At 66.3% G+C, this 132,178-nt stretch overlaps 14 protein-coding genes across 17 annotated transcripts; 5 read left to right on the top strand and 9 right to left on the bottom strand.

Moving 5' to 3' along the window:
* Window positions 1-12,189: 12,189 nt before the first annotated feature.
* On the bottom strand, window positions 12,190-15,513 carry ARC (activity regulated cytoskeleton associated protein). Of its 2 annotated transcripts, none has more exons than XM_079796571.1 (3): window positions 13,533-15,513; window positions 13,173-13,300; window positions 12,190-13,015 (listed from the first exon to the last, which is right to left on the bottom strand). In XM_079796571.1, the coding sequence occupies exon 1, from the start codon at window positions 15,254-15,256 to the stop codon at window positions 14,072-14,074; it is 1,185 nt and encodes a 394-aa protein (XP_079652697.1). In that variant the 5' UTR covers window positions 15,257-15,513; the 3' UTR covers window positions 12,190-13,015; window positions 13,173-13,300; window positions 13,533-14,071. The 2 variants fall into 2 exon arrangements, with proteins under 2 accessions (XP_079652697.1, XP_079652696.1); XM_079796570.1 differs by having other exon boundaries at window positions 13,173-13,297; window positions 13,533-15,403.
* Window positions 15,514-21,852: 6,339 nt separating this feature from the next.
* On the bottom strand, window positions 21,853-28,294 carry JRK (Jrk helix-turn-helix protein). The gene is made up of 2 exons (XM_079796542.1): window positions 28,267-28,294; window positions 21,853-27,015 (listed from the first exon to the last, which is right to left on the bottom strand). The coding sequence occupies exon 2, from the start codon at window positions 26,592-26,594 to the stop codon at window positions 24,954-24,956; it is 1,641 nt and encodes a 546-aa protein (XP_079652668.1). The 5' UTR covers window positions 26,595-27,015; window positions 28,267-28,294; the 3' UTR covers window positions 21,853-24,953.
* A 5,089-nt stretch (window positions 28,295-33,383) lies between these two features.
* On the top strand, window positions 33,384-37,188 carry THEM6 (thioesterase superfamily member 6). The gene is made up of 2 exons (XM_079796518.1): window positions 33,384-34,006; window positions 36,024-37,188. The coding sequence occupies exons 1-2, from the start codon at window positions 33,494-33,496 to the stop codon at window positions 36,135-36,137; spliced, it is 627 nt and encodes a 208-aa protein (XP_079652644.1). The 5' UTR covers window positions 33,384-33,493; the 3' UTR covers window positions 36,138-37,188.
* Window positions 37,189-38,399: 1,211 nt separating this feature from the next.
* On the bottom strand, window positions 38,400-40,105 carry LOC307113915 (ly6/PLAUR domain-containing protein 2-like). Its single transcript, XM_079795922.1, has 3 exons — window positions 39,947-40,105; window positions 38,895-39,014; window positions 38,400-38,661 (listed from the first exon to the last, which is right to left on the bottom strand). Exons 1-3 carry the CDS (start codon window positions 40,002-40,004, stop codon window positions 38,456-38,458), a joined length of 384 nt encoding a protein of 127 aa, XP_079652048.1. The 5' UTR covers window positions 40,005-40,105; the 3' UTR covers window positions 38,400-38,455.
* A 2,773-nt stretch (window positions 40,106-42,878) lies between these two features.
* Window positions 42,879-45,251, bottom strand: LOC307114341 (ly-6/neurotoxin-like protein 1). 2 transcript variants are annotated; one of them, XM_079796682.1, is made up of 4 exons: window positions 45,095-45,251; window positions 44,125-44,309; window positions 43,832-43,933; window positions 42,879-43,629 (listed from the first exon to the last, which is right to left on the bottom strand). In XM_079796682.1, the coding sequence occupies exons 2-4, from the start codon at window positions 44,174-44,176 to the stop codon at window positions 43,433-43,435; spliced, it is 351 nt and encodes a 116-aa protein (XP_079652808.1). In that variant the 5' UTR covers window positions 44,177-44,309; window positions 45,095-45,251; the 3' UTR covers window positions 42,879-43,432. The 2 variants fall into 2 exon arrangements, with proteins under 2 accessions (XP_079652808.1, XP_079652807.1); XM_079796681.1 differs by having other exon boundaries at window positions 44,125-44,391; window positions 45,095-45,211.
* A 2,871-nt stretch (window positions 45,252-48,122) lies between these two features.
* LY6D (lymphocyte antigen 6 family member D) lies at window positions 48,123-50,254 on the bottom strand. The gene is made up of 3 exons (XM_079796602.1): window positions 50,196-50,254; window positions 49,222-49,320; window positions 48,123-48,614 (listed from the first exon to the last, which is right to left on the bottom strand). The coding sequence occupies exons 1-3, from the start codon at window positions 50,245-50,247 to the stop codon at window positions 48,379-48,381; spliced, it is 387 nt and encodes a 128-aa protein (XP_079652728.1). The 5' UTR covers window positions 50,248-50,254; the 3' UTR covers window positions 48,123-48,378.
* A 6,830-nt stretch (window positions 50,255-57,084) lies between these two features.
* On the bottom strand, window positions 57,085-61,336 carry LOC307114283 (lymphocyte antigen 6D-like; the record flags this gene model as incomplete). The annotated part of the gene is made up of 3 exons (XM_079796587.1): window positions 57,085-57,287; window positions 59,038-59,136; window positions 61,285-61,336. 3 exons carry the CDS (start codon window positions 61,334-61,336, stop codon window positions 57,085-57,087), a joined length of 354 nt encoding a protein of 117 aa, XP_079652713.1.
* A 6,005-nt stretch (window positions 61,337-67,341) lies between these two features.
* Window positions 67,342-69,184, bottom strand: LOC307114266 (glycosyl-phosphatidylinositol-anchored molecule-like protein; the record flags this gene model as incomplete). Its single annotated transcript, XM_079796569.1, has 3 exons — window positions 67,342-67,640; window positions 68,596-68,703; window positions 69,130-69,184. 3 exons carry the CDS (start codon window positions 69,182-69,184, stop codon window positions 67,342-67,344), a joined length of 462 nt encoding a protein of 153 aa, XP_079652695.1.
* Window positions 69,185-73,391: 4,207 nt separating this feature from the next.
* LOC307114240 (glycosyl-phosphatidylinositol-anchored molecule-like protein) lies at window positions 73,392-75,224 on the bottom strand (the record flags this gene model as incomplete). Its single annotated transcript, XM_079796525.1, has 3 exons — window positions 73,392-73,690; window positions 74,636-74,743; window positions 75,170-75,224. The coding sequence occupies 3 exons, from the start codon at window positions 75,222-75,224 to the stop codon at window positions 73,392-73,394; spliced, it is 462 nt and encodes a 153-aa protein (XP_079652651.1).
* Window positions 75,225-78,116: 2,892 nt separating this feature from the next.
* LY6K (lymphocyte antigen 6 family member K) lies at window positions 78,117-80,063 on the bottom strand. Its single transcript, XM_079796503.1, has 4 exons — window positions 80,020-80,063; window positions 79,494-79,590; window positions 78,972-79,073; window positions 78,117-78,502 (listed from the first exon to the last, which is right to left on the bottom strand). The coding sequence occupies exons 2-4, from the start codon at window positions 79,570-79,572 to the stop codon at window positions 78,207-78,209; spliced, it is 477 nt and encodes a 158-aa protein (XP_079652629.1). The 5' UTR covers window positions 79,573-79,590; window positions 80,020-80,063; the 3' UTR covers window positions 78,117-78,206.
* An 8,637-nt stretch (window positions 80,064-88,700) lies between these two features.
* LOC307114088 (cytochrome P450 11B1, mitochondrial-like) lies at window positions 88,701-93,147 on the top strand (the record flags this gene model as incomplete). The annotated part of the gene is made up of 9 exons (XM_079796290.1): window positions 88,701-88,936; window positions 89,140-89,295; window positions 89,613-89,812; window positions 90,086-90,289; window positions 90,651-90,805; window positions 92,040-92,206; window positions 92,500-92,578; window positions 92,657-92,851; window positions 93,034-93,147. The coding sequence occupies 9 exons, from the start codon at window positions 88,701-88,703 to the stop codon at window positions 93,145-93,147; spliced, it is 1,506 nt and encodes a 501-aa protein (XP_079652416.1).
* A 12,426-nt stretch (window positions 93,148-105,573) lies between these two features.
* On the top strand, window positions 105,574-108,580 carry LY6E (lymphocyte antigen 6 family member E). Its single transcript, XM_079796112.1, has 4 exons — window positions 105,574-105,720; window positions 107,435-107,541; window positions 107,672-107,791; window positions 107,863-108,580. The coding sequence occupies exons 2-4, from the start codon at window positions 107,490-107,492 to the stop codon at window positions 108,078-108,080; spliced, it is 390 nt and encodes a 129-aa protein (XP_079652238.1). The 5' UTR covers window positions 105,574-105,720; window positions 107,435-107,489; the 3' UTR covers window positions 108,081-108,580.
* Window positions 108,581-120,799: 12,219 nt separating this feature from the next.
* On the top strand, window positions 120,800-123,718 carry LY6L (lymphocyte antigen 6 family member L). Of its 2 annotated transcripts, none has more exons than XM_079796586.1 (4): window positions 120,800-121,047; window positions 121,288-121,409; window positions 121,510-121,626; window positions 123,131-123,718. In XM_079796586.1, the coding sequence occupies exons 2-4, from the start codon at window positions 121,304-121,306 to the stop codon at window positions 123,355-123,357; spliced, it is 450 nt and encodes a 149-aa protein (XP_079652712.1). In that variant the 5' UTR covers window positions 120,800-121,047; window positions 121,288-121,303; the 3' UTR covers window positions 123,358-123,718. The 2 variants fall into 2 exon arrangements, with proteins under 2 accessions (XP_079652712.1, XP_079652711.1); XM_079796585.1 differs by having other exon boundaries at window positions 120,800-121,120.
* Window positions 123,719-125,963: 2,245 nt separating this feature from the next.
* LOC307114265 (lymphocyte antigen 6F-like) lies at window positions 125,964-129,076 on the top strand. Its single transcript, XM_079796568.1, has 4 exons — window positions 125,964-126,075; window positions 127,227-127,292; window positions 127,497-127,613; window positions 128,539-129,076. Exons 1-4 carry the CDS (start codon window positions 126,069-126,071, stop codon window positions 128,760-128,762), a joined length of 414 nt encoding a protein of 137 aa, XP_079652694.1. The 5' UTR covers window positions 125,964-126,068; the 3' UTR covers window positions 128,763-129,076.
* Window positions 129,077-132,178: the final 3,102 nt, after the last annotated feature.

Genomic DNA, 132,178 nt, shown 5'->3' with positions numbered 1-132,178 from the left:
CCTTTGGCCACTCCCGCTCCTCACCCCAGACCCTAATGACCCCCCAGAGCTGCCCACTGGGCCTGCCTCAGTGCCCCCTCTCTCCCCTCCAGCATCCTGTCCCTTCAGGGGGTCACACCCCCATATGCCAGCTCTGCCCACCCTCATCCCCCCCCCTCAGCTCCGCCCTGGGCCCTGCTGCCCACCAGCGGCCCTGCTCTGGTGTGACTCTCGGCGGCACCTCCCCGAGAGCGCCCCCAGCACCCTCATGACCACACTCTGGCTACTGGCTTCAGCTAGGGGGGGGGGGGGGGCTGTGGATGTGTTTGGAGGAGACAGTTTTCTCCGGAGGTCGAACCCCCTTCAGTAACTTGGCCCCCCAAACCCTTTTCATGGAAGAGGCAAAGGCCATTGTCATCCGTTCTGAGCCTGGGGCGGGGCCAGGTTGTTGGGAAATGACTGTGGGAACAAGCCTGGGGGGCTTCCTGGAGGAGGTGAGGCGACCCCCCAGGAAACCCAAAGTCAGAGAAGGGGACGGAAAACCCCAGGAGGTGACAACGGGGTGGCCCAGGACACCCAAACCCCCCCGAGGACCATTGTGCCACAGAAGGCAGAGGCCAGCTGCGGAGGCAGGCGGGGCGGGGAGAGCGTGTTCTCCGCCCCCCACCCCCGCTGTCCGCAGCGCGCTCAGTGCCTCCCCCTGCCTGACCTGCCGCACCTGCCACCACCACCCGTTGCGGGGCCCACCCTCCTGGCTCAGCCCCGAGGAGCCTGCAGCCTCGTCCTCCGCCACCACCACCTCACCCCAGGGCCACGAGGCCCTTTCCGTTTCTCCACCCCCCACCCCCCCACGCCCCCACCCCACCCCCTGCCTCCGCCGCCCTCGACAAGCTGCCTGTTGCCTGGACATCCCTTCCCCGCTGCCCCTCGCACCCCTGCACGCCCTCACCCCTCATGTCACGCTGCCCTTCCATCCACCCGACTACAGTTGCCTTCACGCCCCCATATCGGGGCGGGGGGTGCCTGCGCCCTGTTCCCTGGGCTGTGAACTCCAGCAGGGAAGAGAGCCCCCTAAATCAGGGCCAGGTGCCTGGAGAGCGGCTCAGGTCGGGTCAGGGAGGAGCCCCTGGCTGCTCAGAGAAGACCTGTGCGGTGAGTTGTCCCCAGGAGTGCGGCCATGGCCGGGTGCCCGCCTCTGGGACCGGCTCTGAGAGAAACGAGAGGCCTTACAGCGCCCGACGCTCTTGGGGGCTTTACACCGGCCATGCGGCTCGAAACCCGGAGGGGAGGGTGCACGCCCGGCGTGAAGGCTAGCGCATGGGGAAAGCGCTCAGCGTCCCGCAGGGAATGAGAGTGTCATGTGACTGCCGGCCGGCGAGGTTCGATTCCGGGTCAGGGCACACGCCCGGGGTTTCGGGCTCAATCCCCAGTGGGGGGCGTGCAGGAGGCAGCCGATCGATGATTCTCTCTCGTCATTGATGTTTCTCTCTCCCCCTCCCTCCCCCTTCCTCTCTGAAATCAATAATTTGATATTAGGTTAGATTCATTAAAAATAAATGAATAAGTAAGTAAATAAATAAATAAATAGGAGGTGGGGGGCTTGGAAGAAAGGTAAGAAAAAGACGAGTCCGTGGGCGCTGCCTAAGCCCTGGGGTGGGCCCGGTGCCGTGGGCATCTGAGGAGGCAGGTCCGGCTCGGGGTCGGCAGGTGGAGGACCCCGCCCCGCTGCCTGTGGGCGAAGCTGCGTGTGTCCTTTCGACACCGGAGGCCAGGGAGGCAGTGCTGGCGCCCAGTCACCCCGGCCCTGCAGACCCCCTGGCCCCCGGACAGCAGGGCACGGATTCTCCCAGCCCCGCGATGAGTGGCCGCAGCCGAGGGACTTGGAGGTCGTGCTGTGTCCCCAGGGCTGGGATCCAGGACAGCCCGGCTCCCACCAGGCCCAGGTGTGCCAGGTTTTCCTCAGTGCCGTCTGGAGGTCACCAGAGGTCAAAGTCTCCACTGCTGGCTGGGGGTGGGGGACACGGGGGGAGGAGCTGGGGGGCCAGGAGAGGGAGGAGCTGGGGGGCCAGGAGAGGGAGGAGCTGGGGGGCCAGGAGAGGGAGGAGCTGGGGGACACGGGGGGAGGAGCTGGGGGGCCAGGAGAGGGAGGAGCTGGGGGACACAGGGGGGAGGAGCTGGGGGGCCAGGAGAGGGAGGAGCTGGGGGCACGGGAGAGGGAGGAGCTGGGGGGCCAGGAGAGGGAGGAGCTGGGGGCACGGGAGAGGGAGGAGCTGGGGGGCCAGGAGAGGGAGGAGCTGGGGGACACGGGGGGAGGAGCTGGGGGGCCAGGAGAGGGAGGAGCTGGGGGACACAGGGGGGAGGAGCTGGGGGGCCAGGAGAGGGAGGAGCTGGGGGCACGGGAGAGGGAGGAGCTGGGGGGCCAGGAGAGGGAGGAGCTGGGGGCACGGGAGAGGGAGGAGCTGGGGGGCCAGGAGAGGGAGGAGCTGGGGGACACGGGGGGAGGAGCTGGGGGGCCAGGAGAGGGAGGAGCTGGGGGACACGGGGGGAGGAGCTGGGGGGCCAGGAGAGGGAGGAGCTGGGGGCCAGGAGAGGGAGGAGCTGGGGGGCCAGGAGAGGGAGGAGCTGGGGGGTCAGGAGAGGGAGGAGCTGGGGGGACACGGGGGGGAGGAGCTGGGGGGGCACGGGGGGGAGGAGCTGGGGGGGCACGGGAGAGGGAGGAGCTGGGGGGCCAGGAGAGGGAGGTGCCATTCCCTGGGTGCGGCCCTCGGTCCAGGAGGAGCGGCCGGCAGTGTGCGGAGGTGACCCTGAGATGCCGGAGATGGAGGCGGCTCCCAGGACGGGGTGCTGAGCCGCCAGCGGGCGGGGGTGGTACCTCCTGAGAGACCCGCTGCCCAGTCCTGTCCCGGCTCCCCAGACGTGGCGGCCCGGCGGCCCGTCCCAACAGTCACCGCCTCGGAATTCCATCCGCCAACGGACAGGGCAGTTGAGGGAACTCCCAGGTCCGCCAGCCATTAGCCACAGGCCCCCCGACCCGGGTGCCACCCGGGCTGTTTCCGGCCCTGAACACAGATCTGCCCCCACACCGCCCCTGGGTGTGGGCGCGCTGGGCCACCCCCGGGACACGGCGCACAGACCCCCGACCAGCGCCCGCCCCGCCGCCCAGGCTGTGCCCTGAGGACGTGAAAGGGTGTGGACGCGGGGACACCGCTCGGGGGGCAAGGGCATTTTCAGAGGAATTATCTTCACAGCTCACCCTGATGGAGGGCAGCTGGGGGCGTGGCCAAGCCAATGCCACCCCTCCTGTGGGGCCTGGGGCTGCGCCCTCCTCGTTGGGCGCCTGAAAACAGCAGTAAACCCAGCACCCACCCAGGGGAGCTCTGAGCCAGAGCCACTGCCGCAGGGCCTCGGACGACCCCTCCGTCCGTCCTTCCGTCCGTCTGCCCGTGACCCCATCTTGCTCACGGCAGGCTGGGGTACTCCCCTCAGGAGCCCTGCCCAGTCTGTTTTCAAAGGATTTCCTCCTCCGAGAGGCGCCCCCGCCAGCGGCCGCCTGGCAGGGGAGGGTCCGGGGCTCCTGTGGCGTTGGGATGCTTGGAGGGAGTGAACCTCGCGGGGGGGAGCCCCTCGCTCCCTGAGGAGGAGACGGTCTCGGGCGGCCAAAGTCCCTTCGCCCAGTGGACAGGGCGGGACTCAGGCCAGGCCCCGGCGAGGGGGGAGGGACTTGGTCCTGAGGAGCCCAGCGTGAGGCCCGCGAGCGGGTCGTGGACGGCTCCTCCCGAGGGCCTCGGTGCCGAGCTGGAGGGGCAGCGGCGCTGGGGCCGGGAGCCCGGGCCTGGCAGCCGCCCGAGGCCGTGGTCAGTGTCCAGGGGCAAAAGCCGGATGGGGGCCCCCCAGGGAGCTCTCGGCTCTCCACTCTCACCAGGGGCTGGGCGTGCTTGGGGGACAGGGGGAGCGAGACTGGGGCGTGGGGACAGGTGCTGCAGCTGTAGCCCGAGCCTGGGGTGCTGTGGGGACACAGGGCTCCCCCAGGGCCCATGAACCCCTTGGGCTTGGCAGCATGACCTCAGCCCTGGAAGGGGCCGGAATTGACTGGGAAGTACCGGGGGGGGGGGCTTGCTAAACACCCAGCACCCCCAGATCCCAGCGGGAGGAGCAGGACCCCAGGCTTCAGGGCACGGTGACCCTGGAGGGTGATGGCCCTCTCCACGTCGGGATGCGGGAGGAGGGCGGCAGAGGCGCTGCCCGGCCATCAACCAGCCCTGGGCCTGGGCGGGGCCCCGGAAGGAGGAAGCGGCGGGGGGGGGGGGGAGCTGGGGGAAGCCGAGGTCTGAGTGGCTCTGGGACAGGCAGGTGCCCATTAGCCCAGGAGCGGGCAGGAGGGAGGGGACGGGGCCCTTAGGGTGGGGTTCAGAGTTTGTTGGGGACCAGAGCTCAAAGGGTGATTCTTAGAGAGCTCGGGTGCCCGTGTGCTGGGGGGCGGGGCGAAGATGTGAGAGGAGTGGGCAGGGGTGGGGGGCAGGACACTAACATGGGGGGGAGGGAGGGAGGGAGGGAGGGGAGGGGGCAGGTGGGGTGGGGGTTACACTGCGCTAGTCGAACCAGAGGCCTGGTTGGGAGGGGCAGGGGTGCCCAGGGAGGGGGGACCCCCAAGGAGGAGTGGGTGAGCCAAGTGCCCCAGAGAAGAGGCTCTGTCCAGGTCACCCCTCCCCGGGGCAGCAGGGGCGGGGGAGGGGCAAAGACTGAGGAGTGGGGGCCTAGAGAATGCCCCCCTCCACGCCCCCCTCCACGCCCCCTGGGAACGGCTCACCGGCTCCTGCCCAGGGGCTGCGGCCGCTGTGTGTCCCGGGTCCCCAGCGCTCTCCCTAACCTGCAGCCCACACCCATCACTCCTAGAGTCGGACCCGGACCCGGGTGCCCAGGCATCCAGACTGACCGCCAGGGAGAGCTGCGGCCCGTCCCCGGAGGCGGCGGTCAGGGAGTGGCGGGGGGGGGGCGGGGGGGGCGGACGCAGGCTGGGGCCGCTCCGTGGGGCTGTGCGTTGGCGACGATGGCCCCGCTCCCCGCTGCCGGGCTCACACAGCCGTGGTGGTGGATCCTGAGGGGGGGGCGGGCAGGACAGGGAAGACACGGCTCTTCTGAGCCCTGGGCGCCCCCGCTCCCGCGACAGGCTGCCGCCGTCTGACTCAAGTGTTTAGTCACCATATGGCGGCTGAGCAGCCCGCGCTCGGGAGGGGAGGACAAGGTGCCCACGGCCGTCTGTGCCCGGGGACAGACCCGTCATCAGACGGACATTCAGGAGGCCGGTGCCCACTCCCGCCCGGAGAGCCGGAGAGCCGAGCAGGCCTCCGGGAGGAGGGCCGCATGGGAGGGGCCGGCGGGTGAGGGAAGGCCAGGCCCTGCAGTGGAGGGCGGGCGTGAGGGAGCCAGGGCCGCCTGGGTGGGTGTGTCTGCAGGGGGCCTGCGGGGGCTCCTGTGGCCTGGGGAGTGGGTTGGTGTGCTTCTAACATGCAGGGTTCGGGCCCTGGCCGGTTGCTCAGTAGTTAGAGCATCAGCCCGTGGACTGAAGAGTCCGGGTTCGATTCCGGTCAAGGGCACGTACCTTGGTTGCAGGCTCAGTCCCCCCGCGAAGCAGCCAATCGATGTTTCTCTCTCTGCGTCTCCCCTCCTCCTCCCCCTCTCTCTGAAAATCAATGGAAAGATACCCCCCGGGTGAGGATTAACAAAAATAAATAAAAATCAAAAAGAAATGCAGGGTTCGGGGTTCGGGTTCTGTCTTTTGGGAGAAGGTGCGGTCTGAAATTTCACGCAACACAGCGGCAAACGGGGCCTCGGTTTTGGGAAGGTCAGAGGGCGGGCCGCAGGGATGATGCCTGATGAGGGAGGGGACCTTGGCCAAGGTGGGGGGAGGAGTGGCGGGCAGCAGGGGGGGGATGAGCCCTGTCCCCTGGGCCCTGGGAGGGCCTCACCCGCCCCCGGAGCCCTCGGCAGGTGACGACCTGGGTGCCCACGGGCCGCTCTGACGGCGCCCCCGCTCCTTCCTCGCCCACGTGGCCGCGGGTCCCCTCTGCACAGGCTCCGCAGACTCGGGCACGCTGATGCCCAGTGAGTGTTTGTTGAATGAATGAGTGAGGGTACGGACGGGCCAGGCCTGATGCTGGCAAGAGGCTCAGGGGCCCAGACGCGCAGACAGGCCCTCCCAGCCCACGCCGGGCCTAGTGACCGCCAGGCGTGAGCAGGAGACCTCCGGCCGCGGCCTCTGTCACACCGCGGGAAGGGGGTCGCGGTCACTGCGCCCGTAACGATGGAGAACATCAGCTGTCAGAAGGGCAGGACGGGACCGGCCCCCGGCCGCGGGCAGCCGTGTCCGTTGGCAAACCAGTCGGGTCCCTCTGGGGCGGGCGCAGGCGCAGGCGGGCTGAAGGGGGAGGAGACATTTCTGTGGGAAGCTGGGCTGCTCTGGCCGCACGGGGAAGGCGTGCGATGGCGTGGGCGGCTCCCCTGGCCTCCGAGGGCGCTGCTCCCCGCTCCAGGGCACGTCCCGCCTGGGGTCCCCGCTCCCTGTCCGCCCCCCTTTCGCCCGCTCCATCTTCAAGAGGAAGTCCCAGCTCTGGTCCGTGTCCCTGGAGGCCGCTCCGGACGCAGGCCCAGCCCTGACTGCAGTGTCGCCCCGTGGGGATTAGCGGGAGATCGCCTCAGGCGCTGGGCCGTGCTGCCAGGAGGGGGGGCGCTGCAGGCGCCCGGCCCGGGTGCCCTCAATCACTCGCTGCCAATAACTGGGCCTCGGCTCTGGACCGGCACCGCCAGGCGCCGCTGGCATCTCCAAGGCTGGGCAGAGCCTTCCCCAGACCACGAGCCCCCCGGAACCCCAGGGCGCCCTGGTTGAGAGCTGGGGCACCCAGAGCCCCCCAGGGGCGGTCAGCTAACCAGCCCCTGCTCCCCGGCCTCCCCTGCAGGCCCCGCCCCCGCCCTGGAAGGAAGCCAGCTCGGAAGTGCCCTGGCCTCCCTCCGCCTCACAGCTCATGGCCCAGTCGCAGGATACGTGGCCTTTCCTTCAGCCCCGTGTTTGATTGGACCGAGCAGACGCTGCAGGTCACGCAGTGCGGGCACGGGCCAGGGGCCACTGGCAGGGGCGCCCAGCACCTGATGGAGGAGGCCCGGCCCCGCCCTGTCTGAGGGGAGGCACGTCCTGCCCTGGAGCCCAGGACTCTATATCGTGGATGGGACCCCTCTACTGCCTGGTTCTTCAGAGCCCCAGCCCTGGCCTGGGAGGTGCAGGGAGGCGGGAGGAGAGAGGAGGGAGGCGGGAGGAGGGAGGGAGGAGGGCAGCTTCCAGGGGCCCGGCCTGCCAGGCTCCCCTCCGCCCGCGGCTCGCTGGGGCTCCAGGCGGTAGACAGGCGGGGTGCTGTCAGCAGTGGGCCCAGAGCCCGGCGGTGCCATGGAGCTGAGCGGCTCAGCCCCCTCCACCTGTCCTGTGCCTGGGAACCGCTTCCCTGGCGCCGGAACCGTCCCAGGTGCCTGACGGAGCCTCGGTGCCGCCAAGGCGGAGGGAGAGCCGCGGTGGGCGGAGGGCCCGGGGCCGCCAGGCCTGTCCCCGGAATCTGCCCTGAGACGGGTCGTGACCGTGGCCTGCAGCTGCGGGGACACGGAGGCCCGGCCCAGCATGGAGAAAGGAGCTCCCGCAGCTGCATGAGGAAGAAGGGTGCCCAGCCCCCAGAGGTCAAAGGGGAGGCGACAGGGGAGCGGCCGCCGCCCCGTCCGTGGGGACAGGCCGAGGGGGCCGCGGTGGCCTGGCTGAGTCCACCGGGACCGGGATGAGCGGGGAGATGGCAGTGACCCCCTGACCCAGGCTTCCTAATAATGCCCCCCCCGACCTCCTGACCCGATGGAACCCCAGGGCCCCCCATCCTGCGCCCCCCCCCCCACACACACACACACAGGTGCCCCTGGACCTGCCCACCCAGGATGCTGTGGGTAAGCCTCGTTGCCATAGTGACGCCTGGATGGTGGGGGAAGGGAGTGAAACACAAGGAGGCGGCAGGTAGAGAACAAGGTCGCACCGTTAGCCTCCAGGGGAGGAGTGGGGGGACCCCAGCCCCGGGCCGGCGGGCAAGCCGCACTGGCCTGCGCGGTGGCACTGCTGGCCGAGGACGGGCCCCTGCGGGGTAACCGAGTCCGCTGCTGGGGTGGCCAGGCCAGCATGTGGGAGGAGTGTCCCAAGGGGCCAAGTGCCGGCCTGGGGGCCTTCCCCTGTTCTTGGGGTGGGGAGACCTACAGGGATGGGAGCAGGGCTGCGAGGCGGCAACGTGTCCAGGCTGGTTCATTGCGAGGACTCACCCGGGTGAGAGCAAGCATCACGGGGGGCTCCCTGGAGGAGGCAGCCCGCGAACCACCTGCAGAGAATGGAGGAGGTTGGCCCGGGGCGGTGAGACCAAGCAAAGCAGTTTGGAGAGCGTTTGGGAGTCCCTCGTGTGGGCTGCGCCCAGGGTGGGGGGTGGCACGGGCAGAGGGCCCTGAAGGCCGGGCTGAGGGGAGCCAGGGAACCAGAGACGCTCACAGGCAGAGGTGGGAGGTGCTGTGGTCTGGGGGCCGGGAGCTGGAGTCCTGGACTCGGTGCCCCCTCCTCGGGCGCCTGCCTCCCGCCAAGGGCAGCCTGAGACGCCGCCGGGTGCGGCCCCGCGCCCTCGGAGGGGAAGCCGCGTGGCCGTGGGCACGGGGACTGCAGCCGAGTCTCCTCGGCCTCCACGCAGGCCCCGGACCGAGGCAGGGTCCCGGAGACGCAGGGTCTGCGGGGGCCACAAGCTCCTGCTTCATCCGGGGACAGAGCGAGGCAGTGTTTCTGCTCCCAGGGCACCCCTCCAGCCAGGCCCCATGTCGAGGGCTCTGGGGGCCTAGGGGGACCCCGTCTGGAACCCCGAGCCGCCCTCCCATCCCAGCCCCTCTGCCTGGGGGCTGTCGGAACGCCCTGCAAGGCTCTCCTGGCCTCTGTTAAGTGGGCAGAGCCCCCAGGGGGTGGGCAGAGGACACTCTGGGGACCCCCTCGTCCCCGTGTCCCCCAAGTGTAGGGAGACAGACTGGCATTTCCGTGCAGAGCCAGGCGCCGGGACCAAACGGAGACAAGGAAACTCGGGGATGGCAGAGGCTAAAAATAGCCCCTCTCACTCAGACTCGGGCACGGGAGACTCCAGACGAGCCGGGAGCCGAGCAGGGAGCCCGGAGCCTCCAAGGACCGAGGCCTCCCTCCGCAGCGGGGGGGGGGGGGGGGGGGGGGTGTGGGGGGGAGGCCAGGGCTGGCATGGGGTCCCTGTCTTCAGGGAGCACCAGGCAGGTGCCAGGAAGGGGAGGGGTGGGAAGGAGCCGCAGAGGTGACGCCAAGGTGGTGCGCAGGGCGATGTCCGAGGAGAGGACAAGAGCAGGGCTTTGCGGGGTGAATAGGAGTTTGGCAAATGGCGGCCGTTCCCTGTGGGAGGGGTGGAGCGGCCTCGGAGGGCCTTCCAGCGCCGATGGTTACCCCCAGGGCGGGGCCTCACTCCTCCGGGGTGACTGTTGTCTTTGGGGCAAGGCCTCTAAGCAAGACCTCCCTCCCTTGGGCGCCCCGACCCTGCCCTTTCCAGCCGAACCCCCAGACGCCTCTGCTGTGCACCCGGGAGGGGCTCGGGGAGGGACCCGTGGCAGCCGGCCCTCTCCGGGGCTGCGCTCAGAGGTCACGGGGTGGGGCCTGTGCCCGAGGTCCGGGGCTCAGCGAGGAGGGCAGGGCAGGCTGGAGACGGCAGGCGGGACCCAGGGAGGGGCTGAGGATCGGACAGGCGCTGTCTGAGGCCGGCAGAGGCGTGAGGGAGGCCTCCTGGTTCCCCTGTGACCCCCTCTCTCGGGCCTCAGTTTCCCCATTCCGCTCTGAGGCTGCTGCACAGACGCCGTGGTGGCTGAGGCCGGAGGACCCCTGCGCCTACTGCGGCCCCACAGCCGGGCCCCCAGAGCCACGGGCTGGGGCTGGGCTGTGGCGAGCCGGCACGGCCATGGCCACTCAGCCCCACGTTGGGCGCCTTATGTGCCGCGCCAGCTCGGCCAGGTTCGGAGAGCCTGAGGGGGCGGTGAAGGCTTAGAAAAGACCAGAGAATGAGAGCTGGGTCTGGGTGGGACGCTGCCTCTCTGATGGAGAGAGACAGCGCCACGGACCACGAGCCGTGTCTTTATTTTATAGCCGATGCCACGAAGCAAAGGAAGGCCGTGGTCAAGATGTTTACAACCTTCTCGTGGGTTTCGATCCTCCTCAACTACATGCACCTGATCCAGCTTTGTTTACTTGCAGCCTCTACCACTCAGGCACGTGGGGCCAGTGTTCGGACCACAGGTTCAAGCTCACAACCACAGCTTTTGGCTATAACGGTGCTGGGAGGCTCTGCCCTCCACGCTGGGACGTGCACGTGGCTTTGCCACGAGAGGACTGTGCCCTCTCATTAGTCCAAGGCTTGAACCTGTCCAGACACTGTGGCCGCGCTCCACACTGGGCTGCCTGGCTAATGGGTGCACCCAGCTGCTGGGAGCCGGGCGTGGGAGCCGGGAGGGTGCTGGGCGTGGGGGGCGGGGAGAGGAAGAGGGCAAGGAGCAGAGTGGGGAACCCCCTAATTCAGCCTCCACTGGGCCCAGGTGGCTCCCTGGGGAAGGGCTGGGCCGGCTCTGAGGTGAGCCCTGCCCCCAGCCCCTCCTCCGGGCACATCCCCCTCACTCCTGCCCCCGTCCCTCTCTGCCCCTCACTCCCTCACCCGGGGCCTGCAGGGGTCCCACCCACTCCGACCCCCAGGTCCTTCCCCGCTCTGCTCTGCCCAGGGAGGGGGAAGAGGAGGAGAGACAGACACACAGACAGAGAGCAGAGACGCCGGCTCCGCCCTAGAAGTGTCAGGGGACCTGCCTCCCACCCCAGTCGGAGGGGTCACCTCTCGGTGGGAGAGGAGCACCCACCGCCCAGCTCTGAGCGGCGGAGGCGCTTCCGGGGAGAAGTCCCGCCAAGCCCGCCCGCCTTCTCCTGCCTCTCCCGTTGCGGCACCGTCATCACTTAGGAAGGAAGAAGAGGGAGGGATAGGGAAAAGGTGGCCTTTTCCTTGGGGGGGGGGGGCGCTGATGACAGTTTGGCACCCCCAGGTGCAGGTGGTTCCTGACTCCGGCTCATTTCCTGCCTCCCCAGGTGGCCCCCTCACATCGCCGCAGGCTCCGTCCTCGTCCTCGTCCTCCCCCCCCCCCCGCCCCGCCTTGTGTCTAAGTTCTCGGCAGAGCAGCCCTACCCAGGTGGAGCTGGCGCCCCTGCAGCCGCCGCCCGCCCTCGTGCCCACCTGGCCCAGCACCCCACCTGGGAGGGAGGGGCAGGCCCTGCGCTGCGGAGGATGGCGGTTGGGATGGTACTTGGCTGGGTACTGCCCCCAGGCACCATCAAACCCTAACCTGGGGGTCGCTGAGGTCTGGAGGGGGCGTGACTGCAGCTCCCGGGGTGGACTTGAGGGCCTGGCTCAATCAGGTGAGAGCTTTTCCCAGCGGAGCCTGAGCCGAGCTCGGCCTGGAGGAGGGAGCCCTCAGGCCCCAGGCACCGTGCAGTGACCAGGCCCCCGCCCTGCCTTCGAGTGAGCCAGCTCCTACGACAGACCTCTCACCGTCCTCTCCACCGGTCCTGCTTCTTATTAAGCTCTGGCCGGCATGCACCCCCAGCTACTGTCCCTCCCCCTCGGGGACCTGGTGTTCCCCTCAGACAGGTGAGCCAGCCCCCCCAGGGCATCAGGTGGCCCTCATTTCCGAGTTTGTGTGTGAGCCCACGCGGGAACTATGTTAGTGACAGTTCCCCCGTTTTGCAGGCGAGGGGCCCGAGGCTGAAAGAGACCAAGTTCAGGAACCTGCAGCCAGGCCTCGCCAGGGACCCTCCCAGCAGGGAACGTGCCTTGCCTGGGTCCCGGGGTGCCTGGGTCCCGGGCACCAGGGCCTGAGAAATCCCCTCGGGCCGCCGGCTTCTGTGTGGGCTGAGCCCTGGGAGTTGAAGAGTTCCCAAGACCCCCCCCCACACACACACACACACACACCCTGGCGGCAGGGGGTAGGGGGGCAGCCTCGGCCTCCTCCCAGCCCCTCCCCCCTGCTGCCGGCCTGGGGGGGGCTGCAGGGGGCTGGCTTCTGTAAGGGGAGCCCCTGAGGCCCTCCCACCCTGAGGATCCAGGACCCTGACGGGCTGCCCTGTGGGGCAATGGGCTGTGCTCCTCTCCAGGTTCCCAGAGACCCCTCAACCTGAACTTCGGGGCCCGCCGCCCTCCCTGCATCCCTCCCTCCGCGACTCCATTCCGGCCGAGAAACAGCAGCAGACACTCCGCCAAGTCTCAGTGTTTTATTAGCAAAATCTTACAAAAGAGTCTGTCTTCAGGGAGGCCTGGCCTGGGGCCTGGTTCTGGATCCTGTGCACATGAAACCTGAGGGGGGTGAAGGGCGGACAGTGTCGCTGCAGCTGTTGGTCTCCGAACCTGGGAACCCCCAGTGGACAGGCAGAAAGGGGACCCCCAAACGGGACCTGCTCGGCAGACACAGGTCATGGGCAGCACCAGGGTGTTGGGGGGGGGGGTCGGGCCCGGGCAGCAGCGGGGCCTGGCAGAGAGCAGCTGAGCCCCAGGAGCAAAGGCTTGGGGCGTCCTGGGCCGGCCTGGGGCCACCGGGCAGGGGCAGGAGCGGGGCCGCGGCCTCAGCCCAGGGCTGGGGGAAGCTCAGCAGGAGAGGAGCGGGTGGCCACACAGTGGGCGGGTTCCCGGGCTGGAGTGAGTCGGGGCCTGGGTAGCGAACCCCGACTCCAGCCACAGTGGCCTGGGGGCCGGCGGGCTGGCGGCCAGCGGGGCGGGCACGTGGCAGCCTGGCCCTCGCACTGGCCCGTCTTCAGCACCGCTCTCCTCGGTCTCCTCTCCGCAGCCCCCCTCTCGCTGGCCTCGGGCATCTCCTCCTGGGCGGGCAGCTTGTGGGAGGAGAGGGGGGCGGGCAGTGCCAGGCGCAGCAGCCGGGGCTCCGGGGAGCCTGAGACCTGGAGGAAAGGAAGACACCGGACGTCAGGGGGGCAGGGGGGCAGGGGGGCCGGGCGGGGGAAAAGGGGCCAGGCGGGGGGTCTGTAGGTAGGGCCTCGCAGGCCCCTATGAGGACAGCTGAGGGAAGGGTCCTGGGCGGGAGGGGGGCTCCCTTACCTGTGGTCACTCTCCTGGCTCCGGGGACACGGCTGCCGCCTCAGCTAGTTTGAGGACTGGGGCCCGTGGGACCCTCTGCCCGCGTGGTGAGTCACCCAGCTGAGCTGGAGCATGAATCACAGATGCTGCTGGGGAGAGAGAACATGGGATCCGTGTGAGCTGGCTCAGCAAACTCCCCCGGCCCTGCCTCCCACCTGCCCCTCTCCCTGACCCCGGGGTCTCTGCGCCCCCACGCAGCCCTGTGGCTCACTGGTTGGGGTGCCTCTGAGCCTCGTGGGCTCCCCTGGACCATGGACTTGGCCTGGGAGCTCCCTGCTCTATGGCGACCCCTGGTGGTAGTGCCCAGCTGCAGGGGCTCACCTGAGGGGCCAGGAGGCGGGGCCGGGTCTGCTGCTGCTGCTGCTGCTGCTGCGGGGCTGGGGTTCAGCTTGTTTCCTCCAGGACGGGAGCCGGGCTGTCCTGTCCGAGGCGGGCCGGCTGCCCTGTGCGGCCACTGCCGGGAGGGCGCTGCAGCCCTGAAGCCGAGGTCCCCTTGGCACGGGCTGTGTCTTCGCTTCGGCTCTGGGGTGTCCCGAGCTCGGTGCCCACTGCCCGTGCCCTTCGGAGGGGGGAGCTGGCCACAGGCCGAGGGCCCGGGCGCTGAGCAGGAGGCGGAAGCTGTGACCTGAGTGTGTGTAGGGGTGAGGGGTCGGGTGGACCAGGCTGGCCCCGGCCCCCGGAAGACAGACGGCGGAGGTGACGGGGCAGGGTGCTGTAGGGAGAGGGGGCGCTGTCCGTGGGGGTCAGGCTGGGGGGCCAGGGGCTGTCCCGCTGCAGGCGTCGGCCCAGCTGGCAAGTCCAGGTTGGCAAAGGCTACAGGCGGGCATGGCGGGCGGGCGGGCGGCGGGCCCCGAGGCCCTCTACTCGGGCTGGGTCCGGTCGCTGACCGCGGACTCGTTGGTGAGGGCCGGCGTGAGGGCTCCCTCGGCCTCGGCCTCGGCCTCGGCCTCCTCCTGGGCGGGCTGGGCCTGCTCCGGGCCGCCCTGCGCCTCCAGGCCGCGGAGAAGCTGCTCCAGCGTCTTGGGCAGCGGGCGGCGCAGGAAGCGCTTGAGCTTGGGCTGCAGGGTGCCCACCACGTACTGGATGACCTCCTCCTCGTCGGCGTCCGCGTACAGCGTCTGGTACAGGTCCCGCTTGCGCCAGAGGAACTGGTCGAGCGGCTCGCCCTGCTTCTGCGGCAGGTCCAGCTCGCGCTGCAGCGCCTCGCGGGACAGCGTGCCCTCGCTGTACTGCAGGAACTCCTTCTTGAACTGCACCCAGTTCTTGACCGAGCCCTGCTTGAACTCCCACCACTTCTTGGCCGGCCCGTTCATGTGGTTCTGGATCTGGGACAGCCAGTACTCCTCGGAGCCGCCCACCTGCTGCAGGTACTCCTCCAGGTGGCTGAGGAACTCGTGCGGGTCCTCGAAGATCTGCGTGTCCACGCCCGGGAGCGGCTGCCCGTCCTCGCCGGACCCCCAGGGCGGGTACTGCTGGGCCTCCTCCGGCTCCTGGCCCGGCAGCTCGCCCGCGGCCGGCGGCGGGGTGATGGCGTAGGGGCTGACGGTGTAGTCGTAGCCGTCGGCCTCCTGGCAGCTCTCGGGGCCCCCGACGCCCACGGACACGGTGTGGCGCCCCGGCTCGCTGCCCACCGGGTACTTGGCGCCCATGGCCTCCAGGCGGTCGGCCCAGCGCTCCAGGCGGTAGAAGACCTCGCGCCACACGTGCATCTCGCGCTTGACCCAGCGCTCCAGGTGCAGGATGGTCTCCTGGCAGCGGCACAGGCAGGCCTTGATGGACTTCCGCCAGCGCTGCGAGTCGCTGGGGGGCACGTAGCCGTCCAGGTTGCTCTCCAGCTTGCCCACCGACCGGTGCAGCCCCTTGAGCTCGCGCTCCACCTGCTTGGAGACCTCGGCCAGCAGGTGCCGGTGGGTCCTGCGCACGTGTTCCAGCATCTCGGCCCGGCACTTCCCGATCTGCAGGATCACGTTGGGCTTGGCCACCGGCCCGCCCCGCGGCCCGGGGTAGGCGTGGAGGCCTCCGGTCGTCCTGTGGTCCAGCTCCATCTGCGCGCAGGTGGCCGCGGCGCTCGGACGGGAGGGAGGGGCGGGCTGCAGAGTCCCCTCGGGGCCGGCGGGGTGCGGGTGCGGGTGCGGGCGCGCCGGGTGCGGACGCGGCTGTGCGGAGGAGCGGGCGCGCCGGGTGCGGATGGCTGGATGGGGCGGCGGAGCGCGGAGGCTCGTCCGCTGCGCAGGGAAGCAGTGAGGCAGCCGCGGCGCCGAGCTCTGCACCCCGCTGCCGCGGCGCCCGCTCTTTATGCTGCCGGCGCGCCGTGGGCGGCCCCTCGCTGAGCGCGGCCTCCTATTGGCCCGCGCCCCCCCCCGGGTCCGCCCCCGCGCCACTCGCGCCCGGCGCCGAGCGAGGACCCACCCCCCGCGCCCAGGCCCGGCCTCGGGTGACTAATCCGCTGACTCCGCCGCCCCCTCCCCGGCCGTTCAGCCTGCAAACCTGGGGGACGAGCTGGGGACCCGCGACCACCCCCCACGCCGGCGCCGGGCGGGGCGGGGCAGGTGTGCGCCCCCAGAGGCCGGAAGGACTGCCCGCCCTCCCCTCCTCCCGCCACGCGAGGGTAAGGAGGGAGACCCTCCGGGGCTCGGGCGGGCTTCCGCCCCTCCCCGCTCTCCCCACCCTGGAGGGGGGTGAGGTGCCGGTGCTGGGTCCTGCTTGCCGCCCACCCTGCCCCGACCCTGCCCAGTGCAGCCGCGATGTTCAGCCACAGGCGAACCCTAACAACCCGCCCCCCCATACTCAGACCCTCTTCCCACCCCCCCAGCTGAAGGCTTCAAGGAGCCTTGGGGTGCCCAGGCGAGGCGCACGCACTCCCAGGGGTCAGGTGTGAGTCCCAGACGTGGCCTGGAGCCCCTGCGCACCCCTGCCCTGGGGTCCTCCGGCCGCCTGTGGGCCCTGCGCCCGGCCTGGGCTCTGCCGGCCCCTGGCATGGGTGTGGGTGTGAGACAGCCTGAAGGGCTGGACCGGTGCGGCCTGAGATTCCCCACCTAGTGCCCCGGTCTGGAAGCTTGCCCGGGGTGGGGCGGGGTGGGGTGGGGTGGGGTGGGGTGGGGTGGGAGGGGAGGGGAGGAGATGGAGGACCTGCTGCCCACTGCAGGGGGCTGGGCCCTGGACCCCCAGGCCAGGGGGAAACCTGTCAGAAGCTCCCAGAGGCTGGCAGAGGGAGAGGGAGGGGGAGCGGGAGGGAGGGGGGGCAGGAGAGGGAGCCAGCCTTCGGAGCGGCAGTGGCAGAGCCGCCAGAAAGCGCCATATAAGGCCTGGGGTTCCGGAAGCTGAGATTCCTGGCCTCCCGGGCAGAGCAGAGCGCAGGGACGTCCTTCCTGGGCAGCCCCGCCGAGGGGGTCTGGGGCCCAGGCCCCCGTCACCTGGGCACACCGCTGCCCACAGCCAGGGCACAGGAGAGCCGAGCCCCTGCTGCCTGGCCCTCTCCCTCTCCCACCCCCACACTGCACACTCATCCCCCAGTCATCCCTCCCCACGCATCCCCCCCCACGCATCCCCCCACACAGACACGCATCCCCCCACACAGACACGCATCCCCCCACACAGACACGCATCCCCCCACACAGACACGTATCCCCCCGGTACACGCATCCCCCCGGTACACGCTCACCCCCTAGACACACTCACCCCCACCCCCTCACACAGCCCCACCCTGTCATATTCACTCATGGGGGACACAGCTTTGGCAGGTGCCCACACTCTGGAGTCCCCGCTCCCCCCAGCCCCTTCCCCCAGCTCTGGGAGCCCTCCTCCCCACCCCCAGCCAATCTGAGCTTCCGCCCCTGCTTTGGACGGGGAAAGTCTTTCTGGCAAAAACTCCCCAAAAATGGCTCTCCTGGCATTTCTAATTAAAGGCGAGTGGGTGGGCAGAGGAGGGGGAGGCAGGCAGCGCTCCCGAGCAGGGATCCCGAGCTGCAGCCCCAGGCGTTCCCCGGAGCTGAGCCGGAGCCGGAGGAGGCGGCCGGGCCTGGGTGTGCGAGGTCTGTGGGGTGAGTGGCCGGGCCCTCGGCGTGCCTGGTGCTGGGAGCCTGCGTGGAGGGGGCGGCCGTGCCCACGTCTGCGGTGAGCTCGGACCTGTCTGAGGGCCCTGGTTAGGGGAGGCGCCCCCTGAGCCAGCGGGCAGGGACCGCGCGCACCCACCCTTGTGCACCCCACACGCGTGTGCCGTGGACGCGCCAGAGCCAGCACCCGAGTGGCCAGGAGTCACCCCACTAGCCCCCTCCACAGTGGCCCTGAGGGCGGCCCCCGGACCCAGGTCCCCTGACCAGCTGGGTGGCCTGGGCCAGGGCGGGCTCCGTGGTCCTGGGACCCACAGTGGTCTCCAGCCTCCACTGCCCACCCACGGCAGCCGTGGTCTGCGCCCAGCCAGGGCCTGGGGGCCCGGGAGGGGTAGGGTACGGGGGAGGGGGGCTGGAGAGGGGGAGCCAAGGCGGGCGATGGAAGGGGCGGGTGAACCATCGCCTTTGTGGGGCAGCCGGGCCTGAGGGGGAGCCTCAAGGTTAAGTTGGCGGCCCCCTCCCAGGCTAGTCCGGCAGCAGCCAGGGGAGGGCGATGCTGCAGGGCCTGCACGGAGGCTGCGGAGGCTGCGCTGGTGGCCAGCCGCAGTGAGGGACGGGGACAGGGACAGGCTGCGCTCTGTGCTGGGAACAGCTCTGTGCTGGGGAACGTGTAATCGCGGCCCAATTATCGCCCCAGAGGCCCGCGGCAGCAAACCGCCGCCCCCCCCCCCCCCCCCGCACTGGCGCCTGGGGCTCCGTTCTCCCCCCTCCAGGCTGCTCCCCCGCCTGGAATGGGGTCTGCCCCGCCCTGCCCCTCCGTGCAGCCCTCCCCCGCAGCCTCACACAGAGCAGGAGGGGCAGGCTGGGGAGGGGCAGGCAGCGGGAGAGCTGGACGTGCAAGGAGGGGAGGGCCTGGGGCCCCCTCTCTCGGAGCCCAGCTGGTCTGAGGCTCCAGGCCTAACCACTGCCGAGGCCTTGCCCTAGAGGGAGGGGCTCCGCGGGGGATGGAGGGGGAGCAATGGGGGGGGGGGCCCTGCCCAATGCAAGGAGGCCAACGGGACCCACTTAAGACCCTGTAGGTCTGGCCTTCTGCCCTGGGGCTCAGGCGGCCACAGCCAGGTGCTAAGATGCTCCTCTCAGGCCTCCATCCTGCCTCAGGGTGCCCACCCCCACCCCACCCCACCGAGCTTGTGCCTCCGTGGGGCCTCGCCCCTGCCTCCCGCGGCTGCTCTGTGACCGGCTCGTCCCCACAGGCTCACCCCCCTCTGGGGACCCTCCTCCTCTCCTGTGCTATCTGGCTCCCTCCTGGCTAAGGTCCACCTCAGCACTCCGCCCCTCCCGCCCGGCCTGGCCTGCAGTCCAGGGGCCCACCCTCCACAAACCCCGGGTCAGGCAGCCTCAGGCCATGGCCACCATGCCTGCGGGGGCTGGGCGGGAAGGACCAGGCGGCCTGGTGCCTGGCCCGGCACTTGCTGGTGGGCATCCTCCCTCCATCCCGGCCCAGGGGTCCCCGAGTGCAGGACCTGTGCCCCCCCTGGCTCCCGCTGCCTGCCAGCCGGGTGACGGGGCGCACAGCGGAGTGGCTGGAGCCGGAGCGGGCCTGGCACAGAGCAGGCCTCCGGGCGGGTCAGGGGACAGACGGGGGCCCGGCCCTTCTCCAACCATTTCTGGCTGGGAGACATGAGGTGGGCTCACCTGCGCCTCAACCTTCCACCTGTGAAACGGGGTGACAGTGCCAGAGCCGCGTGTCCCTGAGGCCGAGGGCCTCCGGCCCCGCCCGGTCCCTGTCACAGTGTCACCGCTGGGACCGGGGAGGGGGCTGTGGCGGGGATGCCCCGTGTGGCCCCCTTCCTGCCGCTCCCACTGCCCGCTGCCTCCACCTTCCGGGGCGCACGGGGCAGGGCCTGCGGGGTGTCAGGAGACCCTCCGTGCAGGGCACCCTGATTGTGGGCCAAGACCTGAGACAGGAGGGGCCATGACCGGGAGGCTGGGCCCGGGAGGCACGCGAGCTGGGAGAACATTCCCTCCGCTTCCTCTCCAGGCTTGGCAGGAGCGTGTGCTGCATCCTGTCCCCGGAACCCGGAACCGGCAGCCGGGCCTTCTGGGCCCCTCATCCAGACCCTCCTCCCGCCTCCCGCCTCAGCGCCTTCCGGTGCAGCCTCCAAGGAAACTTCTGTATTTTTCCGGTGATCCTGGCACGGGGTGCTGCGCCAGCTGCTCCCTGCATCCTCAGGCGGCCCCCGCCCCCGGACCAGGAGGCTGAGCCCGTCCTTCAAGGGCCCCCCCGCCCCCCAGCCCTAGGGGAGAGGAAACTGAGGCCGAGGGGGGGCCAAGGCCCGCAGCAAGGAGGCCAGAGCCGGGGCGGGAGGGGAGAGGGCGCACACGGCCATCTGCCCTGCTCGGCCGTGAGGTGGTCAGTCATTCAATCAACAAACAGTTCCCCGGACGTGGCGAGGTGGGGTGCGGGGAGGTGCAGACTGGCCCACAAAGCCACGAACCCACGCAGCCCCTGGGGGACACGGGCTGCGCCGGCAGCAGCGGGTCGAGCCTCCGCTCACAGCCCAAGCTCTTCAAGGGCCCCCCTCGGACCGGACCGGGGAGGAGAGACCCCCCTGCAGCGTTTGGTGGGATCCCACCGAGGTGTGGGGGCGGGAGCCCGAGAAGGGCTGGGCAGCTGGAGGGTGAGCAGGGGAGGCTGCGTGCAGGGGTCTGGCTGGTGGGGTGGGGGCGCTGGGTCCTGTCTCCAGGGGCAGGGCGGGGAGGGGCACAGGGGCCACAGGTGCAGCCGGTGGGGAGTCCCCCAGCTGAGAGCCAGGTGCCGGGGGGAGGGGCCCGCTGAGGGCCTCTAGGGTCCAGGGACAGGGGAGCCAGGGCCCGGCCGTCAGGTGAGGGGGGAGGCGAGGCCTCACCAGGAGCAGCGGGGAGCCTCCTGGGTTGGAGCCGCAGCTGCCCCTCCCTCCCCCCCCCCCCCCCGTGCCCAGGGACCCAGATCCTGCTGCCAGGTCCCCACGTGAGGCAGCCCCTCAGCCAGGGTGGGGGTTCGCTGCCAGCTGGCCGCCGGATGCCCCGGAACTGCGGCTTGGGAGCGCAGAGCCAGGGAGGGGGCGTCTGCGCCTTCCCGCTGTCCCCGGCCTCCCCTCCCGTGAGCTCCCCGCGGCCGCTTGCTTCCGCAGCCATAAAAGGAGAGGGGAGCGCGGCTGAGAACAGCGCTGACGCGGGCTCCCCACGCAGGCGCCCGCCCCGCCCGCCCCGCCCGCCCGCCCGCCGGAAACCGGAAAATGGCGGTGGCCGGTGCGGCCGAAGCCCGGGTCCCCCCCCTGCTGGCCTGCTGCCACCCTGCCCTCCGCTCCCCGCTCCCCGGCGCTGCCCAGAGCGTCTGCTGGCGACAGGCCTCCCGGAGCCGCAAGCCCTGCCCGCCGGCCCCTGGCCTCCCGAGTCCCCGGGCGGAGGAGCCTGGGCGCATGTGGGGCCGTCGATATAAGGGCAGCCGGGCTCCCCAGCACCTACGGGTGCCAGGCCTTGGCACAGCCTCCGCCTTCGTCCGGACTGGCCCCAGGGAGGGAGCTGGCCCCAGGGGCTAGCAGGGTGCGTTGAGGGGCGCAGGGCTGACACGGGGCTTGCCCCTCCCTCCATGCCCTGGGCCCCACAGCTCCCGGTCCGGCCACCTGCCGGACTGCTGGTCACCCCCTCCCTCCCCTGGGCTGGGCCACCTTCGCAGCTGCCTCCCCGCCCGCCCTCTTGTGCAGGCCACCGGCCACCTAGTCCAGCGGCAGCCTCTCCCCTGGGCTCCTGCCCTGGGAGCAGAGTGGACGCAGGGTTGTGGGTCCCCGGACACTGCCCTCCCAGCCAGGAACCAGGCCTTCTTCCCCCACCCACCCGGCCAGAGGGCGGTGCGAGGAGGTGGGCCATCACCAGGGCACGTCCATCGGCGGAGGGACTGGTGATTTCTGGCAGGAGCGGCTTGGGGCGCCGGCCACCCCGGACTGCTCGGCCTCTGCTGGGCCAAGTGGCAATGGGCCCTCGGGTCACAGCCCAGCCACCCGATGAGACCACTCCCGGGGCCCAGCGGACCCGGCGTTTCTGCGTACAAACACAAGACCACCAGGAGCCCGTGGGATCGGTGTCTGCTGAGGGGCCAGCTGGACGGGGCTGGGGGTGCAGGAGGTGGATCCTGTGCAGGGGGCAGGCTCCCAGGCCCCGTGGGGGGAGTGGCAGGTCCCTAACCCAGCGCGTCCCCAGCAGGAGGCGCTGACATGAGCCCGCTGCCCATGGTCCAGGCTCTGCCCTGAGTTCCAAGTGTCCCTCATACAGGCGGTCATAACCGTTGTCACAACCACCTCCACACCCCATGGCCACAACCACCACCCCTTCACCACCTCCATCACCACCACCCCCACCACCACCACCACCCCCATCACCACCCCTTCACCACCACCCCCATCACCACCACCACCACAACCACCACCTCCACCACCATCATCACCACCACCCCTTCACCACCTCCATCGCCACCACCCCCATCACCACCACCACCCCCATCACCACCACCACCTCCATCACCATCACCATCACCACCCCTTCATCCCCACCACCTCCATCACCATTACCACCCCTTCATCCCCACCACCGCCACCACCCGCTCCACCACTCCCATCACCACCTCCCACCCCGTGGCCACAGCCACCACCACCTCCATTGCCATCACCTCCACCACCATCGCCATCACCATCACCACCATCACCTGCACCTTCACCACTATCACCCCATCATCACCATCACCTCCACTTTCGCTCCCATCACCACCACCATCACCCCCTGCACCCTCCCCACTGTCCCAGCCGCTCGGGCACCACAACAAAACACCACAGGCTTCAGGCTGAAACTTTTATTCCTCTCACTTCTGAGGCTGGAAGTGCCCCTGGCCCAGCCCCACGGAGCACGTGACTCAGGGCGAGAGCCCGGCTGATCCAGGGTCAGGACTATCCCGTCCTCGAGTCTCTAGAAGGTTCCACCTCACTGGAACCCTCAGACACCACGGCTGCACTCCCAGGCCCTCGGCTGGAGAAGCCTGGGTGGCCCGCAGCCACCATCAGCGAGGCCGCCGGCCCGGGGGCTCCTGTGAGAACAGCCGGTGGCCAGCATGTGGCCCAGGCAGGCTGGGCGGGGGGGCGGGGGGCGCCGTGGACCACGCCGACCCCTGAGCCACCCCACCCCCTCCTGTCCACCCGGGGGCTCCAAGTCCCTGACATAGGACACCCTCCGACTCCAAGAGATGTGCCGCAGCCCCCCCCGGAACCCCGCCACGCGGGTCGTCATTGTCCTCGTGTCTCCCGCGTGGACCTCCTGCAGGGCCGGTGGTGGCCACCACCGTCCCCTCCACCTGGGTCCCTCCCCGGCCGCTCTGACCACCTCGTGGGGGCCTGGGACGCCCGGCCTGAGCCACGGTGCCGGTCACCGTCCAGGACGGTGGGTACCTGTGATGCCCACCACACAGGAGGCCGCCCAGCTCCTCCTAATCAGAGAAGCAGGCTCTGCTGATCTGAGGGCTGTGCCCCCCACCACACACAGCAATCCCGGCCACCAGACCCCCCCACGGCAGCTCAGGGGCCCGCAGTGGGGCCTGGCCTCCCTCTCCAGGTGGCTGGCTCCAGCTCCTCCTCCCCTCCCCGCCTCTTCCTTCCCTGCCCCCCGCCCCCAGGGCTGTGCAGTGACAGGAGGGGCTGCCAGGAGGGGCTGCTCACACGCCCTCGGCGCTGACTCAGCGGCGGAGGGGCCTTTGTCTGGGAGGAAAGACGTCAGGCCCACGTCATCCCCGACCCACCCGCCGGGCCCTGACGCACCTGCCCAGCCCAGGAGCGACCCGGTGGCGGCGGGGGCTCTGGGGACACACAGTAGGGAGAGGGGAGGGCCCCCACCTTCCCCCCTCCCCCCACATCTCTCCAGCCAGGTGTGTGAGGCAGCGGCTTGGAGAACACAGCCAGGCACCTCCCTCTCCGTAAAACGTCAGAGTCGCCAACAGACCCGCGGCTGACACTCGTCCTCTCCAGTTTTGTTCAAGAGCGAGCGAGGCCGATGCCCGCAGGCCTCCGGGTCCTGGGGCCTCGAGGGGGGCCCTCCAGCGAGACCGAACCCGCCACCAGCAGGTGGCTGAGCTCGCGGGTCAGGGAGCGGCTGGCCTGGAGTGGCCAGTGAGGCCTCTGAGGAGGAGGGACCCCAATAAATGTGGTGAGAGGGACAGGACAGGTGGGGTCCGAGGCTGCTCCGGAGGGCCCCGCCCCCAGCCGGCCGAAGACACAGGCCCTTGGGCCCTGCCCCTCACTAGGCCTCGTCCTGCTCCAGCAGGGGCCTGACCCCACCCCACAGGCTGGGCAAGGGGACCTGGCAATGCCCGGCACTCAGTGGGTGCTGAGGACAGGTGGGCAGATGGGCAGGCTGAGCCACCCACCCCTCCCTGCCCCGCCCGCCCCCCCCCCTGGATTCCCAGGCAGCAGGCAGCTGGGTCTGCCCCGGCTGCCGAAGGGAGGGACGGTGGGACGAGGGGACACCCCCCAGCCCTGGGTGGCCTCTGAGGCTCTGCAGGTCCCCAGCCCAGTCACCAGGTCCCATCACCGCCCTCAGTCTGTTTATTGGGGTAAAACACCCCTAACGTGAACGTCACAGCTTTGGCCACATTGCACGGACGGCTCGGGCGCCAAGCACATTCCCCGTGACGTGCAGCCACCGCCTCCGTGCCAAGGACTGTTCTTCACCCACGCGGAGCTCTGTGCCCACACATGGCCCCGCCAGCCCCCCACCCAGCCCCGGGCAGGGCCACAGCCCTGGTCACGCCTGTGCCCTGTCCTCAGGTAACAGAGGACACAAAGGCGGATACTGAGGAGACGCCGCCGCCGCGCCCGCCTGGGGCTCTCTCTGAACGTCCGTCCTCTGAGCAAGGACGCAGCTCTCCACGCTTGGCCAGTGCCCTTGGCGGCCAGACCCTGCGTGGGCGGGCTCTGTGGGGGGCCGTGGCCCCCGAGGAACAGGCCATCAGTGCCCAGGGCTGAGCGAGGGAGGGGCCGGGAGAGGGAGGAAAGGGGAGAGGGGGCCCCAGGGGGCAGAGGGCTGAGCAGTGACGTGAGGCCCGGCCCCGGGTGGGCAGGTGGGGGCGGGCCCAGCAGGGAAGACGCTCGGAATGGCACGTGCAACCGTGTCGAGTCGGCGTGTGGCCCACATCTTGGGGGCCGAGTCCAGGCGGGGCGGTGAGTGCTGGGAGCACGGAGGTCCTCTCAGGAAGACGCGGGCGCTGCGGGAGACCCGGCTCCAGCGGGGCCGCGAACAGGCTGCCCACCAGCCGCAGGCAGGCTCATGGCGACGCGCCTCGGGCCCATGTGACGCGCACAGCCACCAGGCCAGCAGCCACCCGAGGGGCGGGGCCTGGGACCAGCCTGCGGCGGGACAGCAGTGCTGCCGTGGTGGCCTGAGCGCCAGCTTCCCCCTCTCCACGCTCGGGCGGGTCAGACATCTGCGCCGGGTCAGAGCAAGGCTCAGCCACGAGCGCCAGGCCAGACTCGGCCCGTCCTGGTCCCGGGCTCCCGCCACGGGAGGCTCAGCTCCTCACGTTCACGTGCCGTGACAGGAAGGCAGGCACCGGAATGTGAGGGGCCCTGCGCGTCTCAGCGCCCCCTCCCGGGGACAGCTCCTGCCGCCGGCACCATCAGTTCTCGCCCGCGGGGCACGGCGCGCAGGCCGAGGTGGCGCCTTCGAGCTTGACTACGGCCCCGAGGGGTGGGCGCTGCCACCGCCCCTGCCGCTGCCGCGTGAACACGGAGCGCAGTGCGCGCAGCTGCCCCAGCTCCTGTGCCGTGAAGCAAGGCCGCCCCTCGGCGAAGCGGAGCACCGTGTCGAAGGCCACGGCCGCCTGCTCCCAGGTGGCCTCCTCGCCCTCCCCGGCAGCCTCGGTGCCCCCATCCTTCTCGGTCTGCTCCAGCGGACGCTCGGCCCGCCCCGCTCTGGCCTCCCGCTCCGGGGCCACGCAGCCCTGGAGCCGGCTGCTCAGCCGCGACCGGGCCCCGCCCCCGAGCTCCGGGACGTGCGCGAAGGTCTGGTCGTGAGGCTTGGCGCCCAGGCGCTCGGGCTCCTCCTCGGAAGATGAGCCTTCGGCCAGCACAGCGGCCCCGGGCCACAGCCGCCCCCAGGCGCGGCTGAAGACGGCGGCGGGCACGGCGTCCCAGGCGCAGGCCACACTGCAGATGGCGTCGCTCACGCCATAGCGCGGGTGGAAGCCGGGCAGCACCCCCGGGGGGTTGATGAAGTTCCTCATGAAGCCCCGCCGAATGCCCTGGTCCATGGGCTGGATGAGGGCGGCGGCGCTGGCGGGCAGGAAGATGGTGAAGATGCTCCCCGCCACCAGCTCGGACTCCTGCGGGTGGGCCCGGGAGCCGTCCAGCAGCAGGACGGCCTTGCTGTCCTCGGGCAGCCCCAGGGCTCGGAAGTGCTCCCGCACCGCGGGGGCGAAGATGTGGTGGAACCAGTCTGCCAGCACGGCCCGGCCCGCCCACGCGTTCCCGTGCGCCCGGGAGGCCACCGGCAGGTGCTGGGTGCCCCTGGGGGCCCGGGGGCCGCCGCACTTCCCGATCACCAGGGGCCGGAGCCTGTGGGAGCCCGCGGCGTTGGCGCACATGAGGACGGTCAGCCTGTCCCGGCTCTGCCTGCCGCCGGGCGCCGGCTCGCCCTCGGCGGCCGGTCCGGGCAGGCACTGCAGGAAGAGGCCGGTCTCGTCGGCGTTGTACACCTGCTCCGGCGTCAGGCCGAGCTCCGCCGTCAGGCCGAGCTCCGCCGTCAGGCTCCGGAAAAACCCACAGAACCGCTCCGCCGCGTGGTGGTCGGCCACCTGCTTCTCCCCGGCCGCGTCCAGCTTCTTGATGCCGTGCCTGGCCTTAAACCGCCACAGCCAGCCACCGGAGAACACGCAGGGCTCGGTGAGCTGCATCTGCGCGTAGAAGTCCTTGGCCTTCTCGATGAGCATGGGGCCCGACACGGGCACGCCCTCGGCACGCCGGCCCAGGAACCACGCGTACAGCGCCCGGTCCAGGTGCTCCAGCTTGGGCGTGTGCAGCGTGCGCCGCCGCTCCAGCGCCTTGTTGCAGGCGGAGCTGGCGAAGAAGCGCAGCAGCTGCGCCTTGTGGGCCCTGATGTCGTAGAGCGTGGACATCCCCACGTTGTACTCCTGCATCAGCGCCTTCCGGCTCTCGCCCTTCTCCAGCCGCGCGCACACGTCCATCTTCTCCTTCAGGGTCAGCACCACCCGCTTGCGCTTCCCCCCGGCGCCCCTCCCGGCAGCCTGCCTGGCGGCCATGTGGAGGGTGGCTCGCCCCGGAGGCAGACACGGGCAGATGGAGGGGGGGACAGGCACCGGTGCTGGGGGCCTCCCCTCCCCCTTCTCCGTGCCCCTCACTTGCCCGTCTCCCCTGCCTCTGCCTGCCAGTCTGCTGATCCTCCTGGCGCCTCCTGCCTCCCTCCGGGCCCAGCAGCCTCTAGCCTCAGCTCCCCCGTCTTCCGCTCCTGGGCACGTACGTGGCAGCTCCTGGAACTCTCTCGTCACACGGCCCCCACACGTCTCTGCGCCGCTAAAGCCCGCGGCCTCCTCTGCGGGATGGAGGCAGCTTCTCCCCTCGGCCGCGGGCCAGAGCAGAGGGGTCTGGGAGCTGGCTGCGGCTCGCAGAGGCTGCGCGGAGGGGCCAGGGCGCTCTCTCCAGGGCTCGCTGTGCTGGGTGGCCCTGTGGGGAGCAGAGGGAAGGAGAGGCCGTTACCCACTTTTAAGGAGATGCTTAGCAGGAAACCAGCTTAGAAACCGGGAGGAAAGGGGACCCCAAAGGAAGGGCTGGGACGCCCCGAAAAGGTGTTCTGGAGGCTCAGCGCCAGGAACCCATTCACGACGGACGCCGCCTCACGCCTGACACGCAGGTGTGCGCAGGGCGACTCACGACGGCTGAAAACACGGGGACCCGTCTCCTGAGGCAGAAGCCTGCTCTAAGGATGGCCTTCAGGTGGTACCCCTGGAACAACGTCTCACACCAGAAGGTCCCGGGGCTTCCAGCCTCGCCACCGCCACCTCCAAGGAGGCACCGCCACCCAGGCCACGGGGACACGGACCGCCGCAAACCTGTCACCCTCTCGTGCCCAAGGGATAGCGCGAAGGGGCAGGACAGCGAGAGGGAGCCCCTTATCCACGTGTAGACCCCTCCCTGTCCTTGCAGAGAGCGTTAGGGGGGAGCTGGTCTGTGGGGCAGAGGGCGCAATCGGGGAGGAAGACTCAGTAAGTACGTGTTCTGGCCCAGCTGCTGGCTCAGGGGTTGGGCATCGACCTATGAACCAGGAGGTCACAGTTGGATTCCCGGTCAGGGCAGCGGACCCACGAGTCTCATCACTGATGCTTCTCTCCCTCCCTCTTCCTTCCTCGCTGAAACCAATAAAAACATATTTTTAAAAAAGAAGAAGTGTTCTGGAAACCGAGAAAGAGATGGAGGAAGTCTTGGGGGCAAGAAGGATTGGGGGGGGAGGCGGGGAAGGGACGGTAACATCGGGTGCACATCCTAAGGGAGATCGGTGGGTGCAAACACAGCCCCCTCTGCGCGGACCACAGGGCGAGGGACCCCGGGGCGGGGAGGCGCGCGGGCCACTCAGGCCGGTGTGGAGGCGTTTCTACCCCGGGGTCACGCGTGGGGCAAGGGCAAACCCCAAAGGGGAAACAGAAAGGCAAGTCTCAGGCGGCTTCCTCCAGGGGAGGGAGGGTGACCCCGTGGCCGGTGGCCTCTGCAGGCGGAGCCCCAGGGTCGGGAGCGGGCGCCGCCAGGCTCCGGGCGGGGGCTGCGGGGATGGCTCCGGGAGGGCAGCCCGGCCCGGTCCCCGTGGGGCGGGAGGCGGAGAGGCTCGGCCCGGGCCGGGGTGCGGCTCCCGGGAGCGCTGCAGGGCGGGAGGGGGACCAGAGACCACAGGGCGCCGGCGCTCCCCAGGCCCGCCCCACTCACCTGCCGGCGCCGGGCCGCCGCCGCCGGATGTGCCGGCGCCCCGCCCTCCGCCGGGCCGCGCCCCTCCGCCCCATCACTTCCGGGACGCTCTAGGCACCTCGGAGGACTCCCGTCTCGGTGGCTCCGCAGGAGGCAGTGGGCATGCAGATGGAAGAAAACGGGGCGTCCAGGGGGACCTCCATGGTCTTGGCCCCGAGAGTGCTGTGCGCCTCGACTTGTCCGTCTGTAGCATGGGCGCGGGGTGACTGCGCCTTGGGTTTCGTGATGAGCGGGGGCCCTCGTTGCCCTGGGCCAGGGTCGGCCCCAGGCGGACAGGGTTCAGTGCCCCACCCCCACCCCCCACCCCCACCCCAGACCAGGGCGGCCTTTGACGTGGCCGTCTCTGAGTCCCCTGCCCTTAGCCACATCCAGTGCCCACGCTGTGTCCTTCCTACCCAGCCTCTTCCTTAGCCTGAGCCTCTCCATACCTAATGGTGGTGATTTCTATGATGAGATTTGAGACTTGTGAGCAAGCGGGCTAGACTTGGAGATGTGGACTTGAGTTGGTGCTGTCATGAGTTGGGGCTTTGGGCGACCTTGGGATGGGGTGGCTAATTTGCATGTGGAACCAATGCCCCCCCGCCCCCCCACCCCCCCACCCCCCCACCCCCCCCACCCCCGCAGCCCGGCTGTCCACATCCTAATCCCCGGGACCTGTGAATAGTCACAGGGCACCCGGGACTTAGCAGGTGCGATTCCGTTCAGGCTCTGGAGATGGGGGCGGCACCCTGATCATCAGGAGGGCCCGGGCCATCACAGGGTCCCTGCAGGAGGGACGACAGAGGGTGGGAGTCAGGGAAGACAGTGTGACAGGGGAGAGGGAGACTGACCCCAGGCACAGGCTGCAGGGTGTGCTTTGTGGGTGAGGGAAGCGCCAGGAGCCGGAGTGCAGACCCCCCAACCTGGAAAAGGGAGGGACAGAGGCTCCCCTGGAGCCTCCGGAGGAGCAGGCCCTGCTGACACCTTGGTTTCCGCTCCGAAGACTCGTTTCAGACGCGGGACCTCCGGAGCTGTGAGTTCCTGAGTGTCTGTTGTGTAGGCCACGGCTCACTGTCCTTGGTTCCAGCAGGACGGAACCGAGACTGGCGACGGCGCCTTCCTTTCCTCCCCGGGCTCCAGGGCCCGCCCACCCTCCCCCTGGTGCTCCAGCCTCAGTCTCCTGCTGACTCCCCACTGGCAGGCCCACCCCGGCCTGTCCACACCCCCGCCTGGGCGGCCGCCTCCGGGCTGAGGGCTCCACACCCAGCAGAGGCTGACAGCCCCCGGCCACCGCGAGCGGCAGCTTTCCGTTCACTCGGGCGAAAGGCAGTCACCCTGACGCTCCGTGGGCTTTGCACCCACACCCATAGCCAGAGCGGGCCTGGCTCTGCCCTCCGCAGCCGCGCCACGGCTGCCCCATTCTCTCTCCCGTCGCCCGCTCCGGTCCCCAGACCAAGCCCCTCCGTCTCACTGATTTCTGCTTCTGCCCTGAGCGCCGGTAGCAGCCATGACCTCCGCGTGCCAGCGCACCCCAAAACGTAGTGGCTTGGAACAGCAACCGCCTGGTTGCTCACGGCTCCGTGTGTGGGGACCTGAGCCTGCTGCAGCGAGGCCTGCTGGGCGGCAGAAACGGCACGTGAAGGGACTGGACCTGGACCCCGCCTTGGCGGGTCTCCTGGGTCAGCGAGGTTGTCCCAGGAAGGCCGGCTCTGTCCGTGTGACGGTCTGCTGGCACCTCGTGAACATGGAACACATGCCCCCATCCCCAAGATGCACGGGGCCCCCCAGGGTCCCCCACCGTCCCTCTGGGACCTCTGGCCTCGCCTCGAGGACTGAGTCGGCTCTGCCAGAGAGGGAGGGGTGGGAAGAGAGGAGGACAGGGACGAACACCCCCTGCTCTGGAGGCCTAGGGAGGGGACACCTGGGCAGCCTGCCCCTGGGGGAGGCTGGAGGTGATGAGTTTCTCCCAGCAATGAAGGGGCTCAGGCCGAGGGAGCTTGGGAAGCCTGCACCCAGCTGGCAGAGTGGGGACCTCCAGCAAGCGTGGGCCCGGGCGGCAGCCCCAGGAGGTCACAGTGGTCTGCTGGCCAGGACCTCCCTGGGATGTGGGGTGTTCCCAGGGGCATCGGCCGTGGGTGCAGGGCCACGAGGAAGCAGAAAATCTGGAGCCCCAGGAGGTGACTGCAGAGCAGAGGGGAGGGGGCAGGGCGAGCCGCCGAAGCCGTATGGAAACTCCATCCCCTTCAGTCAGATTGGGGGAGGCCCCCCCCCCAGCTGCGTCCCCTCCCCCCTCCGGCCGTGAGGCCCCTCCCTAGCGGCTTCCCCTCCGGCGGAACCGGGAAACAGGGCCCGCTCTGCAAAGGGTTGTTAGGAGTTTATTTGAGCCAAACGGAGGGCACCTGCCAGGAAGCAAGACCTCAGGAGGAGACGCTCAGGAGACGGGCAGCCTCGGTTCAGCCCGGACCCGCAGGGGGAGGCACAGGCGGGCATCAGGGCGGCGGAAGACAGCGACACGGGGAAGCCGCGGGGGCCGGCGGGCTCAGTGGCCCGGCGTCATCTTATGACCCAGGAGGTCACGGTTTGATTCCCGGTCAGGGCACAGGCCTGGGTTGCGGGCTCCATCCCCCGTTGGAGGCATGCAGCAGGCAGCCGATCCATGACTCTCTCTCATCACCGATGTTTCTATCTCTCTTCCCCGCTCCCTTCCTCTCTGAAATCAATAAAAAACATTTAAAAGTGAAATGAAAACATTACTTTAAAAAACAAGTGAGTTGGAGACGTGTGCTTCTGTGCTGTTGTTGGGGAAGGGCAGCGTTGAGAGACAGACAGCCCTGGGCTCTGCGGCCCCGCCCTGGTGCGGGGTGACCCCGAGGCCTGGAGAGGAAGGTCACGCTGACACCCCGAAGCGACGTCCTCCTGATGCCAAGCACGGCAGACAGACTCGCCGAAGGCAGAGACTGATGGCGGGGAAGGCCACGGCCGCTCTGCGTGGGGAAGTTTCGTGTCCGGACCACCCACCGGGTTCCCTTCGGCTCTGAGTGTGTGGGGCCCGCCCCGCTGCCCCCCCAGCTTGTGGGGTTTAGTCTGCGGTCCCTTTGTCACCCACCCTGTGAAACCAGACAAGCTGTGTGCTTGATGACAGCGGGGGCCGGGCGCAGGGCGGGCATCCGGGCACCCACAGGGACACACCAGAAGGCAGGACGGGCGGCGGGTCCCACGGCTACGGGGTCAGGGTCGGGGCCCTCCTGCCCCCGCAGTGCTGCCTGCCCCTGGGCCCCGATGCAGAAACTCCTCACCCAGAGGTTGGCCCCCAGGGATCTCCAGGTGCAGACACCACCCTGGGCCAGGGCCTGGCTCCTGGACCGGCAGACAGACAGACAGACAGACAGATGCCTGCAGGGTGGGCAGGAGGCACAGGGGCACACAGCTGCCAGTTAAGAAGTGCCAGAGCCCTGGCTTGTGTCTCAGTGGCTAGAGCGTCAACCCGCACACCGATGGGTCGTGGGTTCGATTCTGGGTCAGGGCAGCCGATCCATGACTCTCTCTCTCATCACTGATGTTTCTATCTCTCTCCCCCTCTCCCTTCCCCTCTGAAATCAACCCTCCTACCTACCTGGGTTGCAGGTTCAGTCCCCAGCCCCAGGCAGGGTGCATGCAGGAGGCTCCCAATCGAGGTGTCTCTCTCACATTGATGTTTCTCTCTCTCTCCTCCTCCCTCCCTCCCTCTCACTCTCTCTAACAAGCAATGGAACAATTGTACTTAGGTGAAGCAACGAAGAACAGCGCCCAGAGGGAGGGCAGGACGAATGGCAAAGGTCAGCGTGGAGGGACCCGGGGGCGGCCCCAGAGGTCGGGGTCCTGCCCCCAAGGCCCAGCCCTGGCTCTGCTTTGGGCAGCAGGGCCCCCAGGGGAGGACCCCAGGCCTGGCTCAGGCTCTCCTGGCCCCGGGCCCCAGGCGGTCACTCACCCCATCAGAGCCTCAGCTTTTCTCCTGGGAAATGGGATCCTGACGATGCCCCAAGGCTGCCAGGCGTGGCGGGGCTGTGTGGCGGCTGAGCACCGGGCTGGCGGCAGGGAGCCTGTTCGCACTGGGGGCTCGGAGGCTCAGATAGTCCACACCAGGGCTTCCAGGTCGGGGGTGCGCACAGCCGCCCGCCCCGCCTGGGAAGCTGCTCCGTGGAGAGGGCGGCTGAGAGCCCTGCAGGCCCTCTGGGCTGGCCGGGAGCCCAGCCCGCGCGCTCAGCAAGCACCAGGAGCTCCAGCCGCAGGATCCAGCGCAGACCTGAGGGGCGCCCTCCAGTCACTGCAAACGCTGAGGCTGGAGAGCCCTGGGGCCTCCCTCTCGGGGCTCTCCCTCCCCAGCCTTGCAGGCGGGACAGGCACCCGGGCGTGCGCCCTAAGCGCAGACACCCCTGAACCCATTGCTGAGTCATGTACGTTCCCCGCCGCCCCGCCCCCACCCAGGCGTCATTTGCTCCCGTTTCTAAAGGGGCAAAGGGGGGGGGGGGGAATGCCTGGGAATAAAGTTGGGGTGGTCAGGATCTTTGGGGGGTAGGAGTGAATGTGGGTGGGGAGGAGTAATGAGGCTACAGGCTGGGACTGAAAGGTGTATTGGGGTCACACTGTCATGTGCCCTAAATCCGCCGCTTATGCTTTGGGGGTGTCGCCCTGCGGGAGTGGGGAGCCCCTGGAGCCTAGGAAGGTCGGCTTCCAGTAGAGTCTCCCACGAGCGCTCCCGGGGCTGACTGTGCCCATTTCTCTTGCGAAGTCCCGCGGCCTGGGCCGGGGAAGCGCTGGACCCTTGGACTCCCCTCAAATCAGGGGCCGAATCTCGGGGGCCAGTGGGGCGCTCGCTCCTGGCCGGGCAGGGACCCTGCGGGCGACTATCCGCGATCCAGCCTGCGCCGCGGAGCGCGACCGCCAGGTGCCGCTGTGGTGCTCCGCGCGCGACTCGGCGCCCCACCCGCCCAGGAAAGCGATAACGGCGCCGGCGGCCGGGCGGAAGGGACCACTGAGGACACGGGGGTGCCGGCGGCGAGGGGCGGGGTTCCTGCCTGCAGCACCCGCGGCCTCAGGCGCGTTCCCCCCTCAGCCGGCTTCGCGAGGTGGTTCGCTCCGGCCGCGCGGCGCTCGCCGGTTCCGGGGCTGGCGGGCGCGGGTAGCTGCGCAGCGCGCACCGGCTGGCCCTGGCACTGCGGGCTGCGTCGCGATGCTGCAGCTGCTCGTGCCCCTGCTGGGCTTGGCGCTCGCCTACTTCGCGCTGCTGGACGGGTGGTACCTGCTGCGCGTCCCGTGCGCCGTGCTGCGCGCGCGCCTGCTGCAGCCGCGCGTCCGGGACCTGCTGGCCGAGCAGCGCTACGCGGGCCGCGTGCTGCCCTCGGACCTGGACCTGCTGCTGCACATGAACAACGCGCGCTACTTGCGCGAGGCCGACGTGGCGCGCGCCGCGCACCTGGCCCGCTGTGGGGTGCTCGGGGCGCTGCGCACGCTCGGGGCACGCGCCGTGCTGGCTGCCTCGTGCGCGCGCTACCGCCGCTCGCTGCGCCTGCTCGAGCCCTTCGAAGTGCGCACCCGCCTGCTGGGCTGGGACGACCGCGCCTTCTACCTCGAGGCGCGCTTCGTCAGCCTGCGCGACGGCTTCCTGTGCGCGCTGCTGCGCTCCCGCCAGCACGTGCTGGGCACCTCGCCGGAGCGCGTCGTGCAGCACCTGTGCAAGCGCAGGGTGAGCCCCCCTCCCGGTGCGCGACCCCGCCGTCTCCCGGTCCTTGCCCCGCCCCTGGTGAGACCCCTTCCCTCGGGGTGCCCGCCCTGCAGCGCACCGTCCTTCCTTTTGGGCCCAGAGCCTCCTTCACCGGTGCCGTTCTTCCTGGGGCTCCCAGGGCCCCCGAATCCACTCCATACCGGGACTGTGCTTGCCCCCTCGCCACTTCCTAGCCTGACCCCTCAAGCCTCCAGGCCCTTGTGCCACCTCTCCCAGGACTGGCGAGCCCAGGCCAGGTCTCTCCCAGCTCAGTGTTGTGTGTCGTGGAGTGTGGAGCCGCCCTCTCTGGTGCTTGGTTCTGAACGTAGTGTGTGTGGGGAGGGGTGTCAGTGAGAGGAAGTTGCTGGGAGTTCTGAGACCCCCTCTCCCGAGCTCAGAGCTGAGGGGGTGTCGCCGGCCCCTGGGACTGGCTCTGGGGACGGAGCCCGGAGAGCTGCAGCCTCTCGCCGTTTCCAGTGGAGAGAAGAAGCCGCAGGGCTGCCTGGGGCTCGAGGTCACTCCCCAGGGCCGGCGGCCAGCTCCTCCCGGCACAGCGCAGCCCCCCCCCCTCCTGCCCTCCCCGAGCCGCCTGGCAACTGGGCCCTGGGGACGGCCCCGGTGCTGCCGCGGGAGGTTGGCAAGGGCAGACTCCGGCTGCAGGCGGGTTCCCGAAACGCCTGGGGCTCCCGTGTCCACGCCGGGCAGGGCGCTGCCCTCCGAGGACAGGAGGGCCGCGGCCTCACCTTCCTGGTGAGAGGTCAGCGTCTCCCCCCCTCGGAGATGGGGAAGCAGGCCCAGAGAGGGGTGGGATCTGCCCGAGGCTGCACAGCGAGCCCCAGGAACACAGCCAGAGGCCCCGAGTCGCCCCCACCGCCTCAGGGGCAGAGATGTCCTGCGTGCCCCTTCATGTGCCAGGAAGCCGGCAGGGGGTGGCCATCAAGGCTGTGAGTCCGTGGGTGAGCGAAGGCAGAGGAGGGGAGCCCGGCGCTCTCCTGCCCGGGAAGCTGCGACGTGGTCAGGCCTGGGCTGAGGGTCACTGAGCTGATGGGGGGGTCCCCATGAGAGGTGGGGGGCTGACAGCACAGCACGGCAGGGACGTGCCGAGGACACCAGCCAGGGACAGGAAGGCCAGGGGTTGCCCGCTTTCCAGCCTGACCCCGGAGTCCTAGGGGTGTAGTGTGGGGCGGGCGGGGTGGGCCGAGCCCACTGCCCAGAGTCCTGCATGCTGAAGGCTGGCGTGGGGCGGCGGGGCCTTGGGGGACAGCGGCTCCCGAGAGCCAGGCCTGGACCCGGAGCAGAGCCCGAGCCCGACTGTGCGGTGACGGGGCTGCCGCCCCCCTCGCCCCCATCGGCAGGGGAGGCTGGGCCTCTGGGTGCTCTGAGATGGTGGCATGTCCCTGGGGCCTCCCCACCCCCTGGCTCCCAAAGCCAGTCTGTGCGGCCTCTGACCCCAGGCCTGGCCCCGCATCTGGCCTGCCACCTCATCGCAAAAACGGGGCCAGGCGGGAACTCAGCGGTCAGGCCGGGAGCGGGAGGGGCTGGGAGGACAAGCTCAGCCCTTGATGGCGCCCTCGAGAAAGAGGGGGGCTCGAGACAAGCCCTTGGGGTGCTGCCCCGGGCCCTCCGCCCTCCGGCCCCTGCTCTGCCTCCGAAGGCCTCTGGCTGCTCTGGGTTCCCATCTGTCACCCCTCCGCCCGCAGGCCTCAGAGGTTTGGACCTGATTCTGGGGACAAGGAGGGCTCAGGGCTCAGGCAGGCCCTGGGGGCGCAGGCCTGATGGAGGAGGCGGTGCCTTGAGAGCAAGGACGGGAGAGGTTTAGCCACCGAGGGCCCAGGAGCTGGGGGCCTGGGCCGGGGAGGAGACACCTGGGCCTGGAGACCGTCCGCAGAGGCCTGGAGGGGGCGGCAGCCCCTGGCCCGGCTGGCCCTCCCTGCACCCCTGCTGGTCGCCATGGCAGCGGAGGGCTCGGGGAGCCGGCCTCACCCCCCTCCCCCCGCAGGTGGAGCCGCCGGAGCTGCCCGAAGACCTGCAGCACTGGGTCGCCTACAACGAGGCCAGCAGCCGGCTGCTCCGGGCCGAGAGCGGGCTCAGCGACGACGTCAAGGACCAGTGACCGTCCCCGCCTGCCGGCCACTACCCGGGCAGTCCCCGCCCCGCCTGCCGGGGCACACACTGCAGGATGGGCTGGCCCGGCTCTCCGAGCTGAGGTAGCCTGCGACCAGCCCAGCCCCCTTCACTCGCTCGGCCCTCCCCCACCCCATTATTGACGCCCCTCTGAGCCTCCCCGCTGAGCACGGGATGGGGTGATCTAGGCGCCCTGTCCTCCGGGCGGAGGCGGTGAGTGAAGAGGGAGGCCCAGGGTCCTTGGCGTTGGGACCGGGTCCAGAGCTGGCTCGGAGCTCAGGGACCACCTGGAGCCGCGCTGGGCACCGAGCCGCAGTGGGAGACGGTGGGGGGAGGGGCAGGGCCGGGCCGTCCCTGGGGCTGAAGGTGAGGGGGGGGCGGCGTCGAGCAGGGCGGAGGGCACGGGGCTTCTGTGGAGGTGGCGAGCTTCCTGTAGCCGGGGGTGCCCTTCGCACCCCGCCCTCGCCTGTCTGCATTCCTTGGTCCCACTGGGGTGTGCTGTGGGGCCACGGGCGGCGCCCCACCCTCTCTGGCCCTCCCTCTGAGCTGTCCTTGCCTCGCACCCCGTTCTGCTGCCCATCTCCCCTTCTTCCTCGGAGGGGCTGCCTCCCTGATGGGCCAGGGCTGGGGGGGCCTTCTCGGTTTCACCCCAGTGGCCTGGCCTGCAGCTGCCCTCGGGGCTCCCCGATGGGGCCACACACACACACACACACACACCCCTACACCCCTGCTCCAGCCTGATGCCTCCTGTCAGCTGGAGAGAGGAGGAACTGGCCAAGACCTCCGAGCAAGAAAGCCCGGCCAGAACGCGCTCAGGCCCTGGGTGTGGCACTGCCCCGCTAGCCATGGGCCCGGCCAGGCCGCCCAGGGCCAGGCCGCCCAGAGCCGCGCCTCGCCGCCCAGCCTGGAGGCCCCGCCCCCCGCCTTGGGGCAGGAGCACAGCCGCCTCGCCCCGCGCCTCGCCTGCCCCCTGGCCTTACGCCGGGAAAGCTGCGATGTTAGTTCTGTTTAGAGGAAGCCCGCGATTAAAGGGTCTTCGACGTGCGTGCCTGAGCGAGGTCCTCCTTTGGAAGCCCGAACCCCTCCCGGAGCCGCGGGCGCTCCCTGGGTGTGTTCTGAGTGGGGGCGTCCGGCTGGCGGGGCTCCTGTGAGCCGGGGGACCCAGCTGGCAGGGCAGGACTGGCCCCATTCCACAGAACGTGGGACCCAGGGCAGACAGGAGTTGCCCCAACCCCGGCCCCGCGCCGGCTTTCTCGCCCCCAGGCCTTGCTGGCCCGTTTCAGGGCGCTCGGCCCAGGTGTCCGGCTTGGTCCCGGGGTCAAGTCCCGTGACCCTCCAGGGTGCTCCCTCCGGAGGTAGTGCCCCACAGTCTGGGTCTGTGCCCCCCGGCTCCGTGGGGGGTGGGGGTGGGGGAGGGGCTGCATCCCTGCTCTGACCTGCCCAGGAGGGCCTGGTTTGCCACAGGCATCCAGCGGGTGCGGGGCAGGCGGGAGTTTGCAGCCCGGCCGAGCCTGGGCTCCTCACCTCCCCGGTGGGCTGGGCAGGTGTGGGACTGAGGGAGAGGTGCGAGGGGACAAAAGGAGAGGGTTACGCAACTCAACCGCCAGGCCTGCGGGCGCCTGGGGCAGGGCGGGCGCTCCGGGGGACGGGGGAGGGGAGACAGGCCCCAGGCTCCCACTGCAGACACAGGGGCGCCCTCTGGGAAAGAGGCCTGGGAGGTGCTCAGGGGTCGGTGCCGGCCCAAGTCCAAGGTGGAGTGCAGGTCCCTCCGCACTGGAGCCTGGGTTTCCTCGGACACAGGAAGTGGGGCCCGGAGAAGGGGGGTGTGGACGCTCAGGGGCCCCCCACACACCTCTCAGCACCCTCTGCCACGGGGCCACAGGGGGACCTCGTCGCGGGCCGGCCTGGCGCCCCCTCCACCCAACCTCTCCGTCGTGGGAGGCCTTGCCCGGCTGCCTCCGAGAATCCACCCCGACCTGGCTCTGGTGGGTGGGGGGCTCCCCCTGCACCTGGGGTCCCGTCTCCTGCCCCCCAGCCTGCCGCCGAGCCTCTGAGGGCTAGAGGGCAGTCCTGCTGGTCAGTGTGTCCCCGGCCCAGTGACCATCCGCGCTCCCGCGGGGAGACAGCGGGAGGCCGTGTTGTGCTGTGGCTGGTGTGACGAGGAGAGAGCGGTAGGCGGGGGGTGCAGGCTCCAGGTGAGGCCCCAGATACGCAGGGGGAGACGCCCCAGAAAGGAGACAGGGAGGCCTGGTGCAGGTAGGTGAGCTTCTTCAAGGGCATTTGGGCCGGGAGGCAGGGGGTGGGGCACTAAAGGGGGAGGCTCAGGAGGGAGGCCAGCGTGAGGGCCAGGGCCAGGCCGCGGGGGCCCCGGGGGGCGGACGCCCCGACCACGTTGCACAGGTCGACATTACAGCAGGACACCGGCCGTGTCAGGCCGATGCCGTCCGCGTCCGAGGGCACGCACTTGCTGGCGCAGGCCTTGGTCACCGTGGCGTCCCCCAGGAAGGGGTACACTGTGGGCAGGGGGCACCCGCGTCAGGCCTCGTGCCTCCGGCAGGACCCCCCGTGGGCCGCCACCCCGTCTCACTCCCTCTGTGACCGGTCCCCTGTCCGCCCACCAGCACCACTGGAGTGCCCACGGGGCCAGGCACATGGCCACCGCACAGGGGTCCTCGCCGGGGAGGCCGCACTGACCCCGGCGCAGCCCCGCCCGCCCGCCCCCCCCCCCCCCCCCCCGCACACTGACCCATCTCCCGCGAGTAGAGGGTCGTCTTGCACATGGTTTCGTTGGCCTTGCACGTGGCGATGGTGACGCAGCTGAACTCCCCCGTGGGCTCCTGGCAGCTGAAGCATTGCAGGGCCACCGCTGGGGCGGTGACAAGGGCGGGTCAGCAGGCCCTGCCCTCCCGAGCCCTGTCCGGAGACCCGGGGTGGAGGGGGCGATGCCACCCGGGGCCCAGGTGCCCACGTGAAAACGAAGTCCTGAGGCGGCGTGTGCCCGGCGGGGGCCTCCCGGGGGGGGGGGGGGGACAGGCAGCTTTGGCGGTGTCCGGGCAACACTGGTGTCTGCAGGGGGCAGGGGGGGGGACGCCGGGCAGGGACCCAGGCAGGTCGGGTGCACAGCGCAGGGGTGGGGCCCGGCCACTCCCCTTCCCTGCTACCTGCCCCACCCCTGCACGGAGCCCACTGACCCGGTGAGGCACAGGCTTCTGCACCCGCACTGGGTGGCGCTGGGTCCCGCTGGCTAGCCTCAGTTTCCCTCTCTGGGAAATGGGCAGAACCATGTCGTCTGGCTCAGACCCAGCTCCTCCTGCGGTGGGGTGTAGGGGCCCCAAGGGGCTGGGCTGTCCCCTCCGCTGTTTTCCCAGGTGCTCACCCCTCTGTCCATCCTCTGCTGCCCCCAGAACTCCCTGGTCTGGCCCACACCCAGCCCGAGGGTCCCCGGGAAGAGCAGCTCCCTGGCGGGCACCCAGGGCCTCTGCCGGTGACCCCAGCACCCTCACTGCACCCTCCTCACCCTCAGCCCCTCCATGCTGCCCCCCGCCCTCCATCTCCTCCCACCAGGGGACACCAACACTCCTCGCCTCCCCCTCCCCCCCTCCCTTCCTCACTGGAGGACATACTTAGGAGGGCGGGGGGGAGAGATGAGAGAGAAACAGAGATCAGCACCCACCCTGACGGGAATCAAACTGGGGACCTACCAACTGAGCCCTCAGGCCAGGCGCCACCCCCCCCCCCCCACTTTCTTCCTCTCCTGTCCCCCAACCCGCCCACCCCGGGCACCCTCCGGCCTCTCACCAAGCCCGCCGCAGGAGGCCAGCACCAGCGCCAGCAGCGCCAACCTCGTCCCCCGCATGGTCCCGTCCCGCACCACCACTGGGCTCGTCCTGGGCCTGCCCGCGGGGATAGGCGCCCAGCACAGCCCAGACCGGTCAGCCGGGCAGATTAGGGGTGGGGAGCCGCCCGCCGTGGGCCCCGCCCTCCCCCCGGGCTCCCAGGCCCCTGTGGGACCTCTCCACCCCTTCCTCATTCCTCTACCTCCCGCCCCGTGACCCCCCTTAGCGTCTGGGTCCTTCTCCCGCCTCTACCTGGTACCCCTGTGCCCGGAAGCCCCCTCCCCCCAGGCTGCCGAGGAGAGAGCGGAGGGGGGCTGCCCACCCCCGTGGGGCACCCCCTGCCTGCACCCCCACTTCAGCACCAGGGCAGATTCCTGGTCTGTGACTCTGGGCCCAACCTCCCCCCCCCCCAGTACCAGGGCCCCCTCCCAGCTCCTCTGAGGGGGTCACGGGGCAGGGAGGGCGGTTTGTAGTGACTGGGCAGGCTGCTGCCTGGGCAACCGGCCACAGAGTGTGTGCAGCTCCGGCTCGGAGACAAAGATAATGCGCTGGGTCAACAGAGGTCCCCGCTGGAGCGGGAGCGGAGGGGCCGGGGTCACCTGGGGACGCGAACCCTGACATCCACCTGGACCACGGCAGGTCGGGAGATGGATGGGAGTCCCTGGGCCAAGGCTCAGGCAGGAGAGGGCACTGGGGTCTGATGATCTAGCGTGGCTGCAGCCACTGCTTCCACCACACACGTGCACACGTGCACACACACAGGCGCGCGTGCACACACACACCCCTGGGTGCCTGCACCTGAGCCCTCCCAGGGTGCGCCTGCCTGTGACCCTGTCACCCCCACTTCACCCACAGATGCCAGGGCAAACCCGGGGTGGGGTTGTCAACGCAGCCCTGGGGCCTCTGGCAGAGGGGTCAAGGCCAGGGTCTCCCCTCGGGGCTCACTGCCCCCCACCAACTCCAAATCTGCTCCTCTCCCCCCCACCACAGCGGTGCCCTCCCCCCGGGTTGGAATTCTCTGTCCTGGGTCCCCCTTCAGCCCCGCTTCCCTGGCGGGTCCGATGTCCTCCACGGGGAGGGCCTGCACTCCGCTCCAGGGTGCCAGCCCTCGGGCCTGTGCACGGAGGTGGAACGGAGGCCCGGCAGCGGTGAAGGGCGGGTCTCCAGAGGGCTCGCCCGCTCCTCGGAGCTGCAGTGGCACTGGTGTAGGGCGCCGAGTGGATTGGCTCCCCCGGCCGCACCCCTCCCTCCTCGGGGCAGCCCAGCCAAGGCCTTCCTGTCCTCGGCCCAGGGGCTCCGCCCTGCTTTCCTCCAGAGCACACACCTGCCCGGCACAACCTGGCCCCCAAAGCGGGGCAGCACCCCTCCTCCAGTTTCCGCCGAGCCCCTGGGAGGCCTGGGCCGTCCTCCCTGCAAAGTTCAGCTCCTGCTTAGGGTGGGGCCTGGGCTGGTGCAGTGGAGGCTGCCTGTGCGCCCAGGGGTCCCGCCTTTCCTGGGTCCCTCTACAGTCCCCAGGCTCAGGGCTCCGAGTGACCAGGGTCAGGGCTCAGGGTGTGACCAGGGTCAGGGCTCAGCGTGTGACCAGGCTCAGGGCTCAGGGTGTGACCAGGGTCAGGGCTCAGCGTGTGACCAGGCTCAGGGCTCAGGGTGTGACCAGGCTCAGGGCTCAGCGTGTGACCAGGGTCAGGGCTCAGGGTGTGACCAGGGTCAGGGCTCAGCGTGTGACCAGGGTCAGGGCTCAGGGTGTGACCAGGGTCAGGGCTCAGCGTGTGACCAGGGTCAGGGCTCAGGGTGAACAGGGTGGGGTGCTCCCTCTGCCCCGTGGCCTTCCCCCCGCCCGTGTCTGGTCTCCTGTGGTGTCTGGGCTGCAGGTGGGCGGTGCCCCGGGCGCCCAGTAGGATGGCCCTAGGCCGATGTTCTCAGCTGTACAGAGGCTCCCCCAAGGCAGCTGCTGAACCCCTTCCTTCCTCTCCTTCCGGAAGGACCCCAGCCTGGCTGTGTCCCCGGGACCAGCACCTCCGGGCAGCAGCAGGAGCGGCGATGCCGTGAGCATCTTCTGGTCCTTGCGCTTCCCGGGGAGGGGGGAGGGGGCTGGGGGCTTCTTCCCCGCCACCCCCACCCCCACCCTCACCGCTCCACCTTCCTGTTTCCAGGAGCGCAGCCGGCACCAAAGGCCCCTCGGTTCTTCCAGGGGAACCATCAGGCCGTGGGCCCCACAGCTCAGAGCCCTGCACACCCTCCGGGGCCTTCCAGCCCTCACCGCGCCCGCGCCCACCCCCCCAGACCTGCCTGAAGCAGACGGCCCGTCTCAGGAGCGGGGAGGGGGCAGAGCTCCCACCCTTCGGGGCAGTCGGGCCCACGGGACCCGGGACCCTCGACCCTCAGGCTGGCTGGCGGGGCCTTGGGGGTCAAGGCAGGGATCCAAAGCGGGCCAGCCCAGACTGCGGACAGACGGACGGCGGTCACCCCGAGGGAGGGCACGGGGCGAGCGGGATTCTGGGACCTCCTCTCCTCCCATCAGCCCAGCCCGCCTGCCCAGCTCCCTGAGGGTCCGAGCCCCTCCCCCAGGCTGTCGGCCTTGGTTGGACGCATCCCTGGGGGGGGGGGGGATCCCAGGTCAGGCCCCTCCTAAGGCCCTCGCTCCGCCTGTCTCCGCCAGCCCAGTGGCCCTCTGCTCGTCTCCTCCGGCTCTCCAGGCCCAAAATAGCCTGGAGTCAGCTCTGGGCGCCGCCAAATATAACCCGCCCCCTCCCCCGCGGAGCCCCGGGCTGGGAGTGCAGCGGGCAGCTCGGGTTGGCTGAGTGAGAGGGGACAGATCCCACCCAGCCTCAGGCAGACCCCCTACCCCCCGCCCCCCCCCCCCCCGCAATGTTACGGAACTGGAGGCTGCCCCTTGGGGCGCTGTGCTGGAGAAGGAGACCTGGGTGTGGGGTTTATTGACTTACAAGGGGAGGAGGTGGACTCACAGCGAGCCCTGTCTCTTGGCCCACCCTGTACCACTACCTGGTCCCCCTCAGGCTCAGGGCTTAGAGTGACCGGGTCGGGGTCAGTGCGGTTTCCTGTCCGCAGGTGGCTGACCGTGTCCGGTGTGGTTCCCGCAAGCTCCCCCAGTTACAGCTGTGTGTGCAGACCCTGTGCCAGGCGTTACATTAGCGAGAGCAGCATTGAGTACCCCCCCACCAGACCTCGTCCTCGCTGACCCCAAGCTGACAGGCTCCCTGGACAGCCGGGGACGGAGGGCTGAGCTCTCCCGCCCGGGCCAGACGCCTCCGGGAGGCCAGGCCCACACCCGCCTTCGGACACGGACAGGGTGGCCGGGGAGGAGGCCCAGGCTCCTCTGGCAGCCGGTGCTGGGCGTGGCTGGGGGTCGGGAGCGGCGAGGGGAGCGGGTGGCGTGTGCCTCTCGGAGCGCCGTCCGTGAGGGGTCTTCAGGAGGGCAGGCAGGGGTTCAGAGCAGACCCCAGAGGGTGGCCAGGAGCACGGGGACCAGGGCCGGGGCCCCCGCGGTGGCGCGGCCGGCCCCGTTGCAGAGGTCGTACTGGCAGCAGACCGTGGTGGAGGCGTGCTTGGAGTAGCCGTCGTACACGGTCTCGAAGCAGCTGGGCACGCAGGACTTGCTCACCTTCATCTTGGTCGGGGTGAGGTCTGTGGGGGGGCGGGAGGCGGGCTGACCCGAGAGGGGCCGCGACCCCGGGCTGCCCCCCTAACCCCCCAGCAGGCAGGGCCATTCGAGCAAGGTCCCCTCAGCTGGAGGCTCCCAGAAAGGACCGTGGGGCACCCCCTCAGGCTCCCCCGCACCCCGGGAGCCTCCCGCTCGGTCCCAGGAGGGCGGGCCGCCCTGGCTCACAGGTGCGCGTGGTCATGCAGTGGGTGACCATGGACGGGCAGCGCATCGGGTTGAAGCAGTTCTCCCCGTTGTAGGCGCACACGTGGCAGTCCAGGGCCTGGGCTGGGGGCGGGCGGGGGGGGGGGTCACAGACAGGGAGGAGCCCTCCTCAGGCCCATCAGACCCCCAGTCCCACCGCCTTCCCAGGGCCGAAGAGCAGAGCGGAAGGAGAGATGTCAGCGGGGTCCTGCCTCCCTCCCCACTTCCAGCCCCCGCAAGGATCCGTCCCTCCCTCCACCCTCCCTCCATCTTACCCAGAGGCAGGCCGGCCAGGGCCACCAGGAACAGGGCGAGCAGGGGCGCCATGGCTGGGGCCAGAGGGCAGAGTGGGCGTGGGGAGTGGACAGTGGCCGGCCCTCGGTTCCACTCGGGCGGGACTGGGGGGGCACAGAGGGGGCTGGACCGCCCCGTGCCCTCTGGAGCTCCTGGCACCGCGGCCCTGCACAGAGGGGCGAGCATGGGCGCTGGGCGGCTGCCAGCGGGCAGAGGAGGCGCCAGCCCAGCCGGGTGTCCGGAACGGCCTGGGGGGGGGGCGTCACCCATCAGAGGAGCAGGGTGGGACCCGTGCAGACGGCAGGGTGGGCAGGGAAGGGAGGCGGAGGGGCCCCGAATGCCAGGCCCGACCCACACGCTCGCCACCCAGGGGTGTTCACGCAGGGGCCTCTGGGAGCTTGGCACACAGCCCTCTCCCCACGCAGGCCCGGGGTGCAGGGTGACTGGCCAGGGCGGGCCGAGGCCCCAGGGTGGGTCCTCCTCAGTGCTCCCTCCCCATTCTCGTTTGTTCCTGGGGTGCTCCTGCGTGTTCCCCAGTTCCTGATACTCTCCAGACCCAGGGGGTCCCCCTCCCAGGAAGACCCCCAGAGTTCACCCTGGCTCTCAGGCCTGAGCCCCTGCCGCTGCGGGAAGCCTCCGGCCTGGCCGCCTTCCGGGCCAGACGGTGGGAGGAGACACCCCCTTTCTGGGAAGCGCCCCCTTTCTGGGAAGGCCTGGGTGTGTGGGGGTCGGGACCCCGGTTCACCTCCTCCCGCGGGGATATTCGGGCTCCAGGGCCCAAATCAGCCTCCCCCTCCCCGGGAACAACAACCCCAGCTCCGGGCCTGTTGATGGGGCGTCACCCTCGGATGCCGCAGGCCCTGCCCGCCCCCCTCGGAGACCCGCCCCAAAGACGCAGGTGCCCGGCGGGTGGGTGTCGGGGTGACCTCCACCGTGACCTTCAGCACTCACCGCGGCCGCTCGCCTCCCCGGGCCTCAGCCTGAGCGCGTCCGTGCGCCGGAGCGGTCCACGCCGCCGCCGCCTCTGCGCGGGGAGGACCCGCGGCGCGTGGGCTCCCGCAGGCCCCGCCCCCGCCCCGCCCCGGCTCTGCGGGCACCCCCGCCCCGTGGCCCGCGGGCACCGGACCCAGCCGGGCGTCAGGACGCTGCGGCACCGGGACAGCCGGCCGCTCCCAGACGCGCGCGGCCCCGCAGTGACACCCACGCGGCCCGCAGACGCACGGCCCGCGCCCCGCCCCCTCCTCCCGCTGCCGCAGCGGCGGGACGGGGTGCGGGGAGGGGGAGGGGCACACCGCTCCCTGAGGCCGCCCCGCCCCACCAGCCGCCGGCCCTCCTTCCTCAGCCCAGTTCGGGGGCCACCGGACCCGCAGCGCTCCCGCCCACCCCGCTCACCTGCTGCGGACCCGCCAGGGACCCGCCTCCGGGGCTCAGCCCCCTGGTCCCCGCCCACCAGGTGCCGGAGCAGCCGAGGGGGCCTCCCACCCGGCACCGTCCATAGTCAATAGTGGTTTTGCTGTAACTTTACTAACATTCAGCTTCTGTTCCATTTTAGGCAAAAAATAAGATTGTCACGGGCCCCAAAAGTTTCGTTTTTGGGTTTTTTCCAATGAGAAGTAAAATGCAGGCCCTGGCCGGGTGTTCAGCCGGTTGGCGCGCCGTCCCATCTGCCCGGGGGGGGGGGGGGGGGTGTTTGAGCGGGTCAGGGCGCACACAAGAACCCACCAAGGAACGCGGGAATGAGTGGAACAGCTCCATGCTCCCCTCTCTCTAAGCAATCGATGGCCCGGGCCGGGTGGCCCAGTGGATGGAGCATCGGCCTGCGGACTGGAAGGTCCCAGGTTCGATTCCAGCCAAGGGCACATGCCCGGGTTGCGGGCTTGATCCCCGGTGGGGGGCGTGCAGGAGGCAGCTGGTCAATAATTCTTATCATTGATGTTTCTATCTCTCTCTCCCTCTCCCTTCCTCTCTGAAATAAATAAAAAAAATATATTTTTTTAAAAAATCAATGCCTTTTTAAAAAAGAAAGAAAGCACAAAAGAAATTTTAAAAAAAGAAAATAATAAAATAAAAAAGAAAGAAAGCAGGAGTGACTACCCTAATATCAAGCGAAGTGGGTTTTACAAAGAGAACAGAACCAGGGATAAGGGGGAGCTAAGCTTACCTCCTTTGGTTTTTTGTGGGGGTTTTTCATCTTTCTTTTTTTAAAATATATTTTATTGATTTTTTAGAGAGGGATAGAGAGTTAGAAACATCGACCAGCTGCCTCCTGCACACCTCCTACTGGGGATGTGCCCACAACCAAGGTACATGCCCTTGACCGGAACCGAACCTGGGACCCTTGAGTCCGCAGGCCGACGCTCTATCCACTGAGCCAAACCGGCTTCGGCTTTTCCATCTTTCTTGTTGAAAGTATTACACGTGTCCTCTCTTTTCCCCCATTAGCTCCTCCAGCCCGCCCCCCCAGCCCCCCAACCCCACCCCCACCCCGGCCTTCATGGGTGGGTGGTTGCAGAAGATGCGGCCGCATCTTTTCCTGCCGGACCAGCGGTGGAGGATTCTTTCCGGTGGGCGAGGCCTCCTGTGATTGACCCGCGTGAACGGTGTGAGAGCGCCCCCTCCTGGCCCCCAGGCGACATTTTAGTAAGGCTCCTTGTCATAATTTTCAGTCCCAACACAACGCTTCAACTACTGAAACTAGAACGAAAAAGGCAATCAAACCCAAAGTAGGCAGAATAAAGAAGATAATAAAAGAGAGCACAAAAAAATCAATAAAATAAAGACGACAGAGAAGCCCTGACTGGTTTCTCAGCGGTTAGAGCGTCGCCTGTTGATCCAAGGGTCAAGGGCACGTACCTGGGTTGCAGGTGTGACCCCGGGCCCTGGTCCGGGCGCGTGCGGGAGGCAGCCGATCAGTGTGTCACTCTCACATGGATGGTGTGTTTTCTCTCTCGCTCTCCCCCTCCCTCCTACTCTCTCTAAAAAATAAATGAAAAAATTCGCCTCGGGTGAGGATTAACGAAAAACAACCAACCGACAAACAGCAAAAACACAGTAGAGAAGATCAATCAAACCGAAGGCGGATTCTCTGAGAACAGCGTGAGGTCTTTAAACCCCTCTCCAGGCTGATGGGAAAGGAGAGACGAGACACCTCGCCGCATCAGGGACGAGAGAGGGCAGTGTGACAGCTCACCCCGACGTGACAGGGAGAGTCAGGGGCGCTGTTAGCCATGCCCCGTCAGCACCGCACCCGGAGGACGGGCCGGTTCCTTCCGAGGGGGAGGAACCCGGGCAGCGGGCCCAGAACCGGGCAGCGGGCCCAGAACCCAGGCAGCGGGCCCAGAACTCAGGCAGCGGGCCCAGAACCCGGGCAGCGGGCCCAGAACTCAGGCAGCGGGCCCAGAACTCAGGCAGCGGGCCCAGAACTCAGGCAGCGGGCCCAGAACTCGGGCAGCGGGCCCAGAACTCAGGCAGCGGGCCCAGAACTCAGGCAGCGGGCCCAGAACTCAGGCAGCGGGCCCAGAACCGGGCAGCGGGCCCAGAACCCGGGCAGCGGGCCCAGAACTCAGACAGCGGGCCCAGAACCGGGCAGCGGGCCCAGAACCCGGGCCGTGGGACTCAGAACCAGGCCCTAGAGGCGGTGCTTTCTTGGCACACAGCCCCCCACACACCCCTCTCCCCCCGGGTTCAGGTGGCCGGTGGGGCTGCAGGGCTCACCTGCAGGGACTGACCCCAGGGAACGGGACTGACCCCGGCCCCCTGCACAGCTCCAGGCGCAGCTGAGCCTGAGGGCCCCAGGACGTCCCAGGGGAGGGTGTGTGTGAGGGGGCCCCTCCTCCCTGACCCCCCTGTGGGAGGGCCTGCCCCCCCCCCCAGGATAAGGGGTGACCGTGGCGTTTCAAGTGTAGCCATGCTTGGCCCGGGCCTTGGGGTCCTGCGTGGCCGGTGCCTGCCCCACCCCTGGAACAGCACAGACACCAGACGGTTTCCAAGCGTTTATTCCGACGGCGTTTCAGTAGAAAAATCAAAGGGAACCAAGTGGAATGGACGAGAAGCCAGGGGGTCCGCGTGCCCCCCTGCCAGGGCCCGGGGCTCTCGTGTGGGAGGCGCTCTCCTGCCGCGGGGCCCGGCCCCAGAGCCTCCGAGGAAGCGCCCGCCCAGGCCCGCACCCATCACGGCGGGGGCGGGGGCGGGGGCGGGGGAGCGCCTGGGAAAGGAATGGAGGCCTGGCCCGCGGCTCAGAGGCTGGGGCCCACGATGAGGGCCAGGAGGCCCAGCGCCAGCCCCAGGCCCAGCGCGGCGCCGGCCAGCAGGGGGCGGCCGGGGGCGCCGTTCAGGAGCCTTTCGTTGCACAGGTCGTCCTGGCAGCACTGGGTGGTGGCCACGCCGCCGCTGACCTGGCCGGGCTGCGTGTAGGTGGGCCGGCACGTCTCCACACAATCCTTCTCCACCAGGTTCCCCGACAGGTGCTCCACTGCCAAGCGCAGGGTGGTCAGGCGGCCGCTCTGAGCCCCGCCCCACCCCGCGTGCACCCACGGCGCCCCGACCTTCCCGGACGGTCCCCCCACCCCGGACGGTCCCCCCACCCCGGACGGTCTCCCCACCCCGGGACGGTCTCCCCACCCCGGTACAGTCTCCCCACCCCGGACAGTCTCCCCACCCCGGACGGTCTCCCCACCCCGGGACGGCCCCCCACCCCGGGACGGTCTCCCCACCCCGGACGGTCTCCCCACCCCGGACGGTCTCCCCACCCCGGGACGGTCTCCCCACCCCGGGACGGTCTCCCCACCCCGGACGGTCTCCCCACCCCGGGACGGTCTCCCCACCCCGGAACGGCCCCCCACCCCTGAACGGCCCCCCACCCTGGACAGTCTCCCCACCCCGGGACGGTCTCCCCACCCCGGACGGCCCCCCTCCCCGGAACGGTCTCCCCACCCCGGACGGTCTCCCCACCCCGGGACGGCCCCCCACCCCGGGACGGCCCCCCACCCCGGGACGGCCCCCCTCCCCGGACAGTCTCCCCACCCCAGGACGGTCTCCCCACCCCGGACGGCCCCCCACGCCGGGCTCCGGGCACTCACCGTTGGTCATGGTCCGGCAGTAGCGTGCGCTGGCCGGGCAGCTCTGTGGCTTCTTACAGTTGGTGGAGCTGGTGCACACGTGGCAGCGGAGAGCCCGGGCTGGTGGGGGGAGGGGCAGGGTCTCAGCCAGGGACAGGGAGACCCTCCAGGGACCCTCAGCCCTGGGCTCACCGCTGGAAAGGCCCCTCTGGGCAGAGCCACCTGCCACCGTGCCTGAGGCCAGCCCTCGGGGGCCCCGGACCTGCAGGGCCCAGCAGGAGGGAGGTGGCCGGCCCAGTCTGCAGGGCCTGGGCCCCAGGCCGGCCTGTGGGGAGGAACTGTGAGCAGTGGCCAGTAGGGGGTGCACTGGAGACCTGCTTCCTGGCCTCGTTCTCGGGGACTCCCTCATCCCGCCCAGGGCTGTCCCAGGGGCAGGTGCCGGACCTCAGGCTGAGCCAGGGCGGGAGCTGCCTGCCTGGCCACGCGTGACTGTGGGGAGCACGGCTGTCCTGAGGGGACTTGAAGGGCCAGATGGGGGAGGCATCTCCCGACGGCTGGCTGTGTCACTGCCCGTCAGGGGGCCGACCCAAGAGGCGATCTGGGATTCTCTGACTCCCCACATTGTCCGTCCGAGCCGTGGAGATGGGGCTGGTTTTAAATTCTGAGTTCAGCCCGGCCGGCGTGGCTCAGGGGTTGAGCGCCGACCTATGAACCAGGAGGTCACAGTTCGATTCCCGGTCATATGTCCGGGAGGTGGGCTCCATCCCCAGTGGGGGGCATGCAGGAGGCAGCCCATCCATGATTCTCTCTCATCATGGATGTCTCTCTCTCTCTCCCTCTCCCTCCCTCTCTGAAATCAATAAAAATATTTTAAAAATTAATAACAAATAAATTCTGAGTCCAGCAACCCCACAATCTCAGGATTCTCAGAGCCTCAGGGTCCGCAACTCCAAGCTCCGGCCCCAGCCCCGCCGCGGGCGCCCGCACGCACGCACCTGGGCACAGGGCCGCAGCCAGGACGATGAGGAGCAGCAGGACTGTCTTCATGGCGGCGTCTTGGGGAGCGGTGGGGCCCTCCTCTCCGGAGGCCTTATAACCGGGACAGAGGCTGTGGGAGGGGCAGGTGGGCAGCCAGCCAGGCAGCGGCCTCCAGCGGGACTTACCCCTCCCGCGGCCACGCCACCGCCGCCCGGCCTCCCCCCCTCCCCCGGGTCTGTGCGGCCTCGCTGGCCCTGCAGCGCCCTGTCCAGCCCTCGTCCTGCCCTGGAGCACCGTGTCCTCGCCCCCACTGCCCCCCTGCGTTCCCACCCTCAGGGTCACGGCCGGGGTCTGTGCAGGTGCCGTGCGGTGCCCAGAGCTGTGCCCATGGCCCTGCCTTCTGGGGTCTGGGCTCGGGGCCGCTGGGCAGCCAGGCAGAGCCTGGGAAGGACCCAGGGAAGCTAGTGTCCTGCTGAGACGGCGGAGGGGTGGGGGGCAGGGTGGGCTCGGGGCGTGGCTGCTGGCTGTGCCGCAGAGGGCCGGCCAGGGGCCTAGGGGCCTCTGTGCCAGGCAGACCTGCGGGGGGTGCGTGCCCCGCGGACGCGAGGGGTGGGTCCAGGCAGCTCAGCCCCGGGCTTGCCCCAACGCAGCCCATCACCCTGATGGACGGCCAGCAGAGGGGAGGCGGGGTGGCGGCGGGGGGGGGGGGGGAGGCCTGAGGCTCCTGGGAGCCCCCTGGGCGCAGGCTGCTCAGAGCTGGGCTCCAGACCCCCGCCCTTCCTCCCCGCCCGGGCGAGCCAGCCCCTGCGCCACGCGGGTCAAGTCAGGGCCGCACCACAGTGCGGAGGCCAGGGTGGACCTGCCGAGGCGCCGGGCTGGTGCGGAGCTGCCCCGGACCTGTGGGAGCAGGAGGGGAGCGGCAGGAGCCCCCGGGCCCGTGTCAGCCCCCGGACCCCGTGGGAAGGCTGCGGGGCCGCTGGGCCTGGTTCCCAGGGGCTTGATCAGGGCAGCTGGGGTCTCGCTGGGCAAGGCTGGTCATGTGGGGGTCCCCATGTCCTCACCCAGACGGAGCCACCCTGAGTTCTGAGGCCTCCCGGCACTCATCAGACACCGCCATGCAGGCGGGGGTGGGGTGGGGAGCATGCCCCGGGCCTGGGAAGCAGGGCACAGGGCTCAGTGACGGTGACCGGGTGCTGACTGGCCGGGTGGGGGATGCAGGCGGGGAGGGGGCTGTGACTCACTCCCATGGGGCCATGGGGCAGGGAAGCTGCTGGAATAACTGGTTGGGGGACCTGGCAGAACCCCAGGGTCCAGGACATGGGGAGGAGAGAGGTCTGGGCATGAGGCACCAGAGCAGAGGCGGCTGGGTCTGGCTCCGGGGGAGGAGACTTTGTCCCCGACAGAGCTGCCCACGGGGACAGGGCTGCCCGTCCTGGGGCCTTCGTCACATCGGGTCAACAACAGCCCAGACACAGTTGACTTGTGGGAGAAAGTGGGTGATTCCGATGGCAGGCGCTCTCAGACATCTGGAGTCACTGAGACCGCGCAGTCAGGGAGGGCTTCCTGCAGGCGGTGACCTGGCTCTGCTGTCGGAGGCAGGAGGCAGGATGCAGGGGACAGAGGAGCTGTCATGACCCCTTACCCTGGCCCCCTTTACGGTCAGGGATGAGGACCAGAGAGGGCCCTGCTGGCGCCAGGTCCCCAGAACTGGGGCAGCATCAGCCACGTCTTCCCCTCACCCTTGCCCCACCACCCCCGCCCTCGCCTGCCAGAGAAAGTCACCGCTTTCCAGAACCCGCGCCCTCTCACCCAGCCCTGGAGGCAACCCTGTTCCCAGGCCGGGCGGTGCCCGCAGAATGTTGGCATCAGGCAGAGGAGTGGCACAGGCCCGGGCGGCTCCCCTTCCTGTGTCCCCCCACCCCCTTCTCAGCAGGGCCGGCCACACCCATGAGTCAGTGCAGCGTCTCCCTGGGTCCCTCGCGGTCCCACGCGCCCCGGATGCACGCAGAGGCCAGCCTGGCCCGGGGCAGCCAGCCGAGGAGTGGGAGCCAGGGCCCAGCTCCTCCCTCCTGCCAGAGAGGCACTTTGCACACGGGGCCTCCGGCCTGGCGGCCCCCGTCGCCTGCTCCCAGGGCCTGGCCGGGCCCCTATCCTAGTTCTCCCCTGGGACCTGGGCCCTTGTCCAGAGCCAGCCTTCCCGATGCTGGGCGGCTGGGTGCAGCTGGTGTCCTGGGGCTGGGACTCAGGGCCGCCCTGCCCACACCGCAGCGGCCACACACAGCCCTTCCCTGCCTAGGGGCGCAGCCCGTTCCCTGGTCACACACAGCCCTGCCCTTTCTCGGGGCGCAGCCTATCCCTGGGAAATCCCGGCCGGAGCCCTGGGTTCCTATGTCTGAGACAAACCAGTTCTCAGGCCGGGCAGGCGACGCTCTGGGACCAGCCCCCCGGGGTCCCTGCTCTGAGACCACCCATCCACCCACCCACCCATCCATCCACCCATCCACCCATCCATCCATCCATCCACCCATCCATCCATCCTCCCATCCATCCATCCATCCACCCATCCATCCATCCTCCCATCCATCCATCCTCCCATCCATCCATCCATCCACCCATCCATCCATCCTCCCATCCATCCATCCACCCATCCATCCATCCATCCACCCATCCATCCATCCTCCCATCCATCCATCCACCCATCCATCCATCCATCCACCCATCCATCCATCCTCCCATCCATCCATCCACCCATCCATCCATCCATCCACCCATCCATCCATCCTCCCATCCATCCATCCACCCATCCATCCATCCTCCCATCCATCCATCCTCCCATCCATCCATCCATCCACCCATCCATCCATCCTCCCATCCATCCATCCATCCATCCATCCATCCATCCATCCTCCCATCCATCCATCCATCCATCCTCCCATCCATCCATCCTCCCATCCATCCATCCATCCTCCCATCCATCCATCCATCCATCCATCCATCCATCCATCCTCCCATCCATCCATCCATCCATCCACCCATCCATCCATCCATCCATCCATCCATCCATCCATCCACCCACCCATCCATCCATCCACCCATCCACCCATCCATCCATCCACCCATCCATCCATCCATCCTCCCATCCATCCATCCACCCACCCATCCACCCACCCATCCATCCACCCATCCATCCCTCCACCCATCCATCCATCCATCCTCCCATCCATCCATCCATCCACCCATCCACCCACCCATCCATCCATCCATCCATCCATCCATCCATCCATCTATCCATCCATCCATCCATCCATCCTCCCATCCATCCTCCCATCCACCCACCCATCCATCCATCCACCCACCCATCCATCCACCCATCCATCCATCCATCCACCCACCTATCCATCCACCCACCCATCCATCCATCCACCCATCCATCCATCCATCCATCCTCCCATCCACCCACCCATCCATCCACCCACCCACCCATCCACCCACCCATCCACCCACCCATCCATCCTCCCATCCATCCATCCATCCATCCATCCATCCACCCACCCATCCACCCACCCATCCATCCTCCCATCCATCCTCCCATCCATCCACCCACCCATCCACCCATCCATCCATCCATCCTCCCATCCACACATTCATCCACTCACCCATCCTCCCATCCATTCACCCATCCTTCCATCCATTCATCCACCCACCCATCCATCCATCCACCCATCCACCCATCCATCCATCCATCCATCCATCCATCCATCCATCCACCCACCCATCCATCCACCCACCCATCCATCCACCCACCCATCCACCCACCCATCCATCCTCCCATCCATCCATCCACCCACCCATCCATCCATCCATCCATCCATCCACCCACCCATCCACCCACCCATCCATCCTCCCATCCATCCACCCACCCATCCACCCACCCATCCACCCATCCATCCATCCATCCTCCCATCCACACATTCATCCACTCACCCATCCTCCCATCCATTCACCCATCCTCCCATCCATTCACCCATCCACCCATCCATCCATCCATCCGTCTACCCAGTCACCCATCCACCCATCTCCTCATCCACTCACACCCGGTCAGATCCTCCAGGAGTTCGCTACAATGGTGTTTCTGCCTTCTCCTCCCTCTTCCCTTTCTTACTGACATGCCTGCCCCCCGTGAGAGAGGCCAGTGACTCTCAAGAACCATGGAGTGAACCGGCAGGGCTCTGATGGGCAGACCCGCTCCTCTCACTGAAGATGATCCGATAAAGGAGGGGGACCCCGGAGGACACCACTGATCCCAGCCCTCACGCGGGAAGTAAGTGTCCTCCGGAGACGCGGGCTCTGCCGTCTGCCCGCCCATCCATCCAGTGCCTGGCACCAGTTCCTCTTGCACTGAGCGTCAGTCCCTCTTGTGACAAGCAGCCTCCCCATCACTCCGTCCCCTGTCCCCATGGAATGGAAGAGCCCCCTCCCGTCGGGGGCCATCACTCTTTTCTTAAATATTTAAATATCACTCTTGTTTGTATTGACTTCAGAGAGGCAGGGAGAGGGAGAGCGAGAGAAACATCAATGATGAGAGAGGATCACTGATCGGCTGCCTCCTGCACGCCCCACACCGGGGATCGAGCCCGCAACCCGGGCCTGTGTCCTGGTCGGAAATAGAACTGTGACCTCCTGGTTCATAGGTGGATGCCCACCCACTGTGCCCCGCCCAAACACTCCCGGACAACCTGGAATTTTAACAAGATGTTTAGAAACAGCTGGTGAAATTCCGGGACTGGGATACTGTCTTCCCAAGCACGTGAGCCCGGACCTCAGACGGGCACCGCTTCCCCCACACCCTGCCTGCACCGCCCAGGTTCCTGCCGCCCGTGCAGGCGCAGGGAGGGGGCCGGGGGGCTGTCTCAGCCTCAGCCGAGGGCCGGACACCCAGCTGAGGGTCCGCACGTGGCCGAGACCGGAGCCCAGGCGGCTGCCCAGCAGCCGCTCCGCTCGGTGGCCCCAGGGACCCGGCTCTGGCACCTGTTCCTGGTCCAAGGGGTGCGTGTTTTTGCAGCTGCTCTGGGTGTGGGGACAGGCCCCGGGGAGGAGGTGGGTCCCAGCTGGGCCTGCCAGGGAGCTCCTCACCACAATCCCGGAGCTTAGGGGAGTGAGTGTCTGTGTCATCAGCCTGGGAAAGTTGTGCAAGCGGGAGCCTGGGTGGCTCCGGGAGCAGGGCCTGCTGGGTGGAGGGACGGGGCACCTGGAGGCCCAGGGGCGCCCGGCGCTGTGCCCGGTACAAGAGCAGCCCCGACGGCGGGCCAGGTCACGCGGAGCTGGGTGGGTGTGAAGGTCGGGGGGGCTGCCGTCACCCCCAGGCCCATGCACGCTGCTGCTCAGCCCGAGCTCTCTGCGCCCCGTCCGCCCAGGCCCCCCTCGGGCATTTCAGGAGTAACGAGTCCCAGCCTGAGCCCATGTGTGGCCCAGGCCACCCGAATCTCCCTACCCAGCAGCCAGTGGGGCGGGGGGAGGGCACTTGGGGGCGAAGGCAGCTCCCTGTCCTGCTGCCTGGGAGCCCTGCTCGGCGGGTGTACCCGCTGCCACCTCGGGGCTCCCGCGCTGGGGTCTCCTTGCAGCCCCCCAGCCCTGCCGACCTCTGGGCCTTCGCACCTGCTGCCCGGCAGCCTTCCGAGTCCATGGCAGCCACCACCTCCCCTTCTGAGAGGCCGGCGGCCCTCCCCCCCCCCCCACGGCCCGGCGGCGGCCCCCACTTCCTGGTCGCTTTGCCGGCGGTGGCCCAGTCTGTCCTGTCACTGTGGTGTCCAGTGCCCGTGGGACCCTGGTAGGCAGGGCGCCCCCTGAGTGCTGATCTGACGGCCGTGAGGCAACCGTGGGGGGACAGTGGAGAGGACCCGGCTTTATCGCAGACCCCTCTGCCCACCCAGGAGCGAACCGGACAGCTCTGTGCCTCAGTTTCCCCAGGTGTAGTGAGGGAAACCACTGTCATCATGGAAACCGTCTCCTTGCCCCGCCTCGACTTCTGAACACAGAAGCTCTGGGAGGAGGAAGTCATGGGCTGTCATGTGGCGGCCCAGGGGGGTTCAGTTGAGACCTGCAGGGATGGGGCCTGCCCGATCCCAAGCCAAGCAGGCAGGAGGGAAATTTTCACCACGAGGCCGGGCGGGGTGCCCAACCCTGAGCCCCAACCTTTCTCCTGGGAGGGCGGCCCCGCCCAGACCCTGTGCCACCTCCTCCTGGGTCTCTGGAGCCCACACGTCTGGCTGCGGAGGGAGGTGGGGGCTGGAGGCTGGGGTATCCCTCTCCCCCCGAGGGAATCGGGGCGCCTTGTTTCAAGGCGGGGCCTCAGAAAGCCCCAGCCGGTGTGGCTCAGTGGATAGAGCGTCGGCCTACAGGCCAAAGGGTCCCGGGTTCGATTCCCGGTTGGGGCACGTGCCCGGGTTGCAGGCTCCATCCCCAGTGTGGGGTGTGCAGGAGGCAGCCGATCAGTGACTCTTTCTCTCCCTCTCCCTTCCTCTCTGAAAGCAATGAACGTGTTTAAAAGGGAGAAGGCCCGTGCTCTTATTGAAAAGAAGAGAAGCGAAGCCACACGCCCACAGACAGCGCCCAGAGGACAGCAGGGCTCTGCGCCTTTATTCTCCTCACCCCCTCGGAGACCCGGCCCAGACCGCCCCGCCTGGCCCCCAGGAGGTCGCCATGGTGTGTGAGGGCGGACGGCAGCAGGGCTGGGCGGGAGGGAGGCCTGCGCAGATGGGCCCGGGGGAGACCCACGCGGAACCCCGGACCCGCCTCCCCCTGCACGGACCGCTCTGGAGCAGGAGGGGTGGCAGGGCTGTGGTCATGGCCAGGGGCTCCTTTGGGGACAGGCCGAGGGGCGTGGGGCCCGGCCGGCCGCGGGCTGGCTCACCAGGCGGCCCAGAGCAGCGCCCACAGCAGGCTGCCCGAGGCGCTGGCCCACAGGGCGCCCGCCAGGCCCCCGGCCCCGTTGCGGTTGCACTGGCTGCCCTGGCAGCAGGACACGGAGAGGGCGCGGCCGTCCGAGGACACGGTGCTGTTGGGGCAGGTCGGGGCGCACGACTTCATCACCAGGATGCCGCCGGGGTTGGCTGTGGAGACAGGGGGGCCGTGGGTGGCATGCGCCCGCCCGCCCGCCCAGCCGCCCTGGGCCCAACTCCACAGGCACCGCCCCTCGGGGCTCCCCGGAGCTTGGTGTGAGGGTCCCAGAGAGCCCCTCGCCGTGTGAGTGTGAGCGCGTGTGAGTGTGTGTGTGTGTGAGTGTGTGTGTGTGTATCAGTGTGTGTGTGTGTGAATGTGTGTGTGTCAGTGTGTGTGAGTGTGTGTGTGAATGTGTGTGTATCAGTGTGTGTGAGTGTGTGTGTGTGAATGTGTGTGTGTGAGTGTGTGTGAGTGAGAGTGTGTGTGTGAGTGTGTGTGTCTGTGTGTGTGTGAGTGAGAGTGTGTGTGTGTGAATGTGTGTGTGCGTGTGTGCGTGTGTGAGTGTGTGTGTGAGTGTGTGTGTGTGTGTGAGTGTGTGTGAGTGTGAGTGTGTGTGTGAGTGTGTGTGTGTGAATGTGTGTGTGAATGTGTGTGTGAGTGAGAGTGTGTGTGTGAGTGTGTGTGAATGTGTGTGTGAATGTGTGTGTGTGAGTGTGTGTGTGAGTGTGTGTGAGTGTGTGTGTGTGAGTGTGTGTGTGAGTGTGTGTGAGTGTGTGTGTGAGTGTGTGTGAGTGTGTGTGTGTGAGTGTGTGTGAGTGTGTGTGAGTGTGTGTGTGAGTGTGTGTGAGTGTGTGTGTGTGAGTGTGTGTGTGAGTGTGTGTGTGTGAGTGTGTGTGAGTGTGTGTGAGTGGAGGGGGTCCTTCCTGGTGCTCTGGGCCGGGGAGTACCGTCTCCCCTCAGACCAGGCTCCTCTCTGACACCTGGGGGGGGCAGGGAGTGGCCGAGGGGCTCACCCCCCCTCTCTGCCCCCTTTCCTCTGACCCAGGTCTGGGATTCGGTCCAGAGGATGGTCAGGCCCTTTGCTCACCCGGTGCCTTTCTGGGGCTGGAAGCCTTAGGAAACGGGGCGCAGGGCCATAGGAGAGGGCAGCCTGCAGTAGCTCTGGGGCCCACAGGGAAGCAGAGGCAGGGGCGGGGGCGGGGGGCTGCCTGGGAAGCAGAGCCCTGGGGAGGGAGCTGGGCCCCAGTCACTGCCATCGTCTGCCCCCGCCCCGAGGCGGTGTGGTGCGGGCAGCTGGGAGGGTCCTGGGAAGGAAGCCACCTTGAGGGACTGACCCTCCTCCCGGAGCCTGGGCGGCCGGGCACCACCCCAGACAGGAACTCGTCTCCCCAGAGGCCCTCCGGCCGGCTCCGCTGGCCCGCCCACACCTGTCCCGCCTGTCACTGTCACCTCCGGCCTACGGAACAGGGACTCCCTCTCCTGTAAACTGTAAAGCCCAGCCCGGCCCATGTGGCTCCGTGGTTGAGCGTTGACCTATGAACCAGGAGGTCAGGGTTCGATTCCTGGTCAGGGCACAGGCCCGGGTTGTGGGCTCGATCCCCAGTGTGGGGCGTGCAGGAGGCAGCCGATCCATGATTCTCTCTCATCGTGGATGTTTCTCTCTCTCCCTTTCTCTCTGAAATCAATTAAAAAGATATTTTAAAAATAAAAAACATACAGACATTAAACTCTAAAGCCCACCTGGGGGCTGGGGGCTGGGGGCTGCGGGTAGAGCTGAGACCTTCACATCCACAGGGAGGTGGGACGGGCTGGTCCCGCCCCTGCAGCCGGGGTGGGCCGCACTCGGGGTTCCTGCCGGAGGGCGTGCTGTCCCGTGGGTCTGGCCTGGTGGGCTGGGCGCGGGGTGGGCTTGGTACTCACTGGCCCGCGTGATCACACAGTACTTGTCCGTCTGGGCACACTCCACCAGGGACTCACAGTTGGCGTGGCCGCAGCACACGTGGCAGTGCAGGGCCCAGGCTGAGAGGAGGGAAGCGTGGCGGTCAGGTGGCTGGGCCGGGCCGGGCCGGGCCTGGGCTGCCTGCGCCCGCTGGTCCTCTCTCAGCCTCCCCCTCCCTCCCTGCAGAGGTGCTCCTGGTCCCGGGATGGGTCGAGGGGCTGGGCCTCAGCTCACTGGTGGTGGCCCTATGTGTGTGAGTCCCTGTCTGTCAGCAGGAGTGAGGGTGCAGGGGCGGGGGGCGTGGCGTCTGCAGGCAAGGAGGGTTGGCCCCAGAGGCCAGCGGGTCCCCTCTCCCTGTGCCTGCCCCTCCTGAGCCTCGGGGTCCTCGCCCCTAAGATGGGCCTGGCCGCAGCCCGAGATGGCCAGGCTCGCGGGAGGAGCTGCATCGCCCTTCACGGGGCCCAGAGAATGGCGCGCACAGTAGGTACCACGCGCACAGTAGGTACCGCGCGCACAGTAGGTACCGCGCGCACAGTAGGTACCGCGCGCCGTTTAGTGACTAGAAGGAACGGCCTTGCCCTTCCCCACCTGGCCTGCGGTGACCCCGCCCCTGGCCCATCACGGGGGGCCTGTAGCACAGGCCCTGGCCCCCCACCCCGCCTGCTGGTCCCAGGGACGGGGAGATGAGCACAAGGCTCCAGGGCTGGGGACCCCACCGGCCGCCCAGGGAACACCTGGCCGAGAGGGACGGGGCCCGATAGAGGCGGGGCCACCTGGGAAGGCTTCCTGGGGTGGGTGGCCCTGGAGCCGGCCCCGGACGGACTCGGGTGGTGTCTACGTGCGGTCTGGGGAAAGGGCCCTCGGGGAGCAGGTGCGGGGCGGGGAGCAGGCCGCGGGGACCAGGCTAGAGGACCCCAGAGCTGTGACGGGGCAGGGGTGCAAGTGGGGAAGCCAGGAGCCCCGTCCCGGGTGGGGCTTGTGCTCCGGGAGGCAGCCAGGTGCCCTGGGGGGTTCTCGCAAGGGGTGCCCCGTGCCGTGCCCTGCAGGACGAGGTGGCCCCGCTCTGACCTGGGGTGACGGCACCTTCCCCGGCTGGACCCACTGATGTCGGAGCCCCTTTCCCGGTGTGGCGCGTGGGGGGTGCAGGTGGCTGAACCCCGGGCCAGCAGGAGGGTGAGGTCAGTGCACCCTCACCCCCAGCTCAGAGGCCCTGCTCCCCAGACCAGGGTTCTGGAACCTCCAAGAAGAATAGGCCTCACCCTAGCTGGTGTGGCTCAGTGGATGGAGCATCGGCCTGCGGACTAAAGGGTCCCGGGTTCGATTCCCGGTCAGGGCACATGCCCAGGTTGCGGGCTCGATCCCCAGTGGGGGGCGTGCAGGAGGCAGCCGATCAATGGTTCTCTCTCATCATGGATGTTTCTCTCCCTCTCCCTTCCTCTCTGAAAGCAATAAAAAAAAATTTTAAAAGAAAATGTAAAATATTTATGTGTTAAAAGAGGAAACGGGCGTCTCTGTGCGGGGCCCTGGGTGCTGCGGGGCGGGCAGCCTCGGCTCCTCCGAGCAAGACCGCGGCGGCCTCGGGTCCCCGGGAGGCCCGGTGGTCCCACGTCCCGGAGCCACGGCCCTTCACGCAGGTGCTTCCCAGCCGGTGCCCTTGGGCACAAGCCCTCCAGCTCCCCAAGCTGCCACCCCCATTTCGCCCCCCCCTCCTGATGAGGCAGTCAGGAGGCTCATCAGGCCCCACGCCCAGGGAGGCTGCGGGGGGTAATTAGCCCTGGGTGGGGGGTAATTAGCTCTGGGTGGGGGTAATTATCCAGCTGATAATCACAGGCTGAGCCACCCCCTCCTCGGGCCTCGTTTCCGGTGCCCTTGCGGGCGCAGCTGCTCCCGGCCACAGCCAGGCCGTCAGGTGGGGCCCAGCTGGCTGAGAGGGCAGCACCCCTTCCTTCTCCTGGTTTTCGCCCTCAGAGTCCCGCCTCCCAGGAATCCCTTTTGCCCTCGGAGAACAAGACCCTTGGACGCCCCTGACCCCAGGCCCCCGCGCAGCCCATCACTGCTGCTTTGCCCCACAAGGACCAGGCTGACCAGAAAGAGGGCCCAGGGGGTCACAGGCCTGCACGTCGGGGCCTCAGCCTCGGTCCCGGCAGCCCCCACCCACAGGCCCCGTGGCCCAGCCAGCCCCGCGGCCCCAGCCCCTGCCCGTCCGGCACCCGGCGGGCGGCCCTTACCCACGTCGGCGCACAGCGCAGCCAGGAGCAGAACCACCAGCACCGGCCTCATGGTGGGGCGTCCGCCGCAGGGACTGGGCGCAGGTGTGCGGGCGGCTTTATACAGCGGCCGGCCGGGCAGACCTAGTAATTTACCCGGAGATGAGCTTGGGGAGCAGGGCCACCTGACTGGGGCGCCCGGCTGCCCCCGCCCCCAGGGCCCTGGGGTGCTCTCGATGGTCACTGTGCCTGTCGCTGCCCTCCCTCCGTCCTGAGCCTTGGATTCCTCGCTCCCGCCACGGCCAGCTGCCCAGCCGGACTTGGGGACCAAGAAGCAGGAACAGCCCGGCTGGAGGGGCTCAGTGGTTCGGCGTCGACCTATGAACCAGGAGGTCAGGGTTCGATTCCCAATCAGGACACATGCCTGGGTTGCAGGCTCGCTCCCCAGTAGGGGACGTACAGGAGGCAGCCGATCCATGATTCTCTATCACCATTGATGTTTCTCCCTCACCTTTCCTCTCTCTTTCCTTCACCTTTCCTCTCTGAAATCAATAAAAATATATATATTTTAAAAGCAGGCACAGGGACGGCGGTCTATGGGGTGTAGCCCACTCTGGGGGGCTGGGGGACACAGCCCTGCCCTGGGTCTGGTCTGCAGGACATGGCCCTGGACAGGCGGGGCGGTGCCCAGCCCCTTTAATGGGGAAACTGAGGCACGCGGAGCTGAAAGCTGGCTTTGGACCCGTGTCTGGACCTTCAGTGTGGCTGCCCGGGGCCTGGTCAGTGCTGGCCTGACACCCTGCATTCCAGCAACCTCCTTGGGGTGCCGCGGCCGCTGCTCTGAGGGGCCCAGCACCCCAGCCGGCTCTCGGTCCCTGCTGTCCACCTCCAGGCCTGGCTCTGAGGACCGTGCGGCATCCACTCCACTCACCCCTCCCGCCCACCCTCCCTCTCCACCTGCCCTCCAAGCCTGGGGCCCCGCCTGGAGCCGTCCTGGCCTCAGGCCTGGGTCTCCCCGAACCCCACCTCAGCCCTCTGCCCCGATCTGAGAACATTTCTGGCTCTGCTTCAGGGGGCACATGGCTCCCCGGCCGGCGGGGCTCAGGGGTTGAGCGTCGACCTATGAACCAGAAGGTCACGGTTCGATTCCCGGTCCGGCACGTGCCGGGTTGTGAGCGCAATCCCCAGTGGGGGGCGTGCAGGAGGCAGCGTCCATGGCTCCCTCTCTCCTCCCTTCCTCTCTGAATCAATAAAACATCATTTAAAAAGGGGGGCACATGGCTGGGGAGGGCGTGATGGTTCCAGACCGCAGACAGGAGGCCCGGCCACGTGTGGAATGCTGGGAGGGGCGGCCCTGGACCCTGCTCCGAGGCCGCAGGGAGGGGCAGGTGGTGCCCGGGCCAGGAACATTCTGCAGCCTTCCCGCTGGCACTCCCTGCCCGCGTCCCCGGGAAGGCGAGCCCCACCGCACGTGCCGCTGCTCTTGCCGCCGAGGGCAGCCCCTCGCTGAGGCCACCGCCGGTGACCGCCCGCGACCGGCCCAGGCCTCTGGGAGTGACGGTGCTGCCGAGAAGCTGCGGGAGCGGGGACAGCCGGGCTCTGGGCTCCCCCTGCCCCAGGCCAGGCCTTGCTGTCCCTCCGCAGCGCCCGGCTCGGGCGGGCCCTCGTGCTGGGGCGCGGGGATGAAAGGCTGTGTGGGGGGGTGTGGGAGACCCACATTTACAGAGGCCAGTCAGGTGGCGCCCCGGGCCCTGTGTGCAGCCCGTGTCTCGACACGTGGAAGTTGGGGTGAGGAGGGGGAGACCCTTGAGAGCAGAGGGGGAGCCCATGGACAGGAGTAGGACCAGCCAAGCCAGGCGATGGGTTCCCCAAACTCTCCCCCAGGAGAGTCTGCTGGGCGTCCCCAGCAGGCAGGCAGGCAGGCAGGCAGGCGCAGCGTGTCTTGCGTTGGGGTCTCCGGGGGGTCTGTGGGCGCGGTGTCCGCTCACAGGACCTGAGAAACCTGAGCCTCTGAGTCTCAGCCTTCCCTTCATTTTGTCACTCCTCCTCACGGGGATCTCCCGCTGACCCTTAGGGAGCGCAGGGGAGAGAAGGAGAGACAGAGAAACATCGATGGGCTGCCTCCTGCACGTGCCCGGACCCGGGCCCAGGGCCAGGGAGGAGCTGCAACCGAGGTCCGTGCCCTTGACCGGAATCGAACCGGGACCTTTTGGTCCAGAGGCCGACGCTCTCTATTCACAAGGGCCACCCCGGCCAGGGCTCAATGAGCACTTGAGAGACACAGACTCTGCAGCCCCCGGGGAGGCCCCAGCGCCCCTTGCAGCTAGCCAGGCATCTGCTACTCGCCTTCTACACGCTGGTGCTCACCCATTGAGCCCAGACCCTGGCCCTGGCCTAGCGCTGGACTCTGTTCCCCAGCGTGGCTGAGAGGGAGCCCGTGCCCCACCCAGGGGTGTGCAGGGAAGGGGAGGAGGGAACTGGGGCTGCGGCCTGGGTTGGGGTCCTGTCAGCCCAGAGGGGCTCCATCCCTCCACTGAGAGACCTTAACCCCAGGCAGAAACTCTGAGCCCTGACCCTGGTCACACCCTGAGCCCTGACCCTGGTCACACTCTGAGCCCTGACCCTGGACACACTCTGAGCCCTGACCCTGGTCACACTCTGAGCCCTGACCCTGGTCACACCCTGAGCCCTGACCCTGGTCACACCCTGAGCCCTGACCCTGGTCACACTCTGAGCCCTGACCCTGGTCACTCTGAGCCCTGACCCTGGTCACACCCTGAGCCCTGACCCTGGTCACTCTGAGCCCTGACCCTGGTCACACTCTGAGCCATGACCCTGGTCACTCTGAGCCCTGACCCTGGTCACACCCTGAGCCCTGACCCTGGTCACTCTGAGCCCTGACACTGGTCACACTCTGAGCCATGACCCTGGTCACTCTGAGCCCTGACCCTGGTCACACCCTGAGCCCTGACCCTGGTCACACACTGGGCCCTGACCCTGGTCACACTCTGAGCCCTGACCCTGGTCACACCCTGAGCCCTGACCCTGGTCACACTCTGAGCCCTGACCCTGGTCACACTCTGAGCCCTGACCCTGGTCACACTCTGAGACCTGACCCTGGTCACACTCTGAGCCCTGACCCTGGTCACACACTGAGCCCTGACCCTGGTCACACTCTGAGCCCTGACCCTGGTCACACTCTGAGCCCTGACCCTGGTCACACACTGAGCCCTGACCCTGGTCACACTCTGACCCCTGACCCTGGTCACACTCTGAGCCCTGACCCTGGTCACACTCTGACCCCTGACCCTGGTCACACACTGGGCCCTGCCCAGGTCCCCTGTGCAGCCTGAGCCTTGGCCCTGGGAGCTGTCCAGTCTCAGAGCTGTGACCAGGGTGTGGGGGACAGAGGAAGGCCTGCATGCTCAGGACACAGAGCACCTCGCCAGGGGCCTAGCTGTTGGGTGTCCGGCTGGTGGGAAGCCAGTGGCCTGAGCAGAAGGGCCACTGAGAGTTGTTCTGCCCCGGCCTGCCCACTGCCCCGGCCTGCACACTGCCCCGGCCTGCACACTGCCCCGGCCTGCACACTGCCCCAGGCCCCTGCAGCTGGGAGCGTGCCAGCCTGGCCGTGCTGCCTCAGGTGCGGCCTCTGAGTGCGCCCACACAGGAGCCGCCGCCCGCTCCCCTCTGGGGCCTGTAGGAGGCGACACTGGGTGAGGGAGAGAGCGGGGGTAATTTTCTCGGGGTCCCCAGGGGTGGCTGTCTGGGCAGCAAGGAGTCAGGATGCAGGACGCGCGTGCTCCTACGCGTGGGCAGCTGGTACTTCCCAGGACCGAGGAGGCGGCAAACTGGATAAACCGGGGTGTCCCAGCAGCTCGGGGCCCGCAGGGGGAACCGGGGACAGTCCGCCCCCCCCACACAGCCAGTGTAAGGCGGGGCTTCTCGGGAACAGCAGAGGACTGTCATTCGGCACAAGCATGCTGTCCCACACAGAGTCCTGCAAACAGGTGGGACTTGACAGAGAAAAGGGAGGACGTGGGCGGGGCTCTGAACGGAGCCCAAGGCCTGTGGAGGGAACAGGAGAGTTTGGGTGTCCTGGCGAGGGTTCGGCCCCCGCTGGGTGGCTGGCAAGGAGGAACTGCCCTCTTCCTGCTGGAGCCCCGATATAGCTGCCTCTACGTGCCGGGGGTCTGTGCAGGGACTCCCATTGGGGCCTCTGGATCCATTTTTGTGTAAGTCTATTTTTATTGACTTCAGAGAGGAAGGGAGAGGGAGGGAGAAAGAGAAACATCAATGATGAGAGAGAACCATGGATCAGCTGCCTCCTGCACACACATCCAGCAAGGAACTGGGCGTGTGCCCTGACCGGGAATAGAACCAGTAACCTCCTGGTTCAGAGGTCGATGCTCAGCCTCGAGGCACGCGGGCCGGGTCGGTCCTTTTTGAATGAGGCTTCCCTGGTTCATGTTCAACCTGATTGTAGAAGCTCTCCCAGACCTTGGGCGTCTACCATTTGCAACAGTCACAGACACGCCTCCACCTTCCCTCCCAGCCCAGCCGCCGGGGTGCCTGCCCACTCAGCACCCCTCAAGCTGTGCTGTGCCTGGCCCCGCCGCCAGGGGCGCAGGAGGGGCGAGCACACACGCCGTGTCCACCCCCTGCAGCGTGCCCCCTTCTCCAGAACCATCCTTCAATTAGCACCGCCAACCCTGCAATGTCCCCCTCGGAGACCCGGCCGGAGACCCCGTCTGCGGGTCCTCTGCGGGACCGTGGAGCTTCTCCGGGTCAGAGTCCAAGCTGTCACCTGCTCACCCGCCCTGAGCACGGACCCAGGGTTGACAGGGGACAGCCCGGCCCTCTCCACGCTGTGGTCCTAGGGCCTGGGAGCCAAATATGCCTTAGAGAAGAGGGGCCCCCACACCCCAAATCCTAATTCCAGGAGCACCCGGGTTCCCCAGAATGCTGAGGCTGCACTGTGGACCTGGCCGAGGTTCGGGGAGGACAGCGGCCCGGGAGAACTGGTGAGTCCACTCTGGTAACCTGGGGGTCAAGTCCAAGTCCGTGCAGGAGTCACGGCTCTCTGTCTCCCGGGACCTGGGAGGAGGGGCTGAGGAGGAGCAGCCGCAGGTCTCCCCCGTCAGGACAGGGCCCCAGGCTGCCGCCCACTCCACGCGAGGGGTCCTTCCTCCCCATTCTCTCCGCCTCCTGCCCTGACCCTCACCCACCGGGAGAGGCTGCCGCGGGCCTCAGGCCACGGGCTGAGCCGGACTCAGGGTGGGGGCCTGGAGACCGCCTCTGGGTGTCCGGCCTTCAGGGGACTCTGGGCGGCTCCATCTCCACAGGAGTCCTCCCTGCTGGTCCTGCTGGGAATGGAGCTTCCCCCCCATCTCTCTCCACCCTCCGCCCCTGCAGACACGGCTCCTGGGAATCTGCCCAGAGCCCGGCACTAGCTCCAGAGAGCCAGCTCAGCCCAGTGCCCGGCGGGGGAGCAGGGGCTGCATATTGGATGCAGTTTTTTGGGGGGTGAAGTGCCCTGCCATGCGATAGTGATGGCGGCACATTGTGGACATGCTAAAGCACCGATCCGCCCTGTCAGAGGCTGGTGTGTGCTGTGACTGTTAGCCATCGGGCCGCCATTGCAGGAACTGGCGGGGGGCAGGCAGCAGGCTGGCCTTTCCTGACACGCCCCCCAGGGCCCCAGTGACAGCAGCAGCCAGACTCCCCGATTTCCAGGCCATCGCAGCGGGCTTGAGGGCCGAGCTCTGGGCAGCTGAGACCCTGCTCCAGGCGCCTCCCTGCAACTGCGCGGCTTTGTGGGGAGAAAGTGCCTTCGGCCTGTGGGCGGCGATGTTCCATGTTCGGGGAGAAGCCATCAGCACCAGCCCCCATGAACCCGAGGGGCAGCAGCCAACAGAAGCTCTTTATTCTCCCTGAACTGCGTCCCGCGGGTGAATGGGAAAGTGGCCAGCGGGGGCTGCGGGGCAGGGTCTCTGGCTCACAAGACAGCAAAGGGGAATGGACTTGCTCTGAGGAAAGGGGGAAGGGGAGGCGGGACCCCGTCGCCGAGGCAAGGACTCCTCAGGTCAGGGCGCCGCTGACCAGGATGGAGGCGAAGCTCAGGAGGGCCCTCCAGAGCCCCCCGCCCGCCAGCCGCACGGCCCCTTCGAGCTCCTCCTCGATGGTTTGGTCGGGAAGGATGTCCCGCTCCAGGTTGGTGGGCCCCCCCACGTTGCAGACCATGTTCCCGCAGCAGTACACCCAGTAGAAGCTGTTGGTCCTCAGGGCCTTGGGGGCTGGAGGCGGCATCTGGGACGGGTAGACGAACGTGCAGTTGTTGGTGCAGTTCTTGTACACGAGCATTTCCCGTTCGTTCAGGCCTGAAACGGAACCGAGATGGAAACCGCCGCTTCCTGCTTTCTGCTGTGAACACCGGGCACGCTCACGCTCACGGACTGTGCCGTGCACACACCCTCACCCCGAATGTCACTATGTTGCTAGAATTCTTTTTCTTTTAACTTTTTAAACTGACTCTTACAGAGAGAGGGAAGGAGAGGGAGAGAGCAAAACATCGAGGAAAGAGACAATCTACCGGCTGCCTCCTGCACACCCCTCATGGGGACCGAGCCCCTGACCCAGGTATGTGCCCTGAGCAGGAATCGAACGGGCAACCTTTCGGTGCCTGGGACGATGGGCAACCACTGCACCACCCCGGCCAGGCCCCTGCCTGGAGCTCCTGACGGAGAAAGAATGTCCGAGTCCACCCGAGGGCCGGGACTCCACTAGCAGCCGGTCCTCAGGTGCCCTCTGCCCCGCCAGCACCTCCTCTCTGCCCCCAACAGTGACGGACCTCGACACAGCCACACTGACCAAAGGCCCTGTCCCTCTTGCTCCATCCTCACCGAGAACATGTGTACGGACGAGAGGGAGAGGGAGACAGAGCGACAAGGGGAAGCACCTGCAAGGCCGGCTCAGCTCTGGCCCCGCCCGGCCTCCTGGGGGGCAGGCATTGTCCCCGGAGGCCACGGGCTGCCACTCCGTGGCCTGGCAGCTGGACGCGCCTCCAGAGACCAGAGCCCCTGGGTCAGGAGGAACCACGGGCCGCAGGGCCACCAGGTGGAGACCTTGAGCTTCGGCCTCACTGCCATCTGCTGGGGACCCTGGGAGCCAAGTCCACGGCCAGCCGCCCTCCCCGCACGTGGCTCTGAGGGGCGGACCCCCAGCTTTCCCGGGCGGCCCAGTGCTGCCAACACGCCCCGGGCCTAGGACAGTGCAGCCGCCTGGCGCTGCCCCTGAGTGCCCGTGGCCGCCAGCAGCGGGGAGGAGGGGACTCACGGATGGAGACCGTCAAGCAGCGCCTGATCTCATACTCGCAGGTCTTAATCTCCGGGCACTGAAAGGTGTTGATCATCGAACACTCGTGGCATTTCAGGTTGTAGGTGACTGAGGAGAGAGGGCACTCCTGCACCAGCTGCTCGCCGCCCCGCCCCTCTCCCGGCCTTGAGGATGGGTGCGCAGGACCAGCTCCCTGGGCAGCAGCCAAGTCCACCGGGAGAGGCACCTGTTCCCAGAGGCAGGCCCAGGGAACCCCCCAGGGTGGCCGGAGACCTCTGCTCTGCGGGTGCGGCCCCCTCTGAGGCCTGTACCCCCAGAACTCCCTGGACCCAGCACCCCTGCTGCCTGCCTGCAGTGGGAGCCCCCCGGGCCTCCAGGGCGCAGCTCCAGACCAAGGCCTCTGCCCCCCCGGCCACCTCTCTTGGCTCGGGGACCAGGGGCTCCTACTGGCGAAGGGGTGGGAATTGCACCCCATCCTTCCCAGGACCCGGGTCCCTGGGGGCCCTGCCTCAGACCTGGCGGGCGGGCACTCACACTTGCACGTCCCCAGCGGCAGCCCGGCCAGGAGCAGGGCGCAGAGCAGCAGCATCGCGGGCAGCACTGACCTGTGGGCAGGAGGCCAGGGCGCAGGTGGGCGGAGCAGGGGGAGGGGAGGCGGGCAGGGGCGGGGCTGGAGCTGGGCAGGCCGGATGCCCCCTATGCCCAGGCCCCAGGCCCAGGGCTGCCCCCAGGACCTTGCCCCTGACCGAAGGCTGAGGTCTGGTTCTTCAGCCCCACCCATGATGTGCCCAGACCTTCTGGAACCTTCCATGTCTCACTTCGACCCCAAGCTCCCAGCCCTTTGGAACCCAGCCCCAAAGCTCCTGCCCTTCAAGAACTCCGCCCCCAAAGCGCCCTGACCTTGTGGAACCTGCCCCCAAAGCACCCTGACCTTATGGAACCTGCCCCCCAAGCGCCCTGACCTTATGGAACCTGCCCCTCAAGCGCCCTGACCTTATGGAACCTGCCCCCAAAGCACCCTGACCTTATGGAACCTGCCCCCAAAGCGCCCTGACCTTGTGGAACCCGCCCCCAAAGCAGCCTGACCTTGTAGAACCCGCCCCCCAAAGAACCCTGACCTTATGGAACCCGCCCCCCAAAGCGCCCTGACCTATGGAACCTGCCCCCAAAGCGCCCTGACCTTATGGAACCCGCCCCCCAAAGCACCCTGACCTTATGGAACCCGCCCCCCAAAGAACCCTGACCTTATGGAACCCGCCCCCAAAGCGCCCTGACCTTATGGAACCCGTCCCCCAAAGAACCCTGACATTATGGAACCCGCCCCACAAAGCACACTGACCTTGGGGAACCCGCCCCCCAAAGCACCCTGACCTTATGGAACCCGCCCCACAAAGCGCCCGGACCTTGTGGAACCCGCCCCCCAAAGAACCCTGACCTTATGGAACCCGCCCCCAAAGCAGCCTGACCTTGTAGAACCCGCCCCCCAAAGAACCCTGACCTTATGGAACCCGCCCCCAAAGCGCCCTGACCTTATGGAACCTGCCCCCAAAGCGCCCTGACCTATGGAACCCACCCCCAAAGCGCCCTGACCTTATGGAACCCGCCCCCAAAGCGCCCTGACCTTATGGAACCCGCCCCCAAAGCACCCTGACCTTATAGAACCCGCCCCCAAAGAGCCCTGACCTTGGGGAACCTGCCCCCAAAGCGCCCTGACCTTATAGAACCCGCCCCCAAAGAGCCCTGACCTTGGGGAACCTGCCCCCAAAGCGCCCTGACCTTATGGAACCCGCCCCCAAAGCGCCCTGACCTATGGAACCCGCCCCCAAAGCGCCCTGACCTTATGGAACCCGCCCCCAAAGTGCCCTGACCTTGGGGAACCTGCCCCCAAAGCGCCCTGACCTTATGGAACCCGCCCCCAAAGTGCCCTGACCTTGGGGAACCTGCCCCCAAAGCACCCTGACCTTATGGAACCCGCCCCCCAAAGCGCCCTGACCTTGGGGAACCTGCCCCCCAAAGCACCCTGACCTTCTAGAACCTTCTGCGCTGGCCCAACCGTCATGGGAATGAAGCAGAACCTTCAAGAAGCTGCGCAAAGCATGACGGGAGCCAGTGGGCCCCTGCAGACCCCGCCCCCAGGGCGCCAGCGCTCCCAGAAGTCCCTGGGCCTGCACCCCGCGCTCCTGGCTGGGTCGCTGCTGCTGGCGCCTGCAGGTGCCTGAGCGCCCCGCCCCGCCGGCTTCCCTGGGATGTGGGGGTGTGTCTGCGTCCAGGCCTGGCTTGGTGGGGCTCTCCCTCCGCTGGTGTGACGTGATCCCCCATTGCCCTCCGCCCGCGCGGGTCAATGCTCCCCTGGGGTCTCCTCTCTGCTGCTGCCCAGGCGCCTCTGGCTCCGCCCTCCGCGGCTGACGGCCCGTGCGGGGTCCTCGCTCCGCTGCTTCCCTCTGAGCCCCTCTCGCTGGCTGGAGGGACTGTCCCCGCTGCCCGCGGCTCCCCTGTGACACCCCAGCCCACTTCCTCCTTCTCACTGTTTGTACTGATGTCCCAGAGGAGGGAGAGGAGGGGGAGAGGAGCATCAATGGGGAGGATCAGTGATCGCTGCCTCCTGCTCAGCCCACACTGGGGATGGAGCCTGAAACTGGGCTTGTGCCTGACTGTGGGAATCCAACTGTGACCTCCTGGTTCCGAGGTCGATGCTCAACCCCTGAGCCACACTCACCGGGCCCCACCCCTACGTCTGCGGTCATCCTCCGCTGTGCTCAGCTGCACCCAGAAAACGGCCTGTGGGGGACAAACTCTTCCCACCTCTGGCTGCTGCTCAGCCTGTGTCCGCGTGGCCTGCGGGGACTCGGAGCTCCGCTGTGTCCTGGGAGGGAGGGCGCACCCCCATGGGCACTGGGGCTCTGCCGGGGACCCCCCCCCCCCTTTGCCGCAGAAAAGCCCATGTGAGTGTGGCGCGGCTCCTGCTGCCCCATCCCCACCCCCATGCCCCCGCACTCGCCCAGCCCTTGCTGGGAGCAGAGGACGACCCGAGTCTGCCTCCAGGAGAAGCCCCTGACCACTGGATCCTTTTCCCACGCTCCCCTCTGTCCCCTCCTCCGCAGTGCCTTCCCAGGAGTCTGTCCACGGCACCGTCACCCCTACCCACTGCTGTCCTCATCCTGTGATGACGCGACGCTCCCACTGTCAAGGCATTGGAAGTGCTCCCCCCACCCTCGCACACCCCACCTCCTGCTGGAAACGCTGCTGCTGGGCTGACTCTGCTGCTCGGGGCCTCCGGGCAGCGCCCCGCCCCGGGGGCCCGCCCCAGCCTCAGGGCTGCTCCCCAGGCTGACACGCGTGAGCAGTGGGCTGTGGGCAAGGATGAGCACACAGTAGGGGCCCAACAGGCTACAAGTGCGCTCCAGCACGGGCACTGCTGGCCACCACAGGGGCTCCCGCCTGTCCCCAGAGACAGGGCTCAGGGGTGACAGCATGGCCTCCTCCGTGGCTCAGGGATGGCCCAGAGCACCCCTCTGCCTGCCGCACCGGCCTCCTTCGGGGCCAGAGACTCTTTCTGGAAGGCTCCCCCACTGCCCCGCCCCCACTGAGTCCCCATGCAGAAGCATTTGTTCCGTGCACGACTGGAGCCTGACCTTTGGCCCTCTTTGCACGGGTGCCCTTTAAATCAGGAGTGCAAAACGTGGGCCCCAATGCGTCCACCTGGCCGAGGTTCGGGGAGGACAGCGGCCCGGGAGAACTGGTGAGTCCACTCTGGTAACCTGGGGGTCAAGTCCAAGTCCGTGCAGGAGTCACGGCTCTCTGTCTCCCGGGACCTGGGAGGAGGGGCTGAGGAGGAGCAGCCGCAGGTCTCCCCCGTCAGGACAGGGCCCCAGGCTGCCGCCCACTCCACGCGAGGGGTCCTTCCTCCCCATTCTCTCTGCCTCCTGCCCTGACCCTCACCCACCGGGAGAGGCTGCCGCGGGCCTCAGGCCACGGGCTGAGCCGGACTCAGGGTGGGGGCCTGGAGACCGCCTCTGGGTGTCCGGCCTTCAGGGGACTCTGGGCGGCTCCATCTCCACAGGAGTCCTCCCTGCTGGTCCTGCTGGGAATGGAGCTTCCCCCCCATCTCTCTCCACCCTCCGCCCCTGCAGACACGGCTCCTGGGAATCTGCCCAGAGCCCGGCACTAGCTCCAGAGAGCCAGCTCAGCCCAGTGCCCGGCGGGGGAGCAGGGGCTGCATATTGGATGCAGTTTTTGGGGGGTGAAGTGCCCTGCCATGCGATAGTGATGGCGGCACATTGTGGACATGCTAAAGCACCGATCCGCCCTGTCAGAGGCTGGTGTGTGCTGTGACTGTTAGCCATCGGGCCGCCATTGCAGGAACTGGCGGGGGGCAGGCAGCAGGCTGGCCTTTCCTGACACGCCCCCCAGGGCCCCAGTGACAGCAGCAGCCAGACTCCCCGATTTCCAGGCCATCGCAGCGGGCTTGAGGGCCGAGCTCTGGGCAGCTGAGACCCTGCTCCAGGCGCCTCCCTGCAACTGCGCGGCTTTGTGGGGGGAAAGTGCCTTCGACCTGTGGGCGGCGATGTTCCATGTTCGGGGAGAAGCCATCAGCACCAGCCCCCAATGAACCCGAGGGGCAGCAGCCAACAGAAGCTCTTTATTCTCCCTGAACTGCGTCCCGCGGGTGAATGGGAAAGTGGCCAGCGGGGGCTGCGGGGCAGGGTCTCTGGCTCACAAGACAGCAAAGGGGAATGGACTTGCTCTGAGGAAAGGGGGAAGGGGAGGCGGGACCCCGTCGCCGAGGCAAGGACTCCTCAGGTCAGGGCGCCGCTGACCAGGATGGAGGCGAAGCTCAGGAGGGCCCTCCAGAGCCCCCCGCCCGCCAGCCGCACGGCCCCTTCGAGCTCCTCCTCGATGGTTTGGTCGGGAAGGATGTCCCGCTCCAGGTTGGTGGGCCCCCCCACGTTGCAGACCATGTTCCCGCAGCAGTACACCCAGTAGAAGCTGTTGGTCCTCAGGGCCTTGGGGGCTGGAGGCGGCATCTGGGACGGGTAGACGAACGTGCAGTTGTTGGTGCAGTTCTTGTACACGAGCATTTCCCGTTCGTTCAGGCCTGAAACGGAACCGAGATGGAAACCGCCGCTTCCCGCTTTCTGCTGTGAACACCGGGCCCGCTCACGCTCACGCTCACACTCACGGACTGTGCCGTGCACACACCCTCACCCCGAATGTCACTATGTTGCTAGAATTCTTTTTCTTTTAACTTTTTAAACTGACTCTTACAGAGAGAGGGAAGGAGAGGGAGAGAGCAAAACATCGAGGAAAGAGACAATCTACCGGCTGCCTCCTGCACACCCCTCATGGGGACCGAGCCCCCGACCCAGGTATGTGCCCTGAGCAGGAATCGAACGGGCAACCTTTCGGTGCCTGGGACGATGGGCAACCACTGCACCACCCCGGCCAGGCCCCTGCCTGGAGCTCCTGACGGAGAAAGAATGTCCGAGTCCACCCGAGGGCCGGGACTCCACTAGCAGCCGGTCCTCAGGTGCCCTCTGCCTCCAACAGTGACGGACCTCAACACAGCCACACTGACCAAAGGCCCTGTCCCTCTTGCTCCATCCTCACCGAGAACATGTGTACGGACGAGAGGGAGAGGGAGACAGAGCGACAAGGGGAAGCACCTGCAAGGCCGGCTCTGCTCTGGCCCCGCCCAGCCTCCAGGGGGGCAGGCATTGTCCCCGGAGGCCACGGGCTGCCACTCCGTGGCCTGGCAGCTGGACGCGCCTCCAGAGACCAGAGCCCCTGGGTCAGGAGGAACCACGGGCCGCAGGGGCACCAGGTGGAGACCTTGAGCTTCGGCCTCACTGCCATCTGCTGGGGACCCTGGGAGCCAAGTCCACGGCCAGCCGCCCTCCCCGCACGTGGCTCTGAGGGGCGGACCCCCAGCTTTCCCGGGCGGCCCAGTGCTGCCAACACGCCCCGGGCCTAGGACAGTGCAGCCGCCTGGCGCTGCCCCTGAGTGCCCGTGGCCGCCCGCAGCGGGGAGGAGGGGACTCACGGATGGAGACTGTCAAGCAGCGCCTGATCTCATACTCGCAGGTCTTAATCTCCTGGCACTGGAAGGTGTTGATTATCGCACAATCGTAGCATTTCAGGTTGTAGGTGACTGAGGAGAGAGGGCACTCCTGCACCAGCTGCTCGCCGCCCCGCCCCTCTCCCGGCCTTGAGGACGAGTGCGCAGGACCAGCTCCCTGGGCAAGAGCCAAGTCCACCGGGAGCTGCACCTGTTCCCAGAGGCAGGCCCAGGGAACCCCCCAGGGTGGCCGGAGACCTCTGCTCTGCGGGTGCGGCCCCCTCTGAGGCCTGTACCCCCAGATCTCCCTGGACCCAGCACCCCTGCTGCCTGCCTGCAGTGGGAGCCCCCCGGGCCTCCAGGGCGCAGCTCCAGACCAAGGCCTCCCCCCCCCTGCCCACCTCTCTTGGCTCGGGGACCAGGGGCTCCTACTGGCGAAGGGGTGGGAATTGCACCCCATCCTTCCCAGGACCCGGGTCCCTGGGGGCCCTGCCTCAGACCTGGCGGGCGGGCACTCACACTTGCACGTCCCCAGCGGCAGCCCGGCCAGGAGCAGGGCGCAGAGCAGCAGCATCGCGGGCAGCACTGACCTGTGGGCAGGAGGCCAGGGCGCAGGTGGGCGGAGCAGGGGGAGGGGAGGCGGGCAGGGGCGGGGCTGGAGCTGGGCAGGCCGGATGCCCCCTATGCCCAGGCCCCAGGCCCAGGGCTGCCCCCAGGACCTTGCCCCTGACCGAAGGCTGAGGTCTGGTTTTTCAGCCCCACCCATGATGTGCCCAGACCTTCTGGAACCTTCCATGTCTCACTTCGACCCAAGCTCCCAGCCCTTTGGAACCCGACCCCCAAAGCTCCTGCCCTTCTAGAACCCCCCCCCCAAAGCACCCTGACCTTATGGAACCCGCCCCCAAAGCACCCTGACCTTATAGAACCCGCCCCCAAAGAGCCCTGACCTTGGGGAACCTGCCCCCAAAGCGCCCTGACCTTATAGAACCCGCCCCCAAAGAGCCCTGACCTTGGGGAACCTGCCCCCAAAGCGCCCTGACCTTATGGAACCCGCCCCCAAAGCGCCCTGACCTATGGAACCCGCCCCCAAAGCGCCCTGACCTTATGGAACCCGCCCCCAAAGTGCCCTGACCTTGGGGAACCTGCCCCCAAAGCGCCCTGACCTTATGGAACCCGCCCCCAAAGCGCCCTGACCTTATGGAACCCGCCCCCAAAGCGCCCTGACCTTATGGAACCCGCCCCCAAAGTGCCCTGACCTTGGGGAACCTGCCCCCAAAGCGCCCTGACCTTATGGAACCCGCCCCCAAAGCGCCCTGACCTATGGAACCCGCCCCCAAAGCGCCCTGACCTTATGGAACCCGCCCCCAAAGCGCCCTGACCTTATGGAACCCGCCCCCAAAGTGCCCTGACCTTGGGGAACCTGCCCCCAAAGCACCCTGACCTTATGGAACCCGCCCCCCAAAGCGCCCTGACCTTGGGGAACCTGCCCCCCAAAGCACCCTGACCTTCTAGAACCTTCTGCGCTGGCCCAACCGTCATGGGAATGAAGCAGAACCTTCAAGAAGCTGCGCAAAGCATGACGGGAGCCAGTGGGCCCCTGCAGACCCCGCCCCCAGGGCGCCAGCGCTCCCAGAAGTCCCTGGGCCTGCACCCCGCGCTCCTGGCTGGGTCGCTGCTGCTGGCGCCTGCAGGTGCCTGAGCGCCCCGCCCCGCCGGCTTCCCTGGGATGTGGGGGTGTGTCTGCGTCCAGGCCTGGCTTGGTGGGGCTCTCCCTCCGCTGGTGTGACGTGATCCCCCATTGCCCTCCGCCCGCGCGGGTCAATGCTCCCCTGGGGTCTCCTCTCTGCTGCTGCCCAGGCGCCTCTGGCTCCGCCCTCCGCGGCTGACGGCCCGTGCGGGGTCCTCGCTCCGCTGCTTCCCTCTGAGCCCCTCTCGCTGGCTGGAGGGACTGTCCCCGCTGCCCGCGGCTCCCCTGTGACACCCCAGCCCACTTCCTCCTTCTCACTGTTTGTACTGATGTCCCAGAGGAGGGAGAGGAGGGGGAGAGGAGCATCAATGGGGAGGATCAGTGATCGCTGCCTCCTGCTCAGCCCACACTGGGGATGGAGCCTGAAACTGGGCTTGTGCCTGACTGTGGGAATCCAACTGTGACCTCCTGGTTCCGAGGTCGATGCTCAACCCCTGAGCCACACTCACCGGGCCCCACCCCTACCTCTGCGGTCATCCTCCACTGTCAAGGCATTGGAAGTGCTACCCCCACCCTCGCCCACCCCATCTCCTGCTGGAGACGCCGCTGCTGGGCTGACTCTGCTGCTCGGGGCCTCCGGGCAGCGCCCCGCCCCGGGGGCCGCCCCAGCCTCAGGGCTGTTCCCCAGGCTGACACGCGTGAGCAGTGGGCTGTGGGCAAGGATGAGCACACAGTAGGGGCCCAACAGGCTACAAGTGCGTTCCAGCACGGGCACTGCTGGCCACCACAGGGGCTCCCGCCTGTCCCCAGAGACAGGGCTCAGGGGTGACAGCATGGCCTCCTCCGTGGCTCAGGGATGGCCCAGAGCACCCCTCTGCCTGCCGCACCGGCCTCCTTCGGGGCCAGAGACTCTTTCTGGAAGGCTCCCCCACTGCCCCGCCCCCACTGAGTCCCCATGCAGAAGCATTTGTTCCGTGCACGACTGGAGCCTGACCTTTGGCCCTCTTTGCACGGGTGCCCTTTAAATCAGGAGTGCAAAACGTGGGCCCCAATGCGTCCACCTGGCCGAGGTTCGGGGAGGACAGCGGCCCGGGAGAACTGGTGAGTCCACTCTGGTAACCTGGGGGTCAAGTCCAAGTCCGTGCAGGAGTCACGGCTCTCTGTCTCCGGGACCTGGGAGGAGGGGCTGAGGAGGAGCAGCTGCAGGTCTCCCCCATCAGGACAGGGCCCCAGGCTGCCGCCCGCTCCACGCGAGGGGTCCTTCCTCCTCATTCATTCTTCCCCTTCCACTGACTCTGTGAACCCCAAAGGCCAGAGCCTCGGACGCTCCTCTCCACGGTGGTGCTCCAGCCCTCCTTACTGCAGCCCAGGAAGGTGGGAGAGGAAAGAGGCTGCTGGCCATAAGGTGACAGGTTCCATTTCAGAGAGACACCAGTAGGGGGCGTGCAGGAGGCAGCCGGTCACTGTTTCACCCACAACCATGTGTCAACCTCTCTCTCCCTCACTTCCGGTCTAAAAAATCAATAAAAACATATTTTTAAAAAGTGAATAGGAATGAACAGAATGTCTCCTGTTTTCTTCCTACTTCCCATATTGCATCCTGACTGGCCGGTGATGTGTGTCCCTAAGTCATCACCATCCCCCACAAGCTGGCTCCCCCTTTGTAAACACAACTGTCATCAGCAGCGCGTGGGCTTGCTGAGTGCAGACTGCGGGCCAGCCCCGGGACCCTTCCAACCTCCGATTCCAACACCTCTCGGAAGTCAGACCACATGTCCATCAAGGGAAAACAAGTTTAATGCTACAGCTCCCACCCCCGCGGGAGGGACAACTTCTGAGCATGCAGGGGCCCACCGTGCGGCCCTGCGCTCAGGACCGTCTGAGGCCCAGGGACACAGCAGCAAGTGTCAGGAGCAGCACCAGCCCGGCACCGCCGCTGCGCAGGGCGTGGGCGCCTCCCGCCTCTCTGTAGTAGTGCCACTCGGTGTCGTTGATGGTCGGGCTGTCTGTGTTGCACAGCGGCGTCCGGCAGCAGGAGGCATAGAGGAAAGGCGTCGGCTTTAAGAGGACATAGGACTTGTAGGGCGGCAGCACATCGAAGGGTTTGATTACTGGGCAGTACTCAGTGCACTGCCTGGACACGTAGAAGTAACGCACCAGCATCCCTGGAGGGAACCAGACAGAGAGGCAGGAGCCTCGTGAGTGGACAGCAGTGCCATCGCTGCGTCCGTGGTGTCTGCCCAGCCCGGAGCCTCCTGGTGCCCTCAGCCCACCCAGAGGCCCAGAGGAGAGGGCGCCCGGCACAGCAGCAGTCCTCCGGGCAGGACGAGGGCTGTGTGCTGTGTGACTGGGTCGTATGCCCCACGTCTGGCCTGTCCCTGTGCCTGGGACCTGGTCTGGGCCTCCGTCTGGGAATGTACAGGCGGCGTAGGCCTCCACACAGGGCTGCTCAGGCCTCTGTGACCACACACAGGTGCACGGGAGCCAGGGACCGGGACCACCGGCGCCATCGCCCAGGGCTTGGAGCTGGCCTCCCGGTCAGCACTGGTGAACCACACGGTCAGCTGAAAAAATTCCCCATGTAAATGGACCTCACAGCGCGCACCCGTGTTGCTCAGGGTCAACGCGACTTACTCACGACGACGGTCACACAGAATACGTTGCCGGGCTCACATTTGGTGGGCTTAGTGCAAGTCAAAGTGTAGAATTCCTCGCAGGCGTGACACTGCATGGCGCCTGAAAGGAAGAAGACGGTGGGACATCGCTCCAGACTGTCAGGGACACCCCCCTCCTCCAGGGGTCCCAGCCTTCCCAGGCCCCACAGTGCATCTGGCCCTGAGTCCCTGGTCTTTGCTGTGGCTTCCCTCACGCGCCCACAGGGTGTGTCTCCCTCATCCACACCCAGACACACAGCAGGGACTCAGACCCAGACATGCACCCCCACACCTTACCCAGGACACCCACCCCACCCCCTGGCATCTCACATTCTGCTGCTCTAAGAACAGAGACCCCAGGGCTCTGGCGTCTGCCCCTGTACCCACCACTGCCCCCGGTCCAGCCTACAGAACCTCCTCCCGCTGTGGGTCCCCAGCCCTGGTTCCGGCTCTGCGCCGGGTCTGGGTTCCGGGTCCCAGGCCTGGTTCCGGCAGGACCCACCTTGTCTCCCCGTCCCGGTGACGTTGGTCTCCACCCACGGCAGGCCCATGGCCAGGAGAAAGGCCAGGAGGACAGTCATCTCCAGCGGCGCCTGGCCCTGGGCAGAAGCAGGACTGCTCGGTCAGCTCCGGCACCAGGTGTCCATCAGAGCCCGTTGCCATGGACGCAGGGCCCGCCCTCCTGCTCCTCAGCCGCACAGCCCAGGGCCCGCCGCGGCCTGACTCCACCACGCAGCGCCCAGCCGGGGCCTGCACTGACCCGTCCCCCACCCCGCTCCGTCCCGCACCCCCTTCTTCCCTGCCCCTTCCTGCCCCTTCGACTCGCCCCGCCATCGCGGAGCCCGGGGCAGGGAAGCCTGAGGTCCCTGCAGCGTGAAGTCCCAGGCTCCTTCCGGAACGTTCCTCAGCGAGCACCCCTTCCCTGCAGTCGGGACGGTCCAGGGTACCCTGGGGCCGAAATTGGGGGGGGCCCCGCCCCGCCCCCGGTTCTCCGGTCCGCCAAGCAGCGGCGGCCCGTTTACACCTGCCTTGTCCCTGTGGCGCCCAAACCTCGAAGCCGAACCTTCCAGAAGCTGCGCATGCGCTGCAGGAGCCGCTGGGCCTGAGGCCCCGCCCCCAGGATGCGCTCCCAGAAGGCCCCGCGCTCACCTGCCAAGGCCTGCTCCCACCCCCAAGGGCGGAAGGTCCCAGAAGGGCAGGCGCTGGGGGGCAGAAGGTTCCAGAAGGGCAGGCGCCGGGGGGGCAGAAGGTTCCAGAAGGGCAGGCGCTGGGGGGCAGAAGGTTCCAGAAGGGCAGGCGCTGGGGGGCAGAAGGTTCCAGAAGGGCAGGCGCCGGGGGGCAGAAGGTTCCAGAAGGGCAGGCGCTGGGGAGCAGAAGGTTCCAGAAGGGCAGGCGCTGGGGCGCAGAAAGTTCCAGAAGGTTCCAGAAGGCCAGGGGACAGTGGCATGGTCCGTTCATGCTCCTGCGGTGACAAAGACCCAAAGATGTCGGGGCTCCCACTGGGAGAACAGCCCTCACCTCCCATGTAAACAGGCCTTCCTGCCACGGGAGGTCCCGGTTCGGTCCCGGTTCGGTGGCACGCGCAGCCGCAGTGACCCGCTCCCTCACAGAGCTCTCCCATCCCCCGGGACTCAACAAAAACACCTTTAAACCCCGTGAGCAGCGCCTTAGCAACCCCGCCATCCCCACGCCCTCCCAGCAGGCCCTGCGCCGCTGCGGTTCGGGTTCGAGCATCCCGCATCCCGCTCATTCCCTCCGCGGCACCGCCCCGCCAGCTGGGACCGGGCAGGGGATGGGTCCGATCGGGCCGGCACCGCCCCGCCAGCTGGGACCGGACAGGGGATGGGTCCGATCGGGCCGGCACCGCCCCCGCCAGCTGGGACCGGGCAGGGGATGGGTCCGATCGGGCCGGCACCGCCCCGCCAGCTGGGACCGGGCAGGGGATGGGTCCGATCGGGCTGGCACGGCCCCGCCAGCTGGGACCGGACAGGGGATGGGTCCGGTCGGGCCGGGCGGGGGCAGGAGAGACCGCTGGGCTGTGTGCGGCGTCACCAGCGTGGACAGCGCGGGGCCCACGGGACACAGAGCCGTCCCTCGGGCTCCCTGCGCCTCGGTTTCCCCCGAAGGAAGCAAAGGGTCGGACCGGGTCTCTCCTCCCCCACCAGGAGCCGGGACCTGCCTTCCCCGCGGGGTGCGGGCGCCCCCTGGAGGCGGCGAGGAGGCCGGGCCGCTGCCTCCACAAAGCTGTCCGCTCGCTGACCCCTCGGAGCTCTCCGCTGACCTGCCGCCTCTCTGCAGGGCGCACGGCGACATGGCCGGTGACCGTGCCCGGGCCCCGGAGCCTCCGGGTTCCTGAGGGGCCACGCGCCTCAGCGGCAGGGCCCCCGGGTCCCGTCCAGCTCCGCTCGGTCCGGCTGCGGGAGGCCGGCGGGCTTGACTGTGAGATGGAGCGGGGCTGGGCCGGCCCGTGGGCACCGGCTGGGGCGGGGCGGCTCTACCTTCTGCAGGAACGGGAGCGGCCGGCAGAGGGCGACAGCGCCCGCCGCCTCCCGAGGGGAACCACTGGACCCCCTTCCGCGGGGCGAGGGGAGGCCGAGCAGGGCCGGCGGCGCCCATGGTGTCCCCTCCGGCGGCCGCCTGCGCAGGCCGGGCCCTCCAGGAGCTGCACGTCAGCCCAGACCCGGCGCTCCGGCATTTCCGAGGGGCGGGGGCCCACCTGGGTCTGCACCCCTCCGTCTACGGGGGTTTGCGGGCCCGGCTGCAGGCAGGACCTGGGGGACAGAGACAGGCCGGCCCGGCTCAGCGGTCCCTGGAGCTGCAGGGAGCGCTGAGGGTGCTGTGCGCTGCGCGGGGCTCCGGGGTGAGAGGTGCTGCCAGGAGGTGGGGTGGCCTCAGGGACGTGGAGGTGGCACTGGGCAGACCAGGCAGGGCGAATGCAGGAGGTCAGCTGGCCGGTTTGCACACCCGAATCCATGTCTTACGCAGAGGTCACAGGTCAAGGAGACTCAGGCTGGGGCAGCCCCTGGTTCCCTTTCTAGCTCCGCCTTTAGGCTGTGTGCCCTCAAGGAAGCCGCTCGCCCTCTCTGTGCTGCCGTAGCCTCACCTGTGGGATGGGCCACAGCTGCTCCTCACAGGGGTGTGGGGTGAGTCACGTGAACAGGGGCCAGGGCCACGTGATCCGCAGGAAGTGCGCACGTGAACAGGCAGAAGGCACGTGACCGAGGAGCGGCCATGTGAAGGCTGAGGGGTGCGGCCAGGCACCAGGAGCCCCGGAGCCCCGGGGCGGGGAGGCAGGGAGCCCTCCCCTGGCGCCCTCGGAGGGACCCGGCCCGGGACGCCCTGAGGTCAGGTTCCGGCCCCAGAGCGGCCACAGCGCGTGTCCCGGGGGCTGAGGCCCGTCTGCCTCCTCGGAGCCGCAGCCCCAGGACAGCCCTCTGGCCCCTCTTTTGGGGCGTTGGCCGGGCTCTGGGGACAGCAGGGGACCCCAGACCTCGCCCTGCAGGCTCCCGGGAGCTCCGGCCCTGAGTCTGCCTCGGCCCTGCCCCGCTCCCGGCTCCCGGCTCCCGGCTCCCCGCTCCCGGCTCCCGGCTCCCGCAGGGACAGCGCAGCTGCGGGGCGGAAGCGCAGGCCACGTGGCTCGGGGACTCCCCGCCCCGGCCGGGCCCCAGCTGCGGGATGGTGCAGCCCCCAGCCCCGCCCTCCCCGCCGGCCTCCGCTTCCCGGAGCCCCTGGGGTGACAGGAGCCCCCCTGGGTGGTGGTGCCCGTATTCCAGACGCCAAGACTGAGGCTCAGAGAGGGGAGCAGAGGGCCCTCCCCCCGCCCCCTCCACTCCGCCCAGCTCACAGGCGCCCCCCAGCGGCCACCTGGTTGCCATGGTGCCGGAGGAGGAGGGGCCGGTTTCTGGGAGGCCACCCCAAAACACACACAGCTGGCCCTCCTTCCCCATCCCTCCCGCCTCACAGCCTCCTTTGGGGCAGGCAGCCGGGAGCCCAGGAGGTCCGGGGCAGAGGGTCCGGGAGTGGGTGCTGGGACCCCAGCCTCACCCAGCAGGTCTCCTGGGCCTGGGCTCCCTCGCCCTCCCGCAGCCCCCAGACCAGCGGCCGGTTCCTGCCTCCCTGCCTTCGCACATGCAGTTCCCTCCGCCTGGAAGGGCCCAGCTGGCTGTGAGTCCCTCGGGGCGCCCCCTGCACCCCCCAAGGTCACAGCCGTTTTCTCGATGATGCTCTCCCGGGCTGAGGTCTTGGGGTGCGAGCTCTGCCTTTGTGCCCCAGCCCCTGGCACAGACCGGTGCTCAGTGACCCCGGGAGGGAGGGAGGGAACACCGCTCAGGATCGGGGGCACCTGCCGCAGGACTGGGTGCTGAGCCCGGGCCCCGCCTGCCGCCTCCGCCTGAGCCTGGGCCCCAGCACCTGCCCGCCTCCGGCTCGGAGCTGCTCGGAGCCGTCCACACCGCAGGCCTGGTGCTGCCCGTTAGGATGCGGTCAGGACACCGGGACCAGACGGGCCTGGGCTTCCCCAGGAGCTGCCGGGTCTGGGGAAAGGCCTCCGTCTCCGAAGTCCCAGCCTGTGCGCTCCAAGGGCCTGAGGGCGACCGTGAGCGGGGTTCCCACGGAACCCTTTCTGCAAACAGCGCCCCGGAGGCCGTTGTGAGAAACACGGACGCTGAGCTGCTGGGCGGAGCGGTGCCTGTGAAGGCGCCTGGGGACCAGAGTCCCTTCCCCGCGGCGCTGGGTCCGGGAGGCGGGGCGGGGCCGGTCCTGGCGGTGGGAGGGGAGCCCTGGGGAGCGTCCGGGCTGACAGTTACTAACGGTACCGGTACCGAAGGGCTTCAGTACCTTCAGAACCGCCTGTTCGTGCCCGTGTGGCTGGGCCAACGAACTCCTCTTCCGCAGCAAGAAGTCGGTCTAGGGCTTAACCACCAGGAACAACAGCCTGTAATTATTGGAATCGAGAGTCTAGGTCAGTGGTCGGCAAACTCATTAGTCAACAGAGCGGCAAACCGCAGCTCGCGAGCCGCAGTTTGCCGACCACTGGTCTAGACGAACAGAAATGAAAATACGTCCTTGGGAAAAATCATAATGACTTCAACATTTGATGTTCTCACAGGTTTGTTTGTTTTTTTATCTCGAACGGATATTTTAGGGGAAGTATCTCTTGTCTAGAGGAAATATTTCTATGAATTCAGCAATTCCATCAACTTCTCTTTTTCTTTTGTGAAATTCACGTAAAATTAAATTTAAAGTTGCATCTGAAATGTGATTGTGATGGTTTTATAACAGTATCTCTGCCCACCGGTGCCTCGCCCAGGCTTCTCTGTGCGTGTTGCATGCTAATTTGTCCAAAATGAAGTTCACCCGATGGTGTTGGCTCTTCTGGCTGCTGGGATTGGGGTTGTTTTTTTACTTCCATCTTTGGGGTTTCAGCTTGTTTTACTGAATTCTTTATAATGCACAGATGTCACTCTGTATTTTAATATTATTTTTCTTAAAAATAAATACAGGCGGAGAACATAGCAATGACCTATTCATCCGACAGACACTGACTGAACAACTTGATGCCAGCTGCCCTGTTTCCTGGTACCTAGGTTTGGGGCTACACCTTTAATCTCTCCTCCGACAGCTTCTTGCAGTTACTGTGCGCTGCCACCAGGTGGCAGTGGGCGCAGCAGGATGTGGGCGGGGCATGTTTTTGCCGGGGCTCCGGTAAGTGTTTGGGTCCCAGATGTGTAAGTTCTCGGTGACAACGGTTTTGTTTTGTTAATTATGTTATTGTGAGTATGTTTCAATCCCACAAGATGTCATTTACAGCGGCCAACGTTTACTAGTTTGATCTGCCTTCTGCTTTGGCGCCCTTTATTCTTACTTCATTTCCTCCCTTCATCTGGGATCCTTTTCCCTCCGCCGATGCGCGTTTAGTGTTTCTTCTGCGTGTGGTGAGCTGACCGCCCTTCGTGACCCCGAAACGTCTGAATTCCGTGTTCCCTCCCGGAGGTCTTCTAGCCTCGTGCTTCTTGCTCCACTTAACACGGCTGTGTCTCTCCTGCTGGCCACGGTGCCTCGCGCTTCTCTCCTGTTGCTCTGTCTGTTCCGTCCCAGGGCCTCTCCATGCCGCCGTCTGCGTGTCCCTACAAAGCGCACTTCTCGCTCAGCATGCGCTCCTCTGCTCGCACAGGGACCCCCTCGTTTCTGAGCGGAGCGCCCGGCAGGCTGTCCCTGCAGCGCGTGGAGGGAAGAGCAGAGGCTCGGACCCTGGAGGCTGCGTGCAAGTCCTGGCCGCGGAGGGACTCTGTGAGCTGCTGTTTCTCTCTGCGGAACTGCCACGGTGCCGGCTCCTGGGGGTTGGGACAACAGACGACAGCACCACATCACACGTTCACACCACACGTGCGCAGGTGCACGCGCCCACACGCACACAGGCCTGAGCGCGGCTCTTGAGCCAGAGCCACTGGCACTTCCCCTGGAAGCACCCACACCCCCTCGGCCACCAGACAGTCCGCACGGACGGCCACCCGGTGCTGACGGGGAAGGCGCCGGTGCTGACGGGGAAGGAGCTGGCTTCTCCGGGCTCTTTTCTTTGGGCCAAATGACCGTCATCACATTCGAGCTGGGAACCCTGCCCCCACCCCCGGGGGCCTGGGGAGGCCTTTATATAGTTTGACCAGCGAGCCAGGGAGCTGGAAATCCCAGCACCTTCCAGCCGGGCTGCCTCGCGGATTTGGAGAAAATCACGCTGGCTCAGGGTCTGCAGCCCCAGCGAGCAGGGGCCCTCCCTCCATCTCTCCATCTGTCTGTCTCTCTCCATCTGTCTCGCCTCTCTCTCTCTCTGTCTCTCTCTCTGTTTCTGTCTGTCTGCCTCTCTCTGTTACATGTATTTTACCACAATTACAACTCTCTCACTATCCATCTCCAGGTCTTTCCACTGTTCTGGTGAGAACAGAATGCATTTGCCTGGACACATTCTGTGATCTTGGTGGGGCCTCATGTGAGCTCAATGCTTTGCATTTAAAACTGGCATCACACAATGTAATGATGAAGAATAAAATTCAAAATTTTTACTATTTGATTAGTATTATTGATTTTATTAGTACTTGGTATTCAGAATACCAATTATGTAAATTTTTATTTTTTCTTAAAACCACATTAGCCTGGCCGGTGTGGCTCAGTGGTTGAGTGACAACCTATGAACCAGGAGGTCACAATTCAGTTCCCAGTCAGGGCACAGGCCTGGGTTGCAGGCTCGATCCCCAGTGTGGGCCGTGCAGGAGGCAGCTGATGCAAAATTCTCATCATTGGTGTTTCTCTCTCTCTCTCTCTCTCTCTCTCTCTCTCTCTCTCTCTCTCCTCTCTCTCTCTCTCTCTCTCTTCCTCTCTAAAATCAATAAAAAATGTTAAAAAAAAAAAGAGGGGAGGAGTCAATGGGGGAAAAGGAGACATAGGTAATACTTCAAACAATATTTTAAAAAAGAATTTCTTTCTTTTTTCACTCATGTCAGAAACCTGCTTTCCAGCTCTACTGAGATGCAGCCGTCCTGTAACACGGGCAAGTTTAACGTGGATTCAGTTCCCTCATACGATGTGCACTGATGCCGCCATAGTGCTGGCTGACACGCGAACCCGCAGCTCTGAGGCGGGCGCCCCCGGATTCCTGCCCACGAGGCCGCAGTGGGTCTGGTCTGGTGGGGGGCACAGTGGTGACCGGGCCGGGCGCGCCGAGCCCTCACCTGTGCGATCAGTGTGAGGTGTCGCCAGGGCGCTCTGCTGGGACCGGCTGCCGGCCTCAGGGCTGGCCTTGGGCCCCGCCGCTGGCGCCTCAGGCTGCGCTGTCTCCACGGCTCCTGCGGGCGAGGCACAGGCTCTGGCCCAGCCCTCCCGGGGCTCAGTGTGTGGGGATACCCAAGGGGGGCAATGTCCACATCCCCCAAAGCCCCAAGAACAGAGCAGGAGACCAGAGGGTGTGGGAGGAGGGCACGCGGACAGGGCGGGCAGCAGAAGAGGCATCCGGCGGGGGCTGGGCTGGTGCACCTGCTGGCCAAGGTCGGGCCGCACGCCCTGCGTCCCTGCCCAAGGACGGCCGTCACCACGGGGCGCTGAGGTACCCCATCCGTCTCCACGTCTGAAGGGGCCTTGGCGAGGCCTGACTCATCGCCCAGAGGAAGAGTCCTTGGGGCGGCTCAGGAGCAGGGAACGGAGGGAACACGCTGGGCCTGGCCGGTGGGGCTCAGTGGTTGAGCGTCGACCTATGAACCAGGAGGTCACGGTTCGATTCCCGGTCAGGGCACAGGCCCGCGTTGTGGGGCTCGATCTCCAGTGTGGGGTGTGCAGGAGGCAGCCGACCCATGATTCTCCCTCATCAATGATGTTTCTACCTCTCTCTCCCTTCCTCTCTGAAATCAGTCTAGAATAATAAAAGCCTAATATGCAAATCGACCAAATGGTGGAATGACCAGTCACTATGACATGTACTGACCACCAGGGGGCAGATGCTCAATGCAGGAGCTACCCCCAGCCCACAGGCCCAGGCCAGCCAAGGCGGGTGCCAGTGGGGGGCCCCCTGATCGCCCACCAGTCACCCCACAGATCAGCCCTGGTCGCCGGCCAGACCTAGGGACCCTACCCGTACACAGATTTCATGCACCATGCCTCTAGTAAAAATATATTTAGGAAAAAAATAAGAAAACAGCACTGGGAACGTGGCCCTCCCAGCTAAACCCACACACGCCCTCCGTCCTGCCTCCAGAGCCTGAGCCGAGGCCCCGTGGCCCCAGCTCCAGCCCCAAATCAGGGTCAGGCTGGTAGGCACAGCTCTGGGGACCCTGACGTGCCAGGGAACCTTGGGAGGTCACAGAAGCCCTAGGCCTCAGTCTCCTTGTCTGAAAATGGGAACAGCGATGGCGAGACCCACTTCGTGGGAACGCTGCCCGGCGCTGCGAAGGCAGCATGGACACAGCCACGGTACCCCGCCCAGGTCAGCTCCCGGTGCGCCTGCTGGGATGACCCCAGGAGAGTGGGGAGCCCACCGCCACTCCATCCGCCCCCCGCGGCCTGGGCCCCTGAGAGCCCGCTTCAGGGTGAGCAAGCAGGTGTGGGCACCGGGCACAGTCCTGGGGCGGGCACGACCAAGGCAAGCTGTGTCTCATCTCTCCGCCTCAGGAGTGACCCTCATCTCCTGGGCACTCACTCGGCTGGACCAGCCAGACAGGTCCCTGGTGCCTGTTGCCACCCCAATTCCGCCTTTGGGTTCCCTAACGCCCGGGGTGGGACCCTGGCCAGCATCTGTCTCCACTCCCTGCAGCCGCGTCAGCCACATGCACGTGGTAAAGGGAAGGAACACAGCCCCACCGCCCTGAAAGGAGATAAAAATACCCAAGGCCCCGCTCTCATCTGATAAGATAAGGAGCCCATCCATCTTGCTCCCTTCAAGGCAAGTGGGGGGGGGGGGGGAACCAGGCCTGGTCTAGCCCAGCCTGATCCAGCCCCCAGCCCGACCCCGCACCTGCCCGGGACACCCACCAGCCCACAGCAGGCCGCATGGACCCGGGACAAGGCGCCCACCCACCTCATCCCTCTCCTTTGGGGGACCCCCCAGCCCTGACCCCTTCCCGGGCATCCTGGCCTGGTCCAGGGACACTTTCTCCCATGACGCCATCGGCCCGCCAGTCAGGCCTCTGAGCGAGATAAGAGGGCTGGGCGAGGGCCGGAGGGAGCCGGCATGGCATTCCGGGCCAGGGCGGCCATGGTGATGGCAGGGTCCCAGCAGCCCCTGCGCCTGGCGCGGGCACTGGCCACCAGCGCGGCTGCGGCTCCCCGGGCGGCGCTGCCCTTCGAGGCCATGCCCCGGTGCCCGGGCAGCAGGTGGCTGCGGGTGCTGCGCGTCTGGAGGGAGGGCTCGGAGGACCTGCACCTGCAGATGCAGGACGCCTTCCAGGAGCTGGGGCCCATCTTCAGGTGAGCCGCCCCCCACACCCACCCCGACACCCCGCCCCCACACCCCGCCTGGGGCTCTGCGCCTCGGAAGGTGGGCTCGTCCTGCAGTCGAGGGGGGACCGCGGGAGGGCTGCCCCCGGAGCCCCGGGGAGGGGAGGGGAGGGGAGGGGAGGTCTCCGCGTGGAGCGGGGACGCGGCCCACACGGGCTCTGCCTCTGTCCCAGGTACGACGTGGGAGGGAGGCACATGGTGTGCGTGACGCTGCCCGAGGACGTGGAGAAGCTGAAGCAGGCGGAGGGCGGCCAGCCCCGCAGGATGGTCCTGGAGCCCTGGCTGGCCCACCGGCAGCAGCGCGGCCACAAGCACGGCGTGTTCTTGCTGTGAGGGCGGCGGCTGCGGGGGGCGGGGGGCGGGGGGCAGCCCAGGGCTGAGCGGAGGGGACAGGGCAGCCACCAGGCCCACGGCGAGGGGAGCGCGCAGCCCCAGGACCAGGCCGGGGATCGGCACAGCCCACCCTGAGGGCCACCCGCTGCAGCCCCGCCGCGGGCTCGCACCCGGGCCCCTGACAGGGAGCCTGTGGCAGGCCCCCCTCGCACCAGCAGCGGCCCCGCCCACCCGTGCCCCGCGGAGAGGAGGAGGATGGGGCAGAGCTGGGTGCTGACTTGGGCTGCCCTGAAGCATGCTCTCTGCTCTACAGAAACGGGCCGGCCTGGCGCTTGGACCGCCTGCGGCTGAACCCCGACGTGATGTCGCCACAGGCCGTCCAGAAGTTCGTCCCCATGGTGGACAGGGTGGCGAGGGACTTCTGCAGCGCCCTGATGGCGAAGGTGCAGCAGAACGCACGCGGGAGCCTGACCCTGGACATCCAGCCCAGCATCTTCTACTACACCCTGGAAGGTGGGGCTCCGGCCGCCGGGGCCGGGGGTCAGAGGCCAGGGGCAGGGGGCCGGGGGGCAGGGGCCAGGGGCAGGGGGCCGGGGGGCAGGGGCCAGGGGCAGGGGGCCGGGGGGCAGGGGCCAGGGGCAGGGGGCCGGGGGGCAGGGGCCAGGGGCAGGGGGCCGGGGGTCAGAGGCCAGGGGCAGGGGCCAGGGGCAGGGGGCCGGGGGGGGGGGCAGAAGGCCGCGGTGAGGCCCTGGGCTGCCGCGCCCTCAGCGGCCCCTCCTCCCACAGCCAGCAACTTGGTCCTTTTTGGAGAGCGGCTGGGCCTCCTCAGCCAGAGCCCGAGCCGGGCCAGCCTGGACTTCATCCACGCGCTGCAGGCCATGCTGGAGTCCACCATGCGGCTCATGTTCATGCCCCGGAGCCTGTCCCGCTGGACCAGCCCGCAGGTGTGGAAGGAGCACTTCGAGGCCTGGGACTGCATCTTCCAGTACGGTGAGCGGGCGGGTGAGGGGTGGGGGTGAGCGGGTGGGGTGAGGGGGGGTGGGGGTGAGCGGGCGGGGTGGGCAGGGTCGGCGGAGGGGGACGGGGAGGTGAGCGGGGGGTGGGGGGTGAGTGGCAGGCAGGGGCGGGGGCGGAGGAGGGGGGTGAGCTGGGGGGGCGGGGAGTGGTGAGCCTGGGGGAGGGGGACAGGGAGAGGGGGAGGGGGTTGAGCTGGGTGGGCTGCATGGCTGGGACCCCCGGGTCCTCAGTCGGGGAGAAGAGAACCGAGGCCCACAGAGGCCTGGGGCCACGGCAGGAAGCCGGGCGGAGGGCTGACTCGCTGACGGCAGGAGGGCCCTGTCTGTGCCCACAGCCAACAGCTCCATCAAGAAAATCTACCAGGAGCTGGTGCTCGGCCGCCCCCAGCACTACAGCGGCGTGGTGGCCGAGCTGCTCCTGCACGCCGACATGACGCTGGACGCCATCAAGGCCAGCTCCATCGACCTCACGGCCGGCAGCGTGGACACGGTCAGGCCGGCCCCCCTGGCCCACAGCACCTGGGCCCCGGGGCTCCCCGAAGCATCCTCGGGCCGCGGGTCTGCTGCCCGCCCTCCCGGGCTGGCGCTCCGCTTGGGGAAGGAGGAGCTCGCGGGAGGCACACGGAGTGACCTCGAGGGCGGGTGTGCGTCACTGGAGGGACCCGCTCCGGCAGCCTGCAGGGGACCCCGTGCAGACCATCGGGGTGCCAGCACCAGGGCACAGCCCCCGCCCGGCCACACAGGCCCTGCCGGGGACCATGGCGTTTGGTCTCAAAGATCCCGTGGAGGCGGCAGCCGGCGGCAGGAAGGGCAGCACGGGCTCCCGCTCTAGAGGAGAGAGCAGATGGCAACCCCACGGCGGGCAGGGCGGGCCTGAGCGTGGCATGCAGCCAATGCCTCCTGCCTCCAGGCCCAACCCCCCCCAGCCTCTCAGGCCGCTGGCACCCGGGATGCTGAGGCACAGATTGGCAGCAAAACCCTCCCCGACCAGAAGCCAAGTGCCCTCACGTGGCGAGCCCAGGGGGATGCGCCTCAGGGCGGCTCCAGCAGGCTTCCTGGGGGCGGGACTTGCGGCTGAATTGGAACAGCCACACAGGAGCTAGCCAGGCCTGCGGGGGGGGGGGGGGGGGGGGGCACGGAGGGCAGCAGTCCCGGGTGCAGCAGGCAGCAAGGGGAGGCAGCGAGGCTGAGGGGGGGCAGATAAGGGCAGAGGTCAGGGCCTCTGCAAGGCAGGGCTCAGTGCCAGGCCTCATCGCCCTGCAGGCTGCCTGGAGCATGGGCCCCCCAGTAACGGAGAAGGGCCCCCATTGACCACAGGGCGCAGCATGGACAAGCAGAGGGGCAGCAGGCAGGTCACTGCCCTGTGTCCGGAGATGCAGGGCACATTGCCATGGTGATGAGATTAGGAGCTCATCCCTCCTGCAGGTCTCAGGCTGGCTGGGGGTGCCTGTCCCTGCACATGGGAAGGGCCCAGGTGGACCTGGCTCCCGGCGCCACCCCAAATAGATGCGAGGGGAGCCCTGCTGGAGCCAGAGGAGGTGGCAGGGCCGGTCTCCCCGGGGCTGGGGCTCGGGGAAAGCAGAGGTGGGTTCTAGGGTGCAGCCCTGGGCTCCATCGTGCTCTCAGCAGGCACGGCCCCTGGGTCTGAGAGCCTGCCCCGGGAGGGGGCCGGGGGCCGAGGCACAGGCCTGCGCCAGGTCTGAGCCCGCTCCCCGCTCCCGCAGACGGCTTACCCCCTGCTGATGACCCTCTTCGAGCTGGCGCGCAACCCCGAGGTGCAGCAGGCGCTGCGTCAGGAGAGCCTGCAGGCCGCGGCCACCATCTCCGAGAACCCCCAGAGGGCCGCGGCCGAGCTGCCCCTGCTGCGGGCGGCGCTCAAGGAGACCCTGAGGTGGGTGCGCTCATGGGCACCCAGCCACCTGGACCACTCCTGGGCTCAAGCACAGGTCCTGGCTGTGGGCAGCTTTGCCCCCTCCCCCTCGTCCTCCCCCTCCCTCAGCCTCTCAGGGACAGGACCTCACTGCACGTCACTGGGGCTGGGGAGCAGTTTGGGCTGAGCTCAGGAGGGGCGTGGCCGCGGGTCCCAGTCCCAAAGGGACCTGTGAGGGCGGGAGCCTGCCCTGGGTGCCGGGAGAGGAGGGGCCCTGTCCCGCTGACGAGCCTGCTGGCTGCCCCTGTCCACAGGCTGTACCCCGTGGGCATCTCTGTGGACCGACTGGTGAACTCGGACTTGGTGCTGCAGAACTACCACATCCCGGCAGGGGTGAGCGAGGCCCGGTCCTTCCCCGGACCAGGCAGGGACCTTCACCCCTGCTGACCCCGCCCTCCCGCCTGCCCGCAGACGCTGATCACGGTGCAACTCTACGACCTGGGACGAAACCCCGCCGTGTTCGCGAGGCCCGAGCTCTACCACCCCCAGCGCTGGCTGCACCGGGGCTCGGGCGCCAGGCTGCCCCACCTGGCCTTCGGCTTCGGCCCCCGACAGTGCCTGGGGCGGCGCCTGGCCGAGATGGAGATGCTGCTGCTGCTGCACCACGTGAGGGCCTGGGCGGGGCTTTGTGGGCGGGGCCGGGCGGGGCGTGGCTTGTGGGGAGAGGCGGGGCGGTGTGGGCGGGGCCAGGCGGGGCGGGGCTTGAGGGCGGCCGGGGAGGCAGAGAAGGCTGGGCTGGGCCAGGCCCGGGGACTGACCGGGCCCTCGGGGCCGGGCCGCTGTCCTAGGTGCTGAAACACTTCCAGGTGGACACGCTCACGCAGGAGGATATCAAGATGGTCTACCGGTTCGTCCTGATGCCGTCCGTCACCCCGCTGCTGACCTTCCGGGCCCTCAGTTAGTCCCCCGCCGCGCCCCCGCCGCGCCCCCAGCTCCCCTCTGCCCGACCCCAGGCCCTGCCTGCTTGTGCCCGGGCCCGGCTTCCTGAGCCACACCTGTCCAGCAGCACCTCCACCCGCTAACAGCCAGGCCCCGGGACCGGGCAGGGCTGGGATGAGTCTTGGCTGCAGGCCAGGACCATGTGCCCCGTCCCCCCAGCGCCTTCTCCTACGAGGAACACCATCCGAGGGCCGTGAGCCCCACCCGTCACCCAGGACCGGCTCCAGCTCCTCGTGTCCACCCACGGGGCCTCGGACCCTGTCCCTCGCCTCCCCGTCCAGTCCTGCTCTTCCCCTGCGAGGACCGACAGCGTGGTCCCATCCTGCTGGGGCCACGTCACACGCCGTGCCCCTTGTCCGCCGCGCCCTGGCCTAGAGCGAGCGTGGAGCAGGGCCGCGGTCTGCCCCCTGCCTGTTCTCGGCCACGCCTCCTGGCACCGCCGTCCTCGTCCTCTGCGGCTGTGGCTGAGCCTCCCGGCCACGGGGCTGGGTGGACGGCCGCGTCTAGAATGGCCACCGAGGGGCCCAGCTGGACATCGGGGCCAGTGATAGCCCTGAAAGCAGGGAGGACGGCCAACCCCCTGGCTGGCATCAGGGTGACTCCAGAGAAGCCCCTGGAGAAGGGGGGGGGGCAGTGCAGCCACGTGCTCCCTTTTTTAAAATATGTTTTTTATTGATTTCAGAGAGGAAGGGAGAGGGGGTGAGAGATAGGATCATCAATGATGAGAGAGAATCATTGATCAGCTGCCTCCTGCACGCCCCCTACTGGGGATGGAGCCCGAAACCCGGGACCCTTCAGTCCGCAGGCCGACACCCTATCCACTGAGCCACACCAGCCAGGGCCCCTGTGCTCCCTTTAATAAAGCCCTCCGTCTGCAGTGCCGGCTGCCCCTTCGCAATGACCCTCAGGATTGGGGCCCCTGGCCTGGTGGGTGGGAGAGGTTTGAGCAGCTGGGAGCGGCGGGGGTCACCTTGCTGGCAGGCCTGGCAGTCAGTGCCACGCGCTTAGGCCAGGTGACACGGGGAAAGCTGGTGAAGATTCTAGGGAGACCCTCCCGAGACCACCCCTGGGACTCCCGCGGCAGGAAGCTCCCCCCCCCCCTCCTGAGCACCCAGCCGTCTCCCTCGGCCTGTGTCTCCACTCTTCCCCGGAGCCCTAAGGGTCCCCACAGACTCAAAACCAGGGGAGCAGTGGGCGGCAGGCAGCTGTCCCGGCTCACCCCAACCTGTCTCCCAGGCTGCTTCTCTCTGAGTTGGCGGGGGGAGGGGGGGAGGGGGGGCAGCCCCGCCTCGGCCCTTTCGTCTCATCACCTTCCCGCAGGGGCTCTGCGCCGCCAGCCTGGGGCACTCCGTCCTGTGGTTTCTGGGGGGTCCCGCACCCCGCCTGGGCTCGCCCGTGGCTGCTTCTCCCCTGAGCCCTCCCTTCCTCCCGCCGCCCCAGCTTCAATAAACCTCGGGTCAGAACCACCTGGCCCCATGTCGTGAGCTCGTTCCTGTGTGAAGTCAAGAACCCACACTACCGGCCTCGCCCCTCCAGGGGCCGATGGGACGGGACCCCTGCCCCCACTCCGTTTTCTTCGCCGGGGAGCAGAGCAGACCAGGGACCCCTCCCAGGGTCCTCTCACCACCTGAGCTGAAAGGGAGACACAGCCCCAAACCCAAACAAGGGGGCCACTCCTCCCCATGCCCTGGGCTGTGAGGAAGTGCAGGGCCTGGCGTGGGGGTGCCTGCGGGACCTCTGGAGCCAGGAAACCTGGGAGCTCCAGCACCTCCTCCTGCGTCTGCCCAGCACCCCCCTTCCTGCGTCTGCCCAGCACCCCCTTTCCTGTCTGCCCAGCACCCCCTTTCCTGTCTGCCCAGCACCCCCTTTCCTGTCTGCCCAGCACCCCCTTTCCTGTCTGCCCCTTTCCTGCGTTTGCCCAGCACCCCCCTTCCTGCGTCTGCCCAGCACCCCCTTTCCTGTCTGCCCAGCACCCCTCTTTCCTGTCTACCTTCACACTCCTGTCTGCGCAGCCCCCATGAGAGAGATGTGACACCACAAACCCCACCCTGTGCAGTGAGGGTTCAGGGGGAGGGTGTGGGGGGAGGGGTGCCCCGCCCCCATTTCACACTGCTTTGCCAACATTTTTAACTTTCCTTTTTGAAATCAGTTCACACTTACAAAGAAGTTTCAAAAATAGTCCAGTTTTTATCCGCTTCACAGCTTCCTCAGGTGCTAACTCCGACATCACCGAGTCAGGGTGAGGCAGGAGGTCACCACTGATCCGGGCACCAGCCGAGTTCACATCACTCACTCACACACACACACACACACACACACACACATACACACACACACAGAGACACACACATATACACACACTCACACATACACACAGACACACACAGACACACACAGGCACACACACACAGAGACACACACATACTCATACACACAGACACTCACAGAGACACACACATATACACACACAGACACACACACGCATACACACAGAGATACACACATATACACACACAGACACACTCACACACACAGACACAGACACACACACTCATACACACAGGGAGACACACACAGGCACACACACATACACACACTCACACACACACAGAGACACACACAGGCACACACACAGAGACACACACAGACACACACAGACACACACAGACACACACACTCATACACACACACACACAGACACACAGAGACACACAGACACACACACTCATACACACACACAGACACACAGACACACTCATACACACACACACTCTCTCACACACACACACCCTCCACCTGCGTCCTTGCCTGGGGTCCAGAGCCCGCCCACCGCCCAGGGCTCCCGTCCAGGGTGTTCACCCCATGGCGTCGCGTCTGAGACCCCTAATCACCCGTCACACGCCCCGTTCTTGACCGTTGGCACCCTCTTGGGTTCACCTGTGTGTTTGTGAACTACAAGCGCCCGGGGCCTCCAGGTGCTGCCAGAGTGAGGTCTCAGGTACCCTCTGCAGCCCCCCACATCCGAGGGGCCCGAGGCATAGGCCTGCCCAGCCATGGCCCCCAGAACGCTGGCTCACCAGTTCAGGTGGGCCTTCCTGTCTGTCCAGACTTGGTGTCTATCCCGCTGACCTGCTGCACAGCTGGGACAGGGTCCCCAGGCCTGCCCTGGCTGGCTTTTCTGTGCACTGGGTGGTGGCTTCCCTCCCTCCACGCCAGCGGCTGGTCACACCTGGTCACACCTGGCAGGGACGCACATAGGGAGTCGGGGAGCACAGTGCATGGATGAGGCTGTATGCAATTTGGGGGGTGTGCGTGCAAGTGTGTGGGGGTGTGATGTGTGTGGTGTGTCGTGGGCAGCACGTGTGTGCCGCGTGTGTAGGGAGGCGGTGCTACGCCCACGGAGCCGCAGGACGGAGCATCCTGTTCAAGACCCTGGCGGCTCTCCAGTTTCTGTTTCCCGGGACGGTCCCGCCCCCCCCCCCCAGCCCTCCCCGCCCCCGCCCGGGGCCCGCCCACTCAGAGCCCCAGGAGCGCCTGTGCCGAGGGCGAGAGGTGAGGCGCTGGGGACTCCGCGGGGCCACCCCGGCGCACACACTAGGGGGCTCGGGGCAGGCGGTCCCCCTTCCCGGGCCGCCCACGGAGAGGCTTCGAGGAGGAAGACATGAAACCTGCCCGGAAGGGAGCGACAACCCCTGGGAAAGAACGGGGAACTCGGCCCGCACCGCGAGGGGGCCTGGCCTCCGCCCCCCGCAGCCTCCCCTCCGGGGCGGGGTGCCCCGCACCTCTAAGGGCGGGGGGTGGGCAGAGAGGGCCCTGGTCTCCCCTGTGGCCCGGAGGGCGCACCTCCCCAAGGGGGGCTCCGAGCTCAGCCAGGACCGGGGAGGGCAGGGCACCAGGCCCGCGACCCCGGGGCGGGAGTCAGAGCCTCAGCCACGCTGGCGACGGTGACCTTTGTGGGCGCAGCCTCACGGCAGCCACCGCGGGGTCGCGAATGGAACCGGAAGCCCGAGTCCCCGCCAGCCCGAACCGCCCCCGGGACCTGCTCGCGGAGCCGCGTCACACTGTGCGGCGCGCGCCTCGGCCACGAGGGGGCGCGCGAGGGGCGCGGGACGAGGACCAGCACCAGGGACAGGGACGCGGGGCCCGCGGGACCCCCAGGAGGGCGGAGAACTTGGTGGGAGGTGGGACTGAAGGGCCACAGCGTGGCTGAGACGCAAGAATGGAGGACTTTGGGCCCTGGGCAGTTTGGCTCCGTGGTAGAGCGTAATCCTGCGGACGGAAGGGTCCCGAGTGCGATGGCACATGCCCGGGTTGAGGGCTCGACCCCCAGCATGGGGCGTGCAGGAGGCAGCCGACCCATGATTCTTTCTTATCATTGACGTTTCTCTCTCTCTCTCCCTCTCCCTTCCTCTCTGACATCGATAAAAATATATTTTTTAAATAATAATGAATTATCAGTCCCACAACACCACCTCTCGAGCTGTATTTCCGTGTAAATGTGCTCCTCCAGTTATTCCTGAGCACCTCGTACAGGCCAGGCAGTGTTCAGAGTGGGGAAGTGGCGGGGCTCCCATGGCAGGAGGGGAGGGTGGGCTGCCTCCTGGTTAGAACCCTGGGCCCCGGAGGGATGGCGGGCACGGGCCACCTGCTGCGCGTCCTGAGGGAATTATCTTCTGCCCCTGGAAGGTCACTTGGAGGTCACGTCCTCGGCCGGAACTGGCCCCGATGACAAAAGGCTAAAGCCCCAGGGTGCTGACCAGAGAGCAACCCAGCCCTCCAAGGCAGACAACCAACATCAATCATAGCAACCGGGGCCACGCCTACAGGGCTCGGCTTGCCAGGCCGCCCTCCACTCCGGGAGGGGGTGGCTCCGTGCCCCGGGGAGATGGGAAATTCAGCTCTGGACCCACCTCACCCCGAAACTCCCCACCTCCGGCGGACCCAGAATGCTGGGCTGTGCCAGGACCACTGGCTGGCTCCTGCCCAGGCCACACCCCGATGGCTGCTGTCCCATGTTTTCAGCAGAGAGACCCAGGCAGCCAAATCGCCTACTGACATTCCTGAGCACCTGAGCCCGGCCAGGTGGCCAGAGGTACACACCTGGCGAGTTCAAACCTGCCTCCCTGCCTGAGGCCCATCGACAGCGGTGTCACCCCAGCAGGTGGGCGGCCGGACGCGAGACACAGAGCAGGTGCTGGCCTGGGCGCTGGGGACTCGGGGGTGTATGCTGCTGGAGCACAGGTCAGAGGTGAAGGTCTGTGTGGACAGGGAGGCCGCAGGGTCACAGCGGGACCAGTTGGAGGGCCCCCGAGAGCAGCAGCTAACCTGACCACAACAGACGGACCGGCCGGACTACCTGCCAGCCCCCTGCCCTCCGATTTCCCGAAGGACTCCACAGGCTGCCAGGAACCTGGCGTCACACAGACCAGGGGCTCGGCTGCGGGCAGTCGGACATTTTCTCTCTTTTTCTTTATTGACTTCAGAGAGGAAGGGAGAGGGGAAGAGAGAGAGACATCGGTGATGAGAGAGAATCATGGATCGGCTGCCTCCTGCTCGCCCCACGCTGGGGATGGAGCCTGCAACCCGGGCCCGAGCCCTGACCTGGAATTGAACTGTGACCTCCTGGGTCATAAGCCGACGCTCAACCACTGAGCCACGCCGGCTGGCCGGGCAGGACACATTTTCAAAGGGTGCCCGAGTCTCCTGTCGGATCCACAGCAGGGACCCTGGGACACGTGTGAGCTGGTCGTTCAGAACCCTGAGGGCCCCCCGAATGCGGCTGGCCGGCAAGCGCAGGGGCCTGTCTGGTGTGAGGCCTTCAGCCCCAGCACGTGCTGAGCTGCCACAGGCCGCGGCTCTGCTTGCTGGACACACGCCACGTCCCCGGCCTCAGGGCTGACGTTCTGGGGGAGGCACCCAGCAAGGGGCCCAGACAAACACATCAGACAGGCGGGCAGGGGCCCAGAGCGCCCCTCTCCGGAGGGACAGCGGGATGGCACCCCGCTCAGGACAAGCCCGAAGCCCAGGATAGATGCGGGAGGCCGCTGCCTGGGACGGGTCGAGGCAGCCCGCCCACACTCCAGGCCTGCCCCCTGAAGGGCAGTCTGCTGCACGCCCGTGTCCCTGGGACAGGGGGCCCCCACCCCAGGGCTCGGGAGCCACCCGTGTCACCACACCTGGGCGGGGACAGCCCAGGACCACAAACCTGGACTTCAGCCTCCAGGACAAGCCGAGGCGTTCCAAGCCCGCCTTCCCCTGCTCCTGTGGCCGGACGTCACAGACCAGGCGAGGAGCTGCCCGGAGCCAGACTCCGCAGGCACACTCCCACACGCACACACACTCCCACACGCACACACACTCCCACACGCACACACACTCCCACACGCACACACACTCCCACACGCACACACACTCCCACACGCACACACACTCCCACACGCACACACACTCCCACACGCACTCCCACACGCACACGCACACCCACTCCCACACGCTCACCCACTCCCACACGCACACACACTCCCACACGCACACACACTCCCACACGCACACACACTCCCACACGCACACACACTCCCACACGCTCACACACTCCCACACGCACACACACTCCCACACGCACACACACTCCCATCAATGCTCACACACTCCCACACGCTCACACTCCCACACGCACACACACTCCCACACGCACACACACTCCCACACGCACACACACTCCCACACGCACACACACTCCCACACGCACACACACTCCCACACGCACACACACTCCCACACGCACACACACTCCCACACGCTCACACACTCCCACACGCACACACACTCCCACACGCACACACACTCCCACACGCTCACACACTCCCACACGCACACACACTCCCACACGCACACACACTCCCATCAATGCTCACACACTCCCACACGCTCACACACTCCCACACGCTCACACACTCCCACACGCACACACACTCCCACACGCACACACACTCCCACACGCACACACACTCCCACACGCACACACACTCCCACACGCACACACACTCCCACACGCACACACACTCCCACACGCACACACACTCCCACACGCACACACACTCCCACACGCACACACACTCCCACACGCTCACACACTCCCACACGCACACACACTCCCACACGCACACACTCCCACACGCTCACACACTCCCACACGCACACACACTCCCATCAATGCTCACACACTCCCACACGCACACACACTCCCACACGCACACACACTCCCACACGCACACACACTCCCACACGCACACACACTCCCACACGCACACACACTCCCACACGCACACACACTCCCACACGCACTCCCACACGCACACACACTCCCACACGCACACACACTCCCACACGCACACACACTCCCACACGCACACACACTCCCACACGCACACACACTCCCACACGCTCACACACTCCCACACGCACACACACTCCCACACGCACACACACTCCCATCAATGCTCACACACTCCCACACGCACACACACTCCCACACGCACACACACTCCCACACGCACACACACTCCCACACGCACACACACTCCCACACGCACACACACTCCCACACGCACACACACTCCCACACGCACACACACTCCCACACGCACACACACTCCCACACGCACACACACTCCCACACGCACTCCCACACGCACACGCACACCCACTCCCACACGCTCACCCACTCCCACACGCACACACACTCCCACACGCACACACACTCCCACACGCACACACACTCCCACACGCACACACACTCCCACACGCACACACACTCCCACACGCACACACACTCCCACACGCACACGCACTCCCACACGCACACGCACTCCCACACGCACACGCACTCCCACACGCACTCCCACACGCACACGCACACGCACTCCCACACGCACACACACTCCCACACGCACACACACTCCCACACGCACACACACTCCCACACGCACACACACTCCCACACGCACACACACTCCCACACGCACACACACTCCCACACGCACACACACTCCCACACGCACACACACTCCCACACGCACACACACTCCCACACGCACACACACTCCCACACGCTCACACACTCCCACACGCACACACACTCCCACACGCACACACACTCCCATCAATGCTCACACACTCCCACACGCACACACACTCCCACACGCACACACACTCCCACACGCACACACACTCCCACACGCACACACACTCCCACACGCACACACACTCCCACACGCACACACACTCCCACACGCACACACACTCCCACACGCACACACACTCCCATCAATGCTCACACACTCCCACACGCTCACACACTCCCACACGCTCACACACTCCCACACGCACACACACTCCCACACGCACACACACTCCCACACGCACACACACTCCCACACGCACACACACTCCCACACGCACACACACTCCCACACGCACACACACTCCCACACGCACACACACTCCCACACGCACACACACTCCCACACGCTCACACACTCCCACACGCTCACACACTCCCACACGCACACACACTCCCACACGCACACACACTCCCACACGCTCACACACTCCCACACGCTCACACACTCCCACACGCACACACACTCCCATCAATGCTCACACACTCCCACACGCTCACACACTCCCACACGCACACACACTCCCACACGCACACACACTCCCACACGCACACACACTCCCACACGCACACACACTCCCACACGCACACACACTCCCACACGCACACACACTCCCACACGCACACACACTCCCACACGCACACACACTCCCACACGCACACACACTCCCACACGCACACACACTCCCACACGCTCACACACTCCCACACGCACACACACTCCCACACGCTCACACACTCCCACACGCTCACACACTCCCACACGCACACACACTCCCATCAATGCTCACACACTCCCACACGCACACACACTCCCACACGCACACACACTCCCACACGCACACACACTCCCACACGCACACACACTCCCACACGCACACACACTCCCACACGCACACGCACTCCCACACGCACACGCACTCCCACACGCACACGCACTCCCACACGCACTCCCACACGCACACGCACACGCACTCCCACACGCACACACACTCCCACACGCACACACACTCCCACACGCACACACACTCCCACACGCACACACACTCCCACACGCACACACACTCCCACACGCTCACACACTCCCACACGCACACACACTCCCACACCCACACACTCCCATCAATGCTCACACACTCCCACACGCACACACACTCCCACACGCACACACACTCCCACACGCACACACACTCCCACACGCACACACACTCCCACACGCACACACACTCCCACACGCACACACACTCCCACACGCACACACACTCCCACACGCACACACACTCCCACACGCACACACACTCCCACACGCACACACACTCCCACACGCACACACACTCCCACACGCACACACACTCCCACACGCACACACACTCCCACACGCACACACACTCCCACACGCACACACACTCCCACACGCACACACACTCCCACACGCACACACACTCCCACACGCACACACACTCCCACACGCTCACACACTCCCACACGCACACACACTCCCATCAATGCTCACACACTCCCACACGCACACACACTCCCACACGCACACACACTCCCACACGCACACACACTCCCACACGCACACACACTCCCACACGCACACACACTCCCACACGCACACACACTCCCACACGCACACGCACTCCCACACGCACACGCACTCCCACACGCACTCCCACACGCACACGCACACGCACTCCCACACGCACACACACTCCCACACGCACACACACTCCCACACGCACACACACTCCCACACGCACACACACTCCCACACGCACACACACTCCCACACGCTCACACACTCCCACACGCACACACACTCCCACACCCACACACTCCCATCAATGCTCACACACTCCCACACGCACACACACTCCCACACGCACACACACTCCCACACGCACACACACTCCCACACGCACACACACTCCCACACGCACACACACTCCCACACGCACACACACTCCCACACGCACACACACTCCCACACGCACACACACTCCCACACGCACACACACTCCCACACGCACACACACTCCCACACGCACACACACTCCCACACGCACACACACTCCCACACGCACACACACTCCCACACGCACACACACTCCCACACGCACACACACTCCCACACGCACACGCACACACACTCCCACACGCTCACACACTCCCACACGCACACACACTCCCACACGCACACACACTCCCACACGCACACACTCCCACACGCACACACACTCCCACACGCACACACACTCCCACACGCACACACACTCCCACACGCACACACACTCCCACACGCACACACACTCCCACACGCACACACACTCCCACACGCACACACACTCCCACACGCACACACACTCCCACACGCTCACACACTCCCACACGCTCACACACTCCCACACGCACACACACTCCCACACGCACACACACTCCCACACGCTCACACACTCCCACACGCTCACACACTCCCACACGCACACACACTCCCATCAATGCTCACACACTCCCACACGCTCACACACTCCCACACGCACACACACTCCCACACGCACACACACTCCCACACGCACACACACTCCCACACGCACACACACTCCCACACGCACACACACTCCCACACGCACACACACTCCCACACGCACACACACTCCCACACGCACACACACTCCCACACGCTCACACACTCCCACACGCACACACACTCCCACACGCTCACACACTCCCACACGCTCACACACTCCCACACGCACACACACTCCCATCAATGCTCACACACTCCCACACGCACACACACTCCCACACGCACACACACTCCCACACGCACACACACTCCCACACGCACACACACTCCCACACGCACACACACTCCCACACGCACACACACTCCCACACGCACACACACTCCCACACGCACACACACTCCCACACGCACACACACTCCCACACGCACACACACTCACATCAATGCTCACACACACATGCATGCACACATGCACTCACACTAATGCACTCACACCAATGCTCACACACATGCATACCCTCATGCACACTCTCATGTGCTCACAATCATGCACACACACACTTTCATGCACATACACTCATGCACACATACTCTCATGCACTCACATCAATGTTCACACACATGCACACACTCATGCACACACTCAAGCACACATAGTTACACTCCCGCACTCACCTGGTACCTAATGTATTCCTAGGCCTTGCCCACAGGACGGTACCTGCCACGGGCCCTTCTCACCCATCTCCACCTGCCACCCTGCCTCAGGCCCGCCTCCCCTCCCCCTCCCCCCACCGCACAGCTAAGAAGCCCTTTCCCTGGGCCCAGTACTGTCACAGCCAGCACCCAGAAAAGGTGAGCAAAAGGTCCGGTGCGAGCTGCTGCCGGGACGTGCTGTGAGTGTGAGGTGCGGTGTGATTCTGGGCACACAGGAGGCTCTCAGGAAGGAGGGAGCCGCATGGGGCAGGGGAAGGGGGGAGGGGCGTCAGGGCCCAGCTGCTCGCTGCCCGCCTGCTGACCCGCAGGCCCCCATCCCGCCGGCCAGAGCAGGAGCCGCTGCTGGCCATGAGGGGGTGCAGGTCCGCCCGGCCGCCCGCCCAGGCGCTGTGACTATGCGGGAAGGACAGGCTCTGAGCGGGCACCGGGGCACATGGAGGCTGACGCCAGGCCAAGGGTACCGGGTCCTCCTCACAGGGGCCTCGGGTCGGGACGGCTGACTTTGTGAGTGACCCCTCGCTGCAGACCGGGGGTCCCGGGTTCACAAAAGGCTGAAGTCCATCTGGCAGAGGGTCTGGGCGCGCAGGGGAGGGGGGTCCAGAGCCTGCGAGGATGGACGCTGGTGTGGCCTGCTCTCCCGCGGGGGGTCCCCGCCAGCAGCCCCTCCTCCAACCTCCCGCTCTGGTGCCATCACCCCACCCTCCCTGGCCCACCCACAGGAGGGCCAGCCACGGGAAGGCCGCCCCTGCCCCTCCCCCTCCGCCGTTCCGCAGGAGGGCGTCCCACGGTTACCCCGTCGGCCTCCTGGGACGCACGCCCTCCCCACGCTCAGCCCCTCGCGCGCCCGCCCACCTGTGGGTCTTCGCGCCCGCGCGCACGGGAGCGCCCCTCCCCACAGCCTGGGGCGCGCTGGGGCCCCGGGGCCCTGCCGGCCTGGGCGGGACCTGCCAGGGGGGTCGGGATCCGGGTCCCCTCCGCCCCCCGACTCCGCCCCCCGCGCGGGAAAGCCCGGCCCCGCCCGCGCCCGCCCCGGCTCCGCCCCCCGCCCGCCCCGCCATCCGCCTGCGAGAGCGGCCCGGGCAGTTCGGCGGCGGAGGAGCTGAGCGCCGCGCGGTGAGTCGCCGGCCGGGGCGGGGCGGGCGAGCGCGCGGGACCGCGGCCCAGGCGCCGCGGGGGAGGTCCCGGGAGTCGGGAGCGGGTGGGCCCGGCCCCAGGGGCTGAGCCAGCCTCGCAGCCGCCCTGATGTCTCCGAAGGTCTCGGGGAGCGCGGAGAGCAGGCGCCCTCCTGCCGGCGGCCGGGGCTGCGCAGGCTCGGGCCCGTCGCGCAGCGCGGGGCTCCACGCGCCCGCTCGCGTGGGGACGGGGGAGGCCCGCCGTCCTGACCCGAGAGGGGCCGGGGTCTGGGCGGCAGCAGAACTGACGGCCTCCGGAGGGATCACCGGGACAGGGCCCGCCCAGGCCGGCGGCGAGGCGCCTGTTTGGTTGGCATCGATTACGCCAGCAGATGTGGTGCCTGGGAGCCCGGGCCGGCGCTGGGCCACCTGGTCCTTCTCCTCCCTGGGGACCAGGGTCCTGGGTGCCCGGCTTTCCCAGAAATCAGCCTGGAGCCGGGGTGCGGGGGTGGGGGAGGAAGGAAGAGGGAGGGCCCGCGCGCGGGGCGGGGGCGGGGGGGGGGGGGGAGTGGGGAGCCTGAGTCCTGGATCCCTGCACCTGACCCTGCGAATGCTCATCCACCCCGGCGTCCCGACCCGCCTGGCTGGGCCCTGGCTGGACCCCGCTGGCTGGGACTGTTGGTGGCTGTTACCAGGGCTCCCCACGCCCAAACCGCACTTTAGGGAAGAGGAGGAGCACCTGGGCCCAGGACACCCCGCCCCCCCTCCCGGCCCAGCCCCAGATCCCGGCCCAGGCCCAGGGCAGGCAGGCGGGGCCTCCACGGGCCCCTCCCTCCCAAGTCTCCTCTCTCCCTGCTGTGCTTCCTCCCTGGGAGCCTCGAATGGAGTCCCCGCCCCCACGGCCGCCCGCAGGGGCCCCAGACCCTCCCCAGGGCGCCTCCTGCTAAACAGGCCCAGAGCCTCAGCCAGGCACAGGCTCAGTGCTTTGCCCACCCATGGCCCGGGCTCACACCCACCATGGAAGCTTCCCCGTGCCCGTGCCTGCCCGGAGCACCCACTGGCTCTCCCTGGGCCTGTTCCCAGCCACAAAATTGGGGAGAAACAGGTACTTAACGGGGTCTCCGTCTTCAGCATCAATACCTCCCGGAACGGCTGAGTCCCCGAGCGCCAGGCAGCCCCAGGCAGGTGCTCCGCTGGGTATGCCTCCCACCCAGCCCCTGGGTCCCCATGTCCAGCGTGGAGCTGGCCCATGGAAAGTTCTGGAAGCCAGTTAGCATTTCTGGTCACCCCCACCCCCACCCCCCAGGACCAGGGGCAGCCACTCTGACCGCCTGGGCTGTGTGCTTCTCAGAAGCCGGAGCCTGAGGCTCGGGAGGGTCCCAGCCAGGAGGCTGCAGTGAGGGGAGGGGAGGGTGGAGCAGAAAGACCCCATGTCCCCCCCCATACAAGGGGGGGTCACCCTCCGTCGGACAAGCTGTGTCTCTAAAGCAGAGTGGTGCTCGGCCAGTGTGGCTCAGTGGTGGAGCATTGACCTGTGAACCAGGGGGTCAGGGTTCGATTCCCCGTCAGGGCACAGGCCCAGGTTGCAGGTTTGATCCCCAGAGGGGGGCGTGCAGGAGGCAGCCGACCCGTGATTCCCTGTCGTCACTGGTGTCTCCCCCTCCCTCCTCTCCCACGTCAGTAACTGTCTTTGTATTTATACGTGTTTTCGAAAGGACAAAGCGGAGCGGCTCTCTGCGTGTGAGGCCCGACCGAGCCGTCCCTCCCAAGATGAAGGTCTTCCTGCCCGTGCTGCTGGCCGCCCTCCTGGGTGTGGAGCAAGGTGAGGCCCCGGCGGGCCTGTGGGCGCTGCGACCTCCTCCCTCCCCCCCCCCCCCGCCCCCTGCCCCCTGCCCCCTGCCCCTGCCCCTGGCCTGCGTGTCACCTGCAGCCTGCGTCCTCCTTCCTCGCAGCCCACTCCCTGGTGTGCTTCTCCTGCACGAATCAGCAAAGCAACTTCTACTGCCTGCGGCCCACCATCTGCGAGGACACCGACAACTACTGCGTGACCGTCTCCGCGGCCGCGGGCATCGGTGAGTGCCGCCCGCCCGCCCGCCCGCCCCAGCCGGTCCCGCTGCCTCCACTCAACCTCCTTCCCCCGCAGGGAACGTGGTGGACTTGGGCTACAGCCTGAACAAGGGCTGCTCCCCCATCTGCCCCGCGCCCCCCGGCATCAACATCGGCGTGGCCTCCATGGGCACCCACTGCTGCCAGAGCTTCCTGTGCAACATCAGCGCGGCCGGCGGGCTGCGGGCCAGCACCTCCCTGCTGGGCCTCGGGCTCCTGCTCAGCCTGCTGGCCCTGCTGCGGCCCGGCCCCTGACCCCCTGACCCCTGACCCCCGGCCCCACCGCTCAGGAAGGAAAGCCCAGCCCCGCCCAGACCCTCACTCACACCGCCCGACCCCCACCCCTCGGCCTCGGGCCCCTCGGCGGGCCTGTCCCCCGCAGGGCCTGTCCCCCGCACCTACACCTGCCCCCAGCGGCCCCCAGCCGCGCCGGCTGCCCTCACTCCGGGGTCCATGATGTGAGCTCCTCGGAGGTCCCCCCGGGGCCTGTGGGTCAGCAGCTATTCCTGGGTCCTGGGGACACACCGTGGGAGGCCCAGGCCCAGGCCCGGGCCCTGTCCATCGGGCCAGTCCGCCCCTGACAGTGGCGTGGAAGGGGGTGCTGGGGTGTGGGCGCCCAGCTGCACGCACAGGGGTCTGTGAGGCCTTGGGGGCGCCACGCCCCACTCACTTCAGCAGCCGCAGGCCCAGGAATCGGCTCCCACCCCACATCCAACTGCGGCCCCCACCGTGCCCCCTCTCGCCGGAGCCTCCTGCTGCTTTGGTGCCTCAAATAAACAGACGTGCCCGCCCCGTCCTGTTCTCTGGTCTGTTCTGCTGTGACGGCCTGGGAGCCCCAGCCCAGCCGTGGCCACATGTGGGGGACCCGGGTTCCCCTGTGATACTGCGCCTCACTGAGGCCCCCGGGGGACGGGGGGTGGGGGGGGTCAAGTCCACAGCTCGCTGCTGTCTCCCACCTTCTCATGGGAAGTTCTTTCTCAGACAGAGGGGGGGCAGGGAGGGGTCAGCCTGCCTCTGGAAGGAACGGGTGGGCAGGAGAGGACGTGAGGGGCCTGGGGCCTGGGCCAGGTGGGCGGGCAGCGCGGTGTGTGGCCCGGGGCCTCTGAAGGAACCTCAGGCCCTGGCTGCTGGGTGCCTGCTTCCCCTGGGAAGCCTGTGGGCCGCAGGCCCCGGGGGTGAGGGCCCAGGGCAGAGGGGGGTCTGCTGTGGGGCACGTGTGTGCACAGCCACGGGGCTTTGGCCGGTGGGCAAGAGCAGAACGGGTGAGAGACCCCGAAATCAGGCTCCGCTGAGTTCCTTCCTCAGGACTCCGGCGGGGCAGGGGCAGGGGCAGGGGCAGGTCCACGAGGCTCCGAGCCAGGCCGGCCGGGCGCTCCGGTGCCGTGTCTGGGGGTGGGCCGGTGGGCACCATGGGCGCCGGGGTTCGGGCCTGTCTCCCGGGCCCTGAGGGCAGGGGCAGGGGAGGAGCTTGCACAGGGGGTCCCGTCACCGGGGGCCGAGCGAGGGGCAGCCCCAGGAAGTCGTGACCCAGCGGGGGACCCCGCGGGCAGTGGGAATGGATCCCGTGTACCCGGTCGGGCGCGTGCCCAGGCTGCTGGCTCGTCCCCAGTGGGGCATGCAGGAGGCAGCAGGTGGGTGAAAGTATATTTTTTAAAAAGTAAAGGAGCGAGGAACCAGCGTGTCCCCGGGAAGACCCCGAGCTCCGAGCTCCCTGGGACCTCAGGCGACGTTCCTGAAGGGACGGGCCGTGGGTGGGGGGCCGGCAGTCCTGTCGGGAGAGAGGGGGCTGCCCAGGGATCGGAGGGGAAGTCTGGGTGAGGAATTGGGGTGACTCGGCCGCAGGGGCAGGAGGCCTGTGTGACCTTCCCACGTGCGCCCCGGGCGCCGCTGCCGGAGGTGGGGCTGGGAACCCCCTCGTTGCGAAGGGGAAACAGCTCGGGGAGGACAAAGTCCCTCCAGGCGGGTGGAGGCGGCCCTGACCTGGGGCATCCGGGCGGCCCCGGTGCCGCCGCCCCTCCCTGGGGCGCTGGTGGGTCCCGGCGGGGAGGGGGCGGGGAGAGCCGGGGACCGGAGTTTCGGTTTCCCGGAGCCGGTGGGGGGGAGGGGAGGGGGAGGGTGTGGCCTGGAAGGAGGGGGGAGGGGAGGGGAGCCTGCGGCGGGCACCGCGCCCCGTCTCTGTCCTGGCGCCTCCCAGCTGCCGCCCCGGGCACAGCGTCCGGGTCGGGGGGGGGGGGAGCCCCCCTCATGCCTCCGCCCCCAGAGGGGTCCGATGGGGCTCACGGCTGCCGACAGCCCTGCCTCCCGGGCCGCGTCTCCTTGGCCGCCTCCGGGGGGGGGGGATGGTACCGCCAGGCCCGGCCCCAGGGCTGCCCACGCCCGGCACCTCCTCCCCCCACGCGATTCTGCCCGTGACCCCTGCCCCTGTGACCCTGCCCGTGTCCCTGCCCCTGTGACCCTGCCCCTGTGTCCCTGCCCCTGTGACCCTGCCCCTGTGACCCTGCCCCTGTGACCTCTGCCTTGCTCCCACTGGAGGGGGCTGGTGGCGGGGCCTCAGCACAGGGCCGGGCACAGGAGCGGGCAGGCCCTGGAGCCCCAGCGGGAGGCTCTGGGCCCTTCCTGGGGGAGGGGGTGCCGGAAGGGCAGCCCCTGGTGACAGACACCCTGGGGTGGAAAGGATTCAACATCTGGGCGGCGGGTGGGAAGTCCAGGGTGAGGGTCGAGGGGGGAGTGAGCACCCACAGTTCTGGCCTGGGGGTGGGGCAGCTGGGACGGGGACTGAGTTAGCCAGTGTGGCCGCTGTGCCCTGGGGTCCCCGTGGCGTCAGGCCAGGGTCGTGCCAGGGCCCATCCAGCAGCTGGCGGAGGGCCTGCGTGCAGGGCAGGCCGAGGACACGGAGTCTGACGAGGCTGGGTATGAGCTGCTCAGCTTTCCCCTGGCTGGGAGGGGTGGGGGCTGTATCCGAGCTGGGCCTTCGATTTGGACCCCCTGACCTTTGCCCCCTGGGGAGACCATCCGGCCCTCAGTTGTATTTCAGCTCCAGGCCCAGAAAAGCAGCCAAACCTGACCATCGACCTGGGGACCTGCTGCAGTGAGTAAAGACACTCCCCTCCCCCGCCCCCTCCCCCTCCCCCCGCCCAGCCCGGCCAGCTCTGACCAACCCATCAGGGGAGACCTGGACCCTGACAGCACACCTGGAGCTGCGGGATCTTCCACCAAGACTTTCCCCTGGGCCCTGCCCTGCCATCTCCAGACCCTCAGCACCAGGGCCCAGAGCTCCAGCTGCCCCTCCCCTTCGCTGTCACCGCCTCCACCACCACGACTGCTGTGAACGTGAAAACCACCGAAACCTGCAAAGAATTGTTGTGAGTTTATTGGAGCCAAACTGTGGACACCTGCCGGGAAGCAGAACCAAGGAATTGAGACGATGCTCCGGAGAACGGCGGGTACATCTGTGTTTATACATTGCAACCTGTGGACACAAGGAGCCACATGCTGACCTGACAGCTCAGGGGAGGCCTGCGTGGCGGTCTTGCAAACTCAGACCTAAAGGAACCACAAAGGATGGTCTGAAAATTAACTATTTAACTACAAACAGGTTATAGTGGGCAGTCATGTCCTAGGCCGATATTTTCCCTGACAAAGATCAACTTAGATCTTTACTGAGCCATTTGCCTTTTTGCCTCTAAGACAACATACAGTGAGATGTCTGGGTAACTTGTAACTTCCCTTTTGCTGGAGCCCCTGGGGCACAACCAAATGTGCTGGGCTCCAGGGCAGAGACCACAAATTCCTTCATTATCATGTTCATTATTCCTGCACCCACCTAAGTGTGTGTCCATCATTTTACTTTTTATCCAATCCCAGGGGTTTCCCACCGATTGGCTTCATCCCACCTCCTTAATCTATCACCAATGGATTTCATGTAACCCACCTATGTCCCTCCTTTGATGGCAATGTATAAACACAGATGTAACCCGGCATATGTCGACAGTTTGGCTCAAATAAACTCACAACAATTCTTTACAGGTTTCAATGGGTGTTTTTTTTTACGTTAACAAACCAAAGGAGGGACGCAGGTGGGTGACGTGAAATCCATTGGTGATGGACTAGAGAGGCGGGAGCAAGCAAAGCAGGGAAACCCCTGGGATTGGATAAAAAGTAAAATGATGGACACTTGCTTAGGTGGGTGCAGGAACGATGAACATGATAATGAAGGAATTTGTGGTCTCTGCCCTGGAACCCAGCACATTAGGTTGTGCCCCAGGGGCTCCAGAAAAAGGGAAGTTACCAGTTACCCAGCATTTCAAGGACATGTTATCAGAGATGCAAAAAGACAGACAGGCTCCGTGAAGGTAAAGGTTGACCTTGTCAGTGAAGAGACCGGCCTAGGACATGACTGCCCCCATAACTGCTTTTAGTTACAGTTTAATTTCAGACCCTCCTTTGTGGTGACTTTAGGTCTGAGTTTGCAAGACGGCCATGCAGGCCTCCCCTGAGCTGTCAAGTCAGCATGTGGCCCCTGTCGTCCACACTGCCATCATCACCACCCCAACACCTCCACCCACCACCTCCACCACCATCACCTCACCATCACCTTCCTCACTCCCAAGCTCCACGGCCCTTCCTTCGCCTCTGCAACTTGTTTCCTCAGCCCATTTCTTCTGCCAATCACTTCAGCCACCTCTGGGATTTTATAAATGAGTGTTCTCTTATAGTGTGAGTCTTGGCTCTGAATTCTTTCTTAGCCAGAATTCAAGTACCGAGGTTGCTAAACTGAGAAGGCTAACCCCTATTTTGTAAAACTACTGTTTGGAATTCTCTGCTTTTTTTTTTAGACGGCCTCTTATTCTAAAAAATAACTTTGCTTTCCAGCCTGCTTTAGCCTGCTTGAATAATGAGGAAGATAAACTGAGCTGTCTGACCTTGTGGGCCAGAGACTAGATATGCCCATAATTTCAATGCCATGCCAGGTACATTTTTTAATTGGATAGAACTGTGTTGTTTTCAAGGCCAGCAGCGAGATAACCGCTAAGCACACATGGGGACTGGCTCTTTAATAAAAAGGGAAGTTCTGCTTGTAGCTTTGTTTAGAATTTGAATTCATTTTCTCTAAGCCCACAGGTGAATAAAGTGTGACTCCAAACTTTGGTTCTCTGTAACAAAACCTCACCGGTCCAGTCTGACACCATGTTGTGGAGCGGATGCGAGTGAATGACCACTGGAGCCCAGACCAAATTAAAATTTAGGGAGGCTTTATTAGCCGGGCGGCCGGGCGACCCGGCGACTGCTCTGCCTTTCTCCACGCAGGGAGACCAGAGAGCAGCAGCGACCCTTTGTGTAGGACCGCTTTTAAGCACATTAACCACATCCGGTTTTTGCAGAACAAGTAACCCAAGACAAAACAGTTTTTCTCAAGCAACGTCAGGATCATGCCAATGACGACCATGTTATTCACAGGGTCATCCTGTTCTCCAGAAAGCTGACAGTGTTCTGTGAAAGAAGGCTACGTGCTGGGAAGGGGCCATGAGTCCCTATCTCAAGGCCTGGCCTGGTGTCAGCACTGACATCTCTATCTGGGGCACAGTCCACGGCCTCAGTAGTGCTCAAAAAATTCCCACTCTCTAACAACCAGTGCCGCTCCCACCACCCACAACACTAAAACCTTCAGGAGGTAATCAGAGGGTTATTTATCTACTAGAGGCCCAGTGCACGAAATTCATGCACAGGGTTGGGGGGTCCCCTCAGCCCGGCCTGCACCCTATCCAATCTGGGACTCCTCAGGGGATATCCGACCAGCAGTTGGACATCCCTCTCACAATCCGGGACTGCTGGCTCCTAACCACTCGCCTGCCTAATCACTCCTAACTGCCTCTGCCTGCCAGCCTGATAGCCCCCTAACTGCTCCCCCCGCCTGACTGATCGCCCCTAACCATCCTGCCTTGGCCCCCGCCACTGTGGCTTTGTCTGGAAAGACATCAGGTAGATGTCCAGTCTAATTAGCATATTAGCCTTTTATTAGTATAGATAAGATGCATGGATGGATAGATAGATAGATAGATATAGATTTCCTAGCATAACTGGAGACTTCAAACGTTTCAGTTCCCAGTCAGTTAAAGCAAGAGTAGCTTGTGTCCTATGCCTCTGATTTAAGCAATTTAGCAGCTTAACCACAGTGACTCCTCTTCTCCACTCTGTTCTCACTGCCTCTTGGCCGAGTCATGGAGGTTTCTCATTGGCTGTGTGTTTCCAGGCGAGGAGAAAATCTCCCTCGGGCTGGAGCAGTCGAGACCCTTCCTGTGGGAGATCTGAGGCCGGCCTCTGCCTGTTGGGTCTGTGGTTGGCCGCCAGGGATACCGTGTGAGAGCTCCCCCTTCAGCCTCCCCCAGGACTGCAGCCCGCCTCCCCACACTTCTGCTGCGGCCCTTGGGGGACCCTGTCCCAGAGTCTCCTCCCTGTGAGGCCATGGGGCTAAGCATCAGCAGCTCCCCCCGCTGCCCTCCCTGCAGATCCGCGCCCCTCCCCGCCCTGGCCCCGTGCCAGCTGCAGTGGTGAGTCCTGGGGCCGCTGGGCCCAGCCCCAGAGCCGGGGGAGGGCCGTGGCCGGGCCTGTGGAGGGGACCGCCAGCAGGCGGAGAGACATAGCCCTGCGGGGGAGGGGGGGGAGGGTCCCCTTAGGAATGGAAATGCCTTCGGCAAGAGGGTGACCCCTACTCAGAGCTGCCCCTGTGTCTGAGGTCTGTTGGAATTAACCGGGCTATCAAATAGGAGGCACATTCTGCCCTACCCAGTTTGGCTCAGTGGATAGAGCATCGGCCTGCAGACTGAAGGGTCCTGGGTTCGATTCCAGTCAAGGGCACATGCCCAGGTTGTGGGCTCCCCAGTGAGGGGCGTGCAGGAGCAGCCGATCCATGGTTTTCTCTCATTATCGATGTCTCTCTCTCTCTCTCCCTCTCTGAAATCAATTTTTAAAAAAAGATGCACATTTTGGGGTGACAATACCTGCTCCCCGTCACCTGTAGAAAGCCCTGGACGCAGCCGCTCCACTCCCTCTTCTGGCCCGACCCCTCTCCTGAGCTGGCCACCCAGGGACCCTCCAGCCCAGTAGGTTCGTGGGCCCAGTGACCCCTCTTTTTTTTTTTTTTTTTTCTTTCTTATAAGGAACCTGCTATTTGTGTGATGTCATCCCTGTGGCTGAAGACCTGGGGCTCAGCCAGGAGGCGGACACCTGGGGCTCAGAGTGGAGCGCCGCCTCTCCCCACCACCTGAGAAAGGGGGTCAGGGCACATGCCCGGGAACCCCCAGTGTGGGGCGTGCAGGAGGCAGCCGATCCATGATTCTCTCTCATCATGGATGTTTCTCTCTTCCTCTCTGAAATCAATAAAAATATTTTTAAAAAATAAAAAAGAAAGGGGGGCTCTGGGCGCCGTCCGGGAGGAGGGCCGGGCTGTCCGCTGGGAGGGAGGCAGCTGAGTTCGCTGCAGGATGTTTTCCACCCAGACTGGGGGGCGGGGGCTGGTGAACCTCCGGGTTTCACTTTCCCCGCACTCAGGGTGTGAAAGGAATGGGGCCCAAGGCCAGGTGTTCCCACCCCTGAGCACAGGGCAGAGGCGGAGAGCTGGGGAGGGGCACCCAGACAGGGCGTGGGGCGGCCGGGGCGCCTTCTCCAGGAGGCCCAGGCGCCCCATCCACGCACACACCACGCTCACACGCCTCCCTGGAAGACAGCGGAAGACCCAGGACGTGGCCAGCCCTGGCGCGGCTCAGGGGTTGAGCGTCAACCTATGACCCAGGAGGTCATGGTTTGGTTCCCAGTCAGGGCACAGGCCGGGGTTGGGGTCTTTATCCCCAGGGTGGCTCAGTGGATAGAGCCCGCCGATCAGTGACTCATCATTGATGTTTCTCTCTCCCTTCCTCTCTGAAATCAATAAAAAAAATAGTTTGTTTAAAAAAAAAAAAAAAGAAGGCCGAGGATTTGGGCCACAGCGGGCTAGGAACCGCTCCAGGGGGCTGACAGGAGGGAGGGCTGTGTGGGGTGAGGGCACAGAGCCCGTGAGCAGCACCCCTGGGGTCCCCGCTGGGAAAAGGAAGGCCTTGTCCCTGGAGAGGGGCCGCCCACGGGGGACGCTGAGAATTGGGCCCGGGAGCGGGGCAGCCTGCAAACAGCTGCTCCCACCCGGGGGCGGGGGGGGGGGGCGCCCGGCTGGCTGAGTGACAAGGAGGCAGTCCTGGGGTGCCCTGAACTAAATGGCAGGGCCGGAGGGGGGAGGGAGGGACAGCAAGAGGTTAATCCGGTGCCACCAGCGGCTTCCTCATCCTGAGCGTTGTTCACGGAAGGAACGTTCAACCCGGTAAGGACTTTTGTGAGTTTATTTAAGCCAAACTGTGGACAATGGCCGGAAAGCGCAATCTCCAGGGATGGAAATAATGCTCCGGAGAATGGCGGCTCCTCACTCCTGTTCTAAATTCCCAGCCAGGCGGGAGCCGCAGGTGGGTTTCATGAACCCCTTGGTGCTGGATTAGGGAGGTGGGAGGAAGCAAAGCAGGGCGCTCTGGGAGTGGATGACACGTGAAATGACGGACACGTGCTTCCTTTACCCAGGGGGGTGCAGGGCAGTTAACAGCCAACAGCTAACAGGATGGCAGCAAAGGGGGGTTGTTGGTGCCCTTGGTTGTGCCCTGAGGGGCCCAGAGAAGGCACCTGGCGTTTCACAGGTGCTACCTTCGCTGCAAAAAGACAGCGGCCTCAGTTAAGATCGGAGTTGAGCCGGGACCAGTTTGGCTCAGTGGATGGAGCGTCGGCCTGCGGACTGAAGGGTCCCAGGTTCGATTCTGTTCAAGGGCATGTACCTTGGTTGCGGGCACATCCCCAGTAGGGGGTGTGCAGGAGGCAGCTGATCGATGTTTCTCTCTCATCGATGTTTCTAACTCCCTATCCCTCTCTCTTCTTCTCTGTAAAAAATCAATAAATATATTAAATAAAAAAAAAAAAAAAGATCGGAGTTGAGCTTCGCCGGGGAAGATCCTGGCCTAGGACAGGACTGCCCACTAGAAACTGCCTTTTTATTTTAAAAAGTTTTCACTTCAGACCATCCTGTGTGGTTGCCCTCGGGTCTCTGAGTTTGCAAGGCCGCCAGGCAGGCTGCCCCTGAGCAGTCAGGTCGGCACGTAGCCACCGCGTGTGGGAGCTGCGTGTCCAGGCAGCCTGCCCCCGAGGCCTCTGCCTCATCTGCACGTGAACTTCCCGGGAGCCAAGCCTCCGTCCCAGGCTGGTCCTCACCTTCCCCACCCACCTGCAGCCCGAGCAGATTCCCTCCCAACGGCTGCCTCTGGGCACCGACCTTTAGGCCACTGCACACCGGACATTCCATTCGCTGAGACCATCGTCTCTCCCTCCGGACTTTCCCAGAATCCGGACCCGCCCGGCGAATTCTCCGCCCAGGAAAAGCCGCCTCGAGGCCTTGAAAACCTCGGACTCCCCTTCCCGGTGCGGACGCCATTTGGGGGCTCAGCTCCCCTGGTATCCAGATGACCTAATACATTCATAACTCCCATCACCTCGGCCTCGTGCGTTCCTCCTTCGGTGACCCTGACAATAAAATGGGGCCCGGCCAGTGTGGCTCAGTGGTTGAGCGTCAACCTAGGAACCAGGAGTTTGGGGTTCAATCCCCAGTCAGGGCAGATGCCAGGGTTTGGGGCTCGGTCCCCAGTAGGGGGCGTGCAGGAGTAAAAGAGCGGGTCAACTCCAGGATGCAATGGCCTGATAAACCCGTTCAGCCTGGGGCACGGCGGGCTGGAGGGGGTTAATGGGAGAAAAAAGGGGACATTGGTAATACTTTCAACAATAAAGCTTTTAAAATAAATAAGTAAAAATAAAATAAAAAGGCTTTCAGCCCTGGCAGTTGAGTCTTTGTTTTGCAGGAGGATGGAGAGTCCGCCTGGGCAGCGCTGGGCCCACGTGGGGTGGAGGCCATCTGGTCAGTGGGGAGGACGGCAGGGCTGGAGACCCAGAAATGGCACAGCAGCTCTGGCCGGGGCCCAGGCCTGGAGTCCTGACTGCCCTGCCAGTCACCACAGGACAATGGGGCCTGTGGACCGAGCCAGCAGGCCGGCTGGGGGCGGGGCTCTGCCGTGCTCCGGGCTGCATGGCCGAGATGCCTCGGGTCTGTTGGCTGCAAACCAGCGATTGGACCTCAGTTCGGCCACCTCGGTCCCTGAGTTCTGGCTGGGGACGAAAGGGGCCACATGCTGACCTGACAGCTCAGGGGAGGCCTGCGTGGCCGTCCTGCAAACTCAGAGACCTAAAGTCACCACAAAGGAGGGTCTGAAATTAAACTTTCACTAAAAGCAGTTGTGGTGGGCAGTCACGTCCTAGGCCGGTCCCTTCACTGACAAGGTCAACCTTTACCTTCACGGAGCCTGTCTGTCTTTTTGCATCTATGATAACATGTCCTTGAAGTGACTGGGTAAGCTGTAACTTCCCTTTTCCCAGACCCCTTGGGGCACAATCTAATGAGCTGGGCACCAGGACAGAGACCACAAATCCCTTCCTTATCATGTTAATTGTTCCTGCACCCACCTAAGTATGTGTCTACCATTTGTTTTTTTATCCAATCCCAGGGGTCCCTCCCCACCCCCACCCCCTACCCCCACTTTGCTTTCTCCCACCCCCCTAATCTGTCACCAATGGACTTCGGGTAACCCGCTTACATCTTTTCCTTTGATCGTCACGCGTAAAACAAGGTGAGAAACCGCCATTCTCCGGAGCATTACTCCAATCCGTTGAGATTCTGCTTCCCAGCAATTGTTGACAGTTTGGCTCAAATAAACTCACAAAAATTCTTTACAGGTTGGACTGTTTATACATTAACACTAGGCACCCGGGAATTTCAGCCCTGGTGACCTTCCACACCTGGCCCATCGTGCTTGCTCTGCTCAGGTCTCTCTAACTGCCTAGCCCTAGCACATTCCGCCCTGAAGAATTCCTGGCTCTGAATTCTTTAAGGGAAAAGGGGCACGGGGTCTCTTCTGTAGCTGCTTCCTGCACAAGAGGGCCGACGTTTCCCTTCAGAGTCAAGAGGTCTTGGCTCTCTGTCAGAGGCCTGGGCACAGAAGGAGGTGGTGACTGTGCCCGGAATTGGCAAAGGGCAGGGTTCCCCGAGTGTGAGCAGGGCTGGTAACCCTGTGGAGACAAACTGCGTTACAAATCTATTACTGGGGCAAAGCGGGACTGACAGGAATTATGAGGAATGGTTGGCGGGAGGAAAAATAGTTTTAGTTCTCAATAATTTTCAAGTCAAAGGATGGGAGGAAATGAAACATTAGTGTGAAGAGCAGTAACCAAATACTTAAGAAAAATAGAAAAATTCAGGATCCAGTTCAGTTCATGGATGAAAAACAAAACTTTGTAGACAGCCGAAACCGGTTTGGCTCAGTGGATAGAGCGTCAGCCTGCGGACTGGGAGGTCCCAGGTTCGGTTCCGGTCAAGGGCATGTACCTGGGTTGCGGGCGCATCCCCAGTGGGGAGTGTGCAGGAGGTGGCTGATCGATGTTTCTCTCTCATCGATGTTTCTGGCTCTCTATCCCTCTCTCTTCCTGTCTGTGAAAACTCAATAAAATATATTTTTAAAAAAACAACTTTGTAGACAATTAACTGAACGAGAGTCTAATCGTCACAACTGTGTATTCTAGATTCTGTTGGAACACAGTTTCCCCCTAAAATCACCCTCATTTTCATCAAAAAGCCAAATTAAGAGCAATTTGTTTACTGCATTAAGTCCAGTTTCCATTTGGACTGCTTATTTGCGTAACTATAACAAGCATCATAATTGATCATATAGGCTTTCTTCAAGCTGCTTTTCTGGAATCTTCTAAAGACTGTCCAGGATTGCCCAGCTGGCCGGGCTCAGTGGTTGAGCATGGACCCAGGAGGTCACGCTTCCAATCCCCAGTCAGGGCACGTGCCCCGGTTGTGGGCTCCTCCATCCCCAGTAGGGGGCGTGCAGGAGGCAGCCCATCAATGATTTTCTCTCATCATTGATGTTTCTATCTCTCCCTCTCCCTTTCTCTCTGAAATCAATAAAAATGTATTTTAAAAAATAAATAAATCAGAGCCTGTTCCTTTCCAACTAGGCAATGTTATGGTACTGTATGTATATATTTTAATCCTCAGAGAGAGAGAGAGAGAGAGACACTGATCAGTTGCCTCCCGTACTCACCCTGACCGGGGGTCGAACCCAAGACCGTTTTGGTGTACAGGACGATACTCCAATCAACTGACCCAGCCGGCCAGGGCGACAACATATATTTTTGCTCATCAAATCTGCCCAATCCACCTAATAGGACGAGATTTCCTTGAAATCAGTGATGCCCACACTCTCTCTCTCCCTCTCCCTGCCTCTCAGGAATCAATAAAATAAAATAATAAAATAAAATAAAATAAAATAAATAAAATAAAATAAAATAAAATAAAATAAAATAATAAAATAAAATAAAATAAATAAATAAATAAAATAAAATAAAATAAAATAAAATAAAATAATAAAATAAAATAAAATTAAAATAAAATAAAATAAAATAAAATAAAATAAAATAAAATAAAATAAAATAAAATAAATAAAATAAAATAATTTTTTTTTTGAGCGAAAGCAAAGTTTTCTTACAGAAAAGCTGTAAAACAGGGACTCACTGCCGACGGGGGCGCTCACCTTGGTGGCCGGAGGAGCAGAAGGGGGAGAGGGCCCCCCTCGGCAGGGCCCGGGGACCTTCCGGAGCCCCAGGCGGCCGGCTGTGTGCCCCGCGGGCGGGAGCCTGGTCAGCGCTCAGCCCACCCGGCTCCGCGCTCCTGCCCGAGGCCGCCCCTCCGGCCGCCCCTCCGGCCCGCCCGCGGGAGAATGGCCCCGAGCACTCGGAAAGGAGGAAACTTCAAGGCTCAGAGCCTCCATCGCCTCCTCCCCTTCCTCCTCCCTCCTCCCTCCTCCCTCCTGCCCGTGGGCTTGGCCCTCTCCTGGGCTCCTGCCGGTCGGGCTCACCGCTCTGCTCTCCGCCGCTGCCCTGCCCTGACTGCACCCTGCTGTCCCGCTGCCCTGGGCTCCGATGACGCCCCCTCCTCCCTGAAGCCCTCCACCTTCCCTCCACCTTCCCTGCACCTCAGACCCCTCCCGCCGCACCTGAGGAGCCCTCCGGTCTCAGCCGTCCGTGGGCGCCCCTCCGATCCCGTCCCCCGGTGAGAGCCAGCCCCCCCCCCCCCCCGGCGCTACCGGAGGAGAAGGCGCAGAGCTGACGCCCCGCCTCTGCAGGTGCGGAGGGGGGACCTGCGCCCAGGGACCCGGGGACCCCCCAGCGCGGGAGCCGGGGAGCCGGGCTGACGGGGGGTGGGGGGGGGGGGCTGGGAGGAGGGACACCCAGTGACCGGGGCCCAGGAGGCGCGGCCGGGCCTCTGGGTGAAGCCGCCCTGCCCCCTCAGGCCGAGCCCCGCCGGCATGGAGGCGCTGGCGCTGTGGGCCCTGCTGGCGGTCCTGGCGCAGCGGGGCCGCGGGGGCCCCGGGGCCGCCCCGCTGGACCTCGCCGACCGCGGAGCACACACAGGTGAGGGCTGGGCTGGCCGGGCCGGGGCGCCCCCGGGGCGCGCGGGGCGCTCCGTGCGCTCCGCGGGGCGCAGTCCGGTTCCAGCCGCGCCGCCCCGCAGGTGCGAACCTGAGCTGCTTCCGCTGCTTCAAAGCCCCGGCGAAGGAGCTGTGCAGGCCCGCCGCGTGCGCCCGCACCGACCGGGTGTGCGTGGGCCACACCCTGACCTTCTACTACAGTGAGTCCGGGCCCCTCTGTCCCAGGGCCGCCTGTCTCCTCCCGCTCAGATTCCCAATTTGGGCTACGCTTACCTCCCCCCTTTTAATTTTTAAAAACATATTTTATTGATTTTTTACAGAGAGGAAGGGAAGAGGGAGAGTTAGAAACATCGATCAGCTGCCTCCTGCACGCCCCCCACTGGGGATGTGCCCGCAACCAGGGTACATGCCCTTGACCGGAATCGAACCCGGGACCTTTCAGTCCGCAGGCCGAAGCTCTATCCACTGAGCCACACCGGTTAGGGCTCCTTTTTAATTTTTATTTACTTATTTTATTTTATTTTTTAAAATCCTCACCCGAGGCTACTTTTCCATTGATTTTTAGAGAGAGTGGAAGGGAGAGGGAGAGACCAACATCCATGTGAGAGAAACACACCAGCCGCCCACCTGGCTACATCGGGGCTGTGGGGCTCACCTGGTGGGATCCCCTTCACAAACAAGCTGACGGGAGATCACGCACTCAGACGTGAACACGTCCCGAGCCCGCGGGAGTGTCACTAGCGAGCCGCTAGAAGCGAGCAAATGGCCGGGGCGGGGGGCGGGGGGGCGGCCATCTGTCCTCGAGAAGCCAAGAACCTGCGTCATTGTTGGCTGCGCTGGTTCCTGGGCACCTGCCAGCCACGCAGAGCTGCCTCCGCTCTGGCTTCAAGTCCTAGGGCCCAGGCTGGGCATGATTATCTTTGTATTTTAATTTTATTTTTAAATTTATTTTATTGATTTTAGAGAAGAAGGAAGAGGGAGAGAGAGATAGAAGCATCAATGATGAGAGAGAATCATTGATTGGCTGCCTCCTGCATGCCCCCCTACTGGGGATGGAGCCCGAAATCCAGGCATGTGCCCTTGGCTGGAATCGAACCCGGGACCCTTCAGTCCGCAGGCTGATGCTCTATCCACTGAGCCAAACCAGCCAGGGCATGATTATCTTCTAAAATATATTTTATTGATCTCAGAGAGGGAGAGAGAGGGAGAGAGATAGTAACATCAATGATGGGTTCATGGATCGGCTGCCTCCTGCACACCCCACACAGGGGATGGAGCCCTCAACCCGGGCATGTGGCCTGACCGGGAATTGAACTGTGACCTCCTGGTTCCTAGGTCGATGCTCAACCCCTGAGCCACACCGGCGGGGCTCTGCCACGTCCTTAAGGGGCTGAGCGCACAGCTGGGTCTCGGTCTCCCTCCTTGCCTCTGCCCCGCTTCTCCCTCGAAGCTGGACGGTTTCAGGCAGAGCCCCAGCAGGGCCCCCGACCCGGCCGTCTTTGCTGAGACGAGAAGGTGAAGGCCGTGGGCAGCTGCGTCCCGAGCTCTGCAGGGCGCGGCCAGGGGAGCCCCAGCGGGAGCGTCGGGGAGCGCTTGATCCCGCTGCCCGGTTCCCAGGGCCTGGCCTGCGGACAGCACCCCCTGCCGGCCGGCCGGGTCCTCCCTCCTGGGGGCCAGCCGCCGGCTTTCCGCTTTCTCCCGCAGAATCCAAGGTGGGGGTTATGCTCAGCAAGCGCTGCGCGCCCCGGTGCCCCAACAGCAACATGGCCTACGAGTGGCTGTCGGAGCCCTGGCTCCTCAGGAGGGTGCACCGGCAGTGCTGCAACGTGAGCTTCTGCAACGCGGCGCCCCCCGCCCCGGGGCGGCCCGGGGCCCGGCCGGGCGGGCTGCTGCTCCCGCTGGGCCTCAGCCTCCTCGCCGCCTCCCCGTGAGCCCTTCCCCGCGGCCCGCAGGCCCTCGGTCCGCCCACCCCGGCCGGGCCGGCCCCCTCTCCCGCCCACGCAGGCCCTCTGCCCACAGAGCCTGGAGAAGGGAGCACTGCTTCCTGGGGAGAATGAAGCAGCCGGGTCTGGGGTAGCGGCTCCCGGACCAGGGTCCTGGCCCAGAACCCACTGTCCGGGCCGGGGGAGGGGGGGGGGGGCTGCACCCCTGACCCCGGCTCCACTCCTCTGCCTCCTCGGCCAGCCCCGCCCCCGCCCCTCTGTCCAGGGGCCCCGCCCATCTGCGCTGTGGGTGCCCCCGGGCTTTGGGGCCACGACCTTCACTCCTTACAAAGACAATAAACTTATTCTTCAACCACGCCCTCTCCGGCTCCTTCCGCCGTTTCTTTTCTTTTTTAAATATATTTTATTGATTTCTTTACAGCGAGGAAGGGAGAGGGATAGGGAGTTAGAAACATCGATGAGAGAGAAACATCGATCAGCTGCCGCCTGCACACCCCCCACTGGGGATGTGCCCGCAACCAAGGTACATGCCCTTGACCGGAATCGAACCTGGGACCCCTGAGTCCGCAGGCCGACGCTCTATCCACTGAGCCAAACCGGTTAGGGCGACCGCCGTTTCTTTTTTTAAAAAAATAATTGATTTCAGAGAGGAAGGGAGAGGGAGATAGAAACATCAATAATGAGAGAGAAACATTGATCGGCTGCCTCCTGCACTGGGGATCGGATCGAGCCTGCCCACCGGGATATGTGCCCTGACCGGGAATCCAACCGTGACCTCCGGGTCCACACGTCGATGCCCAACCACTGAGCCACCCGGCTGGGCTCCTTGGGCCACTTCCACCCGCCATGATGGGACCACACCTCTGTGGTCACGTGTCCTCCGTGCCTGGGTCTTGGTCACATGTGGATGAAACCATCCAGCTGGGCTGTGGGCAGTGAGCCGGAGCAGGAGGGACCCCGCCCTCCGCACAGGTGACCCCGGTACACAGCAGTGGACGCACCAAGGCCTGGCAGGAGCTGACCTGCTGGTGACTGGCAGGCAGAGGGCGCAGGGCGGGCCAGGACTCACCTCCAGGAACCACCGCGGGTAATTGTGTAGAACTGACGCCAACACCAGTCTGACCTTTGTCTCCATTGTTCTGCCTTTGGCGCCCTACCCGACAGGAAGCGGCATGACCCCGTGGCGTGGGCTCGCAGGCCACAGCTAATCCCTAACTCCAGGCCTGGGTCTGCTGCCTGGGACCTGTGAGCTCAGTCAGAGCTGAAGCTTGAGATGAGAGCGGGTGGGGGGTGCCCAAGGTCCGAGTCAGTCTGTTCACATCAACATCCAGGTGGGGTCCGGCTGGCGTGGCTCAGGGGTTGAGCATTGAACTATGAACCAGGAGATCACGGTTCAGATCCGGTCAGGGCACATGCCGGGGTTGCGGGCTCCATCCCCGGAGAGTGGGGGTGGTGGTGCAGGAGGCAGCTGATCAATGAGTCTCTCTCATCATTGATGTTTCTATCTCTCTCCCTCTCCTTTCTTCTCTGAAATCAATAAAAACATTAAAAAAAAAAAAAAAGAAGCCAAATGAATACCGGACAGGGAAATCCAAACAAATACTCGCTCAGACATGTCATAATCAAACGGCTTCCATACAGTCATGTCACAGGTCAGGGTTCTCCCTGTGGGAGGAAGGAGTGGAAAGTGTGGAGGGGGGAGGGGTTGTGGAATGTGTTCGCCACGGGAAAGCGGTAAGGGTATGAATATGTATTCTCTGAAGGAAGCTCCCACCAGGAATAAGCATGCCTTGGCCCAGCTCGTGGTTTTAAAATACCATAAAATACCACTTCCTTCTCAAAGGAACCTGGACTTTTAAAAAAAGCTAATCCCGGGGGATGGAGAGGAGAAATAGGCGGAATGCCTCAGAATGCCAACTCTTCGATGTGGAAATGCATCACCGCCATTTGGCAAAAACCCAGAGTCATAAATCATCTCAGGAACGAACCAGCACTGATGCTAGCGAATTCTGTGGAATGGGGCCTTTACATAATCTCAAAGTGCCTCTCACAAGACCCGGATTCAATGCAACGGGACAAATGGTAACTTTCCGGAGGAAAAATCTGGCAGGTGCCACCTCAGCCACGGGTCCCACGTTACAGCCACCAGCGAGGGCACGGCAGTGTCCCTTGTCCGATGTGACGTGCTGAGAACACCACTGCCGTTGGGTGACTTTTAAAAAATATTTGTTTTTATTGGTTTTTAGAGCGAGAGGAAAGGAGAGCCAGAGAGAGGTGGAAACATCCACGGGAGAGAAACATCATCGGTGGGCCGCCTCCTGCACACCCGCCGCTGGGGGTCCAGCCCACAACCTGGGCATGTGCTCTGGCCGGGAACCGAACCGGTGACCGTGAGGTTTCTGGGTCGACGCTCAACCACTGAGCCACACCGGCCAGATGAGGTGACTTTTTTTTTTTTTTTGCCAAAAAATGCTTCAGCTGAAGGGACTCAGGAGTGAGCAGCAAGCCCACAGGATGAGACTTTCTACAAAACAGCTGGCCATTCCTCTTCAAAAGTGTCCAGGGTGTGAAAGAAATCAGGACAAGACCCCCTGCTCCAGATCGCAGGAGACCACGAGCCCGGGGTTCCCACGTGGCCTCGGACCGGAGGGCGGCCGCGGACGAGAGGAAGGCGCTGGGGGGACAGCTGGTGAAATGGCATGCTCTGTAGGTAACAGTGCTGCGTCCGTGTTCATTGGGTGACTCTGATCTTGTCCTACAGGCGTGGACGGGGCCGAGGGCTGGGATACCTGTGTAAGGGAGTTACCTAGGGCGGTTCTCACGCTCGTCTGCAACCTTTTTAGAGACTCGAGGGGATTTCAAAACGGAGTTTAGACGATGAGCCTCTGAACAGGGTCTTGTCTCCGCAAATGTTCGGAAGGAAGCACGTTGTGTCGAAACGACCCCCCCTCATCGGTCCCAAGCATGTGGGGGAGTGCTGTTCTTACCCGTTCTAGGTATTTTTAAAAATACGTATGAAGTCTTTTCAAAGACTGTGTTAACTCGCAATGCGCTGCCTTTCCATTTTTACGTGGGAAAAGTGCTCATCTTCTCCTCCATGGATGCTGATTAGTTGCAGGGAAGGCAGGGAAGATGGCCCTGAGGTGTGAGGTACAGGCCGCCGAGAAGCGATACCATCGGAACAGGTTGAACCCAATCGAAGACCAGCAGGTCCTGCTCGGATTCGGCTGAAGGCCGAGCCCGGGGCCTGGGAGTCAATCACTTCCGCCTGGAGCCGCAGGGCGCCCCTGGGCCTTGGCTTCACGGAACACGAGTTTAACAGGAAAGGCCTCCCTCCTCGCCGCCCTTGGCCCCCACCGCGGAGCTCAGGGGCTCTGGGTCTGTCCCTCAGCCCACGGGGGCCCCCACAAAGCTTGCCCCCTATGCTCCACGGTGTGGACGCTGTGGCCTGCTCCGTGGGTCAGGCCCAGGCGAAGGGGTGCATCGGAGCTGGTGGCTGAGTTGGAGGCTGGCCTGATGGTGGCCCCACAGGTGGGGAGCCCAGGGCCCTGCCCCCCTCCCTTGGGCCGGAAGCAACTCCTCCCCCCCCCCGCCCCCCCGCAGCCCAGGCTGCTGACTTAAGAAGCCCGGGGGCAGGGTTGACTCCTCCATCGCCCAGCTCAGGCCCAGGGCAGGTGGAGGAGACCAGGTTCAGGTGAGGGGCCCTGGGGTGCGGGACAAAGGACCTGAGGGGCCAGGAGGGCATTTGCAAATGCCAACAGAGGGTGCGGGACCGAGGGAGGCGGGGCGGCAGGAGTCGGGTGCGCACGCCAGGGGTCCTGGGTAAGGAAGGCTCTTCCTCTGCGTCCCCCCATCAGGCCTGACTGCCGCCATGAGAGGGGCCCTCCTGCTGCTGTGGTCCGCCCTGGCGTGTGCCAGCAAAGGTGAGGCCCCGAGCCCGGGAGGCTCCGTGGGGCTCCTGGCGTGGGGGCGTGGGGGCGTCCCTGAGGACGGCGGCTCTGTGGCGGGACCCCGGGTGTGAGTGCGGGACCCCGGGTGTGAGTGCGGGAGTCCGGGGGTGAGGAGCCCGCGTGTCACCTGGGGGCGGTGGGCCCCGTGCCCTGAGCCTGCCCCGCCCCCTCCCGCAGAGGGCCACCTGCAATGCGCCCACTGCCTGGCCACCAACAACACCGCCACCTGCAAGCCCGTCACGTGCACGCCGCCCAGCATCCTGTGCTACTCGCACGAGGTCGTCTTCAAGTTCGGTGAGTCCCTGCCGGCCGGGCGGGGATGGTGGTGCGGGCCCGTGGCGGCCGCTCCGCGTGTGGGCTCCCTCTCCTCGTGTGGGCTCCCTCTCCTCGTGTGGGCTCCCTCTCCCCTCCGGGTGAAGCTCCGAGGAGGACCAGGGAGGGACCTGCGTTTGCAGAGCCCGTGGGCCCCTCCTGTTTGCTGGGCTCAAGTGCAGAGAAGGTGCAGAGGTGCAGGGTTCTCCTCAGTCTCTCCTCCTTCCGTCTGGGGCTTGGATAGGGGGGCGGGGGGCACTGGTCCTGGCTGAGGGCGGGCTCTCCCTGGAGATTTGATCTCAGATTGGACCCCTCCTCCCCACAAGGACCTTCCTCCCTCCCTCCCTCCCTCCCTCCTTCCCTCCCTCCCTCCCTTCCTCCCTCCCTCCCCCAAGGATATTTTCCCATTGATTTGTAGAGAGAGTGGAAGGGATGGGGGGGGGGCATTGATGTGAGAGAGGCACATTGATTGGTTACCTCCCCCACACACCCCCCAACTGGGGCTGGGAGCTTGCAACCCAGGTACATGCCCTTGACCTGAATGGAACCCGGGACCCCTCAGTCCAAAGGCCGAGGCTCTGTCCACGGAGCCACCCCGGCCAGGGCCCCTTCTTCAACTTGGAGGCTTCTGCACGCTCTTTCCCGCGTGGGTTGGGGGGGATTGGGGGGGTCCTGCAGACACACCGCGCAGACACCTCTGACCGTCTCCATCACGCCCCGGGTGAGGAAGGGCCGAGCCTGGCCAGGCGCCTGCGGGTGCTGGGACTCGCCTGCGCCCCTACATTCTGCGCCCCTACGCGCACAGCACACCTGGGCCCCGGGTGGAGGGACTCACACCTGGTGATGCCAGGAACGCCGTGCCTCCCGGCTGCCGGCCCCTCGCGAGCACCCGCCGTCTCCCCCCCAGGCTCCGAGCAACACACCCTGATCACCCGGAGCTGCACCAGCACCTGCGTCTTCAGGAGCCCCCCCGAGTGGGACCTGCTGACCCCCAACATGATCGTGCTGGCCAAGGCCCTCTGCTGCTCTAAGAGCATGTGCAACGGGGGGGCCTCCGGGGGCCTCAGCGCCCCGGCCTGGCACCGGGGGCTCCTGCTGGGCATGGGGCTAGGCCTACACCACCTGCTGTGACGACCCCCCCTTCCTGCCCCCCAACCCTCTGGGTGTGCGCTGGGGGCCGGGCCTGTCCTGAGAGCGGGCTCCGGTGCGGGAGGCGCAGACTCACAGCCTCCCCTGGTGTGACTCGGCCCTGAGCCTGGCGGTCTCAGGAGTGGTCCTGCCCCGGCCGGTGTGGCTCAGGGGATAGAGCGCCAGCCTTCGGACCGAAGGGTCCTGGGTTCGATTCCAGTCAAGGGCACATGCCTGGGTTGCGGGCTCAATCCCCAGTAAGGGGCATGCAGGAGGCAATCGATCAATGACTCTCATCATTGATGTTTCTCGCTCTCCCTTCCTCTCTGAAATCAATAAAAATATATATTAAAAAAAAGAAGTGGTCCCATCCGAGCTTCCTCCCTGTCCCGGTGTGGAGTGGGGGGCGCCGCCTGCCCCGGCCCATGCCTGTCGCTCACTGTAAGAGGGGGCGCGCCCGGCGCCGGCTGGCGCAGTGTCTGAGCATCGCCCTGGCGCCAGGCGGTCACCGGTGGGACTCCCAGGCAGGGCACAGGCCCGGGTTGCATTGCGGCCGATCCCCAGCAGGGGGCGGGCAGGAGGCAGCCGATTGATGCTGTTTCTCATCCATGTTTCTATCTCTCTCCTCTCTCTCTCTCAAAAAATAAATTAAAAACATCTTTTTTAAAAAAATAAGAGGGGCCTCGCCCTGCCAAAGCGTCATCCCCGCCCCTTCTGCGCCAGCGAGGGGGGTGGTGGCCTTTGTTCGCCGCGCGGACCCTGCAGGTCACGCCTCCCGGGGAGGCTCGCAGGTGCGCGCGGCTCCGCACCCGCAGGAGGAAAGGGCGCATGGGGCTGGCCGGAAGCGGGGTGCAGACAGGGCGGGTGGGGGCGTGAACTAGTGCGGACGGAGCCCTCGGTGGTGAAGCGAGGCCTGAGTGACAAACGGGTGTGAATGCCCCTCCCTGAAGGGGCGACAGCAACGGCGCTGGGCGGGGGCGGGGGTTCCCTCTGTGCCAAGCCCACCACCCCTCCCCACACCCCTCTACACCCTTCTGCACCCCACCGCTCCCCTGTCCACGTCTCCCCGACACTCGGGGTGTCTCGCCCAGCACCTCCGGGCGGGGACCCTGCGGCCGCGGGAGCTCTGGCCCCGAGCGCCTCCTGGCGACCCGGGCGCAGAGGTGAGCCGCGCCCTCGGCGCCCCGCTCGCCATCTGTCCGTTCGTCGCCGCGCCCATTCGTCACCGTGCCCAGGAGGCGCCGTGCCCAGGAGGCGCCGTGCCCAGGAGGCGCCGTGCCCAGGAGGCGCGGGGCTGGCGGTGGGCGGCTCGGCTGGGCTCCGGGGCGGGAAGCTGCCCGCGGGGCGGCGGGGCGCGGACAGGCGGCCGCCTCCTCCGGGGAGGGAGCTGGGCTGGCTCCTCCGAGGACACCGGGGGTGGACGTGGGTGGGCCGCGGAGCGTGTGACCGAGCGGCCTGGGGCGTCGCCGGCCCCGCCTGCAGGTGCGCCCCGGAGGCTCAGGGGCGTCGGATCCGCCAGGCGGGCCGGAGGGTCAGGGGCGTCGGGCCCGCCCCGGAGCGCCCCCTCGCGGACACGAGGCTGGAAGTACCCCCTCCCACACGGAATGGATCTGCGCGTGTCCGGGGCACCGCGAGCGCGCCGGTAAGGAGAGGATGCCCCCCTTTCCCCCCGAGTCCCAGAGGGGTTTCAGGGTTTGGCCTGGGGGCCAAAGCAGACGGAAGGGGTCCCTGGAAGCCCGCCACCCCACGGACGGCCGCCAGAGGGCGCTCCCCGGAGACCCGCCTCCCTCGCGGGAAACTCGCTGGGAACCCATCGAGGTAAATGCGAATCCAGAGGCGCCGCCGCCGCCGCCGCCGCCAGGGGGGGCACCCCTTCCCTCCCCGGCGGCACCTGGGGTGGGGGGAGTTGACTGGACACCTCGGGGAGACTGAGTCACGGAAGGAATCACTGGTCAGTGTGGCCTCTGTCGTGGCTCGCTAATGACCGAGAACCGCAACATGAAAGGGCACTTGAGCGTTGGCCGGTGCGGCTCAGTGGATAGAGCCTCGGCCTGCGGACTGAAGGGTTCTGGGTTCCATTCCGGTCAAGGGCACAGGCCTGGGTTACGGGCTCCATCCCCAGTTGGGGGCGTGCAGGCGGCAGCCGATCCATGATTCTCTCTCAGCATTGATGTTTCTGTCTCTCCCTCGCCCTTCCTCTCTGAAATCAATAAAAAAATATTTGTTTAAAAATCTGAGGAATGAGGGGGTGCCGAGGGGACAGGAAGGGTGTGTCCGGGAGGTGGTCGTGAGGTGGGAGGGGACTGGGAAGGGGGGCAGGAGGGTGCCCGTCCCGTAACTTAGCCAGGCCCTCTCACCCCGAGGGCTGTGTTCTGACTGAGGCCCCAAGGTGCAGCCGCTCACACCGGCTGTCGTGTCGTGTGCGAGTGCGCCTCCGCCTGTGCGTGGTGTGGCTCGCCCTGCGCTGGGCAGTGGTGAGCCTCTGCTCCCTCAGGCACCAGGGCCCCCTCACTCTGGACACTGCTGTGGATGGATGCCGGATGGGGCTGGGGCCAGGGCTGGCTCCGGGAAGGGGGGACAAGGAGCGGATGGGTCCCCAGGTGCTGCCGTGGACATTTAGGGTCACAGTGCAGAGGGCACTGGGGGCACACCCCCTCTGCACTGCCCTGAGCCCGCCTGCCCCCCACCATCTCTCTCTCTCTCTCTCCCTCTCTCTCTCTCTCTCTCTCTCTCTCTCTCTCTCTCACACACACACACACACACACACACACACACACACACACACACGTGCACACAGGCACGTGTGGCATTGGCCAGCCCCGAGGAGCCGCCCACACCCTCATTTCAGAGCCCTGTCAGCTGCCTCAGCTGCCTCTCCCCCACTCGCTCCGGGATGGTCTGGCCCCTTCCCCACCCGCCTGCCGCCCCCGTTCTGAAAGCTGCCGCTCGGAGGACCTGTCCGCAGATCAGAGGCGCCAGCGGCCACTGAGGCTCCGCGTGAGTGATGCTGTGAGCAGGCAGGGCTTTCTCAAAGCAAAGGAGTTTCTGGAAGCCGGTCAGGGTGGGGAGCGGATTTGCGGGGAAGCCCAGGGGGGCTGGGGGGAACACCCGCCCGCTCCCCCTCACGCCTGCAGCACATGGAGAGCCACTGGCGTGCCTTCCCAGGACGGCGTGAACGTGAGGAACACACTCAGAGTGCAAGGGAGCGCGGCTCGAGGGTTTTATATCCAGAGACGCGGACAAGCTGGCTGCAGCCACAGTGGCCTCGGGAATTTTGCTCTGAGTCGTTCCTGCGGGATCCACGGAGGAAAGGCTGCGAGGACCGATGGGCGCCGGGCGCTGCGTGAGGACTGCTGTGTGTGTGTGAGGGGAGGGGGGGTGACACAGTACGTAGTGACTCTGCTTGGACCACATAGACA

The sequence above is a fragment of the Cnephaeus nilssonii genome, assembly GCF_951640355.1.
Source record: "Cnephaeus nilssonii genome assembly, chromosome: 18".
Taxonomy (NCBI): Eukaryota; Metazoa; Chordata; class Mammalia; order Chiroptera; family Vespertilionidae; genus Cnephaeus; species Cnephaeus nilssonii.
Note: the sequence above shows the minus strand (reverse complement) of the source record. Positions and strands in the feature narration are given on the sequence as shown.

Bases quoted from the DNA above. Each gene is read 5' to 3' on its own strand.
- ARC (XM_079796571.1), bottom strand. From the start codon at position 15,256: ATGGAGCTGGACCACAGGACGACCGGAGGCCTCCACGCCTACCCCGGG.
- JRK (XM_079796542.1), bottom strand. From the start codon at position 26,594: ATGGCCGCCAGGCAGGCTGCCGGGAGGGGCGCCGGGGGGAAGCGCAAG.
- THEM6 (XM_079796518.1), top strand. From the start codon at position 33,494: ATGCTGCAGCTGCTCGTGCCCCTGCTGGGCTTGGCGCTCGCCTACTTC. The intron at 34,007-36,023 runs GTGAGCCCCCCT...CTCCCCCCGCAG, and splicing joins AGCACCTGTGCAAGCGCAGG to GTGGAGCCGCCGGAGCTGCC.
- LOC307113915 (XM_079795922.1), bottom strand. From the start codon at position 40,004: ATGCGGGGGACGAGGTTGGCGCTGCTGGCGCTGGTGCTGGCCTCCTGC. The intron at 39,015-39,946 runs GTGAGAGGCCGG...TCACCGCCCCAG, and splicing joins GGCCTCCTGCGGCGGGCTTG to CGGTGGCCCTGCAATGCTTC. The intron at 38,662-38,894 runs GTCAGTGTGCGG...CCCTGCCCACAG, and splicing joins CCTCTACTCGCGGGAGATGG to TGTACCCCTTCCTGGGGGAC.
- LOC307114341 (XM_079796681.1), bottom strand. From the start codon at position 44,329: ATGCTCGCCCCTCTGTGCAGGGCCGCGGTGCCAGGAGCTCCAGAGGGC. The intron at 43,934-44,124 runs GTAAGATGGAGG...GCCCGCCCCCAG, and splicing joins CCTGGCCGGCCTGCCTCTGG to CCCAGGCCCTGGACTGCCAC. The intron at 43,630-43,831 runs GTGAGCCAGGGC...GCCCCCCCACAG, and splicing joins CTGCATGACCACGCGCACCT to ACCTCACCCCGACCAAGATG.
- LY6D (XM_079796602.1), bottom strand. From the start codon at position 50,247: ATGAAGACAGTCCTGCTGCTCCTCATCGTCCTGGCTGCGGCCCTGTGC. The intron at 49,321-50,195 runs GTGCGTGCGTGC...TCCCCCCACCAG, and splicing joins GGCTGCGGCCCTGTGCCCAG to CCCGGGCTCTCCGCTGCCAC. The intron at 48,615-49,221 runs GTGAGTGCCCGG...TGCGCTTGGCAG, and splicing joins CTGCCGGACCATGACCAACG to TGGAGCACCTGTCGGGGAAC.
- LY6K (XM_079796503.1), bottom strand. From the start codon at position 79,572: ATGACTGTCCTCCTGGCCTTTCTCCTGGCCATGGGCCTGCCGTGGGTG. The intron at 79,074-79,493 runs GTGGGTCCTGCC...TCTTCCTTTCAG, and splicing joins CACCGGGACGGGGAGACAAG to GCGCCATGCAGTGTCACGCC. The intron at 78,503-78,971 runs GTAAGTCGCGTT...GGTTCCCTCCAG, and splicing joins CTGTGTGACCGTCGTCGTGA to GGATGCTGGTGCGTTACTTC.
- LY6E (XM_079796112.1), top strand. From the start codon at position 107,490: ATGAAGGTCTTCCTGCCCGTGCTGCTGGCCGCCCTCCTGGGTGTGGAG. The intron at 107,542-107,671 runs GTGAGGCCCCGG...CCTTCCTCGCAG, and splicing joins CCTCCTGGGTGTGGAGCAAG to CCCACTCCCTGGTGTGCTTC. The intron at 107,792-107,862 runs GTGAGTGCCGCC...CTTCCCCCGCAG, and splicing joins CTCCGCGGCCGCGGGCATCG to GGAACGTGGTGGACTTGGGC.
- LY6L (XM_079796586.1), top strand. From the start codon at position 121,304: ATGGAGGCGCTGGCGCTGTGGGCCCTGCTGGCGGTCCTGGCGCAGCGG. The intron at 121,410-121,509 runs GTGAGGGCTGGG...GCCGCCCCGCAG, and splicing joins CGACCGCGGAGCACACACAG to GTGCGAACCTGAGCTGCTTC. The intron at 121,627-123,130 runs GTGAGTCCGGGC...TTTCTCCCGCAG, and splicing joins CACCCTGACCTTCTACTACA to AATCCAAGGTGGGGGTTATG.
- LOC307114265 (XM_079796568.1), top strand. The intron at 127,293-127,496 runs GTGAGGCCCCGA...CCCCTCCCGCAG, and splicing joins CCTGGCGTGTGCCAGCAAAG to AGGGCCACCTGCAATGCGCC. The intron at 127,614-128,538 runs GTGAGTCCCTGC...TCTCCCCCCCAG, and splicing joins CGAGGTCGTCTTCAAGTTCG to GCTCCGAGCAACACACCCTG.